Source organism: Bufo bufo, chromosome 5 (genome assembly GCF_905171765.1).
Source record: "Bufo bufo chromosome 5, aBufBuf1.1, whole genome shotgun sequence".
Taxonomy (NCBI): domain Eukaryota; kingdom Metazoa; phylum Chordata; class Amphibia; order Anura; family Bufonidae; genus Bufo; species Bufo bufo.
In genome coordinates this window covers 111,538,854-111,683,032 of record NC_053393.1, presented here as the reverse complement: position 1 = coordinate 111,683,032, position 144,179 = coordinate 111,538,854, and the positions used below count along the sequence as shown (strand labels likewise).

The following is a 144,179-nucleotide window of genomic DNA, read 5'->3' as shown; positions in this document are numbered from 1 at the left end:
ATCTCCCTTGCCAAGGGGTAGGTGTTCCGCAGTCTGGCGCTTTTTTGAGGAAAGTGAGGATGATAAAAGAATTGTCATTTGCAACCTGTGCCGCACCAAAATGAGCAGTAGTGTGAACACTAGCAACCTCACCACCACCAGCATGTTTCGCCACATGGCATCAAAGCACCCTAATAGGTGGGCCGAACACCTGGGTCCACAATCAGCGTCTGCGGGTCACACCACTGCCTCCTTTTCCTCTGTGTTGCGTGCTGGCCAATCCCCTGTCCAAGATGCAGGCCCGGATGCCTCCCGCCCTGCATCTGGACCTTAGCAAACACCATCAGCTAGCAGCTAGCACATCCACTTCTGTGTCCCAGCACAGTGTACAGATGTCCAAACGCCAGGCCTTAGAATGAAAGATCAAATACCCAGCCACCCACCCACAGCTTATAGCACTAAATGTGCACCTTTCCAAATTGCTGGCCCTGGAAATGTTTCCATTTAGGCCTTTTTCACATGGACGTTGCGTGTGAGGGCTGTATAGGATGCAAGTGCGTTGCAGGAAATTTGTGCGATTTTGCCTGCGAGTGGGGTGAGTTTTGTATGCGATTTTGTTGCGTTATTCAGTTTTTTCTGCGCGAGTGCAATGCATTTTGAACGCGCGTGAGAAAAAACTGAATGTGGTACCCAGACCCAAACCGGGACTTCTTCACTAAAGTTTGGGTTTGGGTTTGGGTTATATTGGGATATTCTGTAGATTTTAATATTTTTATAAGGGAAAATAATAGCATTCTTAAAACAGAATGCTAAGTAAATTAGGAATGGAGGGGGGAGAAAAGGACCTTTTGATGACGTCACTGTGATGGACCATGTGATGAGCGCAGTCACCAAAGGTCATCAAAGAAGAAGAAAGAAGACGAGCCATGCAGCGCGAGCAAGTGGATGAGGTGAGTTTAATTTTTATTTTATTTTTTTAACCCCTCCATCTCTAATTTACTTAGCATTCTGTATTAAGAATGCTATTATTTTCCCTTATAACCATGTTATAAGGGAAAATAATAATGATCGAGTCCCCATCCCGATCGTCACCTAGAAACCAGGCGTGAAAATCGCACTGCATCCGCACTTGATTGCGGATGCTTGCGATTTTCACACAGCCCCATTCACTTCTATGAAGTTGCGTTGCGTGAAAAACACTGCTCATGTGCACAGCCCCATAGAAATGAATGGGTTCAGATTCAGTGCGGGTGCAATGCGTTTACCTCACGCATTGCACCTGCGCGGAAAACTCGCCCGTGTGGAAGGGGCCTTAGGCTTGTGAACACTGAGGCTTTCTGCAGCCTGATGGTGGCGGCAGTCCCTCGTTACTCAGTCCCCAGCTGCCACTATTTTTCCCGGGGTGCTGTCCCTGCCTTACACAAGCATGTGTCCCGTAACATCACCCGTGCTCTGACCAACGCAGTTATTGGGAAGGTCCACTTAACGACAGTGTGAACGTTGTGGAGGCCTGGAGTGAGCCATACCCTGGGATGGCCTAGGTGCTTCGGACGCCAAGGATTGTGGGCCCAACTTCCATCAGGATTTCCGCCACTACATACGGCTGCAAGCGCCCCTTTTCCTCCTCCACCTCCTCCTCCGCTTCCACCTCTGAATTCTCATCTTGCAGCACCAGTCAGCCATTAGTCAGTAGCTGGAAGCAGTGTAGCACTGCATTAGGGAAGTGGCAACAGGCCGTGCTGAAACTAATGTTCAGGTGACAAACAGCACACCGCTGTAGAGCTGTGGTAGGGTATAAGGGACCAGACTGAGCTGTGGCTCTCGCCACTCAACCTACAACCAGGCATGGTTGTGTCTGATAATGGCCGTAACTTGGTGGCGGCTTTGGAGCTTGGCAAGCTCACACGCATACCATGCTTAGCCCACATGTTCAACTTAGTGGTACAGCGGTTTCTCAAAACCTACCCCAATTTGCCTGAGATACTGGTGGAGGTGCGCTGCGTGTGTGCCCATTTCGGAAAGTCATCTACAGCTGTGGCCGATAGGGCAACACTGCAGCAGCGCTTGCAATTGCCAGCTCACCACCTGTTGTGCGATGTGAGCACGTGCTGGAACTTCATGTTCCACATGTTGTCCAGACTTTGTGAGCAGCAGAGGGCAGTAGTGGAATACTAGCTGCAACATGGTCATCGCCTTTCCAGTCAGCTTCCGCTCTTCACAAGAGACAAGTGGGCATGGATGTCTGACCTCTGTGAGGTTTTACACAACTTTGAGGAATCAACACAGATGGTGATTGGCAATTCCGCTATTATCAGCTTAACCATCCCACTTCTGTGTCTACTGAAACGCTCGCTGCTCACAATGAAGGCGGACGCTTTGCATGTGGAAGAGGTGGAAATGGGGGAACACAGTACACAGGGTGATAGCCAGACCACCCTCCGTTCATCTTCTAAGCGCGAATTGGATGATGATGAGGAGCAGGAGACGGTTGCCTCCGCTACAGAGGGTAGTACCCACAGCAGGTTTATTCTATCTGTTCAGCGTGGATAGGTCAAAGAGGAGCAAGAGGATGAGGAGATTGAGAGTCATCCTCCTGATGAGGACAGCAAAGTCTTGTCTGTTGGGACTCTGGCACACTTGGCTGACTTTATGTTATGCTGCCTTTCCCGTGACCCTCGCGTTATACGCATTTTGGCCAACACCGATTACTGGTGGTTCACCCTTCTCGACCCCCTCTACAAAGAGAACTTCTCATCTCTCATTCCTGTGGCAGAGAGGACTATCAAAATGGTGCAATACCAAATGGTCCTTGTGGAAAAATTGCTCCAAAAATTTCCAGGTGACAATGCTGGCAGCAGAGTACGTAGTTCCTTGGACAACCGAGGAGGGGAGACGAGGGGAACACACAGCAGTTCCAAAAGAGGCAAGGCAACACTCTCCAAGGCCTGGTACAGTTTCATGATACCCTGCCAGCAACCTCACCCTGATGCGCAGCCTAGTGTCACAAGGAGAGAAAAGTTTTGGAAGATGGTGAAGGAGTACATAGCAGACCAGGTCAGCGTCCTCAATGATCCCTCTGTGCCCTACAACTGTTGGGTGTCCAAGATAGACATGTGGCACGAATTGGCGCTCTACGCCTTGGAGGTGCTGGCCTGCCCTGCCGCCAGCGTTTTGTCAGAGCTGGTATTTAGTGCTGCTGGGGGCATAATAACTGATAAGCGCATCTTACTGTCAACTGAAAATGCTGACAAGTTGATTCTTATCAAAATGAACAAGGCCTGGATTGCCCCTGACTTCTCTACTCCACCAGAGGAAAGCGGCTGAACATAAAGGCACTTTAAATGTGGTTTTTATGGTGTATTGAATACACTGTATTCCCATGCACCCCTTCCACCACAAAAAAGGGTATATGGTTCAATCTTACTTTTCTTGTCCTCCTCCTCCATCATATCAACATGCTTATTAGGCTGCTCTCGCTCCTAATGTTTTAGTTGGTCAGCTCAGCAGCAGGCCCTCAACCATAATTTTTTTGATGGTCAGCTCAGCAGCAGGTCCTCAAGCATAATTTTTTTGATGGTCAGCTCAGCAGCAGGCCTTCAAGCATAATTTTTTCGATGAGCAGCTCAGCAGCAGGCCCTCAAGCATAATTTTTTCGATGGTCAGCTCAGCAGCAGACCCTCAACCATAATTTTTTTGATGGTCAGCTCAGCAGCAGGCCCTCAAGCATAATTTTTTCGATGATCAGCTCAGCAGCAGGCCCTCAACCATCATTTTTTTAAATTTCAGCTCAGCAGCAGGTCCTCAACCATAATTGTTTCGATGGTCAGCTCAGCAGCAGGCACTCGCCCCTAACGTTTTCGAGAGTTAACTCAGCAGAAGACCCTAAACCATAATTTTTTTGATGGTCAGCTCAGCAGCAGAACCTAAACCATAATTGTTTCAATGGCCAGCTCAGCAGCAGCCCCTTACCCCCTAATGTTTTAGATGGTCAGCTTGGGTTTAATGTTTGGGTTTTCCCATTGACTACCGAGCACCCGAGCATCCCGAGGTGTTCTACTCGAGCCCCCGAGCACTTTGGTGCTCGATCGACACTACCAGGTTGTTATTCTCACTGCCTGATTGGGTTTGGGAAGGATTTTTTTTCCCCTAAAATGAGGGAAATTTGTGTCTATCTCATAGGTTTTTTTTTTGCCTTTGTCTGGATAAATTTGCAGGATAACAGTACTTACAAACTATGGTACTGTGTTACTATGAAAGCATTCTTATTGTGCAGAAATTTCCATGCATGCCTTAAACTTTTGCACAGTACTATTTGTTAAATGGATGCCTCAGACAGGTGCCATACAATGGCACTATAGGGTTCCACTTAACATATATATATATTTTTAATGGAATTTTTTACTGCGACAAAAATATGATTTGCGAGAATCGGGCTAAGTTGGAATTCTAAGAGATATGTCCACACCTTAAAGGAAGAAACCTAGACAAGAACTGAAAAGTCAAATGAATGTTGCTTGTCCCTCGCTTGATGGTAGATGATTGTGTGCCACAATCTAACACGAGTCTATACTCCCACCCATCTGGCATAAGAAGATCTGGTGGTAAGAGCTGTAGGAGTAAGGATACTGGAATCATCCAGTGCATACATATTTTTTGTTTTTGACAGTAGTTTTTAGTGTAGTTATCTTTATAATTTATCACTCTTTTGGTAGTTCTGGTTTGCAAAGCTAACATCTACACTCTACAGACAAAAATATTAGGACTAGAGATGGCCTTGAGGTTCGCCCGGTGGTTGTTTCGCAGCGAACTTTGCTCGTTCGCTGTTCGCCGAACGGGCAAACATATGGAGATATTCGTGCCCACCATATTCTTTTACATTGTGAAGAAATTTGACCTATGACACATCCATCAGGTGGTACAGGACGGCCAATTGAGATGTTTCAGGACATGGACATACCCCCTACCTTATAAATAAACCTGATCTGGCCGCCATTTTACATTCAGTCTTTTGCCAGTGTAGGGAGAGGTTGCTGTGTGGAGCTGGGACAGACTGTTGGGACACAAATCGCTAGCTAATAGGGCCACAAAAGTCCTTTTAAGGACTGGTATAGGTGTGCTATCGATAGGTATGATATACTGACATAGAAAGTATATTATAGTGCAATTGTATTGTTCAGCAGTTGTGTGTGGTTCTGCTGCGATACTGCAGCCACACAGAGTGCCAAACGCTATTGGAACAAATAATTTCTACTGGTGTGATTAACCAATTGCCCCCCAAAAAAACTGATTGAAGCAGGGATTTTATATACAAATAATATACTTTCTATATAGTGCCTTTAGGTAGTGCAGCATTTGTTTGCGGTTTTGCTGCGTTACCTCAGCTACACAGAGTGACAAACGCTATTGGAACAAATAATTTCTACTGGTGTGATTAACAAGTTGCCCCCCAAAAAAACAGATTGAAGCAGGGGTGCTATATACCAATAATATACTTTCTATATAGTGCATTTAGGTAGTGCAGCATTTATCTGCGGTTTTGCTGCGTTACCACATCTACACAGAGTGAAAAACACTATTTGAAGAAATAATTTCTACTGGTGTGATTAACCAGTTACCCTGCAAAAAAACTGATTGAAGCAGGGGTGCTATATACCAATAATATACTTTCTATATAGTGCATTTAGGTCAGTGGTGGTGAACGTGACGAATCCGATGATGACGTGTCAATGGACATCACGTGGGTGCCCACAAGAGAGGAAAAAGGGGAAAGTTCAGAGGGAGAGACGGAGCAGCAGATAGGGAGGAGAAGGAGGAGAATCAGGCAGAACTTACAGTGCACAGGAGGCAAAAAGCAGACTGCTAATGTATCTAGAACGAGCCATCCACCATGCAGGGTCACATCTGGCGCTCCCAGGAAGCCGGCACATGGCTCCGCAGTGTGGGCTTTTTTTTTAACGTGTCCGCTGCTGACAATAGTGTTGCCATCTGCAGCCTGTGCTGTCAACGCATAGGTCGCGGTAAGCCCAATACTCACCTATGGACGACCACCTTAAGAAGGTACCTGGCCTCCCATCACCGAGCCCAGTGGGAGCAACACTGTCAGAACCCACAAAGCCGCACTCCCGGCGCTCCCCATCCTGCCTCTTCTTCTTCTCCTTCTCCTCTCTCCTCCCAGTTGTCCTTCACTCCAGCTTCCACCGTGCCGTCGTCGCGTTCATCTGGCAAAAGGCAGGCTTCCTTGCCCAAAATGTTCGAGCGAAAAAAAAGATGATGACGTCGGATAACCCTCTTGACTGCCAGCTTGTCAGAACTGCTAGCCCGCCAACTACTACCATATAAACTAGTGGACTCGGAGGCCTTTAGAAAATTTGTGGCCATTGGAATACCGCAATGGAAGGTCCCCCGGAAGGAAATATTTCTCCTAGAAGGGCATCCCAGAGCTATATGGCCACGTTCAGCGGCAAGTGAATGTATCTCTGGCACACAGTGTCGGTGCCAAGATACATCTGACCACAGACATGTAGTCTAGCAAACACGGGCAGGGAAGGTACATAACTTTTACTGCCCATTGGGTGAACCTTCTGACGGCCGTCAAGCATGCAACCTGTGGCACCTGTGTAGATTTGGTGTTACCGCCATGGATTGCATGCAGGCCTGCCTCTTCTTCTCCTCCTCCTACTCCATCCTTCCTCTCCTCCTCAGCTGACTTCTCTTTTTCCGCTGCTACGTTCTCTTCTGCTGCGCCCCCCAAGCTCCCCAGAACCTATTCAACATGCCAGGTGAGACATTGCCATGCTGTGCTGCGTCTGTTGTGCCTGGAAGCCAAGAGCCACACCAGTCCTGCACACCTTTCAGCTTTGCGGTCACAGGCCGATTAGTGGCTAACTCCGCTCAATTTGACAGTTGGTAAAGTGGTGTGCCAATCTGCTGAGCATGCTGAAACAGGGCAAAATGACAAACGTGCAGTGCATGGCACACGTCCTGAACTTAGTCGTGCAGCGATTCGTTGCCAAATACCCCAGAGTCCAGGAAGGCTTGCGGCAGGAAAGGAAAATCTGTGGCCATTTTAGAAGATCTTACAATGCCATGGCTCACCTTGCTGACATTCAGCGGCGACACAACCTGTCCGTCAGACATCGGAATTGTGACTGCCCAACGCGGAACTCCATCTTGTATATGCTTGATATTCTGCTTCAGTAGAAACGTGCAGTTAACGACTACATGTACGAACTCTGCTGTAGGACAGGTTCTGGGGAGATTGGTTTATTTTCACCGCGCCAGTGGCTGCTCATGCGCGACGCATGCAGACTTCTGCGGCCATTTGATGAGATCACCAAACTGGTCAGTCGCAACCAGGGCGCCATCAGTGACATCGTACCTTGCGTCTTCTTTCTGGGGCATGCATTGCGTTGTGTCATTGATCAAGCTGTCGAGAAGCAGGAGCAGGAAGATGAGAAAGTCGCAATGCTGGATGAATTCCCAGGGGAGGCTATTCCATCTTAGACAAGTCAACAACAGGAGTCTGAAGATGAGTCAGAGGAGGATGGTGTCGGGGTGGAGGAGAAGCAAGAAGAGCATGCTTTAAACGTTTCTGGGATCCCTGGTGTTGAGAACGAGGGCGACATTATCCTAGATGATGAGCAGGAGCCAGGCCACTCCACCACTTCCAGTTTAGTGCAAATGGAGGCCTTTATGCTCCAGTGTTTGAAGAGGGACCCCCGTATAAAAAGCATAAAGGGCAAGGACCAGTACTGGGTGGCAACGTACTTAGACCCCCGGTACAAACACAAAATGGGCGAAAATGTTACCACCATCACAGAGGGCTGTCAGAATGAAGCACTTCCAGACCTTGCTTCAAGAAATGTTGCATTCTGCTTTTGCAGGCGCTGGCAGAGGAATTTCCACTCACAGAGAAACAGTTGCGGGTAATAATCTTTCCGCAAATGCAAGAAGAGGGCGGTTTGAAGATGTGTTAGTGAATTCGAATATGAGATCATTTTTGCAGCCAACCCATCGACAGCCGTCCTCTGGAAACAGCCTCAGGGAACGCCTAGACCGACAGGTGTCTGACTACATCGGGTTAACGGCCGATGTGGAAGCTCTGAGAAGCGATGAACCCCTGGACTACTGGGTGTGCAGGCTTGACCTGTGACCAGAGCTGCCACAATTTGCCATCGAACTATTGGCTTGCCCCTCGTCCAGTCTCCTGTCTGAAAGGACTTTCAGCGCAGCAGGGGGTATCGTGACCGATAAGTGCACTCGCCTAGCTCATGACAGTGTAGACTACCTCACATTTCTAAAAATAAATGAGGCATGGATCGCCGAGGAAATCAACACATGTGACGAGTCGACCACGTTTGATTGAATTTCCTCATGACAGCCCACAAATATCAGCCACCACCCAGAACAAATCATGGTCCCTGTCTTAGGTAAATACAGCGGCATAAAAAGCATTTTATGTCAGTTGAATGCCTATTCCCTAATTTTTGGGTCCTGTACTGGCCTACAGTTACATATTTATCCTGTGAACGCCTAATGTACCTCCAGCCACAGAATCCAAAGTTCTTTGCTGTCAGGTGAATGCCTATTGCCTAATTTTTGGGGCCTGTACTGGCCAACAGTTACATATTTATCCTATGAACGCCTAATGTACCTCCAGCCACAGAATCCAAAGTTCTTTGCTGTCAGGTGAATGCCTATTGGCTATTTTTTTGGGCCTGTACTGGCCGACAGTTACATATTTATCTTGTGAACGCCTAATGTACCAACCAGCCACAGAATCCAAAGTTCTTTGCTGTCAGGTGAATGCCTATTGCCTAATTTTTGGGGCCTGTACTGGCCGACAGTTACATATTTATCTTGTGACCGCCTAATGTACTTTCAGCCACAGAATCCAAAGTTCTTTGCTGTCGGGTGAATGCCTATTGGCTATTTTGTTAGGCCTATACTAGCCTACAGTTACATATTTATACTGTGAACACTTAATGTACCTCCAGCCACAGAATCCAAAGTTCTTTGCTGTCAGGTGAATGCCTATTGGCTATTTTTTAGGGCCTGTATTAGCCGACAGTTCAATTTTTATCCTGTGACCACCTAATGTACCTCCAGCCACAGAATTCCAAGTTCTTTGCTGTCAGGTGAATGCCTATTGCCTAATTTTTGGGGCCTGTACTGGCCCACATTTACATATTTATCATGTGAACGCCTAATTTATCTCCAGCCACAGAATCCAAAGTTATATGCTGTTAGGTGAATGCAAATTGGCTAATTTTTGGGGCCTGTACTGACCAACAGTTACATATTAATCCTGTGACCGCCTAATGTACCTCCAGCCACAGAATCCAAAGTTGTTTGCTGTTATGTAAATGCAAATTGGCAAATTTTTGGGGCCTGTACTGGCCGACAGTTACATTTTCATCCTGTGACCGCCTAATGTACCTCCAGCCACAGAATCCAAAGTTCTTTGCTGTCAGGTGAATGCCTATTGGCTATTTTTTGGGGCCTGTACTGGCCGACAATTACATATTTATCCTGTGAACGCCTAATGTACCAACCAGCCACAGAATCCAAAGTTCTTTGCTGACAGGTGAATGCCTATTGCCTAATTTCTGGGGCCTGTACAGGCCAACAGTTACATATTTATCCTGTGAACACCTAATGTACCAACCAGCCACAGAATCCAAAGTTCTTTGCTGTCGGGTGAAAGCCTATTGGCTATTTTGTTGGGCCTGTACTAGCCTACAGTTACATATTTATCCGTGAACACTTAATGTACCTCCAGCCACAGAATCCAAAGTTCTTTGCTGTCAGGTGAATGCCTATTGCCTAATTTTTGGGGCCTGTACTGGCAAACAGTTACATATTTATCCTGTGAACACCTAATGTACCAACCAGCCACAGAATCCAAAGTTCTTTGCTGTCGGGTGAATGCTTATTGGCTATTTTGTTGGGCCTGTACTAGCCTACAGTTACATATTTATCCTATGAACACTTAATGTACCTTCAGCCACAGAATCCAAAGTTCTTTGCTGTCAGGTGAATGCCTATTGCCTAATTTTTGGGGCCTGTCCTGGCCGACAGTTACATATTTATCATGTGAATGCCTAATGTACCTCCAGCCACAGAATCCAAAGTTCTTTGCTGTCAGGTGAATGCCTATTCCCTAATTTTTGGGGCCTGTATTGGCCTACAGTTAAATATTTATCCTGTGAACGCCTAATGTACCTCCAGCCACAGAATCCAAAGTTCTTTGCTGTCAGGTGAATGCCTATTGCCTAATTTTTGGGGCCTGTTCTGGCCGACAGTTACATATTCATCATGTGAACGCCTAATGTACCTCCAGCCACATAATCCAAAGTTCTTTGCTGTCAGGTGAATGGCTATTGTCTAATTTTTGGGGCCTTTACTGGCCAACAGTTATATTTTTTATCTCTAGCCACATAATCACACCCTTGTCTCACTCCTCTGCCTCTCATTATGGTGGTGTATGAACCGCATTCACTATTAGGACCTAATGTCACACGGTCATGTGACTGTGCCCCCCTTTCTGTACTGTGCTCCTCACCCTGTGCTGTGCCCCCCTATACCCTGCATTGTGCCCTCATATCACACCCTGTGCAGTGCCCCTTTTCATTCCCTGTACTGTGCCCTCTTATACCCTTTTATCCGGTCACGGTATGGCGGTGTTATCCGGTCACTGTACAGAGGTGTTATCTAGTCAATGTATGGCGGTGGCATCCAAAATCTGGATGGCCTTAACTGTATCCCTTTCCCTTCCCACACCATCCTTTTTTAGACCTGGCATGAGCAGGGAAAATATGCAGATTGCGGTGTTAAGGAATTTTGCGCCTTAATCGGTGTCAGAAATGCGCCTAACATTTCTATATAATAAATGATCACCTAATTTAATTATCATTTGGGGGTAGGGCTAATATCTTTATATTATATAGATTCTAGTGTATTATACTGTGCCCTGTATTTCCCAGTAGAAAATGATCCTTGGGAAACACAGTCCTCATCCCTGACCACCAGGACCAGTTAGTGCTCTGTCAGTGCATGGCGGCCCCCTCTCTCCGCCACGCTGCTCCGATGTATACTGGTGCTTATTCTGACACTAGGGCTGGGTTCACATACTATTTTTGCCATCCATTTAATGCATACCAAAAATGTATGCGTTAACAGATGCCTCAGACTGATGCCGTAAAGTGGCGTCCGTTCACCATACAGTTCCATGGTAGAAAAAAAATTTGCGTTAACGTATGCATTTTTTTAATAGACTCTGCAGGATACAAAAACGTGGAGTGCTGCACTGAATGTTTTTCAGGTTCGCCTGCCTTTACAGTAAACGGGGCCCGCCGTGAACTTGCGTTTCGCGAACATTTGATCGCGTTCGCACGATCGCGTTCGTGAACCGCCTCGGCCGATGTTTGTCCATCACTAATTGGGACACCTACACATTATACCTACAGGGGCTTCCATGACATCTCATACTTAATTTATGGACATTAATATGGAGTTGGTCCTTGTAGCTAAAACAGCTTCTGTTTTATTGGGAACTTAGGTGTTTCTAAAATAATTTGGAGTGTGTTCTGGGAATTTTTGCTCATTCATTCACAAAAGCATTTGTGAGGTCAGACACTGATATTGGATGAGAGGGCCTGGTTTGCAATCTCTGTTCTAGTTCATCCTAAATGTTTACAAAGTGCTTTGATTGCCTAGCCATGCCTTTATGGACCTTGCTTTGTGCACTGGGTCACAGTCATGCTGGATCATAAAATAGCCTTCCCCAAACTGCTCCCACAAACACATACAATTGCCCAAAATGTCTGGGTATATTGAAGCATTAAGACTTCCCTTCACTGGACCTAACCCATAGCACTAATCCACTGGTAACAACCCATAGTATTATCTCTCCTCCACCAAACTGTACAGTCGGCACAGAACAGTCAAGTAGGCAACATTTTTGGGAATTTGCCAAACCAAGAGTCGCTCATCAGACTGCCAGATGGAGAAATAGGATTTGTCACTCCATAAAACATGTTTTGACTGCTCCAGTAAGTCCAGTGGTAGCGTTCTTTATACCACTTCATCTGACACTTTCACTGTGCTTGGTGGTGTAAGACCTGTATGCAACTGCTTGGCTACAGAAACCCATTACATGAAGCTCTGAAAGTCAGACTTAGAGCATTGGCAACTTTTATGAGCTATGCTCCTCAGCACTCAGCGGCCTCAATCTATGGTATTACATGGGCTGCCACTTAGGCCATTTTAAGCCATTCTGTAGTTTTACTGTCTCTTACCCATATATATATATATATATATATATATATATATATACACTCACCTAAAGAATTATTAGGAACACCTGTTCTATTTCTCATTAATGCAATTATCTAGTCAACCAATCACATGGCAGTTGCTTTAATGAATTTAGGGGGGTGGTCCTGGTCAAGACAATATCCTGAACTCCAAACTGAATGTCAGAATAGGAAAGAAAGGTGGTTTAAGCAATTTTGAGCGTGGCATGGTTGTTGGTGCCAGACGGGCCGGTCTGAGTATTTCACAATCTGCTCAGTTACTGGGATTTTCACGCACAACCATTTCTAGGGTTTACAAAGAATGGTGTGAAAAGGGAAAAACATCCAGTATGCGGCAGTCCTGTGGGCAAAAATGCCTTGTGGATGCTAGAGGTCAGAGGAGAATGGGCCGACTGATTCAAGCTGATAGAAGAGCAACGTTGACTGAAATAACCACTCGTTACAACCAAGGTATGCAGCAAAGCATTTGTGAAGCCACAACATGCACAACCTTGAGGCGGATGGGCTACAACAGCAGAAGACCCCACCGGGTACCACTCATCTCCACTACAAATAGGAAAAAGAGGCTACAATTTGCACAAGCTCACCAAAATTGGACTGTTGAAGACTGGAAAAATGTTGCCTGGTCTGATGAGTCTCGATTTCTGATTAGACATTCAAATGGTAGAGTCCGAATTTGGCATAAACAGAATGAGAACATGTATCCATCCTCTGATGGCTACTTCCAGCAGGATAATGCACCATGTCACAAAGCTCGAATCATTTCAAATTGGTTTCTTGAACATGACAATGAGTTCACTGTACTAAAATGGCCCCCACAGTCACCAGATCTCAACCCAATAGAGCATCTTTGGGATGTGGTGGAACGGGAGCTTTGTGCCCTGTATGTGCATCCCTCAAATCTCCATCAACTGCAAGATGCTATCCTATCAATATGGGGCAACATTTCTAAAGAATGCTATCAGCACCTTGTTGAATCAATGCCACATAGAATTAAGGCAGTTCTGAAGGCAAAAGGGGGTCCAAAACCGTATTAGTATGGTGTTCCTAATAATTCTTTAGGTGAGTGTACAGTACAGACCAAAAGTTTGAACACACCTTCTCATTCAAAGAGTTTTCTTTATTTTCATGACTATGAAGGCATCAAAACTATGAATTAACACATGTGGAATTATATACATAACAAACAAGTGTGAAACAACTGAAAATATGTCATATTCTAGGTTCTTCAAAGTAGCCACCTTTTGCTTTGATTACTGCTATGCACACTCTTGGCATTCTCTTGATGAGCTTCAAGAGGTAGTCCCCTGAAATGGTCTTCCAACAGTCTTGAAGGAGTTCCCAGAGATGCTTAGCACTTGTTGGCCCTTTTGCCTTCTCTCTGTGGTCCAGCTCACCCCAAACCATCTAGATTGGGTTCAGGTCCGGTGACTGTGGAGGCCAGGTCATCTGGCGCAGCACCCTATCACTCTCCTTCATGGTCAAATAGCCCTTACTTTCAAAGTTTTCCCAATTCTTCAGCTGACTAACTGACCTTCATTTCTTAAAGTAATGATGGCTACTCGTTTTTATTTACTTAGCTGCTTTTTTCTTGCTATAATACAAATTCCAACAGTCTATTCAGTAGGACTATCAGCTGTGTATCCACCTGACTTCTCCTCAACGCAACTAATGGTCCCAACCCCATTTATAAGGCAAGAAATCCCACTTATTAAACCTGACAGGGCACACCTGTGAAGTGAAAACCATTTCAGGGGACTACCTCTTGAAGCTCATCAAGAGAATGCCAAGAGTGTGCAAAGCAGTAATCAAAGCAAAAGGTGGCTACTTTGAAGAACCTGGAATATGACATATTTTCAGTTGTTTCACACTTGTTTGTTATGTATATAATTCCACATGTGTTAATTCATAGTTTTGATGCCTTCAGTGTGAATCTACAATTTTCATAGTCATGAAAATTAAAGAAAACTCTTTGAATGAGAAGGTGTGTCCAAACTTTTGGTCTGTACTGTATATATATATATATATATATATATATATATATATATATATATATATAAAAGGTAAATGAATAAATGATATTTAGGCCACCGTTTGTCAAATGAATTGTGATATTCACTTCTAGCAGGATTTCTTTCTCACAACCTACTTTCAGTGAATAGGACAAAATTACAAACTCTTTCTTACATCAAAAATGATCTGAAGAATGAAAAATTGAAAACTGGAGGAAACAAGTGAATGGAAATGTAGCTTTAGTCATTTCCTGCTTCTCTCTGTTATGGTTGGTATTTGTTTATATGTGGTTAATTTCATGTTGAAATGCTTTACATTAACCAGACCAAGCAGAATTTTTACATTTTTTTTATTTATTTTTTGCTTCATGGCAAACTTTTTCTAGGAAAGCTATGTTATTATGTAATGGCATTTCTGCAAATAGGTAGATGGTAAATTATCATATATTTTGTGTACTAGAATAAGTTAAATGTTTTGATCTGCTTAATTTTACTACAGCCTTATAATGTGAATATTGCTTTATCCTCAAGCTTCAGTTGTGGAGGCCTGGGATTCATGACTGTTTTAAAATTATTTACTTTATTTCATTTTTAGATGGGGTGTCTATTAACGGATCATGCATCTAATGTCAAGTTAGAGTGATCAGGCCCAGGGCAAGGCATTTTGGTATCCTAGGAAGAGTAGGCAAATTGTGCCAACACACATACCACACACATACATACAAAACTGTGCAAAAGTTTTAGGCAAAGGTGTGGAAAATACTGCAAAGTAAGAATGCTTTAAAACTAGAAGTGTTAATATTTTTATCTTTTAATAAAATATAAATTAAATGAACAAAAGAGAAATCTAAGGCCTCATGCACACGACCGTTGTGTGCATCCGCGGCCGTTGTTCCGTTTTCCGTTTTTTTCGCGGACCCATTGACTTTCAATGGGTCCGTGGAAAAATCGGAAAATGCACCGTTTGGCTTCCGCGTCCGTGATCCGTTTTTCCAGTCCGTGAAAAAAATATGACCTGTCCTATTTTTTTCACGGACAACGGTTTACGGACCCATTCAAGTCAATGGGTCCGTGAAAAATCACGGATGCACACAAGATAGTCATCCGTGTCCGTGATCCGTTTCCGTTTTTCCTATCATTTTCAATGCAAACTTGACTTAGTTTTTTTTATTCACTTTTCATGTCCGTGGATCCTCCAAAAATCAAGGAAGACCCACGGAAGAAAAAACGGTCACGGATCACGGAACAACGGAAATCCATTTTGCGGACCGCAAAAAAAAACGGTCGTGTGCATGAGGCCTAAATCTAGGTGATCACCATTTACCTTTACAAAAGCATCAATTCTTCTAGGTACACTTGTACGCAGTTATTGAACTCGACAGGGAGGGTCTTAAAAAACTCTCGGAGAATTAGGCTACTTTCACACTAGCGTTCGGAGCGGATCCGTCTGATGTTTTATCAGACGGATCCGCTCCTATAATGCAGACGTTTGCATCCGTTCAGAACGGATCCGTCTGCATTATAACTTAGAAAAATTTCTAAGTCAGAAAGTAGCCTGAGCGGATCCGTTCAGACTTTACATTGAAAGTCAATGGGGAACGGATCCGCTTGAAGATTGAGCCATATGGTGTCATCTTCAAGCGGATCCGTCCCCATTGACTTCCATTATAACTCTGGACGGATCCGCTCGCCTCCGCACGGCCAGGCGGACACCCGAACGCTGCAAGCAGCGTTCAGGTGTCCGCTCACTGAGCGGAGCGGAGGCTGAACGCTGGCAGGCGGATGCATTCTCAGTGGATCCGCCTCCACTGAGAATGCATTAGGGTCATACGGATGCGTTCGGGGCCGCTCGTGAGCCCCTTCAAACGGAGCGCACGAGCGGACACCCGAACGCTAGTGTGAAAGTAGCCTTAACCACATATTTTCTGTGGAAGTGGGCTTGCTCATATCCTTTTGTTTCTTCATGTAATCCCAGACAATGCTGTTGAGATCACTTCTAAGACTCCTTGTTCTTCTTTACACTGAAGATAGTTCTTAATGACATTGGCTGTATGAAGCTCCCCTGATAGTATTGCATGATGGGTATGCATCTGACTGTATTTCTCATATTTGTAGACACCATTAATCCATTCCTGACCAATGGAACAGAGATCGCCTTGACGTTCGGCAGACGGGCTCAGATGGTTTTGTACAAAATGCATTGGCCAAGCATTTCACTTTATAAATAAGCGTAGCATTAGCACCATAATTTTTGTAATCATTATTTTTGTGGCTATGGCATTGTTGTACTTTATCTGATTTGCAGGGTGCTGCTGCATTGTCTCTTTTTTCCTCTAGGTCTTTGCCATGGCGGCGTGCACCTGCGCACTGGGAGGTGCTGACTAACCCCCTTTTTTTGCAGATTTACTATGCTGGAGATGTGGCACTCCAGCGAGTCCTGCACTCCTGATTAGCCTGTCTGCCCCATAGGCTGATTTTAATTACTTTCAGTATAAAGCTGTAGCCTGCTCTCACTGCATTCATTGGAAGCTGTCTAGCACCAGGAAGGGTATAGAGTGGGCTCAGCATGCATGTTGGTACCTGCATCCCTTGTAATGGAGGCCATTATGGCACAAAAAATGGAAAAAGGCAGAGTGGATCCAACATGCATGTGGATCCAACACTCCCTGAATTTTATGGCGGTCATTATGGCGCATAACAGGTAGTATTTAGTGTTAGGACCCGTCTAACAGAGATCGCCTTGACGTTCGGCAGACGGGCTCAGATGGTTTTGTACAAAATGCATTGGCCAAGCATCTCACTTTATAAATAGGCGTAGTATTAGCACCATAATTTTTGTAATCATTATTTTTGTGACTATGGCATTGTTGTACTTTATCTGATTTGCAGGGTGCTGCTGCATTGTCTCTAACATCAGGATAGGTCATCAATATCTGATTGGTGGGGGTCCCAAATCTGGCACCCCATCCAATTAGCTGTGAGATGAGGAGGCGGCGCTCCATACAAGAATGATTCATCGTCTTTTCACTACTCCTCGTCTACTGTGGAGCGGTGGTATAGTGTAATTACAAGCTCTTGCTCCCTTCACATGAATGGAGCGAGTACTTGGATTACACTGCACTTTCAAGATGCGTTAAATAAAACTGCAGGGTATATTGATGCAATACAATGTGTTAACTAAATCTGCATGGTATACTAATGCACTGAAATGCAATGAAATGTCAATTACAAATGGTACCAAAATTGAAACAGTTTTTTTTTTGTAACTAACAATCACAATTAAGCATGCCCTGCTATGAAAACACTGGTAAAATGCAATTAATTGCTTAATTATACAGGATGCATCTTTTTTTCTCAATTAAAAGATGTGCAGTTATACATCCCCTTCTACAAATACACTGGCATTGATGCTCTGAAATACACTGAATAGTTTAATTATAAATGGTAGCAAAATTGCAGTTGAATGTATGCTGCTGCTGGAGGTTCTGGGAAAAGCCTATAAAACACAAACTATAAAAAATTTTTTTTTTTTTTAATCAGAGGACTGAATAAAGAAATGACTGCAAAAATACCTTGTGATTGTGAGTAGTATTTTGATGCTGAATGACCTTTTTGATTGCTGAGTTTCATTTATTATACATTAAATTTTCAATTTCCACTTGCCACACACACACACATACACACACACAGAACTCTGAGTGACCACCCTATGCTTTCATTGATAAAACCCTGACTTTTCTATTGATTCAAGCTACCAAATTAAATATGTCCCTACAGCACCTAGATTGCTGGATTGCATCTGTAATTGCTGTCTGTCAGACACATCCAAGATCGCAAGCTAAGCTAAAAAAAAAAAGGCATCTCTGGCTACTGAGCAAGCCCAGAGACTGAAGGACCTGTCAAAATCCTGCCTGCTGATTGGCTTGCAGCCTTACTGTCAGCCTCTAAGCAAATCAATAACTTATAACAAATTGTAACTTGTAGTTAGTAATTGTTCTTAAATAACAAGTGTATTTGTTACAAGCTATGTCATGAACAAGAGCTCAAGAGAAGCTCGAAACATGTACTTCATTTTGCTTTTATGAAAGATACAAAAATGAATGTTATGCTTTTATGCAAGCACTGCATAATTGATACATTTCCCTGCCAGCGCTTTCTTATAGGCAGAATATAAAACTATTAAATTTGGTGACTTGCAGGTGATGTTTTCTATAAGTGAGGTCATTTCTTCTCATGGCCCAGACCATTATGATGACTCCTCCTGGCAACTGCAAAGTTACCTGCCATCTCATCTTTAGCTCCTCACTTTTCAGCCCACCGCCACCCTCTATAGTAACTCAAACCTGTCATATTTATGCACCGCCTTCCTGCTACTACCCCCAATATTGTAAAACTGCTGCTGCCCCATGTGCCCCCAGTACTATATCTACAGTACCGCTGAATGCAATACTGCTAAATGAAACCCTCTGAGGACGCATATACAGATTAAAGCATGGGCTAAAATATTATAGGTCCTATATCCACATTTAAAGACTCCCTGCCCAGCCTCCACAATTAGTTCATACCCCAGATCAGACCCCAAAATTAATTAAGACTCCTACATGATTTTTTTGTCTGTGGCCATAAAAAACTTGCATTGACTTCTTTTTAGATATGCATATGTTTTTCAATGTATCATATTTTGTATCATTATTGCTTTCTCTCATTGTAAAGGATTGCAGAATATGTTGCCAATAGATATATTTTAATATTTTTACATCGTCCCATATGAACAAGAGCTTAATAAAAAATTATTACATATTGCAGCAGTATGGAAGCTATACATTGCCCTTTGTCCCTCAAATGTCTTTTAAAACTCGGTTCCTGACCAACAAATGCCATATAATATACTTAACTTGTAGCTGCATGTTCTGTGCTTCTATTTCTCAGCATTTAATATATTTATAGCAACATATTGCACAGTGTATATTGTGCAGGCTCAGGTCTCCAAATCAGCATGACACTGTGTATTACTATGATTCAGTGTGGAAATAGTCCAGGCATACATTTTTTTTATTGATTTGGAGTTGTCCATTAGTCTGTGTGTTATAAAGGTAAAAATATTAACTTAGATCCTACATTTATAGTTACCAATATACAGATATCCTTCCATGTATCAGTTGCTTACTAATGTAATGCAAAATCTTAATAATGTAATTATATGTAGTTCACTTTTCCCCTAGAATTTTGGGATCTGATTTCCACCTTGTCTACTTGGCCTGCCGGGTTTTCCAGCTTTCCTCTTCCTCTATAAAAATAAAATTATCCGCTAATGTTTAGGATTGACAAACCATTCTTGCACACAGGACTGCTGATGCCTTTGAGTGGCTGTAGTGGTCTCTTGACAAAGAATGGGTCCCCACATCTGTTCCGGTGGCACAGACAGTGAAGAGGATGGTATTATTTTAAACTGCAGGATCACCACTACTAGGCTATGTGCCTGGTTTAATAGGGGTGAACTGGCGACAGAGCCGCTTTAAAGTGGAGAACTTAAATAAAAAAATAAATAAAGTTAATGTGGAACTGATTGAATACACATAAAAAATGATAGCTACCCTTTGTGTGACTGCAACATGTAAATGACCCCTCCGACTTGTCCTTATAGTATTGTATTGCCACTACAACATAGATGCAATTGTGAAGTTGTAGTGGTTTATACAATGCATTGTTTATTCATTCACAAACATATTATATGCAAGACATTCTTTGCAAATACTTTTATGCTTACATTTGAAAACAGGTTAAAAAAAACACCATGCGCATCAAAGGGGGAATATATTATGTGTGAAATATTTTAATTCAATTCTGCTGTGTTGGCATACCTGATGCCACATTTATCAAATGTCACATCTTATTTCATAAAATTGTCTTATCCTTCAACTTACCACTTTTGTCTAGAAAATCTACTCCAGTTTTGAGTGTGAATGTGACTTTTTTGGTAACTTTTTTAAAACTTTTCAGTGATAAGTCTGAAGTGAAACTCATTGACATAGCTAACCACATCTGCTTTCCCAGGCATTTATAAAAACTGGAGGAGCAAAGTTTTTGCGCAATTGAACAAAAAAGAATTACAGAGGGCCTATTTTGAGATTTTTTTGAAGACAGAATTTGGGAGTGAAGGCATGATAAATCAGGGACCTAGTATTTTTTTTACAAGCATGTTTGGTAGCCTTTTAATTTGTGACATTTTGACAAGATTGTTCTCCTGGTATTTTTAAGTCTCTATAGAGAAAATTACCAGGGAAAAAACCCCAGAAAGAAACACCTTACCTGGCATGCTACAATTTGATGAAAATACTACTGATGCCAAAAACACAACAAAAATAAAAAAAAACTAGGATATTAATTTGTTGTTCTAGAAATAATATGTTGATTATTTAGTCAATCTCATATTTTAAATATTTTAGACATTAACCCCTAAGTACATGGCCTATTTTGGTACTTAATGAGGCAGCATGTTCTTTTGCAGATTTTGCCCCTGGTTTATCAAACTGGTTTTTGTCTTTATTTTGGAGTGTAAGGCAAAATTGGCGATAGTTTGTGAGAGGCCAAAGTTATCTTTTGTGCCTGCTAAGTCAGTTTCTGAGCATTTCTATAGAGCACATAGATTTTTCATACTCCTAAATCAAACTCTTCAGCTAGACCAATGCCTATGAAAGATTTTGTATATATACATGTTATGATAGTCCAAAGAAGTTCAGCAGCGCTCACCTGCTAATCCCCCAGGAAGCATGGAGATGCCTGGGACCAGGCAAACAAGGCAATATGAAAATGAAGAAATGAATCCAGCCTCCAATAAAAGCGATGACCTTCATTACTCCAAGCAGTAAAATCCAATAAACACAATGCACAAACATCTACACGTTTGGGATCATGGATTTAATGGATTACTCCATGATCCGAAACGCAGACACGTTGTTTGTGCATTGTGTTTATTGGATTTTACTGCTTGGAGGAATAAAGGTCATCGCTTTTATTGGAAGCTGGATTCATTTCTTGATAAATGTTTTGATAAATGTTAATACAAATAAGTCACGGGTCCTGATGGGATACACCCAAAGCTATTAAAAGAGCTTAGCGGTGTACTAGCAAAACCATTAACAGATTTATTTAACCAATCACTGGTAACAGGAGTCGCCCAGAATATTAGAAATTAGCAAATGTTGTGCCCATTCACAAGAAAAGTAGTAGGGAGGAATCGGGCAACTATAGGCCAGTAAGCCTGACATCAAAAGTGGGGAAATTAATGTAAACCATACTTAAGGAAAGGATTGTGGAACATCTAAAATCCCATGGATTGAAAGATGAAAAACAGCATGGGTTTACTTCAGCGAGATCATGTCAAACTAATCTTATTGATTATTTTTGATTGGGTGACTAAAATAATAGATGGCGGAGGTGCAGTAGACATCACTTATCTAGACTTTAGTAAGGCTTTTGATACTGTCCCACACAGAAGGCTTATCAATAAATTGCAGTCTTTGTGCTTGTACTCCCATATTGTTGAATGGATTAGGCAGTGGCTGAGAGACAGACAACAGAGGGTTGTAGTCAATGGAGTATATTCAGACCATGGTCTTGTTACCAGTAGGGTACCTCAGGGATCTGTTCTGGGACCCATATTGTTTAATATCTTTATCAGTAAAATTGCGAAATCACAGAAGGCCTCGATGGTAAGGTGTGTCTTTTTGCTGATGACACAAAGATTTGTAACAGGGTTGATGTTCCTGGAGGGATACACCAAATGGAAAAGGATTTAGGAAAACTAAAGGAAGGATCAAAAATCTGGCTACTAAAATATAATGTTGAAAAGTGCAAGATAATGCACTTGGGGCGTAAAAACCCAAGAGCAGAATATAAAATCAGTGATACAGTCCTAACCTCAGTATCTGAGGAAAGGGATTTAGGGGTCATTATTTCAGAAGACTTAAAGGTAGGCAGACAATGTCATAGAGCAGCAGGAAATGCTAGCAGAATGCTTGGGTGTATAGGGAGAGGCATTACCAGTAGGAAGAGGGAGGCGCTCATGCTGCTCTACAGAGAACTAGTGAGACCTCATTTGGAGTATTGTGCTCAGTACTGGAGACCATATCTCCAGGAGAATATTGATACTTTGGAGAGAGTTCAGAGAAGAGCTACTAAACTATTACATGGATTGCAGGATAAAACTTACCAGGAAAGATTAAAGGACCTTAACATGTATAGCTTGGAAGAAAGACGAGACAGAGAAGATATGATAGAAACTTTTAAATACATAAAGGGAATCAACAAGGTAAAAGAGGAGAGAATATTTAAAAGAAGAAAAACTGCTACAAGAGGACATAGTTTTAAATTAGAGGAGCAAAGATTTAAAAGTAATATCAGGAAGTATTACTTTACTGAGAGAGTAGTGGATGCATGGAATAGCCTTCCTGCAGAAGTGGTAGCTGCAAATACAGTGAAGGAGTTTAAGCAGGCATGGGATAGGCATAAGACCATCCTTCATATAAGATAGGGCCAGGGGCTATTCATAGTATTCAGTATATTGGGCAGACTAGATGGGCCAAATGGTTGTTATCTGCCGACACATTCTATGTTTGCTGTGTGCTTGTTAGCAAAGAAACCCATTAAAAAAGGAGTGAAACAACACTAGCATATTTTCCATAATATTTTAACTATTTTTATTTTGAAGTAATTTTCTGAATATAGGCAACATTCGGTTTAGATCAACAAAAATAAGAAAGCATTCCTTCTGCAAAACAAATTTATTATACATTTTCCATGTGAAGTTCAGTACAAAAGTCTACAAAGTTGTATCCTGGCGTGGATTGGCAATGTACCACTCTGGGAAAATTCCCTGTGGGATGATTGCCTTCTACTATACAGTAGGCCACCGACCTGCAATGTGTATTACAGTCTGTAACACATATTGCAAAGAACGTCTGCCTATGCTATCAGGATTTTAAGATCCTTGTCAGGGGTACACCTGTAAATTACACCCCCCCCCCCTCCCCACTGCTATTGTTGTAGATTTCCAGTGTCCATGGTAGAAAATCCAGAGCAAATGTTATATATGTTGTAGAATTTTGATTAAGATCTGGCCTTTGATTTCATACTTTGCAATGCAAAATATAAAATCTGTGGTCAAATCTGGGAAAATCTCCTCGGCAAACCTAACATAGAACATTTAGACTTTGCTTCAAATTTCTGGGCCTTGTCTTGAAATTATAACACATGTCCTATACTTATCCATTTTGAAGACAAGAATAGGGATTCCTTTTAAAGGGCTTCTGTCACCCCACTAAAGTCATTTTTTTTTTTTGGGCTAGTTAAATTACTTATCCTGCGATATATGAAAATATAATGGTGTTACTTACTTTGATTCAGCAGTTTCTTCTAAAAACAAACTTTTATAATATGTAAATTAGGTCTCTACCAGCAAGTAGGCGGCTACTTGCTGGTAGCAGCTGCAGAAAACCGCCCCCTCGTCGTGTTGATTGACAGGGCCAGCCGGGCTCTCCTCCTCCGGCCAGCCCTGTCAGCATTTCAAAAATCTCGCGCCTGTGTTCTTCTATTTCGGTGATGTCATCGGCGCAGGCGCACTGAGGGAGTTCTGAGGAGGTGAGCCTCCTCATCTCAGAGCGCCTGCGCAGAATGAACACAGGCGCGCGATTTTTAAAATGCCGACAGGGCTGGCCGGAGGAGGAGATCCCGGCTGGCCCTGTCAATCAACACGACGAGGGGGCGGTTTTCTGCAGCTGCTACCAGCAAGTAGCCGCCCTACTTGCTGGTAGAGACCTAATTTACATATTATAAAAGTTCGTTTTTAGAAGAAACTGCTGGATCAAAGTAAGTAACACCATTATATTTTCATATATCGCAGGATAAGTAATTTAACTAGCCCAAAATTTTTTTTTTACTTTAGTGGGGTGACAGAAGCCCTTTAAAAGAGTCTGCGTAAAGTGTGGGATGTTCATAACGCATTTACGTGTTTTACAGATCTGCCCTTTGTGGAGAAATACACATGCATATAGAGATATACATGCAAAGAGAGAGACACAAATTTCTATACTGGTTGCTGCTTCTCCATGATTTCCTATGTTACGTTATTGAGCCTTTTTGTTGCTAAAGTATCTTTGATCATGTGACAAGTACATGTGGTCATCTACAAAAGTCTTCTAGCATCTCCTGAATATAGCGATGTCAGGATTATTGTATATAGTTTTGTCACATTTCTAACAAAAAATGCTGCAAAAAAGTGAGAAACCACTAGTTACAATAAATCCCATAATTTAGTCTCCATCCCTGCACTGCCCTATTTATTGTTATATGACATAACTGTATTCAGGGCTGTGCAGGAGTGCAGGGCTGAAAGCTAAATTGTCAACCCCCTGCAGTCCCAGCAGAGCACTGTCTCACTTTACCTCATCAGTGATGGTCCCTGTACTGCTTAGGAGTCACTGCTCTGTGAGTCCATATAAGGCTATTTCCATATATGTAGTCATCCCTGAGGGTATCCCCAAGCACTGTTAGTATTCTGACAGTGTTTGTGGATACCCCTGCATATTTTAAAGTTATTCCATCTCTACTTTCAAATTGTTACTATGAGGGCTCAAACCCAGGACTTTCTGTAGTCGAGTCTGACATGCGACAGAACCAATAGTTGTTAAACAAAGGCTTTTCTCTAACTAAAAATATTCACTAGTATTCATGCAATGTTTACCGGTATCTACAGATACGGCTCTATATATCAACGCATTTGTATAGGATAACAGCAAAAATATATATTATTTAAATTACTAAGGCTACTTTCACACTAGCGTTTTTGCTGGATCCGGCAGGGTTCAGCAAAAATGCTTCTGTTACTGATAATAAAACCATCTGTATCCGTTATGAACTGATCCGGTTGTATTATCTTTAACATTGCCAAGACGGATCCGTCATAAACTCTATTGAAAGTCAATGGAGGACGGACCCGTGGCAGATTGTGTCAGAGAAAACAAATTTGTCCCCATTGACTTGCATTGGGGATCATGCCAGATCCGCTTGCTCCGCATTGCAGGACGGAAAGCAAACTACAAGTTGCGGTTTGCTCTCCAGTATGGGAACGCAACTAAACAGAACGGAATGCATTTTGGATAGAGGTGGGACGATGAATCCGTCAAATCCACGAATCCCTCGAATCTTGTTGGATGCTAGGGATTTGTGGACTCGAATCCCGACCTCATTTACTAAATTCGGATCCGACGAATCCATGACAGTGGGGACCTGTGCAGTCCCTGTATTCTAATGCACCGGCCCCGCTCACTGTAGTATAATCTTATGATCTAACCTGCGTTAAGATATAATAATCCATCTGTATTACATACATTACAACATTAAGTTCCGTAGCAGAGAGGAGGGAGGAGAGAGGAGGCAGGCCGGGAGGACGGGCGGGCGTCGCGTCGCTCACTAAGTCACGTGCCTGCGCCGCCCACTTTATGAATGAAGCAGGCGGCACGGGCGCATGACGTAGTGAGTGACATGCTGCCCGCCTGTCCTTCCGGCCTGCCTCCTCCCTCCTCTCTGCTACGGAACTTAATGTTGTAATGGTAATGTAAGTAATACAGATGGATTATTATATCTTAACAATGCAGGTTAGATCATAAAATTATACTACAGTGAGCGGGGCCGGTGCATTTGAATACAGGGACTGCACCGATCCCCGCTGCCATTCCTAATCCAGATGCCGGGGTCATTTACACTGCAGGGACACTGTTATGTGGGGATCTGTGGATGGCACATAGCATAAGATGCTATATATGTGTCAACCACAGATCCTCCCCATCACAGTGCCAGAGATCCCCCATAACTGTGCCATCCAGAGATCCCCCATAACAGTGCCATTCAGAGATCCCCCATAACAGTGCCATCCAGAGATCCACCATAACAGTGCCATCCGAAGATCTTCCCCATAACAATGCCATACAGAGATCCCCATAACAGTGCCATCCACAGATCCCCCATAACAGTGCCATCCGAAGATCTTCCCCATAACAGTGCCATACAGAGATCCCGATAACAGTGCCATCCACAGATCCCCCATAACAGTGCCATCCACAGATCCCCCATAACAGTGCCATCCACAGATCCCCTATAACAGTGCCATCCACAGATTCCCCCATAACAGTGCCATCCACAGATCCCCCCCATAACAGTGCCATCCACAGATCCCAGATCCCCCCATAACAGTGCCATCCACAGATCCCCCCATAGCAGTGTCATCCACAGATCCCCCCATAGCAGTGTCATCCACAGATCCCACCAATAAGTGTTTGGATCACTTTGTTTCTTACACCGTTCATACAATTCTTATGCACAGGATTCGTAGGATTCGAGATTCAAAAGATTCAATAGATTCGAGAACCTTTTCGGATAAAAAAAAAATTGGATTCGTCCCACCTCTAATTTTGGAGCATTCCGTTCTATTCAGTTCAGTTTTGTCCCCATTGACAATGAATGGGGAAAAATTGAAAACTGAAGCGTTTTTATTCTGGTATTGAGCCCCTACGACAGATCTCAACACCGGAAAACTAAAATGCTAGTGTGAAAGTAGCCTAAACAAATTAAAATAAAATGGAGAAAAATGAATTACAATATAAGTATTTTTATATGTATATGCCCAATTGTGTCTACTGTAATTTGTTTTGCTTCATTATGTTTCTTGTAATTACTAATGAATGTTATTTTTGCTGATATCCCATGCAACATCCTGGTATATAGAAATGTATCTGTATCAGTGCATGGGAAGGATACTAGTCAGAGAAAATCCTCCCATTCACCATAGTTAAGTTTGTGGCTCAACTGGTAACGTTTCTGTCTCACAAACATCAGGCCCTGGGTTTAAAAATCAGCAGGTTCCTTGGAGTGGCTGACTTATCTGTTTGATATGTACTTGTTTATAATATATTTCCAGGTTGGTCAAGTGTTACTGTTTTTTTTCTTGCATGAAAATCAATAAATATTAATCATAAAATATAACTGTTAGTTGATGAACCAGTAGAGATGAAGAACATAATTAATTCCACCAATAAAGTAAAGGAAAATACCAATGCAAAAAGTCAGCCTATTACACCACAATTCTAGCCCCAGAATAGTGCCAGTCACAATGCTCACACAACCATATTGATTGGCTAAGATTCATGAGAGCTTTTATTCTCACCCACAATGAAAATGCTTCTTTGGACTCAGGATCAAGCCCATAGGTCAATAGTTATTTGCATTGGATGAGCCACATGGGTTTGTACCTCCTCACAGACTTTTTTTCACATAATGGAATGCATATACCATAGCCCAAAAATATATGGTAGATTCTGTATTGCACATTTCTTTTGTTGTCAAAATGTTAATTAGACAAGATGCTTATATTTAAGCATATAAACAAAAAAAATAACATTTCATTTGCACTGACAAAGCTAAAAAGTATAAATCCTTTATCGTCTTCTGATTTTATTTAAAATGATTTACTCTTTTCTGAAGTTTCTATTTTTTTCTTTCTTTTATAGGATCAAAAATAACAAAATATTAATTACAATAGGTACATGTGAAAATAAAATTAGGCACAATTTAATCAATATTTCACAAATTAAATTTATTAATTTAACACAAACTTGAAAGAGAAAAGAAAACTGTACATATCTGTGGGTTCAACATGCTAATTTTGTACAATACGGCTGAACTATTCACTGTTACTTGAAATGTAAAAAAAACAACAAAAACAAAATAATCCCTGTGTATTTTCCTTAAGAAATAGATACAAAGTCTTTTTAAGATCCACAAGTTGCTAATTCTAGCAGCAGTGTGAGTTCATTGTTTGGGTGGATTTATGTCTGTAGATGTAGTGAATTGATTGCAAGTAGATTTCAAGCAGGTAAACAGAATTCAGGAAAATTCATGAAATTTCAACCTTATATAAAGACATTTATACAGCCTTCCAAACTGGATTTTAGGTGTTTTTTTGTTTTTTGTTTTTTTGCTTAAAGTATGTAGAGCGTGCCTATTGTACTTATTTTTGAGAATTGGTTACAAAAGATGATGGGAGTAGAACTCAATAGTTCAATATAGCTATAGGATGTTAAGAGTATGGGCAGCTGCAGGGAATGACATGAGGTCGCCAAACCATAGACAGTCTGTATAGCAGTCCACTATAGCAAAGTTGTGGAAAATGTGACTGTCCCACAGCTTTCCAGCTCCAGGTTTGTAGTGCTCCTTGTTTTCTTGTGAGAAAATGAGTATGCTAATAATGCAATTCCTTAACACTGCATTGACTATGCCTCCAAATCAAAAAAGCACTTCAAATATATTTTGGTTATTTCTGTTTGAAGTCCGCCAACAAGACTGATATCTTTAAATTAGCTGCCCAGTTTCCCTAATAATGCTAAGCTCTCCCCAAATTCCCACTTGATAGAGGGGCAAGTGAGAGCCAACGGCATGTAATAGAGCACATTCTTTTCTTGCTGATTGGTCAAAAGCGATCACCTGATCCACACTGTGACTGCTTTGGGAGAAATGTACCATGCAGCAGGAAAGGTGGGTCTTTTCAGGCCATCAGCCAAGGTGAATGTCCTGCATTTCATGCATTGCGTAAATGTCATTTCAGACAATTTTTCAGAATAAGCTGCCGTATATATGTACATGACTTGTATATATCTGACTTGTATATAGAATTTGTAAGCAGTTTTTCCCTTTGCAAACTACCTATAATTCTATTTTCTTCTGAGTTAGTGAATGGAGACTAGCTAGAATCATGTCTGCCCATACACTATGCATGGAGAAAACAAGGATCCTGCTTCCTAATTCTGTATAGCACATCCTCGGAAGCTGCAGCAGTAACGGAGGACATTACATAGCACTGTTGAGCATTTTAGATATGAATTCAGCAATGAATTAAGACTCACTTACAAAAACAGGAGCAAACTTTCTGTTTCCAGCAGCCCCTCTCTACTCCTCCTTCCCCTTTTCTCCTATGTAATCTGATCCTTCAGTGAGCAGGCAACCTATCTATACTGAAGATGATCTGAGCAGTGAAATCCGAGTTAGTGAAAAGAAGGGGGAGTAGGAGCATATTTCTCTGATAATATATATTACAAAGTTTATTATATCCACTTGTACCATTCATTTATGGAAAATATGAAATGACAGTTACTCTTTAAGGCCTGCCCTTAGAGATATTATCAAATTGATGTTGTTCTGGTATATATCTACATAACTGATACATCTAATTACATCTTATATTTTAAGTTACTTCATTGAAAAGGTAATTGCACTGCTTTTAAAAGGCATGAGAAGTGTTTGGTTTGGAGAATGTGCATTTGATTTATTTAATAAGCAAAAAAAAGAAAAAGAAAAAGATATAATTGACACTTGACATCTGTGTGTTTGGTCTTAACAAATTCAACTATATAAAAAAAAACACCTTTATCTACATATTTATAGCTAACACTTTGATAAGGCACTGCACAACCGTTTGTACACACGCCGCCCTGCACACCTGATCTACCGAGGCTTTGCTATCTCAATAATATTTACCTAAACAACATGTAAAAGAATCCATTATTACAAATTTACACACACAAAAATCTTTCTGTACATGATTGTCGCAGTGATGTACATATTTCTATTTTAAATTACAGCATACATACTTTAGACCAGAGGTAGGCAACCTGTCGATTACCTGATGTAGGCAGAATACCCTAACCTTGGCTGGGATCTGTAGCTTTCAAATGTCTGGAAATCCTAGATTGCCTACATCTGCCTTAGACTCGTTTTGACCAAAGTAGCTTCAGAGTCACAAAGACAGGTCTTTGGTGCCATCTTTATTTTACTATATCTCTGTACATCAAGCTGAAGTGTCCATCCATAAATAAGACGTATAAACTAGGGCACTATACTAAGAGACTTTAGCATAGCTGTTAAATGTGCAGTAAAACCTGCCATTCCACAGTCAACTTTCCTTACGTGGAAATCAGGAAGCCTATAAAGAAGTCACAAGGTCTTATTTTCCATTTTCTTCACAGGTAGGAACCCTTTGTTTTGTCTGTGGAGCTATAACGTAGGCTAGTGTATTTTTTCTTCTTAATTTTCATTTACTAGCTATTTTTTCCCTTAAAGTCCTATTGCTTAAATTATCAGCAGTGTATCAAACAGAAGATAAGCACTTCCGGTTGAAATTCCACTTCAGCAATGTTGCACAGGGACACCGGAACATCTGTTTCATGTAACCCATCAGCAGGGTTTATTTGTATTCGGATAAAAAAAGTGCTGTTTTCCTGCTACAAGTATTCAAGTTCCAATGCGTGGTGCAGTGCCATTAAATCTGAGTGGCTTGTTATTCTCCAGAAGGGCATTGAATGCTGAAACGAAAAAAAAAAAATACGGAGTTGAAATTTCATAATGGGGCAAACATTTTTTCTTTGAATAAAGAGATTCTCCAATTCTCCTCAAAATTTCAGTTACCAAGCTCAGTAGTAATAAATTCAGCATAGAGTTGTTTTGCTACCTCAGTCATAATGTGAAATGAATCCCCATTCCACTTGCTGGAAATGGAATGATTATCTGAAAAATAACTGCACCTTAAGAATTTCACCTTGCTTCATGGATAGTCCAACCCTAAATTTGGAATTTACATTACGTCAGAATTTACAGGGACACAGGTCCAACCTTTCTCCAACAAGTCAAACCAGAAGTATACTGTTGGGTCCCGATTTTTTAGTAGGCAACCAACACTTTCAAATAGGGGCATTAATATAAATAATAAGCGGTACTAGAAGGGCATGTCTCTGCTACTAAAGTTTTACAACTTCTAATCCAATATGTACAAATCCAGATTTTATGTACCAAGCAGCAGACCTGCCATCCAGATCCCATCTACATAAAGTCTCTGATCATTATGTATGGTGGTACAGACAAATAAGACTGATAGACCTTATAGACTTATATTGGGGTTCATCAGGCTTCCATTGGGATCTTGGTATTGACTAGAAAAAGTTAGAACTAGTGATTAGTGACTCTGCTGGAACTCAATTCGGATTCAATTCTGCAAAATCGGTTGACCTATTAGTGTCAGACACAAATAAATATGACCAAATTGAAAGTACTACAATTGCCCTGAATAGTTGTGGATGACATTCTGGTGTCTTCTGAGGCTTTATGAAACCATTTTCAAGCTCTTTAAAGCCAAAACAGCATTAGTAATCTTAAAATGACAGCAGCATATCAAACAGCCTGTCTAATAACACACTGCATAGTTGTATTTTTTTACTCTAAAAAAAGTTTTCAAAAAAATGTTGCTTTTTGGTATTAAATGCCAGCCATTTTGTATATACACACGCTGACCAAACACTCCTCCTTCATCTTTTCTATCTTCTAATATGAAAAATGGCTGATGTAATTTTGAGAAATTTGCCCAAATTGGAAAACGCTGGTCAAATTTGATTCACTTAGAGTCAATTTGCTGATCAGTGCCAAAACACCTGATGAAAAAGGAAGACTTTTTAATTCTCAATCATGTCAGCTGTCTTCTCTAACAAAGCTAACAGTATTCAGTATGTAATCTTTTTAAGGAAAACAGGAGGGTTTTTAAAAGCAGTAGGTGTGGAACCAGTGTTAACCAACAGATTTGCCTTAGGGCTAATCCTAAAGGTGTTATCCTGGCAGTCCATTGGTATTTACCCAATAACTCCTATTCAGGGATCTGGAATTCTCTGCAAGGAAACTACCAGGCCGCAACCTACTGGAATAGTCTCTGTATGGTAACAGCTGACCCACAGGAGTCAGAGATACCAGTGCAGGGCACTGATAAGTCATGTAAAATTCTAGTTAGTGAGAGGCTCAAGGTCAGGGAAGGTGGAGTGCGTGCAATACTGTAAACAGTCTGAGGTCAGGGCAGGCAGTGAAAGGGCAATAAGGAGTTCATTCACAGGTCAGGTCAAGCAGCTGAGGGTCAGAATACCGTAAATGGGCACAGGTTGGTATATGAGCAGACAACAGAGAACAGCATATATATTAAGGAACTTAGCAAGCAAAGTAACCTATTGCTCAGGCACCTTCCCACAGGGTTTCCAGCCATTGTCTGGTAAAGATGGAAGTGCGCAAACCCTGGCCTTTTAAGAGCTAGAGGAACGACCGCCACATGCATCCTACAAACAGAGGAGGAGAGGCCCTATCTGCGTGAAGGGAGAGGACGAACCCTGCTGCCAAGCCCACCTGAAGGAAGACGGTGAGAGACAGGTCTGGGCCGTTAGGTAGGGTGAGCGAAACAGACACCATTGTAACAATGATATATGTGAATACCAAAAGTTTAGAAGGTTTCTCAACATCCTTTTTCACTTACACAATAATCATATGAAATACTTTGAGGGTAATTGAAATCATGAAAACATAATGAATGCAAATGAACAGATATTAACAACTAGATATTAGCAATATAGAAACAACTGAGTTACCTTTTTGGCTCCTTGCTCTTCCTCTACACCATCTCCAACTACAACATAGACTACTTTTCTTCCAAACCTTTGAACTATCCTTTCAAAGCAGCTTTCTTTACCTGTGCAAAAAATGAAAGGGGAATGTTATAAAATTTAAAAATATTATGTTGTGTTTTTAGCTCATGTTTATCATCTAAATAGAAGAATTTTCAGTCCAGCTTCAAGTTCAAATTCAGGACGAGTATACAAGATAAGTAACGCAATGTATTTACAATTACTTAACTTTGAATATTCTATATACAAAAAGCAGTATTCAAGGTTGAACATACAGCATATTTCTTGAAATAAATTTTGTGTCTAAAACTTTCAAAACACCTTCAAAAATTTTGATTTGTGGCCAAATGGATTCTACATAAATCTAAAGTTCTCCAATTGCCCTGGAAATTGGCATATGACCCTCTAAAGACATTTTTTCAAATTATTGCTCTCCCCCATCCCTTTTAAGCTCTTTAATGCAATAACAGTATGACAGTAGATTAGTAGTAGTGGTGGCTGTGTGAAAGTGGCAATAGGAATATTAGCAGTAGGAAGTAACAGCTACAGAAGTGACAGTGGCATGATGGGGCCAGCGATAAATAGCCACCATCACCAATGACAGATGTATTCATCAACCTCAGTGAAAGAGGGGTCGTTGATCCAGGGAGTTATTCTGATTGCCTGATTGGAGTCGGGATTAAAAAAATTTATTCCCCTAAGGCCAAATGCACACGGCCGTGAGCGGTCTGTGGTATCCCGGCCTGGCATACTGCTGAGAGCAGGAGCGCACGGCGTCATTGGTTGCTATGACGCCGTGCGCTTCATGCCGCCGCTGCACTACAGTAATACACTCGTATGAGCTATACGAGTGTATTACTGTAGTGCAGCGGCGGCATGAAGCGCATGGCGTCATAGCAACCAATGACGTCGTGTGCTCCTGCTCTCAGCAGGATGCCAGGCCGGGATACCACGGACCGCTCACGGGCGTGTGCATTCGGCCTAAAGTGGGGAAAATTGGCTTCTACCTCACAGTTTTTTTTTTGCCTTCCTCTGGATCAACTTGCAGGATGACAGGCCGAACTGGATGGACAAATGTCTTTTTTCGGCCTTATGTACTATGTGACTATGTGAAAGGTATGTGAAGATCCTCACAGATCAATTCCTGATTTATCCTGACAAAAGTATATTTTGTAAACTGGTGCAGAACAAATATGTCTGTTTAGGTGTGACAACTCCCTCTGCTGTGCTGAAAACACGCTTTGAGATTACATTGGAGACTGGACAGTATAGTGAGAGGAAACAGGGCCGGTTCCGGACACTGTTCCAGTCTTCCTGCCCAGATGTTCATGAGGTCAAGAAAAATGGTATGTGCCAGAGAAATGCCACGGTACAGGTAGGCAGTACGTCTCAGTTTGCAGTACAGGTAGGCAGTACATCTCAGTTTGTTCATTTACATCAGCCTGGCATGGTACATAAAAAAATGCTCCATCATGTTAATGAAACTTAGGTGGCTGTTTCTGTGGCTTCTGCTACTTGTGGTAGCAGAGATGGGAGGATTAGTGTGACTTAGTGGGGACGGAGGCGAACTTTCTGGTCAGACATGCGGACGGCAGGCCTCTAAACACTGAAATCTGTGGCAATCTGCGTGCACGGATTATCCTGGAATACATAAATTTGGCCTCCCTTTCAGCAACAGAAAAATATTCCCCAGTTTGCTTGGATAGTGAAGGTCTAAAAGCATCACTATCCAGTAATGATCAGACTGCTTGATAGTAAAAATACATCTGTTATTATGTAAGCAAGCAAGCATACAGCTTGCCAGGCTAGCCAGCGTGCCCTAGGATGCAGTTCTTTCATGCACCCCACTGCAGTGACGCGTCATGGCCAGTGTTGTCATTATCAGTAGCAATCTTGGGCTCCTCCACTACCTACTCCTCCTTCTCTTCTTCCTCTATTGGTAGCTCTTCATTCTTCTCCTCCACTTCTGACTCCATTGGACTTTGTATGTGTGGGTCCCTAATAGCTATAGGCGGCCAACAAGAAGTAGAAGCTGTTTTTCTTCTGCCATCTATTGTTGCATGAGCATCTACTCTAAGATAAATATCAGTGGGATGACATCTTTGATGCTGCAGTTGTCTCTACTGACAAATCTGGATGCATTTTTGAGGGGCCTGAGTACAGGACACGGGCCTGGAATGAGTTGCTTCTGCCTGACTTCAAACCAACACATGCTCCCTGCAGGTGTGGTGCATCAGGAAATTATTCACTGCTTTATGCTGTGTGTACAGACACTCTAGCATATGCAAGGTGGAATTCCAGCAAGCTGGAATATCGCAGATCAAGTGGTGCAATGGACGCCGGTTCTGTCATTGCAAGTCCAAAAAAAAATTCTTTGCCACATAAGAATGGTTGACATGTGAGGACAGTCTCCCAGACATAGCCAACACCCTCTGCAAGCCACAGTACTTTTTCAAAAAGTGTTGCATCACTAAATTTATCACGTGCCCCATGAAGGGACTATGTGTTAGTTCCAACAAATACACAGCAGCCATGATGTTCCTGCCATTGGCACTGAACACCTTGCACAGTTGGAGTTAGGAGACAGCCTGTGAGATGTTTGCGGCTTGATGCACTTTTTGCACTGGTCGGCTGTGTGACTACTCTGAGCTAGACAGACACCGTCAATTGCAAGGAGTGTCTCATGATCTCCACTACTTTTCAGTACAAGGCAAGGATGTCTTTACTGGAGAAACAATATTAGCTAGGTATCTTCCAGTGAGGCTGAGTGCACGTCATCATTTCCTTAAAGGCAGTGGAATCCACTAAGAGGTACAGCCAGGTTGGAGTCAAGCTTGCATACAAGAGGATTACTGGGCAAATAGAGTTGTTTCCTGGCCACACATTTAATTATCTATGGCTGACAACAGAGAGGAGTAAGAGGAGGAGAACTAGACTAAGTGAGAGAAGCAGGTACTGATGATGACGATGACAAGGGCATTGTAATGCATGTGTATGTGGCTTGGCTGCTGCAAAGGAGACCAAGAGAAGTAGGGTTCTCTTGTTCAGCTAGCTGGCGGCCAGTTCTATTTTCCTACATAATCTGGTGATTCCGCTTCATGTGTTGCAATAGAGCAGAGGTGACTATGTTTGTGTTTGAATGCCCATGACTTATTGTCACCCTGCAGATCTTGCACACAGCAATGCTTTTGTCATTGTGGATCAAAACTGCCAGACAGGAGATACTCACACACTCCACACAGTGGCATATGCTGACACATTTTGAGCCTGCTCCCACAGAATCAGCAACATCCCCAGTTCCTTAGGTGACCATAATAGAAGCAGATCTGTCATTGGCAGCTTTTTTGTAGGTTCTGGCCATATGTTGCCTTTGCCATCCTCTTTGTTCTCAACAATAATGTGGTGCCTATTGGAAGCCAGAGAGAACTGTGTCCTACTACTACTACTACTACTAGCAGGATTGCAGGTACTTCTACTGCTGTTTGCACTACTACCCACATTCTGACTCTTGGAGGAAGAGGAATGAGTCTTTCATTTTCCACTCTTCCAATTACTAAACATATTACACAGATTATTAAACGGTAGCAAAATTGCAAGTGTTTTTTTTTTTTGTATTTTACAGAGGCACAATTAAATGTCCCTCCTCTTCTACAAATCACACTTCACACTGGAATTGACAATTTGCAATGGAAATAATGCAGTAATTGCAGTAAAGTGAAATACATTTGCTGTAACTGGATAGTATCTTGAACGTGTTAACACAGACATACTAATGCAGTTATTGCAGTAAAATATATTAGCTGTAACTGCACAGCATCTTGAAGTGATACAACGTGTTAATGAAATGTGCTGAAATGTCCAATTACAACAGATAGATGAATTGAACACAACATTGTTTTTAGAAAATAAAAAGGGGGCGATTACTGAGAGTTTTCAGCAGAATGTATGCTATTGATGCTGGAGGTGCTGACAATTAGGCTATGAACTGTTTTTTGTTTTTTTACAAAAAAAGGGCTGGCTGGCTGTACAGTTACTGGAAAAAAAAATGAAATTGTTGCAAGATTTTGTAATGCACAACTTGCCAGCAGCTGTATGAAACTATGAAACACTCTGAGTGACCAGCCCCTCCCTCTCTATGTTTATCCTGATAAAACCCTAAATCTACCTAATTATATCACTATACTCTTCCTATCATACCTAAATTGCTAGCTTGTTTCTGAAATTGCTATTTGGCAGACACAGCCAAAATGTATGGTTTTAGATTGCAAGCTAAGGACAAAATGGTGTCTTGCTTGTTCTGAGCAAAAGGACCTGTCAGAATCCTGCTCCGCTCCCTGATGGGCTGTCTGTTAACCTCTAAGCCAATCAGGGCAAGCCCACCTCTCCTCTCTCCCAGTGTCTTGTGATGATTCATCTTCTTCTTCCTTCCTGTTTTCCCTTCCAATTTTCACAGTAAAATGGCGCTGACATTGTTTTGCGTAATTTGTCTGAAACTAATTGCCAAAACTTTGGATTCACTTGGCAGACAAATTTTTTGTGAAATTCGTAATGAATGTGATTGGTTTATCATCAATTTGCTCATCTCTAATACAGTGTAAATTTATGCATAATACTTCATTCGGTACTCACCTATTTTAGTTGCACTATAGATATTTTCAATTGGAAAGGCTACTCCTAATCCATACAGCAAAACCTTTGCTAGTGCTGGTATAAGTTGAGTAGTTGTGACTAGTATATTTACACAATTAGTCCTGAAAGACAGCAGTTACAATATATATGAGTACTTAAATTTAAGAACAATGCGTTTTGTTTATATCAAAGTATATTAATCAACTGGTATTATGCATTTAGAAAAAAAATACCTGGAGTGAATTAATGTAAGGGCTTTCAGTGCAAGAGTTAACCATGAATCCGTCAGAGCTTCAATCTCGGCCCTTAGCTGTAACCAGGCTTCCCTCTTTGCTGGGCCAAGTAAACCTGATATAACACAAAGAATTTTATTTATGCAGTTTCGTTCCTTTGAATTTACTGTAACTTTGTCTAAAAGTTTATCTTAGCCTACAAGAAAAGAACAATTTAATAAGAACAAAAACTGTTTATCCTTTAATTGTTCTGGTGGGACAACCCCTCTCCATATGCAATAAGAGGGCGTATGGTTGTTGAAACCCACTTAATGCTGGGTCTGGTGAGTCACTGAATGTCGAGGTAACTCTCAAATTAAATGGTTGTCTTATGATGAGGCAACCCCTTCCATTTCTGTTCGTTCATGACAAAGTCATACGGTATCCATTAATTTTGCAAAAAAAGGTGGATCCTAGTATTTTGTAATGATTGAAATCAGGGGCGTAGCTATACCTCTTTGCATGGTAAAAAAAATCTACGTTAGTAAATGGGCTCAACACAATTTTGATCATAAATGTGTGCAAAGAGATAAAAATTTTCATATATTGTAAGCATAGCAGTAATGCAATTCAAAGTAATCCATGTTTCCAGTGTTTGCATGTGTCTTTTCGCTTGGAGCAAGGTGCTGTCACATATACTGTTTGTTTGCTTTTATATGTCAGCCATGATAGTATGTACCTGAATTTTAATACATATTATTTGGAGGTGCTGGTCTAATTTTATGTCTTACTTTGTTCTTACCTCCGACATTATTTTTATAGGTGTTGTAGATTTCTTTTACTCTTCTATAACGAAAAGCCAGTTTTCTCATCCAGTCTACACCACCACGGACCCCCGTTGCAAGGCAGAGGTTTGCACTGGTTGCTGCTGCTGGAAAGCCATCAGTTCCAAAGTTATATGTGCTATATTAGTAGAAAAAGGAACTAATTAAAAATAAGTTAGATAATCTCCATACAGTATTTTGTAGATTAAAAGGGTTGACCAGCCTAGGAGACAGTAGCCCCAGTGATCATAACCTTTGACCAATTCAAAAAAATACACCTGTATGCAGTCCCACTATTCCCATGTGGTTGCCCAATTACCAACTGTTTCTGGTCTTTGCTGGACCAGAAGTGTCTTGGTTCCGTGATCACTGTGGAAAATCACTGGCCTCAGAGGTTGCATGTGCATGAATAACACATAACTGCTAGTGACATGCTAGTGATGTGCTGTTCTAGCACATGTGACCACTGCAGCCAGTGATTGGCTGTAACCGCCATTTCAGGTCACTTCCCATAAGGTAGCATGGTAACAGTGTGGCCACAAACTTTTTTATTAAGAAATTTGAACAATACACTACAGAGTTACAATTATGAGCCAATGTTGCAATGATAAAAGAGGTCAGCGTTGAAGGAAATGGAAAATAAACATTATATATATATATATATATATATATATATACATTTTTCATGTATAGTAATGTCAAGTACAACATTGCTTCATAAACAAGGCCTTTATGGCCAAACAAATCTAGATTTTCAAGCATAAAGATAACTAACAGACAGGATAGGGGAGACAGACCAGTGACGTATGAGGAAAAAAGAGAATGATGTGGTGGGGGGAAGTCTCTCGCAGGGAAACAGGTTCAACAGGTGTGGAATGCTTAAATACCAGATCCATTCAACCATATATGACTGTTGACTAGGAGAGGCAAGAAGGTTAGCACTAGTAGTAATGGTGAGAAAGGCAAGCAGGAGATGTTGAGCACGAATATTCGAAAAGCAAATTTTTATCTCGAGAATTCACAAATATTTAGGATATAGTGCTATATATTCGTTATATCGAATATTTTTCATTTTTTCCATCTGAACACATGATTCCTCCCTGCTTCTTGATTGTGGGTCAATGAGTCATTGGCCCACAAGCAACTTAAGCAGGGAGAAATCATGACTTCATTTGGAAAAAAATGACGAATATTCTAAAAAACGAATATAAAGCATTATATTCAATATAGTGCTATATATTAATTTTTTTTAATATTCGGAATTTTTTTCCATCTGAAGTCATGATTCCTCCCTGTCTAAGTTGCTTGTGGGCCAATAACTCATTGGCCCACAAGCAAGAAGCAGGTAGGAATCATGTGTTCAGATGGAAAAAATATTCTATAGTGCTATATATTCGTTTTTGACCCACGCCTGTATTGATTGCGTAATATTCGCATATTTCAAGTAAAAAAAAAAATTATGTAGAATATAACGAATATTCGAATTTGCGAATATCAACGAATATTCTACAAAATATTTGCGAAATATCACAAATTCGAATATGACCCCTGTCGCTCATCAATATTCATTTTCACTAATTTTATTTTCATATTATAACCACAGCCGGACTTGAATTCATTCCAGAAACGTACCTCAAATCTTGTCCATTGTCATCTGATGATACATCATCTATATGAACTTGGTCACATTCCTAAAAGAAGACAGAAATCATGAGCTTTTACTGTGTCTGCCAATTAACACAAATGAGTACTCAATTAATATCTCCAACTTGAAATGTTATCCCAAGGCTCTTAAAGCCGTAGGTGGCAACCTTGTAAAATATCCACTTTACGTTTTAAGTGCCTTCAAAAAAGTTAGCTGTCATTACTTTTTACTGACCTCCAACTCATTCTCAATATTTACTAAGCTGCTAAGAACAATTAGTATATATACTTCATAGCAGTCTCTTTACTCTTTAAGGTACTTTAAATATTGTACTGTTTAAAGCTGACACAGCCAGTACTTAGTTTAACTGAAACCAGACATTTTCAGTAATGTAACATGCTACAAAAATTAAACCCGATGGAAACCGCCAATGAAATTATGACCTCTGATTGCTGTTGAGCCACACACTAACACAGCCTGGGGCCAATGTTACTGAACAGTGTACACCCAAAAAATCTGTTACTAGTTTTCCATTTATTTGAGACTTGTGAGTTTTATTTATTTTGCCTTGGTTAAATAGAAAAAAATAAGAGTGTTCAGGTTCTGAAAATAGGAAATCTGAAAGGAGTAGATCAGACCAAGTTTTTTTTTTTTAAGTTTAACGGTATCTGCTACTTGTACTTCTTACACAAAAGAGCCTTGTTACTAGCCTTTTTTTTTCTAAAATAGAAAGTAGTACATGAATTACAATGAGAGCAATTTGCTTGAAGAAATTCTCAATAATTTGTTCTAAGATTCACATGATTCAATAGAATCTCACAAGCGAGATCATTAAGGTGTTTATTTACAAGTCCTCAGCCAAATGCTTGTATTACAGAGCTCCTTACAGTGCACTACGAATTTAACTTCGGGGTCTTGCGATCCAATGCTATTGTGGAATGACTGACAATAAAACCTTATGTTGACATTCCACATTCAGGAAACCCAGGAATGCCTAGCATCCAGGCATACCAAGAGAGCCAACAATTGCAAATGACATATTGGATTCTCATATCTCACAATGGCTCACAGAAAGAAATCTAACATACTGAACAAAGTTTATTATGTTTTAATGCTTGTAGATTATATTTTGATTATTAAACTGTGTAAGAAACAAGCATATTTCCAGAAATTCTAATATGCAGGTTATGACGCAACATATGCTCCTTCATCCCACAGTTATACAGAACTGAACTTACATAAAATTATATGGTGATCTATTTCAAGGGTGTCCACATGTTTTAGCTATAATATATTTTAAAAAGGGGCAAGAGAGGAGTTATGCAACCAAAATTGATTACAGAATTGGTAAAAAATAAAATAAAAATCACCCGTTGAAAGTGCCACCACTGCAACATTTCAGTTTCACTACTCATTCCATTCCACACTGCACTGGAAGTGATGAGTTCCACATAACTGCTGCTGCCAATCACTGGCCTCCATAAGTCACATTTGACAGAATGGCACGTGGCCACTGAGCCATTACTATTTTATTTTTTTCCAAGACAGAGACATCATTCCTGTAAGGTTCATAGCAATTCCGCTCACTGATGAATTACAAACACTGAACCCAAGACAAAGGGCAGATTCCAGTTCCTTGAGAATTGTTCATTTTCAACTTCCAGCCATGACAGCAACACTTAGCTCATGCTTAACACACTGCTATTCCCTTATCCATCAATGCAAAATAAATATTTAACGTGCAGTTGATTGGCCTTCTGTGTACAATACCGCTCCCCCTATAACCTGGGTTTGACTTCTTTCCAGAAACAGTAAGTTCAGAATTTACTGTTTCCTAAAAGTAGCATAAAATGTGTACAAATATTAAATCAAAATGTGCACATAAAATACACAATTCAAATATTGTTCTGTAGATTTTACAAGCAGATATTTTGCATTACCAAAGCCTTCAGAATATTTGGCTTTTTTTTTCTTTGTAGATTTTTAGATAGGGGGAGGGAGATTGGAGTCAAAGAAAAACTCAAACCAGCTGTTCTGTAACAGAATTAAACAGTGACCCTCAACCTCACTTTTAAAACATCTATTTTCCAGCCACCCTTCTCTCAGCGAGCAGCAGGACCCAAGGAGGAAAAGACTTTGACCCTATAACCTTTTACTCCTCTCTTGAGGTCAACTGTTCTAGATAAGGGAAAAAAAGATTATGAGGCTTTGGATGAGAAATCTAAAAGAAAAATGTAAATAAAATATTGGCTGCAGTGCAGTCTTCTTACATGTAGTTAAATTACAAATGTTTAGAAATAGTTTAGCTCTGTTTTACTAAATCCCACTCTGGTTCATGTTTTATTCATAATGTATCTATCCAATAGCTATATGAATGTATACAAAGACATTAGATATTGTAGTAGGAAATAGGGTCAAACATGTCTATTTATGAGTTGATTGTGATAAGCAATCAGTGTGTCTAGGAACCATGCCAGCATCAAAAGTCAGTATAGTACAGTACAGTAGACTACTCAAGGTATCCTTGAATACAGACCAGAAGACTCACTTTATACTGCCCTTACACATGAGATAAAAATTGGTTAGAGTGGACGATTTTGGCCATTTCGGCCAACCAGGAGCGGATTGGCCTTAGACCTTACAGGGAAATTTCCAGGAGGCCGTCTGAGCCCTCCTCACGGCCATCCAGTGGACATTTTTGGGGATTCCCTGCCTTCCATCAATTTGGACCCGACTAAAAAATGGGGCCATTTTTTGTATTTTTTCCAGGGCCACTTTAAGTTCCCAGTCCCACCCTGCGGCCGACTATCATTTAAAAAACTAGCATGATGACCAATGGCAGACTTTTTTCTTTTAAAAATGTAATCCTAATCAGCCATGCTAGAATATTTTGGTCAAAACTGCATTCTTTTGACATGATCATCCGAATTCAGCCTATTATTTGCCATTGTGCTCAAGGACCAGGGAGTCACTCCCTGGTCTGATAGTTTAGTCTCACATGTTGCTAGTGGGATCATTCATACAAGTGATCCCATGGATGACTAATCAGCTGCAAATGTAAGGCCAGCTTTAGATCATCTCTGATTAGCATGGAGTACTTCAATACAGAGGTTGTTTGGAGGATGTTTAATGGGTACATCCAGTCCCATCAGATTTCTGTCATTAAATAATCTTAGGGGGACCAATAGTGACATAGTAGCATATTTTGCAAGGCTAAAAGAAACTTTTGTCCATCCAGTACAGCCTGTTATCCTGCTTTGTTCCAGAGGAAGGCAAAAAACCTCACGAGGTGGAAGCTAATTGTCCTAATTTTAGGGGATCAGGCAAGCAGAATAACTCTATGGATCAACTAACCTTCTCCATAAATCTAGTAACTATAACCTGTAATATTATTACACTCTAGAAATACATCCAGGCCCCTCTTGAACTCTTTTAGTGAGTTCACCATCACCACCTCCTCAGCCAGAGAGTTCCATAGTCGCACTGCTCTTACCATAAAGAATATCCCATGTTTGTGTAGAAACCTTCTTTCCTCTAGACCAGGGGTAGGCAACTTCCGGCACTTCAGCTGTTGTGAAGCTACAACTCCCAGCATGCATACTTCCTCTGTTCTTCTAAGAATTATTATAAAAATGAATGGAGCATGCTGAGAATTGTAGTTTCACAACAGCTGGAGTGCCGAACGATGCTGACCCCTGCTCTAGACGTAGAAGATGTTCCCTTGTCATGGTCACAGTACTTGGTATAAATAGATGATGGGAGAGATCTGTGTACTGACCCCTGGTATATTTATACATAGTTATTAGATCTCCCCTCGGTTGTCTTTTTCTAAACTAGAAATCTTCTGTTAAATTGGCTTTTCCAGTAACATAATCTCTTTAAAGGAACACTATGTGCATGATGTTGTGATGATAATACAGTGTATCTGTACTGCCTTGAATGTTAAATGAATTGTTTCATGGAATCAACCCCTGTCTATATGCCCTATTAGGAAATATGAACATCATAGAGGGGGCCCTCTACTTGGGATTCCATTCTATGAACTTGAGTAAAGAGTCAATCTTTACTAGAAGCCCCCATTATGGTGGACTCCAGCCATCCTTGTATTACATGGATGGCCATTCATATAAATGGAATCTTGTAAAACTACATTTCCCCTGCTGTGGATACTGCAAAGGAAATGCTTGGCTTATGACGGCTTCCTCCAGCACAATTAATTGTTTGCCAGGAGATCCAGGAACCTAATACAGTAAGATCAGCTGATCACGTACCTTTTTCTGAAAGGGTCTTCTTTAAGGAAAGAATAAACTACAATCATACTACAAATAATAATTCAGTCTAAATACTTCAACTTACAGTATTAATCCCTTCTACCCCGGGACAGTTTTCGCACTCCTGCCCAGGCCATTTTTTGCAAATCTGACATATGTCACTTTATGTGGTAATAACTTTGGAACACTTTTACTTATCCAACCAATTCTGAGATTGTTTTGTCATGAAACATTATACTTCATGATAGTCATAAATTTTAGTCAATATATTTCACCTTTATTTATGAAAACATCCCAAATTTACAAAACATTTAGAAAAATTGTCAATGTTCAAAATTTCTATTTCTCTGCTTTTAAAACAGAAAGTGATATCTCATAAAATATTTATTACTTAACATTCCCCATATGTCTACCTTATGTTGGCATCATTTTGTAAATGTGATTTTATTTTTTAGGAAGTTAGAAGGTTTAAATGACAAAAATACGTGGTCTCAAAAGGAAGGAAATGCTCAACCCCAAATGCAATTGTGCATTTATGCTCGGGGAGAAGATACCGCCCTTGTGGTCTGTTGCTAAGGGTGATCTCCAGCAAAAAATGCATACAGTGGAGGATTCCTGCAGCAGACCACAAGTGCCACAGAGACATCCTACACCAGATGGTAAAATGTGTGGATGTGGAATGATATATAGAATAAATAGTTACAAGAATAGGTGCTCTACTGTGGTGGATGCAAACAGTAACATCTGACTAAACCCTCACACTGATGTTAAAAATGAGACTTTAGTCAGTAAATCCTTATATTAACTAAATACCTGAGCCTGTGCACCACGCCAAGGTTTCTCAAGTGGCACGGGACCTAACGCTAACCCTACCTGTACCGTATGGGTAGTACCAGGAGCCAGAGGGCAAATTACAGAAGCTTAAGGTCCGACTCACAGCAAACAGCTACCAGTTCCCTCCAGTGTGACAAAACACACATACAATGGGAGGAGGGAGGAGGCTTAGAGTCCCACCCATGGCTGGCTGATATGTTGCAAGCCTCACAGGTGCACCTAAATGCTGCCTATGAATGGTTATCAAGGTGCACTTAGATTGGAGTTTATACACCCCCACATATAAATATATGATTTAAATGACAAAAATACGTGGTCTCTAAAGGCAGGAAATGCTCAACTCCAAATGTAGTTGTGCATTTATGCTCGGGGGAGCAGATACTGTGCTCGTGGTCTGTTGCTAAGTGTGATCCCCAGTAAAAAATGCATACAGTGGAGGATGCCCGCAGTAGACCACAAGTGCCACAGAGACATCCTACACCAGATGGTAAAATGTGTGGATGTGGAATGATATAGAAGGCTTAGAATTTTAGAAGCAATTCTTAAAATTTTTAAGAAAATTTCCAAAACCCACTTTTTAAGGACCAGTTCAGGTCTGAAGTCACTGGGGCTTACATAGTTGAAACCCCCCATAAATGACCCCATTGTAGAAACTACACCCTTCAAGTTACTCAAAACTAATTTTACAAACTTTGTTAACCCTTTAGGTGTTCCACAAGAATTAAAGGAAAATGGAGATGAAATTTCTAAATTTCACATTGAGGGTTAACAGCCAAACAAAACTCAAAACATATTACCCTGTTTCTGCGGTTTACAGAAACACCCCACTTGTGTTCGTAAACTTATGTAAGGGCACACGGCAGGGCGCAGAATAAAAGCGCCATATGGTGTTTGGAAGGCAGATTTTGCTGGACTAGTTTTTAGATGCCATGTCCCATTTGAAGCCCCCTAATGCACCCTTACAGTAGAAACTCCCAAAAAGTGACCCCATTTAGGAAACTAGGGGATAAGGTGCCAGTTTTATTTGTACTATTTTGGGGTACATATGATTTTTAATTGCTTTATATTACTTTTTTTATGAGGCAAGTAGTGATGAGTGGCAGGGGCGATATTTACAAATTCACAATATTTTGCGAATATTTTGAAGAATATTCGGCATATATTTGCGAATTCGCGAATTTGAGATTAAATGACTGATTGCGAAAATCGGCAATACATCAGTCGCGTAAAGCGATAAGTACTGGCGTGGGGTAGGCAACTTTTCTATTGGTTGCTAGGGATGTTGCTAAGCTATGACAAAGCCTTCTCATTGGCCCAAAAGCTAGAAGAAGGGATCACCTGATGTGTACTGTGTTAAAAAAAAAATAATAATAATATTCGTCATTACGTATATATAGCACTATATTCTAAATATTTGCGAATTCTCGAAGTGCAGATATTCAAAATAAAAATTTCCTTTTCGAATATTCGCGCTCAACACTAGAGGCAAGATGGCTGTTTTGGCACCGTTTTAATTTTTTACACCATTCATCTGTAAGGATAGAGCATGTGCTATTTTTATAGAGCAGGTTGTTACAGACGCAATGATATCAAATATGTCTACTTTCTTTGTTTATTTCAGTTTTACATAATAAAGCATTTTTGAAAAAAAATTAATGTTTTTGTGTCTCCATTTTCTGAATGTCATATTTTTTTATTTTTCTGCCGATTGTCTTGTAAAGGGGCAAATTTTTTGCAGAGAGAGTTGACGTTTTTATTGGTACCATTTTTGGGTACCTATGATTTTTTGATCATTCATTATTACACTTGATGGGGCAAGGTGACCCAAAAATTTGTTGTTTTGGCACAGTTTTTATTTTTATTTTTTTACAGCATTCACCTCAGGGGTTAGATCGTCATGGATGTGGTAATACCTAATATGTGTACTTTTTATTATTTATTTAAGTTTTACACAATAATAGCATTTTTGAAACCGAAAAAAGTATTAGTGTCTCCATAGTTGGAGAGCTATAGCTTTTTTATTTTTTGACCGATTGTCTTAGGTAGGGTCTCCTTTTTTGCGGGATGAGGTGACCGTTTCATTGGTACTATTTTGGGGACATACGCCTGTTTGATCGCTTGGTGTTGCAGTTTTTGTGATGTAAGGTGACAAAAAATGACTTTTTTGGCACTCTTAATTTTAATTTTTTTTACGGTGTTCAGCTGAGGGGTTAGATCATGTGATATTTTTATAGAACTGGCTGTTACAGATGCCGTGATACCTAATATGTATACTTTTTTTTATTTATTTCACTTTAACACAATAAAGCATTTTTGAAACAAAAAAATGATGTTTTAATGTCTCCATGTTCTGAGAGCTATATTTTATTTTATTTTTTTAAGCAATTTTCTTATGTAGGGGCTCATTTTTTGCAGGATGAGATGTCTGTATTATTGGTACCATTTTGTGGGACATACGCCTTTTTGATTACTTGGTGTTGCACTTTTTGTGATGTAAGGTCACAGAAATGGCCTTTTTTGACACGGTTTTTATTTAAATTTTTTTGGTGTTTATCGGACTGGGTGGGTCATATGATATATGGACATGGTGATGCCTAATATGTGTTTTTTTTTTCTTTCTATTTTTTATTATAAAATCAGCTCTGACCGTGGCATAGAAGGGGTTAATCCACCGCCATTGGCTTTTACAGCGATTCCGGAAGTTACAGCAGGGTCCTGGCTATCAGGGACTACCGGGCTTCTGCAGTGATCGTACGTCAAAATGCGGCAAGTCACTGGCCGCCATGAGGTACTATTGCGCCATATGTCGGGAAGGGGTAAAGGGAATCTGTCACCAGAATCCTCTCTATCACAATGTTTGTATATACACTGCGTGCAGAATTATTAGGCAAATGAGTATTTTGACCACATCATCCTCTTTATGCATGTTGTCTTACTCCAAGCTGTATAGGCTCGAAAGCCTACTACCAATTAAGCATATTAGGTGATGTGCATCTCTGTAATGAGAAGGGGTGTGGTCTAATGACATCAACACCCTATATTAGGTGTGCATAATTATTAGGCAACTTCCTTTCCTTTGGCAAAATGAGTCAAAAGAAGGACTTGACAGGCTCAGAAAAGTCAAAAATAGTGAGATATCTTGCAGAGGGATGCAGCACTCTTAAAATTGCAAAGCTTCTGAAGCGTGATCATCGAACAATCAAGCGTTTCATTCAAAATAGTCAACAGGGTCGCAAGAAGCGTGTGGAAAAACCAAGGCGCAAAATAACTGCCCATGAACTGAGAAAAGTCAAGCGTGCAGCTACCAAGATGCCACTTGCCACCAGTTTGGCCATATTTCAGAGCTGCAACATCACTGGAGTGCCCAAAAGCACAAGGTGTGCAATACTCAGAGACATGGCCAAGGTAAGAAAGGCCGAAAGACGACCACCACTGAACAAGACACACAAGCTGAAACGTCAAGACTGGGCCAAGAAATATCTCAAGACTGATTTTTCTAAGGTTTTATGGACTGATGAAATGAGAGTGAGTCTTGATGGGCCAGATGGATGGGCCCGTGGCTGGATTGGTAAAGGGCAGAGAGCTCCAGTCCGACTCAGACGCCAGCAAGGTGGAGGTGGAGTACTGGTTTGGGCTGGTATCATCAAAGATGAGCTTGTGGGGCCTTTTCGGGTTGAGGATGGAGTCAAGCTCAACTCCCAGTCCTACTGCCAGTTTCTGGAAGACACCTTCTTCAAGCAGTGGTACAGGAAGAAGTCTGCATCCTTCAAGAAAAACATGATTTTCATGCAGGACAATGCTCCATCACACGCGTCCAAGTACTCCACAGCGTGGCTGGCAAGAAAGGGTATAAAAGAGGAAAATCTAATGACATGGCCTCCTTGTTCACCTGATCTGAACCCCATTGAGAACCTGTGGTCCATCATCAAATGTGAGATTTACAAGGAGGGAAAACAGTACACCTCTCTGAACAGTGTCTGGGAGTCTGTGGTTGCTGCTGCACGCAATGTTGATGGTGAACAGATCAAAACACTGACAGAATCCATGGATGGCAGGCTTTTGAGTGTCCTTGCAAAGAAAGGTGGCTTATTGGTCACTGATTAGTTTTTGTTTTGTTTTTGAATGTCAGAAATGTATATTTGTGAATGTTGAGATGTTATATTGGTTTCACTGGTAAAAATAAATAATTGAAATGGGTATATATTTGTTTTTTGTTAAGTTGCCTAATAATTATGCACAGTAATAGTCACCTGCACACACAGATATCCCCCTAAAATAGCTAAAACTAAAAACAAACTAAAAACTACTTCCAAAAATATTCAGCTTTGATATTAATGAGTTTTTTGGGTTCATTGAGAACATGGTTGTTGTTCAATAATAAAATTAATCAAAAATACAACTTGCCTAATAATTCTGCACTCCCTGTACACATAGCTGTGGTTCACCTGATTAAAACACTGTGTTTATTTTGTTTGATTCATGGCTCCTTTCCCGAGTTATCATGCTTTTCATAATATGCACATTAAGCCTTTGATAAAATGAGGGCATAGTCATGGCTCTTGTTGCACCCAAGCTCAGCCCCTTTCTGTGACCTGATCCTCTGTCACTGCTTTGATTGACGGGGTAAGGCCTTATTTACATGTCAGTGTTTTGGTCAGTGATTTCCATCAGTGATTGTGACCCAAAACCAGGATCGGAGCCTCCACAGACAAAGTATTAAGGAAGGATCTGCACCTGTTCTGTGTTTTTGCTTTTGATGGAAATCGCTGACCGAACCCTGACTGTGTGAATGAGACCTAAGGTAGTGGTAAAGCAGCAGGTAGGGGCTGACCACAGAAAGGAGCGGAGCATGGGTGAGACAAGAACAATGGTGCAATGACACCCTCATTGCACCAAAGTCCTAATTTGCATATTAAGAAAAAGTATCATAGTTCAGGAACAGAACCTCAGATCATCAAAAGAAAAACAACGTTTTAATCAGGAGAACCAAGACAATGTGTCTATACAAACAGTTGGAGAGGGAGGTCGCTGGAGACTGATTCCCTTTAAGCATTTAGTTCTTTTATCCATTGTTAGGAATATGCCTCAGAATGAAAAATGGGCGTGTGCTATTTTCGTCCATTTGAGGCACATTAATTAAAACAAGAAAATATCCATGGCAAAACAGGAAGCCATAGAATAGATTTCAATAAAGATATTACAATTAGGTGCTGACTGCCGATATTTGTTTTCTGGCTCATCATTAACACTGTGACTGGTGTCAGCAGATATCATTCAGCCAGTTAAACATGCCCTCATTGTCACTGAAGATAACCGCACATATTTACCTTTAACTACTGCATGACCTCCTTATCTTTTCACTGATAATGGGGCTATTATGCAAATGTCCTTATTGGCTTCCTATTGTGAGAGTGTTTGCTCACAGCAAGATAGCAAAAAACCTAAAGAGCTCTGATTGCCATCAGCCTGCTATCTTCAATGAAAGGACACAGCTCATTTTCTATAATACCATTTATTTATATAGCTCCAACATATTCCGCATCAGAGGGTTCCTGTACATACAAAAACATACATTGCATGGCAGCAAAAAAGTCAACAATTAACACAAAAGGAATGAAGGCCCTGCTAGCAAGAGCCTACAATGCCACTGAGATTTCATTCAATGTTTAAGGAAATAGCTAGTGTTGAGCGACTCAAAGTATCCAAAGTGGACTTCTATTCGAATTCCAGGGAAAATTCGACTCGCCACAAAGCCAAATTTCTTCGTGCTTCGTGGTAATGAATTAATTCTCCCTGAAATGGTGGTAAAAGTAAAAAAAAAATCATACTTTTCCATTTGAGCACAAAGACACTGCTGCGGCCATCTTGCTCTAAGATCCCGCTCAAAATCTGGTGCACGGTAATGTATGACATCATCAAGCACTGCAAGAGATTTCGCACTGGATCTTCAAGCAAGATGGCTGTGGTGGCCTCTTTGCGCTTAAATGGATGAGGTAAGTACAATTAAATTTTTTTTTTAACTAATCAACCCCTGAAAGGCTTTAATATTCATCTTAGATGCCACAATCAGCAATGAATGCGGCATCTGTTAGGGGTTCAATGATGGGGGATGGTGGCTGCTCCCCATCATTGTACCAGCTGCTGACAAAGAAATTAGTTTCTTGATGAAGTAATTCATCATGAAGCAAATTTTTTGGGCTAATTCTGAGGAGCAGCCAAATGGAATTTTTAAGAACATCTCTAGAAATAACTGCAGGGGGCTAATCTTCACTTAATCATAGCATGTCATTGCTGACACATTCACAGCACATCAGTGGTGCATTGTCTGGCTATACATCAGGGAAATCTACCAATATATACACAACTGCGCCTATAGTTTTTAATGGTCAAATATATATCATTGCCCATAGGGTAAGGATTATATTAGACCAGCGGATGAGGCTGACAATTGTTAGAAAGGAAGCGTTCTTCCCAACTTTTGCTTGCTTGTCAGTTGCGGAGACCGCTACTACTACATGCAATGATATCCTCCACAGTATGGGGAGGAGCGATCGCTAATGCCATCGCTCGTCCGCATACAAAATAATTATTTGCCGGCAGCAGACCGTCATTACACAGCACAATCTGCTGCCGTCAAACGATTTTTCAACCTGCTTTTGCCTACAATTGCCCGATGAACAAGCGTTTGCTCATTCATCAGGTAATCGGTGGCACTTTTACACAGGCAGACTATGCTTGACTATATCTTGGTCTAATACTGCCTTTACTGCTCATGATGCCGATTAGATGCAGTTTGTTTGCGTGGATTCTCCTGCGGAAAAAACGCCGCATAATTCAGTACCAGCAAATTGTGTGAGATTACACAAATCTCATGGACAATTTGCATTTTTCTTCAGTGTATAAATTGACCTGCTGTGTGGATTTTGAAATCAGTATCATGTCAATTTTTTGTGCGATTCCACACCTTCTGTAGAGTGCTTTTACCCATAGGCTTCAATGTGGTTGATAACATGAATAGAAAATCCTCCAAAATTTGCAAGAAAAGACACATAAAACCACAGAAAATGCATCAAAACCGCTAAAAACAGTACAGATTTATATACATTTTTTGTGTGCAGTTTTGGTGCAGATTTCTTGAAAATTTTCTGCATACCAATCTGCACCAAGTGCAGGTACCCTTATAGCATTCATTTAGCTGCGATCCTGGAGTCACTCCTATATTGAACGGCATGGTCTTTTTACAATAACTCATCCAAAAGAAGATGCAATCTTTTTCATACTTATGTTGCATATATCTGGCCATTTGCTTAGCAGAACCACTTCAAGTGGTCCAAAGGAACATTAATACAGTGGACATAATCATTTGTAAAGTCACTGGATTTGGGAGAATTACTAATTAAAATGTGCCAGAATTCTGGAGCTTTGCACCACATTTATTGTGTTTTAGATACTTTTAGATACTTTTTGCAACCTGTACAACAAGAAGAGAGGCTTACTGAAAAGGGAGCATGGCTATGCCAACAAATAGGTATTGAAACCTATACTAGACAGTCTGTAAGACTGTAGATTTGGCATCAGCCACTGTGATATATCTAATTTAAGACTGCATATGCACCAAATTTGACCATATCAGCATACGAATTGGAAATGTAACAAATAACTAAAGGTGAGCGAATTTCCAATTCTTCTGAATCTCCAAAACAATGTGATTTGGGTACAAATCGATTCTACATGAATCAAAAGTCCTTTTTAGTGGCTAAGAGAGGGAGAGAGAAAGAATTAAAGAAATCATTTTGGGTCGAATTTAGATTCTAACAAATTGATTCACTCATGTCTACAAATAATATTTACATTTACCATAATATATTTACACCCCCGTATCCTAAGGGAATTAAGTAATGTCATAGCCAGACCGTTATTTTTGATATTTGCAGACTCTATACTGACAGGGAATGTCCCACAGGATTGGCCCATAGAAAATGTGGTGCCAATATTCAAAAAGGGTCCAAAAACAGAGCCTGGAAACTATAGGCCGGTAAGTTTAACATCTGTTGTGGGTAAACTGTTTGAAGGTTTTCTAAGAGATGCTATGTTAGAGCATATCAACAGAAATAAGCAAATAACGCCATATCAGCATGGCTTCATGAGGGATCGGTCATACCAAACTAATTTAATCAGTTTCTATGAGGAGGTAAGTTCTAGACTTGACAGCGGCGAATCAATGGATGTCGTATATCTGGACTTCTCCAGAGCATTTGACACTGTACGGCATAAAAGGTTAGTATATAAAATGAGAATGCTCAGACTGGGAGAAAACGTCTGTATGTGGCTAAGTAACTGGCTGAGGGATAGAAAACAGAGGGTGGTTATTAGTGGTACAGACTCAGATTGGGCAACTGTCACTAGTGGAGTAACTCAAGGGTCAGTATTGGGCCCTATTCTCTTCAATATATTTATTAATGTCCTTGTAGAAGGCTTTCATAGTAAAATATCAATTTTCGCAGATGACACTAAACTGTGTAAAGTAATTAACACTGAAGAGGACAGTATACTACTACAGAGGGATCTGGATAGACTGGAGGCTTGGGCAGAGAAGTGGCAGATGAGGTTTAACACTGACAAATGTAAAGTTATGCACATGGGAAGGAATAATGCAAGTCACCCGTACATACTAAATGGTAAAACACTCTGTAACACTGACATGGAAAAGGATCTAGGAATTTTAATAAACAGCAAACTAAGCTGCAAAAAACAGTGTCATGCAGCTGCTGCCAAGATCAATAAGATAATGGGTTGAATCAAAAGGGGCATAGATGCCCGTGATGAGAACATAGTCCTACCACTTTACAAATCATTAGTCAGACCACACATGGAGTACTGTGTACATTTCTGGGCTCCTGTGAACAAGGCAGACATAGCAGAGCTGGAGAGGGTCCAGAGGAGGGCAACTAAAGTAATAATTGGAATGGGGCAACTACAGTACCCTGAAAAATTATCAAAATTAGGGTTATTCACTAGTTGGACAGATTCATTACCCAAAAAGACGACTGAGGGGAGATCTAATTACTATGTATAAATATATCAGGGGTCAGTACAGAGATCTATCCCATCATCTATTTATCCCCAGGACTGTGACTGTGACGAGGGGATATCCTCTGCGTCTGGAGGAAAGAAGGTTTGTACACAAACATAGAAGAGGATTCTTTACGGTAAGAGCAGTGAGGCTATGGAACTCTCTGCCTGAGGAGGTGGTGATGGTGAGTACAATAAAGGAATTCAAGAGGGGACTGGATGTATTTCTGGAGTGTAATAATATTACAGGCTATAGCTACTAGAGAGGGGTCGTTGATCCAGGGAGTTATTCTGATTGCCTGATTAGAGTCGGGAAGGAATTTCTTATTCCACTAAAGTGAGGAAAATTGGCCTCTACCTCACAGCGTTTGTTTTTTTTTGCCTTCTTCTGGATCAACTTGCAGGATGACAGGCCGAACTGGATGGACAAATGTCTTTTTTCGGCCTTATGTACTATGTTACTATGTTACCAGTAATATATATTCATAGTGTATCAATCTATATCTATAATCAGTTTTAATTTGTTTGTGTGTATTTACACTTGCCAATGATTGATAGGATCATAATTAACACATTATAAAGATTATTGCTTATGATATGTGTAGATGGTAAGAGCAGAATGAATATTAATACCGGTTTAGATAAATGAGTATTTTTTATTCTAAAAATCTCCTTACCATTAAAAACAAATAATAAAATAAGAAAATGGTCTTCAGTTAAAAACTAAAAATAAAGAAGCAGGAAAAGCCTCTGCACATAGACTGGTTGGCTAGTTATCTGACCAGTTGGAGTTGCCCAATTACTTTGCTGCATATGGAGAATATAATGGCCTCTAGCTTTGATAATAAAGTTCAGCTTAAATACATCTAGCTCACCGTTGGCACTCTTTTGATAAATGGCTACAAAGTTTTTTATGTTGAAGTCTTTATTTTATTAGTTTAGAGTGGGTTTAGGGTGTGATTATGAATGTTGACCTAGAGAGGTACGAATTCCAACAATAATTGTGTGTTAAGGTGAAAATAAAACACCATTTATGATGTAAAAACAAGTTTTGTGAAAGGTCTTAACAGCGTTACAATCCTCTAAGTATGATTATTATGGCAAAAAATAACACACTTCCACATTTACTCAGTATTCCCAGTTTATCGTGAGAAAACTAACACCGTCCTGAAGCTTAATTGTTTCAATGCCTTATTCTGAAGCGTAAAGCAGAAAGAAAATTCCCCCTAGAAGCTGCAATTTGCGTTTTCTTTTTACATCAGCAAGTCCATTGAGACTGGCTGGAAACGGGCCAGCATACAGGAAATGATCAGTGCATTCTCTGTTCTCTTCATATCTGTCATTAGACAATTACTTCAACTCCTTCCTTGTCTGCGTTGAATAATAAAGATCCCTGGCCGTGTCTGTGAGAACCTGCGTTACATTAAGATGTTCAAACTTCTGTTTTAAAATGTATGTATAAATATTCTTGACCTTAACAATATTATTTTACTATACATATGTGCAATGGATGATTAAATATCTAGACTATGTATTATCCACAGCGCAGGTTTGGTCAACATAGTGGTAGCACTGTTGTCTTACAGCAAATGGGGTCCGGGGACTTGGATATGGGATTTGAGAAACAATGTCCAAGGGCTACCCTTGTGATCAGCGGGTCTAGATCAACCATTATCGTTCAGCCGAACATTTCGACTGTAGAGAAAATTACCTATTGGCTCTCGGTCTGATTCATAGAGGGGATCCTCAAAGGGGTTCTTCGGGAATTAAGAAAATGTAAATATTTAAATATTATTGTATAATAAATATATTCACAAATACCTTTCTTTAGTTATAATGGCTGGTTTTGTCTGGGGAGCAATCATCAGGAGAAACAAAATGGCCGCTGTCCCATTAGTTCACACAAAACCTGTCCTAATCACATATGAGGACAAGTTACTTCACAACACTGAGGTAAAGAGCTGCCTCATCCTCCTCTCTGCTCTGCTTGTCAGGGGTTATGATCCTGAATATAGGTGAATCTCTGTAGGAATGGAGATCATGAGGGGACATGAAGTACAGAGAGGAGGATAAGGTGTGGCTAATGAGCAGTAGCACTTTTTTACAGTCTCCATTACCAAAGCCCCACATTACCAGAGTCTGTCATGTCTGTCCTCTCTGTACTTCATGTCTCCTCATTAACTAAATTCCCCAGAGATTCAGCTAAAGTTCTTATCATCTATATTCAGGATCATAATCCCTGACAAGCAGAGCACAGAGGAGGATGGCAGATCTTTACCTCAGTGTTGTGAAGTAACTTGTCCTCATATGTGATTAGGACAGGTTTTGTGTGAACTAATAGGACGGCGGCCATTTTGTTTCTCCTGATGATTGCTCCCCAGACAAAACGAGCCATTATAAATAATATAAGGTATTTGAGAATATATTAATAATAAAGTAATATTTAAGTATTTTCATTTTCTTAATTCCCAGAGAACCCCTTTAAGAGGGGATGCCTTTCTGATATCGGCATGATCTCACACAGCATATGGATAGGAGTTGTCTTCATAAGACACCCCCTATAAATTGTTAGCTCCATTATGGACAGGACTGGTAAATCTATTCTCTACACAATACAGTAAAATGCTTTGGCGCCACATGAAGAGCACTTAATAGCAAGTTACATTGCCTTGTAGGGTTGATCTTGTTGATTAAAATGATACCTGACTTGTGAAAATCTGTTGGGGTGTTCCAGAGAAAAAAAAGATGTTTATTGTTTATGCAAATTAGAGTTTCAGTGCACCAAGGGCCAGGCTTCAGCACCTCTATGTACCTCAGCTCCTCAGCTTTACAGTGCTGGCTACATCTCTCTGTGCCTCATTTGCATAAATAATATTTTTTCTTAGGAGCGTCATAACCGATTTCAGCTGGATCAACTCTACCAGGCAGTATGCCTTTTTTAATGGGGTTGATCCTGCTGACAGATTTTTAAAACCAAAAACAATGTTGATGATAACATCTCTAATATCAAAAAAGTTATTGTTTTGTATGAAATTAATTGTGTTTTTGGTAGCTCGTGTAAGCAATAACCAAATAAATAATAATAAATAAATAAATGCTGGGCTAAAACAAAAAAAAAAATATTGCAATATGTATGTCACATAATTCTAAATGTAAAATAAAATTGTATAAGACAGGAGAGCAACCTGTATTCGAGGTGAATTTTTAAATGCTTTAAAATTGAACAGCTAATCTGGATTATGGTTTTCTGTTCAAGTCAATTAAATCCTTTGATTAGGAATGAGTGTCTTTAGCCCATCATTACTTTGCCTAAGAATCAGAATGAATGCATGTGAATAAGAGGTGTCTTTAGTTCACAGGATTTCAGCACTAACAGTTGGCAGAGCCTGTCACACCTTGCTTGAATATACTTTGTGACCCCTTCATTTTCTCTACTTTCCCACCACAATTACTGAGGAAAGAAAGGTACAGATTACCTGTGGATCCAACACAGGATACAGAGAACAAAGACATATTTAAATAGTCAGCATTTTGTTTGACAATCCATGAAGGAACCAATAGGGAACAAGTTTAAAATTCAGCTTGGGCCACAAAAAAGGCTCTAAATCTTTTATAACAATGGCTCCAAAATTTCAATGTTTATAAATTCTTGCACATTTATCATGTTGATTCCTTGTCCTTTACCACCTCAAGTGAATCACATCACATAATACATTAGAATCAGTTATATAAAGTATTGAACAGACGTAAAAATATTTCTATACATATAATCTTAAGGAAATTTGCTTTATCTCGTTATGAAAAGCTATGGCATTGTGTAAACTAGGGTTGACTTCAGACCAGAAATAATATTTTAATATTAATATTTTACAATAATAATTTCCGTCATTCTGCTTTGTTAGAAGAGCAGAACAATGAAAAAAAAAAAGAATGTCAGGTTCGACAAAATAGTCCTGTATGCGATTGAGGCTCCAAATGCCTGACTCAGGTGTGAACATAGCTTTTAAAAAATGATAAATTGCACACAAACCACTCTATAATGGCATGTTATATCCTGGGCATAATACCACTTTATACTGTAGGCAGTACCACCTACAATATGTGCAGAGCGGGATAATTTCATGTGTGAAACTAGCTTAAGCCAATCAATAGCTGGTATAAAGTTAGACTGCTCAACCAGCCTGAACTGGACAACTTGTCTAAGTTTACACCATCTATAGAATTCATAAAAATAATTTCTAAATGTTTTTGTCAGCATGTCACTGCCATTTATCCAGTGAAAATATACTGTAGAAATTAATAACATGCTCAGTTTATAAGGGCTTTTGGTGATATTTTACCAGTGATGATATCCTTGTCTTAATTTTGAGAAGATCAGCTTTGAACAAGGATTTTTGTTTTTGTACATGTACGGCGCAGATGTCCGCGACTTAAGGACCAGCACCATACATGTACGGTTTTGTGATCGGGCGGGTGCAGGAGATGCGCCTGCCCGATCCGCGGCAGGGTCCGGCAGTCACTGATAGCCGGACCCCTGCTGCATGCGCCGGCATCGGTGAAATCACCAATGCCGGCACATTAACCCTTGATGTGCCACGGTCAGTGTAATAGCAAGCGATCAAAATGTCATATGCACCCCAAAAAAGTGCCAAATCAAACCGTCATCTCATCCCGCAAGAATTATATCCTACCTAAAACAATCTGCCCAAAAACTGAAAAAACTATGGCTCTCAGACTATGGAGACACTAAAACATGATTTTCTTTTGTTTAAAAAATGATATCATTGTGTAAAACTTACATAAATAAAAAAGTTGACATATTAGGTATCGCCGCATCCGTAATAACCTACTCTATAAAAATATCACATGACCTAACCCCTCAGGTGAACACTGCAAAGAAAATTAAATAACAACGGTGTCAACAAAAAGCCATTTTTTGTCACCTTACATCACAAAAAGTGTAATAGCATGTGATCAAAAAGTCATATGCACCCTATAATAGTACCAATCAAACCGTCATCTCCTCCCGAAAAAAATTAGCACCTACACAACACAGTTATAAAAAATATATAAAACTGCGGCTTTCAGAATGTGGAGACACAATATTTTTGTTTCAAAAATGCTTTGTTATGTAAAAATGAAACAAACAACCAAAAAAAGTAATATTTGGTATTTTCGCATTCGTAACAACCTGCTCTATAAAAATACCACGTGATCTAACCTGTCAGATGAATGTTGTAAATAACAAAAAATAAAAACGTTGCAAAAAGTGTAATATAGAGCAACCAAAAATCATATGTACTTTAAAATGGTACCAACAAAACTGCCACCTTATCCAGTAGTTTCCAAAATGGGGTCACATTTTTGGAGTTTCTACTCTAGGGGTGCATCAGGGGGTTTTCAAATGTGACATGGCAGCTTAAAATTATCCTAGTGAAATCTACCTTCTAAAAACCATATGGAGTTCCTTTCGTTCTGCGCAATGCCGTGTGCCCGTACAGCAGTTTACGACCATATACGGGGTGTTTCTGTAAACTAAAGAATCAGGGCCATAACTATTGAGTTTTGTTTGGCTGTCAACCCTTGCTTTTTAACTGGAAAAAATGGATTAAAATGGAAAATCTGCCAAAAAAGTGAAATTCTGAAATTTCATCTCTATTTTCCATTAATTCTTGTGGAACACCTAAAGGGTTAACAAAGTTTGTAAAATCAGTTTTGAATACCTTGAGGGGTGTAGTTTCTAAAATGGGGTCATTTTTGTGTGGTTTCTATTATGTAAGCCTCACAAAGTGACTTCAGACCTGAACTGGTCCTTAAAAAGTAGGTTTTGGAAATTTTGTGAACAATTTCAAGATTTGCTTCTAAACTTCTAAGCCTTTTAACTTCCCCCAAAAATTAAATGGTATTAAAAAAATGATATAAACATGTAGTAGACATATGGGAAATGTAAAGTAATAACTATTTTTGGAGGTATTACTATCTATTATAAAAGTAGAGAAATTGAAATTTGGAAGTTTGCTAATTTTTCCAAATGTTTTGTAAATTTGGAATTTTTTTAATAAATAAAAACATACTTTTTTGACTCAATGTTATCACTGTCATAAAGTACAATATGTGACGAGAAAATAATCTCAGAATGGCCTGGATAAGTAAAAGTTTAAAGTTATCCCCACATAAATTGACACATGTCACATTTGCTAAAAATGGCCTGATACTTAAGGTGAAAAATGGCAGGGTCCTGATGGGGTTAAACCCCAAACATAATACAATAATGCTAAATAAAAAATGCCTAATATCAGCTGCTGTGTGGAAAGGTTACTGTAGAATATCTATTTAAAAACAGGGAAACAGATATATATATATATATATATACACTCACCTAAAGAATTATTAGGAACACCATACTAATACGGTGTTGGACCCCCTTTTCTCTTCAGAACTGCCTTAATTCTACGTGGCATTGATTCAACAAGGTGCTGATAGCATTCTTTCGAAATGTTGCCCCATATTGATAGGATAGCATCTTGCAGTTGATGGAGATTTGAGGGATGCACATCCAGGGCACGAAGCTCCCATTCCACCACATCCCAAAGATGCTCTATTGGGTTGAGATTTGGTGACTGTGGGGGCCATTTTAGTACAGTGAACTCATTGTCATGTTCAAGAAACCAATTTGAAATGATTCGAGCTTTGTGACATGGTGCATTATCCTGCTGGAAGTAGCCATCAGAGGATGGATACATGTTCTCATTCTGTTTACGCCAAATTCGGACTCCATTTGAATGTCTCAACAGAAATCGAGACTCATCAGACCAGGCAACATTTTTCCAGTCTTCAACAGTCCAATTTTGGTGAGCTTGTGCAAATTGTATCCTCTTTTTCCTATTTGTAGTGGAGATGAGTGGTACCCGGTGGGGTCTTCTGCTGTTGTAGCCCATCCGCCTCAAGGTTGTGCGTGTTGTGGCTTCACAAATGCTTTGCTGCATACCTCGGTTGTAACGAGTGGTTATTTCAGTCAACGTTGCTCTTCTATCAGCTTGAATCAGTCGGCCCATTCTCATCTGACCTCTAGCATCCACAAGGCATTTTTGCCCACAGGACTGCCGCATAATGGATTTTTTTCCCTTTTCACACCATTCTTTGTAAACCCTAGAAATGGTTGTGCGTGAAAATCCCAGTAACTGAGCAGATTGTGAAATACTCAGACCGGCTCGTCTGGCACCAACAACCATGCCTCGCTCAAAATTGCTTAAATCACCTTTCTTTCCCATTATGACATTCAGTTGGATTGTCTTGACCAGGACCACACCCCTAAATGCATTGAAGCAACTGCCATGTGATTGGTTGACTAGATAATTGCATTCATGAGAAATAGAACAGGTGTTCCTAATAATTCTTTAGGTGAGTGTATACATATATATATATATATATATATATATATATATATATATATATATAAAAAAAATTTTTTATATATACTTTCTTTTTATAGTCAAAAGCCTGTATTATCAGACAAGTAGAATGACTGAAGAAAATCTTATGGGATTTTATTGTCCCTCCAACATCAAACAATGAAAAAACTTTTCAAAGACTCCACACAAGTCCTTTCAAAGTGTAAAAATCTTCATTTCAACAGGTTGCAGCGCAGGGTGTGGTGTCTAATTGTTATGTCAGCACCTCATCTTTGCTTTTTTGTTCTTATCTTATCTCTTCACTTAACCTCCTGCCAGGGGGTTGTTAAAATACTTTGCTAGTTCACAGAAACATTGAACAAACGATTCTGAGTAGAGGCAAACTATTTTAGATTGTCTTTTTCTTTAGAGTTTAAGGCAAAATTCTTTAAAAAATAAAGAAATTCTGAGAAACCATATATAGAATGCAACTACATGCCAAAACACCCACAATTCATAAAATACACGAAAGCATTAATAAAAGCAGAAAATTGAAATGTGAAAAAGGGACATGGCAAGAAAATAGTAAAGAGCGTAAACAAATATCGAGACAAGACATTGTTTGATAGATAGTAGAAAAAATTGCTGCACACAGCTGGTTCAATTTGCCATTAATCAGTAAAGTTTATTATTCACAACTTATTTCATGTTGCATACATGATCCAGTGGATGCCCATATATCAGAGTCACATTATATAAGTACCGAACGTTTCGGCCTATATCGACCTTCCTTAGCGGTATATGATCTGGCAGTGTCGGCGGGCGGGTGACTCTGATATATGGGCATCTGTTGGATCATGTATGCAACATGAAATAAGTTGTGAATAATAAACTTTACTGATTAATGGCAAATTGAACCAGCTGTGTGCAGCAATTTTTTCTACTACGGATTACGACTAACAAGTCTTTTGCGAGCACCAGCGACAGCGGTGTGCGGTACTTCATTCTGTGATTATTGTTTGATAGATAAACCTAAACCCTGTACATCAGAACCACTATTGTACTATGAATATGCACTAAACTATCTGCAGTATTAAAGCCGTAGTCTCCTAACAGACTTTGATGTCATATTGGTACGATATTCATTCAATGATCGAAGAAGCTCTGACTTCTGTGACCATTGAGGCTACCTAAAATGAATTGGCAACTGCCTTATGCCACTTTGGATTTCAACAACCTGCTCTGATTGTTTAGGAGGCCACATGGTCGACCATTGACTATAATAGCCTAGATATCACTTAGTTCCAGAGATCAACAATGTTTACACTGGCACTAGTTTATCCACCCTCTTTCACATGCCTGGGACTCTAGTGCTAGCAACATAAGTTAGCATGTCGTGCATTTGCTCAAGTTCACAATATGTATTTGGAAGGGTGATGATGCCAACAAGCTCAAGCATTCCATCTCCATGGGACATTCATTAGCTAATGGACCACCTCTTCATGTTTCTATTATTTTGCCCTGGAATGATTCGCCAATCTGGACTGTGGCGTGTTCATTATCATACAGAGCAAAGGTTGTGCCAAAAATGACAAATTATACTTTATTTTGCTATTTGGTTCTCAAATTGTATTGCATATTATAATCAGTGATATTTTCTCTTTCATTTTATTGGCACCGATGTTGGTGTAACACATTATCTACTTTGTAATTTGCCATGTTACAAGAAAGCTATAACATCAGTCAAAGAAGGAATGTGTATGAAGAGTCAGCAGCAGAACGTGTGAAATGTGGCCCCGTGCACATGTGGTTTCGTGAGAACATTCATCTTGGTTCCAGTTATTGGGCTCCTGGACCAGGTTTATGGGGAAATAAAAGCAACTCAGCTCTAACACATCTGCAATTTTGTACTTTGATGTAAAATAGCACCAAAGACCAGCTTGAGCCATCAACAGCTACAGTTCAGTTCACTGTTAGTTTGCCAAAACAGCAGGTTTTTGAGACCTCCTGTGGGGTTTTCTTGTAATCTATTATAAATATCAGACTGTTTGTGATTTTTATATTCATTACTACTGTCTGCATTGCTCTAAGTACAGACATAGATACATGTTTTTCAAATCCCCAAACTTTTCTGCCCTAAATACACATATAGCTATCAGCCAACAGCAGTTTCCTTATAAACATGTAGACTTGGATTGGCCGACAGTGCATGTTTATTTCAAGGAGGATAGACAAATAAGCTACTGATCCAGGATCCAGCATGTTGAAATCTAGCATGTCCGATTCTTCTATGCTCAAGTGTTTGATCATGGGGAACTATTGGGCTGAGTTTGGCTGCTTAGCTATAAGTTGTCCAGCCTTTTTTAAGTGATCGCCTGTCCTCAGGATAGGCGACCACTAGCTGATCGATTCGGTGTGGCACCCCATACCCTTGCCAATCAGCTCATTGGACGTAGCTCCATCAATGGAAGTGAGCGGTGGAACTGCACTGAACATTGTAGAGGACATTGCTCTTTACTGCAGCTCTACTCCAACTGATTTCACTGTCCACCACAATGTTGATGGTGCACTGTGGTTACTCAGTTGACTGAGGCCTATCTTGAGGATAGACTATCACTTAAAAAAGTGAACAACCCTTTAAAATTGGTTGTTTTTACTAATTGAACTAGTGTGTGTAGCCAACTTTAGTATACAAAATGTGGCAAAATGCTTGTCTTTTCAAAGCATTTTTACTAACAGTACATCCATTAATTTGTATCCTTAACTATAAAAAGACTAAAGGGGCTTCTGGTAATGTTATATCTGCTGTGCCCTTTGGCTTTCAGTTTGGGGATTTACCTAAGCTAATGTTTATGATCCTGCCATCAACAGAGATGAGGCAACTTGTAAGGCAGATATTTAGCAGAATACAGGATACCATTTTCTGCAGTCTGTACTCTGAGTATGCAGTCTTAATACTGGTGCCTAATACATGATTTAAAGTCCAGCAAAAGCTTCAATTTAAGCTGTTGGCCACATTCTGCATAAATAACAACCAGCATCTACAGTATGTACGCTAAAACATTTGACACTGTCTTTACATTGTCAAGTGACATAGTAACATTTTGTAAAAAGACATATGTGCATCCAGTTCAGCCTATTATCCTGCAAGTTGATCCAGAGGAAGGGAGAAAAAAAACCTGTGAGGTAGAAGGTCATTTTCCTGACTCCTGACTCCATCCAGGCAGTGAGAACACTCCCTGAATCAACTACCCTTGTCCAGAAATCTAATAACTATAACCTATAATATTATTGCACTCCAGAAATACATCTTCTAGTGAGTTAACCATCACCACCTCCTGTGGCAGAGAGTTCCATAGTCTCACTGCTCTTACAGTAAATAATCCTCTTCTATGTTTGTGTAGAAACCTTCTTTCCTCTGGATGCAGAGGATGTCCCTTCATCACAGTCACAGTCCTGAATATAAATGATGATGGAAGAGAACTCTCTACTGACCAATGATATATTTATACATAGTAATTAGATCTCACATCAGTCATCTTTTTTTCTAAACTGAATTACCCTAATTTTGATAACCTTTCTGGATACTGTAGTTGCCCCATTCCAGTCATTACTTTAGTTGCCCTTCTCTCCCTTATATCTGTCTTATTGACAGTAGACCAGAACTGTACACAGTACTCCATGTGTTGTCTACTCCATGTGTTGAGCTACCTTTAAAATACAAGATGTGCACTTACTGTGCATAAGATAAAAGATACCAGGAAGATGCCACCATTCCATCAGTAGTAACAACATCCAGTAACATTTGCTATATCATTCTGTGGTTTTCATCACTATGTGCTTTATTTTTATGTCCCAGTTGAATGTTAAAAAATTCCTTTCACTGCTGTCATTGTTATGCAAATCATTAACACGATGGCCTGCTGATGTATTTATTATGTTGGTCATAACTGTGAAAAGGAGATACATCTGCGAGACACTTAGCTGGCTAATTGGAAAAATGAAGTGTGAGAACTCAACACCAGAAAATAATGCCACAATGTTAGGAAAAGTGATCCATCATTCAAATAAAGCAGAGCAGACAGCATGTTTATATTGCCTCTCTATACTATTGGTTGTATATTAAAGTTATTCGTAGCACATGATCTGAAAAATCTTATACAGCTCCCTTATACTTCAGATAACTACTACTGAATATTCAGGGTGATAGATAGATTTCATAAGCCAATTTACCGGTAATAATAATAATAATAATAATAATAATAATAATTGTCATTACAACATAGCATAGACATACCAAACCTGAAAAAAATATTCTGAAAACAATACAAATTTGGTAGTTATAATTTATACAGAAGAGCTAAGGAGAGTAAAGAGGAATTTGGCTGTGCTGCTACCAGAGTAAACATCAAGATCTTCAAGATCAATTCATCAGTTTAGACCTGGCTCCACAAATAGCCAAATTCTCATTATTTTCCTTTGCTCTACTATATAAATTATAACTACTAAATTTGTATTATTATTATTTGTATAATTTTTTTTCAGGTTTGGTACATCTATGTAGTGTGGTAATGACATTAATTATTCACAATATTTTTTAATAAATGAGAATAAGATTATTTAATAAAAAATTATTGTCCCACTTATGATCAACTTCTTCCCAAAATGTGCATCATTAAAGAAACTTAAGCCTTGAAATATGTAGGTGTATTTGCAAAATGCTTGAAAGAGATTGTCCAGGATTTTACTATTGATCACCTATCCTCAAGATAGACCATAAATATCTAATCGGTGGGGATTCGACACCTCACAACTTCCGATCAGCTATTTTAGTGTAGTTCTGATGTCATAAGTCTGTGCCGAAATGCAGTGGGTTACTACAGTGCTAATCGCATTCTCATCAATGGAAGAGAATGCAGTAACCAGTTCAGTCCACTACACAATGAACAGAGCTGTGAAATTTCAGCACTGTTTTTTGGCACCAGAGCTACAGCAAAACAGCTGATCGTCAGGAGTTCTTGATGTCGGACCCCCAATGATCAGATAGTGATGGCCTACCCTGAAGAGAGCAAATATATTGGAAGATTCAATAGCACACCACCCAGCCATATGGGAGATGGGCCCCAAGCCAAATTCCACATGCACATAATTAATGTCTATTATTGTGAGGATACCCAGTGTAATAGATAAACATTTTTGGCCAACAAGGTCTTAATCAGATACAGGAATACCGCACTGAAGAACAGAACAGAAGATGCTGTAAGAATGAAGGCAGCAGCCCTGAGTGTAGTAGCCGGAATGCAGGGCAGCGGCCCCAAGTATGGTGCTGGTGTAACAGGCCATAAACGCAAATGCATGAGTGAAATAAATAGGAACACAAAAAAAAAACTATTTTATGTACGGATAAATGCAGATTGATATTTTGATCAGAAATTAGTATTTAGATAAATGCCACCAAAAGTTCAAAAACAACCAAAAAATTTGTGTGAAGGAAGCCTAAATCAGCTGTTGTGGAAAATGATCACCTCCCACGTTATCGGTTTTATAGCAGGGATGTTAGCTGAAGGACGTAGAGGGGAATCAGACAGACTACTGGCAAAGCCTGTGCTGTTACGTATCTATGTTTTATCCTGGCTTATTTTTTTTTAGAGCATGCTTGTTCTGACATATTTCGTCAGGCTACTCAATGAATCTGGCTTCCTTTTGCCAAGTGCTGATTTCTTACGGTAATTTTTTTAAAATTATGACTTCTTGTTATAGCCAGAACAAGAATATCCCAGGAGTCTGTTTGACGCTGCACCAAAAATTTACTGCTGGCACCTGCTGAGGATAATTTCTATAAATGCTGCCTGACTGCTTAAAATGATCAGCTGTCTCCTTGATGAAACAGCCAACGTATGAATTCCACATTATGCAAACTCAAAGTCAATTCACGTAGTCGGATTTCTAAAGCATTTCTAAAGCATTTCTCTATGTGCTAATCTACAAACCCGTGCTTTATCTCATCTCAGCCTAACAAGTATATGGAATAATCTCCCTATTTGATGAATTCAGCAGAATCCTAAACACTTTTTAAAATACTTTGGCACATTTATTAGTATAATGCAAGCATGATAATTAGCTTTTAGGGCCTTTGGTTCCACGGAAATGTATGGGGCCATACTATTGTGGAATGCTCCATCCAATGGTGTTTTATGGATGTATTCTTGTACAGAATGACAACATATTGCCACACAAAGTACCCAAAGCCTCATCATTTGATACCACTGGGATGCAACGTACCACCATCCTGGTTCTGGCAAAGCCATGTGCATGGGGCTATAAATTAGCTTTATCTTTTAGCATTGATTTTAGATCCTGCAGTCAACCGAGGAAAGCTGTATATATGGAAGCTGTGTGTAGGCCTGAACACTATCGTGCCAATTTGTGGAACCTCCACATGCCGCTATATTCTATATTCCTCCCCAGAAGCAATGGCTCTAAAGAGAGAATAGCTAACTTAAATAGTGTCCAGTGAGCTATAGCACAATTATTTTTCTGTGGAATGTATACAAAAAATTCCTCCTCCAACCACCATATACCTCCATATGAAAATGGAAACACAGTGTGGCCCCATAGACTTCTATTGGTGCTGTATTACATGTCTGTAGAACTCAGAGATTTAAATCTGTATGCATGAGCCATTAGCCTTGGTTTTCTAGGCGCAATTTCGACTTGAATCAGAATTATCCCATCATCAGAAACATCAGCAAAAAACATATTTGACAGCTAAAATGCAACAAAATGCCCTGTTTGAACCGGCACAAACTTGAAAACTAGCATCTAAATTTTTACTTAGGATACTATCATGGTACTTAATTGCAGCCTTCTTCAAATTATTTGTGACAGGGTATTTTTAAAATTTAAGATTTTAAGAAGCTAAGAAGTTAATTTTAAGAAGTTAACTTCAACTGGACCTTTTACTTTTCTGTAACTCATGCTGGCAGTCATCTTACAGATTAATGTATAATAAATGAAAATTAAACAGAAGAATAAAAAAAATACATGGCTAATGCAATACCGGATCATGTTTAAGTTTTTCTAAATAAAAAATAAATAAGAAAAACTAAAACAATAATGAAGGTGACATAAAATTATTTCTACTGATTTTGAACCTAGAGGGGAAGGAATGCTTTGCCGTGGAATGTAAGAAAAATAAAGCACATGTAAATTATTTGATTGCAATATAATTTGCCAGTTCATCTGCGAGGAGGTTTTTTTCTTCAGATGAAAAGAGATCAAAATATAGGACAGATGTGGAAGAAACCACACTGGAAGCCCGTCACATACTGCATTTTTAAATGATTTTGGCTCATCCATTAAATAAGGTGCATTTCGCCTGATTTTGAAGAAGGAAACATCAGGGAATATTTAAAGGCCAATTGCGGCCAATTAACTTTGATCAGGAGAAGATGTATTCAAAACCTTTCAGATTCCTTCTTCTGTCTGAAATAACATACATTTCCAAAATCCAGTGAAACAGCATCTTGATGATTAATGCCTGTTGGCAGCCATGCCACAAGCTTGCTTAACGGTCGGGCTTTAAATAAACAGCTGTCTATATTCTGGTGAAACTGAATGTGGCGTATATAAGGAGCTTTAGTATGGGTAAAAGCAGTTTCCTTAATTAAATGAGTAATATGCCCATCATTTTGTACCTACAGGCAAGAATGGAGTTCTAAAAGTTCTTCATAGTTTTTAACTAATCAACTACCAATATCTAAGCACAATGCCTAATGTGGTGCTCAGTTATGACTAATATCTACAGTATATAGCTGAGACTCTGCTAGCTACATATAGTTAGAAAGTTTTTAAGATATATATTATTGCAAATTAACTCTCCTCTAAAAGGAAGAAATCTCATAATAACCAAACGGAAGAGGAATCCATCTACAGACAGCTGTTTTGAGGATCTTTTCCCTCATCAGCATAGAGCAGAGGTCTGGTTGGGTGGATGAAGTGCCTTTAGGCCCCCACACACATTAGTGTATTGTCGACTGAACCTGCCAAGAATGGCAGGTTTGGCTCAAAGTCAATTTGTGGAGAGCTCCCTACTTTACCCTGACAGGTGATGTTGATGGTAAGAAGGTTCAGCCGAAGTGATTATTTTCACCGAACTTTTGTTTTTCCGGGAGAGTAGCCACGACCAGAGGTGTCCTTCAGCAACTTTTCCTGCTCTCTCCACTGACTACACAAACATGTTCAACCAAGCCAAATGACTACATGTGTGGGGGGCTAGGAAAGAAAGCTGTTGTCTGACTTTGTATGGCTACCCTTAAGTGCAACTCATTGGGTACTGCTTCTCATCGAAGAGATACAGTTGGTATGCCAATCTTGTATACCCCCCCCCCCCCCCCCATGGGACAGTGCTTGAAAATAAGTTTCCAAACGCCAACTGGGTCTCTACAATGAGAACCAGTATTCCCCCTGAGTTGCATTTAAGACAACTGAACCTGCCAACTTGTACCCTGTCCTGTAGTGAGGTGGGGCAAGAACTTTGAAATTGCAGTCTCTACATATGTGTCTCTCTCTTTAGGATGAATCTCTGATTTGGCTAGTGTGAGATGGTTTTCTTGCTGCAGGGAGCTAATTTACATACTTTTTTTTTCTAATGGAGCACTGCCTAAATATAGGGCTCCATGCCCCAGCTGTGTATCTTCAATTAAAGGCCACCTTTTAGAAATTGAAACACCAAAAATACTTCCCCATATAATATTTAACCCATATACGTGACAACACATAGAACCAACAATAATATATGGATATACTATATAGTAATAAACAAAATCAAACACAGTTCATGATAAATATATGACATTTTATTAATAATCAAGGTATGGACATGATTGACACAACACAATGATTATAAAAACACTTGAAATTCATAGGAGTGGTGTTACAGGGGTAGGGGAATCCAATACAGTGCAAGTGCATAAACTGGTCAGGAAAAGTCTAATAAAGGTGCATATACAGACTATATATCTGATACAATTAATAACCTTGGTGAAATGTTCATACAAGTAAAGTAGCAAAAAAGTGCAAAAAATGAATATACCAAAGTAATACAAAAAAACACAAACACCAAGTTAAAGGGAATGCAATATACTGACCAGTGATAGAATTCCACCTCACCAAGAGACCACCAATCTGTATCCCAACGCTCGTTTCGCTGTCTGCTTCCTCAAGGAGTAATTAATATACCGTACAATAAATAACAATAAAAATATATATACTTTTATCAAGGGAAGACGATGGAGAGCCAGGTAATCAGCGGCACCTCTATTTTTAGACCAATTTAAGGTGTGTGCAAGGTTCTTTATTGGTAGACCTTGATGACCATTGTACAACATTTGCGCTTGCTGAAAAGTATTGACCTATTGTTAGTCATGTGACTGAAATATATTTCTTTGCTGGTCCTATATAAGCTTCCGCTAGCCACAGCTCCAGTCATTACCCGTTGAGGAAGCAGACCGCAAAACTCGCGTCGGGGTACGGATTGGTAGTCTCTTGGTGAGGTGGAAGTCAATCACTGGTCAGTATGTTGCATTCCCTATACTTAGAGCCTGGTGTTTGTGTTTTTTGTATTACTTTGGTATATAGATTTTTTGCAATTTTTGTTCCTTTACTTGTAGGAACATTTCACCAAGGTTATTAATTGCAGATATATAGTCTGTATATGCACCTTTATTAGACTTTTCCTGACCAGTTTTTGCATTTGCACTGTATTGGATTCCCCTACCCCTGTAACACCACTCCTATGAATTTTAAGTGTTTCAATATCAATATATTCTTGTTGGTTCTACCTTTTAGAAAGTGGACTGATTCATTTTCAAGAACCAGAATAGGCTTTGTTAGCCTTTCTTTTGAGTTGGAATAGTGGGTGAAATCTACTGCATTTAATTTTTATCCCAGAGTGCTAAACAGTAAGGGCAGAAGAAGTCAACTAGAAATGGGGTTCTTCCTGTTTCTTAGGAGTCAGGGCTATAGGGGAATGTAGCATGACCCCTCTCAGCTCTACTGATTGTCTGCGTGGTTGATAGTAGTAGATGTAAAGAAGCTAAGTCAGTTAGCCTCATTTTAGTACTCACTTTTCCATTACCTGGATGTACATTATCATTGTTCTTTACAATATAAATTGCTTCCCACACAATTTGTCCAGTCTCATATTGTACCAATTTTAACATTTTTATTTATAAATCAACTGAATCCACATGTTTTAAACATAAAAAAATGAACTTTGCCATACTAGTGATCACAAGAAATTGTATATCAATTCCAATACATTTTCCTTCAGATATATTAATTTTCTACCAATTCAGTACATTTATGTTTCAATATAGGTGCCTCGATTGTTCTCCAAATGGTTTGTAATTGATATCACCCCCTTAAAATGTCACCTCTCCTGACATGTCTGTTCAAATTACAACTTGCATTCCCCACGAAACAAAAATTCTGGAGCATCTATTCTTATGACTCTACTTTGTGCCATTGCTTTATTATTCCTGCTAGACATTATGAATGAATTGCTAGCAGTCTGCAATTCAAATGGGTATTACCAGTTGAGGGTGTGTGCCTGACACTGGCAGCACTAATTGGATAATGTTAGACTGTGCAAGGGCACCCCCAACTGATCAATACAACTTGAACCTTAGGGCGAATGGTGCAACTGCACCGGGACCACCAGCAGTAGCTTACATGACTCATGCCTCCCAACCATCCAGCAAGATGGTTGGGAGGATGCAGTAAGTCCTGCTTTTAACTATATCTGTGGATGCAAATACAATGAATACAATGGTGAAGCAGGGAGCCGTCAACTCTGAGCTTCACCATTCCCCAATCTGTGTACTCGCCAGCAGGTGCGATGAAGTGATATCATCGACCCCTGCTGCCCTGAGCAGAAGAGAGCACAAGTAGAGGGAGAATATTCTCTGTTTATCAGGGGAGTGGGGTTTGGGGAGTAGTGCTTTTTTTAAAATTGTATTAAAACTACAGGGACATCACTATTGGGGCATTAAGGTGGCAACTTTGTTGTGAGGGACATTAAGGTGGAAAACTATTGTAAGGGGGCACAAAAGGGACATCAATAATGTAAGGGGGCACTTAGAGATCATAACTATTGTGAGGGGGCACTAAGAGAGCATAATTACTGTGAGTGGGCAGTAAGGAGGCATAACTACTGTAAGGGGAACTAAGAGGGCATACCTACTGTGATTGGGCACTAAGGAGACATAACTACTATGAGGGGGCATTAAGTGGGCATAACTACTGTAAAGCACTAATGGGGCATAACTACCGTGTGGTGGCACTAAGGGAGCATTCTACTATATAAGTGCACTAAGTGGAGGGGGGCACTCATGAAATATCTGCACTGGACCCACCAATGTATTAAAAACAGTTCTGCAACTGGTAACACCCATCTGGACCTTCACTGCAAACTGCTAATTATTCATTCATAACTTCTAGCAGGAATAGTGGAGGAATGTCACATCATAAAGACATAAGAATAGATAGCTCCAAAATTGTTTTTACATGGTGGATGCAAGTATTTATTAAAACAGACATATCAGGGGAGGTGACAGGTCCTCTTTAATAGCAGAGAGTAACTCATCAAGGTGGACCCCAAGAAACCATGTTCTTAACTTACACACTATATACTGTATAATACCTAAATCCCCTATTCTCTAGTAAAACCACAATAACATTTGTACTTACTTCTAGGTCATTGAAGAACAAATGTGTATCTGCCAAGTTGAAAATCATTTCCTCCATGCGAAGTCCAAGTGATACAGATGTCGGTGGATCCTTGTGGGATAAAAATAACAGTCAGACTTGTGTTTGTCAATGGAATTATTCAGTAATTATTTACACAGATCAAAGAGGATATCCAGGTTGGTCATCATTAGAATAGGCCATCAATATTAGACTGGTGAAGGTCAACTCTCCGCACCTTTGTTGAACTGCTGTTTGAAAGGATTGCTGAATTCTGACAAGCACTACTTCCCCTTCATTGTTTACTAGATATATCTTTTAGGCTAGTTTCACACATGTTTCAAATAAATACAGCAGGCTGTTCTGGTAGAGAGGAGTCTGCTAGAGTTCTCTAGATCCAGCATAGCTGGATAGTGCTAAGTGCCCGCTGGACCCCAAGGACTATAATGGGATGCAGAGGGATCTAGCCACTCCTTGGCCTATATGGCCAAACAAAAAACGTTGTGTGTACCAATTTTTGGCTGATTCAGTATTCTGGGGAACAACCGGATTTTTGCCCTATCCCACTATAGTCAAAGGCAGGGATACAGCGCTATCCAACTATGCTGGATCCAGAGAACTCCGGCACGTTGCTCTCTATTGGAACAGCCTGCTGGATTACTTTAACATGTGTGAAATTAGACTTAATCACAGTAGCCTAAGCCAAAGCGGATACATGGGATGATACAGGGCAAATAAAACAATATTCATGGGACAATGGGGTATAAAAACCAGAAAACAGGGGTAAGGAGATAATAAATGATCCCCTTAAGGGAGTATTCCCATCTCAGACATTGATGGCATATCACTGATGTAAGAAAAAAAGTTTGAGAGCTAGTTCATTCAACGGATTTTGAAGAGGCAAAATTCATCACATGTTTGACAGCAGGAATCCCTATTTCTGCCCTATCTTTTGCAATTTGAATGCCACAAACCTGCTTACGTTTTAGACATGCAAGATGCAGACATACATAGCCTATATGTGGTACTAAGGAGGCCCAAATGCCACAGAAGACAACAATACTACTGTATAATAAACCATAAACAACCATAAACCATTGTAGGAACAGTTACTTGTGGAAGAAAAAGTTGGGCTATACCTTGAATGTGCTATTGTCGTGCCAGGTCCTATATGTTAGCATTCACTTGCAGTTTAGCTCCATTCAAAGGGGCTAAGGCGACTTTCACACTAGCGTTTTTTGTGGATCCGTCATGGATCTGCAAAAACGCTTCCGTTACAATAATACAACCGCATGCATCTGTCATAAACTGATCCGGTTGTATTATGTCTTCTATAGCCATGATCCATCTTGAACACCATTGAATGTCAATGGGGGATGGATCCATTTTCTATTGTGCCAGATTGTGTCAGAGAAAATGGATCCGTCCCCATTGAGTTACATTGTGTGGCAAGACAGATTCGGTTTGGCTCCGCTTCGTCAGGCAGACAGCAAAACGCTGCAAGCAGCTTTTGGTGTCCGACTCCAGAGCGGAATGGAGACTAAACGGAGGCAAACTGATGAATTCTGAGCGGATCCTTTTCCATTTAGAATGCATTAGGGCAAAACTGAACGGATCTCACAAACGGAAAGCCAAAACGCTAGTGTGAAAGTAACTTAAGTCAGTATATTGCAGTAATAAATAGAATAGGATAAAGGGAGAGAAGGCAATCTTTTGCTAGGACTTTTTTTTCTCTTTAGTACCTTGCTAATAAACTCCACATACTAAAATAAAATTAAATATATAGATGGAGAACTGAAATACATAATAAACACAATAAATAACTGAAGGCATTATATACTGCATAAAAGAGTTTACACAAGGACTGCAGAAATGCTTCATCATCATGGAATATATTTGTATTTAGAAGACTGATACCATCATAACCAAATTCACTTCTTAGGTTGCTGATATTCCAAGTAAATCAGTGATCTAAAAAAATATCTGTAGAGAATCACTGATGTTATGTGAGTCAGGCCACCCACAAAGACTTAAGGCCTTTTATTTGCGATTAACGTATAACACACTTTATGTTCTCTGAAGAAATTGCCGTATCAACTGGCTCCTTGCTGAGCTAATAAAATAAAACACAGTGTCCAAAGCAGTGGTTTCTAAATATAATGCAGATGTCTGTCTTGTTTTCATTTGTGTATAGCATTTTCATGATTCTATAGACAGAACACATGTATCGATCCCTATATACACTGAATCAAAATATAAACGCAACACTTTCGGTTTTGATCCCATTTTGCATGAGCAGAACTCAAAGATCTGAAACATTTTCTACATACACCAAACACCCATTACTCTCAAATATTGCCCACAAATCTGTCTAAATCTGTGTTAGTGAGCACTTCTCCTTTGCCGGGATAATCTATCCCACCTCACAGGTGTGGCATATCAAGGTGCTGATTAGACAGCATGAATATTGCACAGATGTGCTTTAGACTGCCCACAATGAAAGACCACTCTGAAATGTGCAGTTTGATCACACAGCACAATGCCACAGATGTCGCAATGTTTGAGGGAGCGTGCAATTGGCATGCTGACCGCAGGAATGTCTACCAGAGCTGTTGCCCGTGCAATGAATATTCATTTCTCTACCATAAGCTGTCTCCAAAGGCGTTTCAGAGAATTTGGCAGTACATACAACCGGCCTTTACTGTCCCGGTTTTCACTTTTCAGGGCAGATGGCAGACAGCGTGTGTGGCATCGTGTGGGTGAGCGGTTTGCTGACATCAACATTGTGGATCGAGTGGCCCATGGTGGCGATGAGGTTATAGTATGGGAAGGCATATATTATGGATAGCAAACACAGGTGCTATTTATTGATGGCATTTTGAATGCACAGAGATACAGTGACAAGATCATGAGGCCCACTGTTGTGCCATTCATCCACGACTATCACCTCATGTTGCAGCATGATAATGCACGGCCCCATATTGCAAGGATCTGTACACAATCCCTGGAAGCTGAAAACCCAGTTCCTGCATGGCCAGCATACTCACCAGACATGTCACCCATTGAGCATGTTTGGAATGCTCTGGATCGGCGTATATGACAGCGTTTTCCAGTTAGTGACAATATTCTGCAACTTCGCACAGCTATTGAAGAGAAGTGGACCACCATTCCACGGGCCACAATCAACAACCTGATCAACTCTATGTGACGGAGATGTGTTGCACTACGTGAGGCAAATGGTGGCCACACCAGATACTGACTGGTTTTCTGACCCCCCCCCCCCCTAGTAAGGCAAAACTGTGCACATTTCAGAGTGGTCTTTTATTGTGGGCAGTGTAAGGCACACCTGTGCAATATTCATGCTGCCTAATCAGCACCTTGATATGCCACACCTGTGAGGTGGGATGGATTATCCTGGCAAAGGAGAAGTGCTCACTAACACAGATTTAGACAGATTTGTGAACAATATTTGAGAGTAATGGGTCTTTTGTGTATGTAGAAAATGTTTCAGATCTTTGAGTTTAGCTCATGCAAAATGGGAGCAAATCCGAAAGTGTTGCATTTATATTTTTGTTCAGTGTATATTTGTTACATGATGGATTTGGCAAAAGGCTTCCAATTTGTTTGAAATACACAATTTTTATGATGGGGGAAAAATAGCTCTTGTAAATTTGCTTTTTCATGTTCTTTTCATGTTAAAGATATCACCTTGTTGTTAAAGGCGTGTTCCAAAACAAATAAAACTTTCTCCTTAGATGTACATGCTGTAGGAAAATAATAGAACTTGTGGCTATGCCCATCCCCCACCACTGCTGTTTCGGCTGCACTCCACTTCCTGCTCCTATCTCAACATGGCAGGAAATGGCCTGAATTGCCATTCAGTCAATCACTGTTTTCTCTGACTTTATTTTCTATAATAATAGAAATGCAGGCATTTCTGTAATTTTATTTTTTTGCTGTTGCAATTAGCAGGTTTAATTTTCTCTATAGGCACAACATATCTAAAAATTCATATCTAATCTGAAATATAAAAAGTCCCCTAGACACCCAGATCACACAGATGATTGTCGGGAGGGAAGCGTTCCCTCTCTGCAATCACCTGCTGGCTTGCTGAGGAGACCATTGCTATTACATGCAGCGATCTTCTCAGCAACATGGGGAGGAGCGATTGCTTAGCCATCACTCATCCCCATGTTCTACAGTGCAATCCGTTGCAGTATTAGACTGCCAGATGATCACAGAAAATCTAGCCCTCTAATATACCTTTTACAATCACAGGGAATAAATCCTGAACTGAATCCAGACATGTAAATTGCAGCTGAACTGACTGAGCTGGTTGGAGATTTAAAGTGATAAGAAATGACTGGCGCAATCTATATTCTTCAACCCATTAGTGATTAGCGGCATAAGCAATATTCATTTTCGTGCTATTTTGCGAATTTTTCGCATAATATTCGCAATAAATTTGCGAATTCTAGAATTCGTGATCTCCAGTCATTATTTTCGTGCAAATCGGCACTAATGATGCGCATATTTTTTGCGCAAAACATGCAACTTCACATTTTACCAGGTCTGAGTAGATATTACTGATTGGTGCACTAAGTATTGTTGTGACATCACAGCACTATGTCTGTAGCATGTATGTATGGACAGCAGAGAAACAGTAATTCCTATCACACTACCTAACACCCCGCACTGGAACCTATCAGCTACACTATATCACTATCTAACCTACACTGACTATCTCCCACTAACTATCTGTATTATATATAACTATGTGCTATATATATGTATTTCAGATGAAAGCACAGAGCACAGTAATGTTACTGCTCTCTCTCTCTCAGAACTGCAAAAAAACTGCAGAAAATGGCTGCTGGGGAGTTTATTTTGTAGTAAGGGGTAGGCAACTTTCCTATTGGTTGCTAGGGATGTTGCTAAGCTCTGACAAAGACATTGCAGCCTTATCATTGACCCACAAGCAAGAAGGAAGGTTACTGATGTAAAAAAAAAATCTAGAATATTTGCAATTACAAATATATAGCACTATATTCTACATCTTCGCCAATTCTCAAAGTGCCGATATTTGCAATAAAAATTTGCAATTAGAATATTCGCGATCAACACTATATAGTGATCGTCAATATTCCTTTTTACGGCAGTAACTAATGGGCCTTAGGCTTTTATGGCAGCTTAGTCTAAGTGCTGTATGGGTCTCCTATGCAGCGGAGAGCAGGAGCTTGGCTTTCACATGATGGCCAAGATCCTGCTCTAATGGCTCAGATTTGCAGGTGCAGTGATCCGTGCCATTTAAATCCTTAGACGTCGTGGTCAATAGTGACTGCGTCATCTAATTGGTCTTGAGGGAGAGGGCTCCCTCTCTCAGGAATTGGCACCACAATGAACAAGATTGTGGGGTGTTGGAGACTTTAAATAACCTAATGAAGGCTCCCATGCCTGCCTTCAGTGATTTGCCGATAGAGACTTGATAAGCAGTACAGTGTATTATAAAAGCGATCAGAAGATCACATGTCAAAGTTCCCTTGTGGAACTAATAAACTCTAAAAGTTTAATAAAGTTTTATTAAATAAAAAGAATCTCCAAGTAAAAAAAATAACGTTTTCCATTGAGAAAATTATTTTCAATGGAAAATAAAATCCCTTCCATCTATCTATATATCTCTTAGGCCTCATGCACATAACCGTTGTTGTGTTCCGTGTCCGTTGTTCCATTTTCCGTGATTTTCTGCGGACCCATTGACTTTCAATGGGTCCGTTGAAAACTCGTATAATGCACCGTTTGTCATCCGCGTCCGTGATCCGTGTTTCCAGTCCTATTTTTTTCACGGACAATGGTTTGCGGACCCATTCAAGTCAATGGGTCCGTGAAAAAACACGGAGGCACACAAGATTGTCATCCGCGTCCGTGATCCGTGTCAGTTTTTTTCCTATCATTTGCAAGGCAAACTTGACTTCGATTTTTTTTTTCACTTTTCATGTCTGCTGATCCTCCAAAAATCAAGGAAGACACACGGAAACAAAAACGGAAACGGATCACGGAACAACGGAACCCCATTTTGCAGACCGTGAAAAAATACTGTCGTGTGCATGAGGCCTTAGAATGTGACAATGAAAAAATGCAAACGATTCCTGGGTCCCTTAAGCCCAAAACAGACTGTTCACTATGGAGATAAAATTATAATATTTGTATACATGTTTTAAATCATAGAATCTTCAAAATGCCAAGTTATTATTTTCAAATTGAGTTCCAAAAATAATCAATTACAGAGAGAAAGGAAAGTATCGCTGCTTGTTAGGAGGATCAATGACTGTCCACCTGTCCCTAGACATCAGTACTCTGAATGAGTTGTCAACATAATTCACCTTCCAAAACTAGTCTACAAGCAACAGCTGGCTTGATACCTCAGGCTGAGAGGTATGAAATAAGACACGCTCAGATAAAGAAGCATGGTAGTATATAAGTGAATTGCTTATTCTTAAAGTGGAACCATCATATAGTTAGTTTTCGTATCCATCATCTTTAAGCCAAATGCAAACAGTCTTTAAAGAAGTTGCTTCATAAAGAATACTTTTAAAGTTAAGTCCAGGCCATAATTATAAACATTTTTTGTATTTACTCTTATTACAAATATGCTATTTTATTGAATAGCCTTTACTGTGTCCACCTTAGTAAATGTGTAGAGACACACATGCTTATTCTTGCATCTCAGTCTTCTCCTCCAGGTATGCAAAGGGTCCCAGCTGCTTCTAAACTGCAGTGTCTTGCTTCTCAGAAGAGAGATGTAGAGCAAGCGCAGTTACAGAAACACTGTCTCTTTGGCCGCATGCACACGACCGTGGTGTGTTTCGCGGTCCGCAAATCGTGGATCCGCAAAACACGGATGGCGTCCGTACGCGTTCCGCAATTTGCGGAACGGCACGGACAGCCTTCAATATAAATGCCTATTCTTGTCCGCAAGACGCGGACAAGAATAGGACATGTTATATTTTTTTGGTGGGGCCGCTGAACAGAGCAACGGATGCATCTTTTCCGGCCCCATTGAAGTGAATGGGTCTGCATCCGAGCAGCCAAAACGGCGGCTCGGATGCAGACCCAAACAACGGCTGTGTGCATGAGGCCTTTCTCTTATCACTGGCTCAACATCTTCTCTGAGAAGCAGAGAAGGTGCTGCAGCTTAGAAAGGGCAAACCAACAACAATCTCTCTGTGTACCTGAAGGAGCAGAAAGAGAAGCAACAATGAGTATCTGTGTCTACCTCAACAGATTTACTGAGGTGGATAAATAAACGACATTCAATAGTAATAGCAGGTGGCGCTATCTTAACATTATTTCTGGGATATCTGAGGATATAAGCATTTTAATAGTTGTACAAAGATATTTTAATAATTATTGGCTGGATTTAACTATGAATGATATTCTTCTCTGGACAACACTTTTAATAGTAATCTGTAACCTATAAAGCTCTAGGTTGTGACTTAAAGGGATTCTCCAGGAATGATTTCAAATGGCCACCAGCAAACTATTCTAGAAGGATCCTACCTATGATGTTCCATCATGGCTGAGCAGCCCGATAAGAAAACTCACCAAAATGTAATATATGCGTAGTGTTCAGTAACGCTCCACCCCCCAATCCCCCTATGCAGTTCTGAAAGAGGCAGCAGCCAGGTCTGCTTAAATTCTAGGACAGGTTGCTGGCAGCCATTTTGAATCATTCCTGGGGAACTCCTTTAACCACTTCCAGACCGGGCTATTTACCCCCTTCCTGACCAGGCCTTATTTTGCAAATCTGACATATGTCACTTTATGTGGTAATAACTTTGGAATGCTTTTACTTATCCAAGCTGTTCAGAGATTGTTTTCTTATGACACATTGTACATCATGTTAATGGTAAATGTGAGTCAATATATTTCAGCTTTATTTATAAAAAAAAATCCAAAAGTTAACGACGATTAGAAAAACTTCAGTGTTTTCTTAATTTGAATCTCTGTGCTATTAATACAGATAGTGATACCTCATAAAATACTTACTAAGTAACATTCACCATATGTCTACTTTATGTTGGCATCATTTTAGTAATGTAATGTTATTTTTTTTATGATGTTAGAAGGTTTAGAATTTTAGAAGCAATTTTTTTAAATTTTTAAGAAAATTTAGGACCAGTTCAGTTCTGAAGTCATTTTGAGGAGCTTACATAATATAAACCACCCATAAATACCCCATTTTAGAAACTACACCCCCTAAACTATTCAAAACTGGTTTTAAAAATGTTGTTAACCCTTTAAGTATTCCACAGGAATTAAAGCAAAATAGAGCTGAAATTTCAAAATTTTACTTCCCCCCCCCCAGATTTTCCATTTTAATATTTTTTTTTTCTGTAACACATCAAGGGTTAACAACAAAAAAAACCTCAATATTTATTACCCTGATTCTGCAATTTGCAGAAACACCCCATATGTGGTCGTATACTGCTGTATGGGCACACGGCAGGGCTCAGAATGCAAGGAGCGCCATATGGTTTTTGGAGGGCAGATTTTGCTGGAAAGGTCTTATGGCGCTATGTTGCATTTGAAGAGACCCTGCATTTGAAAACCCCAAAAAAATGACCACATTTTGTAAACTACACCATTCAAGAAATTTTTTGGGGGTGTAACGAGCACTTTGACCCAATAGACGTTTCATAGAATGTATAAGCCTTGGCTATGAAAATGAAAAATTTAAAAAAAGAAAATTGTGCTTTAAACCCAAACTTTCTTTTTCACAAAAGATAACCAAAGAATATCCCCCCACAATTTGCTACCCATTTTCTCCTGAATACAGTAACACCCCAATTGTGGTCGTAAACTGTTATTTGAGCATACGCCAGGGCTCAGAAGGGAAAGAGTGGCATCTGGATTTTCAAACATGGAATTTTCTGTCATGGTTTTTAGGAGCGATAACTTTTAAATTATTTTGATGACAGAGCAACGTAAGGGCTTATTTTTTTTGCAGGACAAGCTGTAGTTTTTATTGGCACCATTTTGGGGTACATTTGGCTTTCTAGTAGCTTTTTATCTCATTTTTTGGGAGGTGAACTCATAAAAAAAGCAGTTTGGTGTCATTTTTCTATATTTTTTTTTACACCATTCAATTGATAGGGTAGATCATGTGATATGTTTGTAGATCCGGTCATGACACATGCAACAATACCAAATATGTCTAAATGTGTTTTTTTTTTTTTTATGTTTTACACAATAAGAATATTTTTAGAAAAAAAATCATGTTTTTGTATTGCCATTTTCTTAGAGCCATATTTTTTAAAATTTTCTGGCTATGGTCTTGTGTTAGGGCTTGTTTTTGCGGGATGAGGTGACATTTTTATTGCTACGATTTTGAGTTACATACAACTTTTCGTTTGATTGATATTATGCTTTTTGTGAGGTGACAAAAAAAAGCTGTTTTGGCATAATTTTTATTAGTTTTTTTTTCAAGCCGTTCACTTGATGTGGTAGATGATGTGATTTTTTTTGTTGAGCAAGTTGTTACGGATGCGGCAATACCAAATCTATAAATCTGTCTTTTTGTTTTTTTTTATGTTTTACACAATAAGAGCATTTTTAGTTTTATGTGAAATTTTCTTAGAGCCATATTTTTTTTAGTTTTTCTGGCTATGGTCTTGTGTGGGGGCTAATTTTTGGCGGGATGAGGTGACATTATGTTATTTGGTAGGTGAGTTAACTAAAAAAAGCTATTTTAGCTAATGTTTGTTTATTTTATTTTTTTACCGCATTCATCTGATGGGGTAGATAATGTGATATTTTTATAGAGTCGGCTGTCATGGATGCGGCAATACCAAATATGTCTATTTTATAATTTTTTTTCTATTTTTTAATTTTTTTTAATTACTTAATTGGGGAAATTTTTGTAAACTTTTTTTTTTATATATAAAATATTTTATTATTTTTATTTGTTTATTTTTAATTTTACACTTTGTGTCCCCCATAAGGTTATACCTTTGGGGGACATTTAACTTCACTTTTTTTTTCACTATTGATTTCTCCTGTAACTGGGGCTGACATAGTAGAAATACAGTGCTGTACAGCCTCAGTGCAGGGCTGATAGAGGTCTTTGGAAGACCCTGCAGCTTCTGCACTCCCCGGCCCCGGCGGTCACATGACCACCGGGCCGGGACAGGAAGCAGCATAGCGCTTCCTGGATGTATACACAGCACTCGTTCAGCACTGTGTATACAGCAATCTAGAAGGCAGGGACCATTCCTGGGTGTCCCTGCCTCTCTTCGGTGCTCTGCTGTCACTGACAGTAGGCCCCCGGCACAGCAGCTGCACAATTAGCGTGCAGCTGCAATCTCTGAAAAGATTTTCCAGAACATCCATTCAGAGATAAACCCAATCGCCAAGGACGTTGATAGTCAATGGGAGGTCGAAAAGTGGTTAAAGGTGTTCACACATGATAAAATTATTAGTGATCATTTTGGACTGGGGTTCCATGGGTGCATTAGAGGACATTAAAGGCCTTATTTTATATAGGTCCACTATTCATTGCATTGTAAACCTTGTTGTAAACACATGACATATCATTAATGATGATCAATCTATGAAATAGTCCACATATGCAAGCAATTAAAGTCAAGATCCCATGGAGTTGTCATTTGTTAGACTATTATTGTATAAGAGGCTTGGCTAACCAGATGATCTTCAGGTAACCTGATGGTCAGACCAACAATTAGTGGGGACCAAAATAAATAAGGCCAAAACTGGTTACACCCTAAGATAACTGGTGGCCAAGTACTACCGTACTTTATCTGGGACTCAGAGAATTCTCCCTTTACCTCTTCACAAATAAGTTTGCACAGCTTGGCTAAGTCTTCATTTATTCAATAGGAGAACAGAAGACAAGTCACCCACAGTGGAAGGGTTAATTAATGCTGTTTCATGATGGGATCTATTGGGAATGGATGGCTTATGGTGACCCCCGCACAGTGATTTTTCATTGGAAGATCAGTTATAAAACTACAATTTCCATTGTACTCAGTTTACAGTGGCTTTTGCCAAGACAACTGCATTAAAACAATAAAATTTTCATCCATTATGATGACAAATGTACTATCTCCAGGAAATCAAGTTAAGAATGGAGGCTTTATTTTCTCATGGCAACTACGCATATAGCTAGTGACTAGAAATTGCTATCTTCCATCTACTCTGGCTGTAGAACAGTAGCAATTACCTCTAATGTGAAGATTGCTGAGGCATTAGGTAAAATAAGTACTGTCTAATGAGATAAGAAGAGAATCACCTTCCCATCTCCGCCCTCCTTTCACTAAAAGCACACATTATCATTGGTAGGCTAATTGACCTTTTGGGCAATTCATTCCCCAGCCCCAGGCTATTGTTCTTTAGAAAAGAGTAGAGCCGTGTCCTGTCTGAAATGTGTAGGCATCGCCTAAGACAAATCAGCTCCAGCACCTCAATTACTAGCTTTTATTAAACACATTCTGGTTTTAATATGTGATCCCTGTCTTCATTATAGGAAAATTGGAGGACCCAAAACCTAGATCTGCTCAAGCTGCTCTACTACAATTAGTATGTAAATGCTACTGGATTTCAGAGAATACCACAACTGGTGAAGAGTGCTTCACTTAAGTTGAGCACTTGCATTGATTTGCCAGGTTAAACTAAGCATGGTATTTGGGATGCTCTTTTGGAACAAGGTCATATGTTAGAAAATATTTCCCCAATACAACAAATTATTTATTTTTTGCAAGGAAATTCCATTTGTATTGTGGGAAGCTGCATATTCCGCATTGAACAATTTTTTTTTTTTTAGATGATGCTACAATTGTAATACATATCCAGAAAAATGTAAAACAGGTACTTAAGTATTCCAACAGAAGATGTCCATTGGTCAGAAGAACCAATCATTTTAGTACCATAGAATTTACGTTTATCTTTAACTAACAAATAGTTAGTGTAATTTTAATGTTTTATTGAATTTATAGGTGTTTCTGGGATAAACATATTGATGACCTATCCCTAGGATAGACTATAAATAGCAGATCATAGGGGGTCTGACCCTCAGCATCCCCACTGATCAGCTGTTTAAAGGGGCCACAGCACTTGTGATTGCTGCAGGCTCATAATGTTTAACTCAGCACATCTGATAATAATGGAATGAAATACACAGTATCAATCTTAAAGTCAACTGCAAAAGTTTCAGATGCCTTAAATCAACCTTGCAATTTAATACTTATCTATGGGAGCCTTAGTCTTACAAGCAAAAGCATGATGTATCCCTCAACTTAAGATGGCCAAATACAAGATATATGAAACTCATTCTTCTGACAGCTTTTTTTCCCAACTCTACCATCAACATGCAAGCATCAGCAACAGTACATATTTATTTCAATGGCGATAGAGAAATATGTCTCCATTCCATGGAAGTTTATCTGGGCACTGTTTGTAATTGCAAAAATTTTGTATAGCCACTGAGCTGTTCAATAAAATGTATTTGTATAACGTCGCCTGCTGTTTGTTCTATTTCTTGATTGTTTGTCTACCTCACTGAGGTGGACGCACATGCTCAGTTAAATCCTTTAACTGCCTCTTGAGCTGAGAGGGAGAGAGCTGCAGCAGTAAGGGCACAGCCCCGTAGATGCAGTTGAAAGGACATTCCCCTGAGCTGCCAGCTTGATATAAATCTGGCAGAGAATTGGAATAATGAATGGGGGATCTCTGGATCCATGTAAGGTACTGGGCTGGTTCTTGCTTTGTTAGAGAGAGATTGTCATGTACTATATGATAATTCATTTTTTGCAGTAATTTTTGGATAGCCCCTTTAAGGCTGAAGACTAGACATAGACCAATGTGGTTCTACAGCTTCAAGTCAAACTTGCGCATGACTAATACATTTGTCACACAACAATTATATGAAAATCCCTTGAAAGGTGAATGTGCTGTACTTACAACACAATGAACTGCAACCATCAAGCTATAAAAGGTGGATAGCCATTCCTTGTTACTCACCCTTCCATATCGGTTAGCATATGATCCTGTCAATAATGAGTGGAAGACAATGATTGTCTCATCCAAATCCCAAATAAATACTCTCTGAAAAATAGAGAGAAAATTATATACATTAAAAAATTAAAAAATATTCAACATTTTTAATGCCTAATATTCATAGGAATTTGCTTGTATTATTTTCAGCATGTTTTTACCCTATTCTTTAAATATAGTATTAATAAAAATAAGCATAAGTATTTTAAAGTACTAATTATCTAATACCTACATACTCTACATATTCTTACACATATTAGTACAGTAAATTAAGTTGAACTGAATTCAAACTGTCTGTAAAAAGTAAAAAAATATGTAAGAAAAAAATGTCACATTGACACACTGACTGTGTAGTTTTTCTAAGGACCATCCAATGCTACTGTTTAATTGATCCTACTGGGAAAATAATGTAGTATTGGACTCAGGTTACTGTATTACATACTTCAAGGTCAGAGTCTGGAGGAGGGGATGGGTTATTATTTCTTCGTCCTCGTCCGCGTGACTTTCCATCTGATACACGCCGTAATCGATCAGAATCTGAATCTTTAATAGGTGTTGATGGACTATGAATGATGCTGTATTCTGTAAAAAAAAGGGCAATGAGACAGTTTATTTATAATATATTAGATAAAAACATGCATGCAATCGAACCCAAATCAAATTTCCAGAAATGTGCTCATTGGCTAGCCAAATAAATATTTATCAAGTATTTTTCTTATCAACTTCGAACAATTCAGTTTTAATTGTGTGTCCAATAATATCAGAAATTAATACTTAAATGGGGTATTCCAGTTACTGAACATTATCCTCTATCCATTGGATAGGACAGGATAGAGGATGGTTTGTTATTGTGGGGGGTCCAACCACTCAGAATGGGGTCCTGTGCCCACATTCTGATGGAGTAGAAAGTTAAGCATACACCCTGCCGCCCCATTTATTTGCTATGAGGCTGCCGTAAATAGCCAAGCACAAAAAAAAGCCGAGCTGGCAATAAAATGAAAATAATATCTCTACTACTGACTACTAATCTCTGTTGGTATGTATTCCCCAAGCTCTTGGAAAAATCAGTCTGGTCTTTAAAATAGTCTGTCTCCTGAATGTTATGCAACTTTGTCAGTATTAATAATGTGGAATTTTGCACTGAGGACTGAGAATGCCAGGCTTCCTGTTGTCGTCCGTTGATTGCTTTTGAATATTCATGAGAGGCACAGTAAGCGTTCCCCCTCACTGCAAAGTTCAGACGATCATATTACGGGAGTGAAGAACAGAGTTGTGCCAAAACCGTTTACTAAATACAAAGAAAGCCTGACACAGGAGAATTATCAGAGAAGAAAAAAATCACTGACATAAATGTAAGTGCTTCAACTGCAGGCCATGGGTAATTGAATTTCCATATTGATGATACGTATCATAGGGAAATTGATTTCCCAAATATCGTGGCATGTTTCTTAGAAAACTACTTAAAAAATTACAAATACAATAAAAACTTCATTGGAAAGAATGACGTTCAAGGCACTGGGAAATAAGAATGTACATATACAGACTCTATTAAAGGAGTTCTCCGTGAATTAAGAAAATGAAAATATGTAAATATTACTTTCTTATAAATATATTCCCAAATGTCTTTCATTAGTTATAATGGCTCCTTTTGTCAGGGGAGCAGTCATTAGGAGAAATAAAATGGCTGCCGTCCTATTAGTAAGCACAAAACCTGTCCTAATCACATAGCAGGACACAGCCACATCCCCACTGGCCGGGGCCAGCTCATTTTCATAAGATTATATAGGGCTCCCTAACCCACCCTGAATACAAGTACCAGCATACAAAGGAGGATTGGTACACGTAGATAAGTGACAGCAAGGTTCAAACAGGTACATATATACATATTTGGATTGATGCTGTGAATGCACGTTTACCTCTGCTTATGGTATTGTAAGAAATTAAAAAATGTAATAATAAATATATTTTATGTTCTATCAATCTAATGCCCTTATTTATAGTGTTGAGCGCGAATATTCGAAAAGCAAATTGTTTTTGTAAATATCAGCACTTCGAGAATTCACGAATATTTAGAATATAGTGCTATATATTCGTAATGACGAATATTTGTTTTTTTATGTTTTGTTTTTTAACACAGTACATTTCAGGTGATCATTAGTGTTGAGCGAGCATGCTCGTCCAAACTGCTGTTCGGCTCGAGCATCGCTATGCTCGGCACAGCCAAGTGCTCGGCCGAATACTGCAGGTGCTTGAGTACAATTTAATACAATAAAAGTCAATGGGAGACCCGAGCATCAAACCAGGCACCCCCTGCTCTGAAGAAGAGAGGGTGTCTGGTTCACAAAAAAAGCTTAGAAATTGATGGAAACCCCATCAAAATGGTTTGGAAACAGCATTAAGAGGATGGCTGGATGCGTCTTGGACTCCTATTATCTACGACATACAATGGACAACCACACAAAGGCTATATGCCAAAAGCCAGGTATATTCAAGCCATCAATCTATCCATGAGACAGATGACAGGCTTAGTCAGCACACCTTACAATGGCAGCCTTGTGAGATATTCCAAACCAGCTCTCATCTGACTGAGAGCCAGTAAGCCTCAAAGTTACTTCACAACTGTTGGATGGCTTGGGTGGACCTGTGCACCTAGATAAATATCATTAGGGTAAAAAAAAGTTTTCTGATTGTACTAACTTAATATTCAATGACCTTTCTATACAGTTTTGTCATGTAAAAACTTACTTACATAAATATGGGCATATGGGAAAGACATACAAATGAGCAGAATCTGCCTTGTTTTTCAGCTGAAAAACCATTTGCATGGAAAATTCGAAATCTACACTACTCATGAACAGCGCCGTCTATTGGTTTCATAGTCTTGTCATAAGACTATGTAACCAATAGATGGCGCTGTTCATGAGTCATTACAAGCAGGGCAATAGTCCTCAGATACACCCGAGCACACGAGCACTTTGATGCTCGATCAACACTAGTGATCATCCCTCCCTTCTTCTAGCTTGTGGGCCAATGAGAAGGTTTTGTCACAGCTTATTACCCCTAAAAATACACTACACAGATACTAATAGTAGAAAACGAGTTTATTGTACAATTACCAAATATCATAAAATACATGTAAATACAAAGTTTATGTAGTCTTTGTTTTTTGTCCTGTGTCTGTATTAGACACAGGACAAAAAACAAGGACTACATAAACTTTGTTGATAAATAATTGCAGATAATCCCAAACACTCCCAAGCTACCTGCAAGAGAGAATCTCACTATACAGGTATATAAAGTGCACAGTGCATAAGGGAGAGAGTAACCAAGGGACAATCAATTGGCATTTGTATACAAACCAGTGTAGTCCAGGCCCCAACGCGCATTTCGCTGTCGCTTCCTCAAGGGGTATAGATGGACTGTGCTCTGTGGTCTTAAAAATCCCCCATGATTAGGGGAATTTATGCTAAACACCTGAGTAGAGGGCTGCAAGCCAATCGAATACAAGCTGGCATGATTGACAGGTATTGTTATGTGGCATGTGATGTCACATCTATTCATAATGTGTGCTGCCCACATTACTATGCAAGTGCAGGAACCCATTGCCTATTTCAGTGATCCGGTCCCATAGCAAGAGAAAATCACAACAAGTGCTGCTTACAATAAAGAATTTGAACCAGAGAGTGTATATAGGAAGGAGGGGGGAGGAATCGAAGCCGCGAGTGTTCGCGGCCGAGCGCCCCCGTAACACAGGACATGTGACACATCCGCAACCAAGAACCTTCCACTCCAGCTCCGCCCCCATCAAATTATGCAATTATTTATTGACAAAGTTTATGTAGTCCTTGTTTTTTGTCCTGTGTCTGTATAGCCACATATACAGGTATTTTATTATATTTGGTAATCGTACAATAAACTCGTTTTCTACTAATAGTAGCTGTGTAGTGTATTCTTAGGGTTTATCTGCTTTGTAGCTACCTCACAGTCATTACTTTAGGGCCAGTGCTCTTATATTGGTGTTGTTTGTCACAGCTTAGCAGCATCCCTAGCAACCAATAGAAAAGTTGCCTACCCCACGCCGATATTATGCGCGCATTATGTGAATAATACATTGCTGATTTTCACAATCAAGAATATAATCTCGAATTTGCGAATTCATGAATATATGATGAATATTCTACAAAATATTTGTGAAATATCGCAAATTCGAATATTGCCCCTGCCGCTCATCACTACTTATTTATGAAAAACAATGACAAGCAGGAAATTCTAGTAGTGATAGATAATCAGTTCTTACCTTTCCTGTCCTTATACTTAATCAGTGATAAGCAAGGTGTTCTAGTGGTGATAAATAATTAGTTCTACCCTCTCCTGTGTTCTCCCCTGTCCCTTATACTATAAACAGTGATAAGCAGGGTCTTCTAGTGGTGATAGATAATCAGTTTTCACCTCTCCTGTCCTTATTCTATAAACAGTCAGAAGCAGGGTGTTGCAGTGTAGTGATGAGCGTCATAGGCAATATTTATTTTCACAATATTTCACAAATTTTTCGCATAATATTCACAATAAATTAGCAAATTCTAGAATTCGTGATCTCCATTTATTATTTTCACGATTGCACAAATCGGCACTAATGATGCACATATTTTTTGAGGCAATACATGCAACTTCACATTTTATCATGTCTGAGTATTGTTGTGACATCATAGCACTATGTCTGTATCATGTATGTATGGACAGCAGAGAAACAGTCATTCCTATCACACTATCTAACACCCTGCACTGGAACCTATCAGCTACACTATATCACTATCTAACCTACACTGACTATCTCCCATTAACTATCTGTATTATATATATGAGCTAACTAACTATCTAATGTAATTGGATAAGGAATAGGATCCAGATGAAAGCACAGAGCACAGCAATGTCACTGCTCTCTCTCTCAGAACTGCAAAAAAATGGCCGCTGGGGAGTTTCTTATATAGTAAAGGGGTAGGCAACTTTCCTATTGGTTGCTAGGGATGTTACTAAACTCTGACAAAGATATTGCAGCCTTCTCATTGGCCCACAAGCAAAAAGGAGGTTACTGATGGAAAAAAAAAACTAGAATATTCGCGATTACGAATATATAGCACTATATTCTACATCTTCGCAAATTCTCGAAGTGCCGATATTCGCAATAAAAATTTGCAATTAGAATATTCGCGATCAACACTATTCTAGTGGTGACAGATAATCAGTTCTCACCTCTCCTGTTCTTATACTATAGTCAGTGATAAGCAGGGTGTTCTAATGGTGATATATAGTCTGTTATTCCCTCTGCTGTGTTCTCCCCTGTCCTTATACTATAATCAGTAATAAGCAGGGTGCACTAGTGGTGATAACTAATCAGTTCTTCCCTTTACTGTGTTCTCCCCTGTCTCTTATACTATAAACAGTGATAAGCAGGGTCTTCTAGTGCTGATAGATAATCAATTCTCACCTCTCCTGTCCTTATACTATAAATATTCATAAGCAGGGTGTTCTAGTGGTGATAGATGATCAGTTCTCACCTCTCCTGTGTTCTCTCCTTTTCTTATACTATAATCAATGGTAAGCCGGGTGTTCTAGTGGTGATAATCAGTTCTCACCTCTCCTGTTCTCTCCTGTACTTATACTATAAATAGTGATAAGCAGGGTGTTCTAGTGGTGATAGATAAGCAGTTCTCACCTCTCTTGTGCTCTTTCCTGTCCCTTATACTAATTATCTTTATGCTGCAAAGGCTTGCCTTACATTTGCGCTTACCGATCCACCAGGCTGTTCCAGCCGGGAGCAGCCTGCTGGATGCCAGATGCTACGGTAATGCCATTTAGCCCCATTAACTATAGTGCTGAAATATGCAGAGAATCAGCCGGACAAATACAGCTGCATGTAGCGATTTTTGTCCAGACGATTCCTGCCATTCTATGCCGGAACAGCCTGCCGGAACAGTGAGAATCAAGACTCAAGGCCCCAAGTTACAAAGCCTGCACATGTTCAAAAGTGAAGTCACTCCTCTAAAAACCAAAGGAGAATGTTCCCTACGGAACATGTCTGAAGTCCTCTCAGAAAAACAGGATGACAGCATTAAAGGCATTGTCTGGGAATAAGTAACATAGGGGCCCTTCTATGGAAAAAAAATCATACTTACCTACTTCCTGCCGCTCTTATCCTGTGTGACGGCTTCTGTGTGTCCATCTTATGGCCCACCATTTGTTTAATTCATCTCTGACATGGGCATTCATTCCCCAGCCCCAGGTTGGGGCTTCAGCAGTGACTGGCTTTGGCAGTGATGTATCTCTTGTGGACACGTCATTGCTGAATCCAGTCATTGACTGCAGTGGAGCAGATGATCATGCTGTGGACCAGAAGATAGACATATACGAGCCAGTGCTCAGGACTGGAGCACACGTAGCAGGTAAGTATAAATATTTCCATAGCAGAGGGAGGCTGCGGGAACCTGTGAAAAGTTATTTATTCCCATACAACTTTTTCATAGCAAGCACTGAATAGCTGAAGCTGAACAGCTCCATTTTAACATGTGTCTTTTATTCCAATTGGGACTTGCATATGATTCTCTGCATTTCCAGGACATACATATAGAGCTTTCCTAACTTTTTTAAAGGACAAATTTAGAGATATCTAACAATTAAGTGTATAACAGTGTTTCCAGTTATAGAATAGTGCATTGAATATTTGCTAGTTTCAGGAATTTACAAAAGTTCAGAAATATCATATATTGTATTCCAATAAGTATGGTTTAAGTTTTATCTAAGTAACCTGAATACTTACATGATTAAAAAAAAATGTTAAAAAAGTAAATTTGTTATTAATAAATTATTGGTCATTTATGAAAGTGTCGGAGCCAAAGTTGGAGTGTAATAAAATTCAGGAGATGGAGTCAGAACTTTGGCTTACCGACTCCTCAGCCCTGGTATTATTACTATCATATACAAAACCTTACAATAGTAACATTTTGCTTCCTGTGATAGAAAGTTTAAAGCAGTTCTAGGTAATTTGACTGTTTATAGAGAAACTAAATGTGTATTTTCACACAGAGAAATAATGGACACATATTTTACATTTGCTGTTACTATACTAACAAATATACAGTTACTGGCACAGGATACATGAACATGTTTAACTGACAAAATGGTGGAGATCTGAGATACATAAAAGCCAAACATTCTGTTGTACTCAAAAAACACTAATCCTGTGCCCATGCAAACATCAGGGCCTTGGAGTTAGTAAGCCATACTTCCGAATCTGACTTTACTGCCCTGGTGCCCATGCAAACAATGGTGCTGTGAAGTTGGTAAGCCATAGTCTTGACTCTGACTCCACAGCCCTGGTGCCATAAAGACATCAGGGCACTTCCTGACGTGATAACTGCAGCTTACTCTAAACTACATCATTGTAAATAAAAATAAGTCATAAATTACCAGTCACTAACATTGTACATCAAGCCTCTACAGTAAAATACCAAAGTAGCAAATAAACCATGACAATTTCCCATGCTAGAGCAATAAGGTGAAATCACATTATTCACAATATAGCCACCGTTATTTGTTGGGATAAGTGGACTAGCAGTAGCATGGATCCTGCAAGTGTGAAAGTAGCCTTAGGGGAGGCAGCTGGATCTTTTCTATTATTTTGTTGCGTTCCTTATTTTATATAGGTTATGCTTGTCTACTACCTCAGGACTGTATGTGTGCTATTTGTGCACTGTATGTGTAATATATTAATACCAGGGTGGCACTGGAAACTTAAAGTTGACATGGAAAAAAAATAAAAATGGCCCCATGTTGTAGGCAGGTCCAAATTAAAAGAAGTCAGGACAACAGAAATCGGCCAGCAATGCCATAGTGCAGGACAAAATACTGCCTCAGCAGAACCAAATACCACCGTGCAGCACAGAATACCGCCTCAGCAGAAACAAATACTACAGTGCAGCACAGAATACTGCCTACATTAATTAATACCAAGAGCATCAGATATTTATGTACCTGGTTGGCGGCCAAGAGGCCCTCTGGGCATCAGCCCACTGGGAAATTTCCCTATAGGGTATATGGCCAGTCTGCCCATGTTGATTGCTGTCTGAGTGCTGTCGGTATTTATGGAGTCACAAAGTATATTTTATCAAATGAGACCATGAGAGTAAGAGAGGATCTCGCAAGACCATGAGGATTCAGGATAATCATTTTCACATGCATTTCATGTTATATACTTCCATATGAAATAAAGCTAAAGTTATAGTTAAACACTAAAATATTCTTGGTTACGGTTGAGCCCTCTGTTTTGTGTGGTCCCTCATTAACTTTTAAATGAGAATTAGACAGTAAATTAAATGTACCTAAATAACAGTTGCCAAGCCATTGGGTTACCCATGATACATTATGATTTGCAATGACCACATTTTCAATACAGTTTTTACAAACTTTTCCCATACAGGCTATTGTAAATATTTGAAACCTAATGTCAAGATCTGTCACGGTCCCTTCTGTGACAGATGTCAGGAGATCAAGGAGACTGGTGGAGCATGGAGGAATCTAACAGCCTCCTAGATTACTCTTTATTCAGTGTTTGTTTGTCACCTTATCCCCTATTTCAGGTGTAGCTTAGTACGCATTACTCTACCCTATTTAGTGTTGCCCAACCTTTCTGACTATGCGGTAGATAGCCTCATTTTGGTTTGGCAGAGCTGGTGTGAGGTCGTCTCTGGTGTTCCTGCTCTTCCATCACTACATAAGTTAAGTGTCACATTTGTTTGTTTTCCCTTCCTTGCTTTTTGTTACTAGGCCTCAGGGAAATGCCTGTTCCTTCATCGGGGAAGAAACGGGTTGCCTCAGTCCTGACAATATTCTTAGGGATCTCTAGGGTCTCCAGGGTCCCAGGTTACAGAGTATGGACATTTCTACTATCAAGGGGTGCCCATACGGTTAGAAGTCAGGGCCAGGAGTAGGGTTACTAGGAGGTGACCTTTTCCTTTCCCTAGCGTTGAGGCCTAGTGGCTTTACCTTTCCCTCCTGGTTGTTAGTTTGGTGTTTCCTCCTATACCTCAACCATGACAAGATCGCACTGCAAGTGGATGACATCACTAATGGATGCGTACAACCCCTGGATTGGACTAGAGCTGATTCTGACCATCTGATTAGAGAAGAATAAAAACATATGTCATATATCTCTCACAGTTATTCTCTTGCAAATCCACCTGTGGCTCAAATGTTCTGTAAAATAAGCTTTGGGCAGTGTTTTCACTCCAGACGTTGAAAGTGGCCTCCTGTGCTGAACATACGTTTTACTTTAAGATTATAAAAAACTGAATGCAAAAGCTTCCAGCCCACAGGAGTTTTATTCCCAGACTACCCTGTGACTACTTATTAAGGAATGTACGTTTTTCACAGCCAACCGGACCACAAACATGTACTGTTCTAGGCAAAGACAGCTACAAGCAAAGCTCGCAGGGAATGATAACTTTCAACGACTTTGCTACAAATTAAATTTATAGAAGGATTACATATAGGCCTACCAAAGAAATATCACTGGTAGGACTCATGCACGTGGCACAGCCACATTCAGATATCCTTGCTCTTGCGAGCAGAACCATTACTCCTTTACTATGATAGTGGCCTCTTTCATCAGAATAATGTGTGATGGCACACTCTAAAATTTGTTCAGGAAGAGTTCCAGGTGTTCATCTAGTTTCCAAGTTAAGTCACATTGATCTGCTGCTAACGTCTTGATGCCAGACACCACATATTCAGAGGTCTTGTGGAGTCCATACCTTAACATGTCAGAGCTGTTTTGTCTGCACAAGGAGGACCTTCACAATATAAGGCTGTTATGTTATGGCTGATCAGTATCTTTTAAAAAATTTCCATGCTGTGTGTGGTCATTTTAATGGACAACAGACTCTGACTATGGCATAATTACTGAGTCTGATTATAGAGAGGGATTGTATTTTGCACATCTTTAAAAATGAAGGCAGCCCTATCATCACATCGAAGAATGTTATTTGCTTTTTATGAAACACAACATTGCTAGGCTAGAACAAATATCTGAGGTTCACCGATCAGTGGAAAAAATAACTGACGGCAAGTATTTGATCAAAAATGTTATAAACATAGAGCACGGCCCCTTTTCATTTGATCCATATAGTTTTATAGGAGAGCAAGTGGAAATTTACAGCAGACACCAATATTCTCAAAATCAAATATTCCTATCATTAGAGAAGGTCATAACCTTCCATTAGAGAAGAGTCTCACAGTTTCAAGTATGTAGTGCCTATAGAAGACAACAAAAACCTGCATCTCCTACACATGTGGTCACTTTTATTAGGAAAGAGATCTCTCAAACACCTACCGTCACCCAAAAGAGCAAACAAAAGGCAAATTTCTCTCCTGCTGTGTTTGGAATCACACAGCATATAATATACTTACCACAAGCTCCTAAGAAAGAGCTAAGCCAACTTTCAAGACTCCCTGCTACAAGTGGCAGCCAGCATGGTGTCGGGAACTTAAAACCAGGACCAAGTCAGCTGTTCCTCATGACTTAGAGTCGGGTGTTAACCTCCTTTTACAAGCTCTGTTTCCTGATAAAAAGACCAATCTGGGCACCAAAACCCAGTGCACTTGTGTCTTAATAGCAGCTCTGCAGCTGTGCTCACATTTACAAGTAGAACGAACACAGATCCCTGCTGAGTACCAACACATATTATTCATGCCGTGTACCTGCAACGCAATCTCAGTATCAGATGGAACCTTTCCTTTCCACTAAGGACTGGAAACTGAAGTAATATTTTTGTAAGAGACCAGAAGACTGAGAAACACATACTGACTCAAGCAATGCTTGGATGTTGTAATAGATATAAATCCACAGTCAACCACGAGTACTACTAATGGTGAAAGGTCAACATACCATGCTGCACCAAGATAAGTCATGTCACTCAACTTTCAACACACATCCCAAAATGACAAAGAAAATGATATGATGATTCATTCTGCAACATTATTTCTTCATATGTTTGTAGTTCTATGATGTTAGACATGGAACAACCAGGAACAACATAGATTGCTAAAATCACTGAACTCATCGAGAAGCCTGGAGACACAATCATAAGAAAATATGGTCTAAAGAAACACTAAGCTGATCACATGGTTACAACTCTGAAAACATTTATGCCATCCTGCAAAGTTTACGTTTCTTGTTTGTATCCAGTTCGATAGAGCAATAGATAAATAGATATGAGATAGATAGATAGAAAAGAGATAATAACGATAGATAGATAGATAGATAGATAGATAGATGATAATAGAGATAGACAGATAAATAGATAAGAGATAGATAGATGTTACATATTAGATAATAGCGATAGATAGATAGATAGATAGATAGATAGATAGATAGATAGACAGAGATATATAGATAGATAAAATATATTAGATAGATATGAGATAGATAGATGTTATATTATTAATAGATAGATAGATAGATAGATAAGAGATAAGAGAGAAAGATAGATAAGAGATAGATAGATATTAGATAGTAGAGATATAAATAGACAGATAAATATGAAGAATGAGCCAGCACTCCAATGATGGTAGAAGGGTTATGGACCCACTTTAATCCCCAAAAATTCAAGGTTTCAGCCAGCCCAGCTCAATGGGGCCTTTCTTGTGACAGTGCTGCTGTTATTTCTGATAGATAGATAGATAGAAGATCAATATTACATATGAGAGATAGATAGATAGATAGATAGATAGACAGACAGCGATATATAGATAGATGATATATATTAGATATATTAGATAGATACGAGATAGATATATAGATAGATAGATAGATAGATATTAGATAGAGAGATAATAGAGATAGATAGATAGATAGATAGATATTAGATAGATAGATAGATAGACAGATAGATAGATAGATAAATAGATAAATAGATAGATAGATAGATAATTTAATAGATAATAGTAAGATTAGATAGATAGATTGATAGATATTTAATAGATAGATGGATAGATAGACATATAATTTAATAGTTAATAGACAGATTAGATACAGACATACACAGATAATAGATAGATAGACAGATTACATAGATATATATTAAATAGATATTAGATAGATAGATAGATAGATATTGATTGGTAGATAGACAGATTACATAGATAGATAGATAGATAGATAGATAGATAGATAGATAGATAGAAGATAAATAGATAGATAGAAGATAGATAGATAGATAGATAGAGAGATAATAGAGATAGATAGATAGATATTAAATAGATTGATAGATAGATAGATAGATAGATATTATATAGATAGCATAATATATAGTAGAGAGATAAATAGACAGACAGATATGAAGAATGAGCCAGCACTCCAATGATGGTAGAAGGGTGATGGACCCACTTTATTCCCCCAAAATTCAAAGTTTCAGCCAGCCCAGCTCAATGGGGCCTTTCTTGTGATAGTGCTGCTTTTATTTCTGATAGATAGATAGATAGATAGATAGATAGATAGATAGATAGATAATAGATAGATAGATAGATAGATAGATAGATAGATAGATAGATAGATAATAGATAGATAGATAATAGATAATAGATAGATAGATAGATAGATAATAGATAGATAGATAGATAATAGATAGAATCAAAATGTAATACCGACAAATATGTATAATTCTAAGCACACAGACAGATAACAGAAATCCTTTAACGACCTTGGTCACGCTGACCACAGTGCAGTGATAAATTGCAGCATGCTTACCTGTGGAAGGATCTGTTACCGCTTGACTGGTGACACCCGATGACGGCTCTTGCAGCTGGTACGTTGCAGTAGTTGAGGGAATAGTGGGGCTTGTGTTGCTACTTGTCATGTAATGTGACGGATATGGAGAACTGTTGTAATACTGTGCATATTGACTTTGGCCAAAGTTGGGATAAGAAGGATATTCCTAAGACACAAAACAAGTAACCATATCAACATGTTGCTACTTCAGAGGAAATATTTCAAAATATTAGTACAAACACATGTTGATGATACTTTCCACATGGAATATATCAACCGGCTTGTTGGCACATGGAAACAGATAAGCGTAGGGGATCGGAAGGCTTTATGCATGCCACAAATGTATGTATTTAGTATGGCCTGATATACAAATGCAAAACAAATGTTTGTGGGGTGGCCCAACACATGGTACCTCTCCATCGCATTACAAGAACATTACTGGAGCACATCTGTCAGCGATGGAATTAAGGCTGGATTTATAACACAGCAAGGGGAAACACTTGGAGGTTGGAAGGACAACGTCACGGCCTAGGAGTTATTAAGGTAGGAACACAGAAGAAAAAGGAATAGGGAAAAAAGGCTTGTTGTGTACAAGTGAAATATCCCTTCTTCTCCAACGTTTACCTGCTGGGAGCTATTAAATCCTGTTGAATTTGTGAGTGAATTGCTTCCTGCATAGATTACTGATGCTGTGGTGAAACTGCTCCCTGAAATGAAAGGAGAAAATGCTTCAAATTACTGAAATGTGTATATGCAGACCTCCCAGACTGCAGCATCAATAGGCGCCATGTGTTGGGTAGAAACAACAGGTTTGCACCATTTCTGACGTGCACAAGTAAGGAGATATGTGAAGTAATGTGGAGGCAAAACCCACCTAGAAGTACTATCTATCTATCTATCTATCTATCTATCTATCTATCTATCTATCTACCTCTCCCATATCTATCTATCTATCTATCTATCTATCTATCTGTCTGTCTGTCTATCTATCTATCTATCTATCTATCTTCTATCTATCTATCTATCTATCTATCTATCTATCTACCTCTCCCATATTTATCTATCTATCTATCTATCTATCTATCTATCTATCTATCTACCTCTCCCATATCTATCTATCTATCTATCTATCTATCTATCTATCTACCTCTCCCATATCTATCTATCTATCTATCTATCTATCTATCTACCTCTCCCATATCTATCTATCTATCTATCTATCTATCTATCTACCTCTCCCATATCTATCTATCTATCTGTCTGTACAATGGGGCACATTTATTAAGACTGGTGTTTTAGATGCTAATCTTAATAAGACCCTGCGCTGGCGATGGATCCCCGAAGTTATTTAGAGGCGCCAACCTCTACATAACGTCGGCTTAGCCAGCGCAGATTCTAAATGTAAGACAGCTTCCTTGCTGGCAGAAATTTAGACCATTTTCTACTCCTAATCCAGCCTAAGGCTCCATTCACACGTCCGCAAATGGGTCCGCATCCGTTCCGCAATTTTGCGGAACGGGTGCGGACCCATTAATTTTCTATGGGGACGGAATGGATCCGCATTTGCGGAGCGCGGCCCAGATCTCCAGGTCCGCAGCTCCGCAAAAGATAGAACATGTCCTATTCTTGTCTGCAGCTTGCGGACAAGAATAGGCATTTCTATAGGGGTGCCGGGCGGGTGTGTGTTGCAATTTGCGGGTCTGCAACACACCACGGATGTGTGAATGGAGCCTAAACCTGCTGGGCCACCACTTCCACACCCATGCCTTGTCCCCTTTTTTAGACCTGGCATGAGCGGAGAAGAAGTCACAGATTCTGCAGCAACATGTCATGCGAAAAGTGGCGTATATCTGTTCGTAAATTGGCCCAATATATATATATATATATATATATATATATATATATATTTTATTTTTTCCCCCCCTATTAACATACATATATATATATAATTATAGAAATATATATATTTTAAAACATATATATTTATAAAAATATATGTATAATATGTTTTATATATATATATTAATACTGTACTATATGAAAATGGCATAATTTCATTACATAAATGCAGGCATTTGTACATCTCCATGGCAGAAGAGAAGGGTAGAGCATTTGGCTCACTGCCTTGTATCCGCTAGCTGCAAACACTGTGGAAGCAAATGCCTTTACATTAGAGTACATGGAATGTCAAATGGTCACAAATAGACCATAGCTGTTTGCAGAATAGCACACATGTACGTATCTGATAGGTCAATGATTCATATAGCCCATACATACAAAAGCCATCAATGTCAAATCTAAAGAATGATATCACAATATAGTGTTAAAATGTCAACTGATAAACCTTTGTCTCTGACCATTATGTAATGTTACGTATGCACGTAACATCCTTAATATGGAGATTATTATCTATATAGTCTATTACTTATTAAAAAGGGTTTTAAAATGGGTTCTTTCGTTTTCTTTATTTATTAACATATACAATGCTATTCTAGTCCATGGACTGTGCCTAAAATAGAAACTCATCTTTATACAAAAAAGAATGGGGCTGAGTTGGACTACACAACACAGCCCACAGACAAAAGTGCACAGTATGGAGGTAACACTTGGGAGCCATTTAATCTCACTTTTGGCACCCTGTTAAGGGCATAAACTCTGTTAGAATATTAGATTATCAGCTTATCCTATAAAAATCAGTAGACTCAACCAACTTTTGTAGTTACTGTACTTTACAAAACTTTGCACATAACTATTGTACAGGCAAATATAAATCAAATAAAATATTTATACATAAACTTTATGTCATACATAAATATATCAGAGAAAATGCCTTGGTCTATGGTTTTCAGCTGCTTTCTTCCTTCCCTCTTTTCTAAACTAACATTGTCTTTGAAATTTATGATAAGCTCATCTTGTTAAAATCAAGACAGGCATGACAGCTTCTTGAAGTATTAGTATTATATCACCCATAGAAGTCTATAGAGAGCAGGAAAAAGAAAGAGGAAGTGCAGAGAGAAGTAAAGAGACACCACAGACATGATTCATCAGATTTTTCATCATAGTTAGTGTTATATGTCATCCCAAGTGCTTTATTCACATCTATACTGTTCAGTGCTTCTCTGTAATGTTCTATATGCTGCTTCTGAGTGATTCTGAGTTAGTAAGAGACAGGAAGCAAAATCTGCTCCATGTGTAATCTATAGGCAGACTTCATTACAGCTAATTTTCACCCACTAACTCAGGAACAGCTGAAAATCTTTACCATGTATATCCATATAACAACCTATTCTGAAAAGTTATCTGAAATAATGGGTATGTTTCAAAGGAAACCTGTCACATTTAGCAAGCAGGCAAGTCTACAGGCAGCTTACTATAGAGCTGAAGGGGCTGATTGATATGTAGTTCTTCAGGAAAAATTATTTACATTTTTGGTTATTCTGGGCTTAGGAGTCCAAGTTTTACTGAATGTTCCCCCATAAAACTATATATCAATCTGCTCATCTTCTCCAGCAATAGAAACTGCTGCCCACAGATCAGACATCAATTTTTTGGTGACCAGTTACCTTTAAATGGGTTTTACCAACTTTGACATGTCCATAAATGTCAAAGATGGGTATACCTCTTTAATATTGTGCAGACATTTGGTCAGCAAGGAATACTGGGAAATTTCCGGTCTGAAGTCTGCAGAATTATAAAGTGTAAACATAAGGGTGAGCGTAGACTACTGGTTGTGGCTGACTAAGAATAAGAAGGCAATACAATATATTTACTAAGTTACTCAACTTTCTCTTAAACAATGCAGTTCAAAATATAAACTATAAAAGGTACCCCAAAGATAGATATGTGCTGATCCTGCTAAGTTCAGCTATAAAATCAAAACCCTTAACATCTTCTATATTCTAATAAAAAGACAGGAACTAACCACTTTCAGATACCTCCGGAGGCAACTTAAAGAGAATGAGCTATTGTTTAAACAGTTTTTATGTATCATTCCAAAGCTGATCCGAGACAGCTCTTACTGGGAGTAGCCAAAATGCTGGGTGGGTGGATACTCTCCACGTTCCAGGCCAGGTCTTGGCAGGCTTATAAAAGCAGTCAGCTCTGTCAGGTGGGGTTTTCCTCCATCTGACAGTGAAGCTGTGGAGTCCTCTAGGCTGAAGACTGCAAACAGGCATGCAGGCCACCTGGAAGCCTGAAAGTGAACTATTCTGTGGCTGAGCATTCAACCAGGTGTGAACCGACACCTAGGATTCCAGGTAAACGTTGTTTTGTTTTTGCTGTGTGTGAATAAAACACTGAAGTTTAATTTACAACCTGGTTCCTTGCCTCTATACTGCTTCCGCTAAACCTGTCTACCAGAGCAAATCCCCACAACTGGTGGAGGATGCGTGCACACGCAGTGAGGCTGGCCTGGAGGCTGAAAGTTTTAGTTTTTCTTACGGGCACGGGGGCATGTCCTATATTAAGCCGGCAAGGTTACGACACGTGTCCCCTAACAAAATGGAGGCGGTCGTGAAAGCCCTCATGGAGGCTAACTTGCAGCAGCGGGAAGCTAACAAGCAGCAGAAGGAAACCAACCAAATGCTATTACAGCATGTGATGGTGTTACAAGCGGCAGGAGCGTCCCAGAATGTCTACGATGCCCGAAAAGCTGTCCGTGCGGTGATCCCTAAGATGACCCCTTCGGACGACGTGGAGACCTATCTGGCAGTATTTAAAAAGATTGCCGTGGGGGAGAAGTTACCCCGAGACCAATGGGCTGAGGTCGTCGCTGTGTTTTTTGACTTACCAGATGGTCAAACGGCCGACTACCCGACCTTGCCTCTAATGCAAAAGGTTGTAAGTTTGAATCCCGACAGAAGCTTTTCTGAAATATAGGCTAAATTAGATTTAAATACACTAGGTGTCCCCAAACACTGACTCCATATATGGACATAGCTATATATGGAGTCAGAGCAGGGACTCCTAAGCCGTGGACTCACACTGAAGGATTCCCTCACTGTACAGCGATCTTCTGCATAGAAATAGAGGCTAAATTAGATTTAAATTCACTGACCCGAACATGCTCGCTCAACACTAATATATATATATATATATATATATATATATATATTAAATCACAAATACCGCAGCAGCACAGTTAGACCGCACAGTTGACAAAGGCCTCATTGAGTAGGCCGAAACGTTGCTGGGAATAAAATTTTGGGGTCTTCACCCTGTCACCGAAACCTGGAAGTGCTGCCTCGTTTTTTGGAAAGTATATATATATTATATATATATATTTATTTATTTTTAGTAATTTTTTTTGTAAATACACATTTATTTTGTGCCATGCATTTTTTACAATTACTAAAAAAAATATAAAATATAAATCTAATTTAACCTCTATTTCTGAAAATGTTTGTGATGGGATTTAAACCTCAAACTTCTGCATCATAGCTTAGAACTAGTAGAAGTCAAATTTTATTTATTTTTTAAGTAACTGGCTATGCAGCTATTATAGCTGAGTGGTTAAGTTCATTGCCTCTAATGTAAAAGGTTGTGAGTTTAAATCCCAGCAGAAACTTTTCCTAAATATAGGCTAAATTAGATTTAAATACACTAAGGTGTCCCCAAGCACTATACATTGCTATATATGGAGTCAGAGCAGGGACTCCTAAGCTGCAGACTCACACTGAGGGATTCCCTCACTGTACAGCGATCTTCTGCATAGAAATAGAGGCTAAATTAGATTTAAATACACTGACTCAAGCATTGCGCTCGAGCACACGTGGTGTTTGGCCGAACTCCGCTAAATGTGCCGAGCATAGCGATGCTCGAGCCGATCTGGTGTTCGGCCGAGCATGCTAACACTACTCCTGACCTCTGCACAGGTCACAGAACATGCCTAGGAAACTCTCCCATAGAAGACAACGAGGTCTCTTCCTGTCCCTTGTGCCTATGGCTCATGTGGCTGCTGTAAAGCATGTCTCTAAATTCTGTTAATGACAGCTCAGGCAAGACAGCAGTCCCCATAATTATGTTGAGGAAATAGAAAAAAAAGTTATAATAAATTAATAAAAACAGATTAGAAAAGAAGGCTACTGTATCGCAATCTCATTTTAATTGGCAGAAAAAAATGGGTGACACATTCCCTTTAACTGACTGCGGCACTAAAGATTATCTGACTGTGTGTATGAGCAGTTTTCCACTCACTCTCCTGATTTATAAACTTATTCATGCAGTGACAAATCTGGAGTGACACTAATTAACATAGTTAACCACGTCCACTTCACTGCCCACTTTTTAAAACTGGAGTGAGTGGTGTAAAAATGCAAAAAGTTCCAAGATTTTTGTGTAAGCGAGCCCAAAATTGGCAATTTTTTGAAGCCATACTTCTAGATTGCAGGGTGTGCTTGTGACTATCACTGCTGGGCTGAGGATGGAGCAGCACTATCAGAATAATAAGGTCCATTTTTTAGGTGACCTAATCAATGGAAAGATGCATACAGCCATATTAATATCCATAACAATTCAAATTATCAGTGCTTATATAGTAATAGTTTCCCTTGTAAAGATGATCTGTCACCACTCCTGAGTTGTCGGGTTTTAGCAAATAATTGAATTCCCCATAATATAGCAATTTCAATTAACTCTGTGTTGTTCCATTCCTCTGTTATGCCTACTACAAAAATATGTATAAATTGCTAACCTGATACTATTTGGTGGCGTCACTGCACACTCTCAGACTGCCAGCATCAGCCTATGTCTTGACTTATCAATTTGGCAAGGGGGATGGTAACATTCAGTTACCAATTTATTTATACATTTCTATAATGAATAACAAGGGTCGAGCACAATACAGAGTTGTAAGAAAAGATGGTCCAGTAACTCCAGTTATTTTATGGGGAATATGTGTATTTAGTAAAATATTTTAGGAGGGGTGACAGGCCGACTCTGAGCTCTAAACATTGTTCCAGAAGGCAAAGTGTTGTATTGTTCCTCTAGAAGTCCCCCTACCAGTCACACCATCTGTTTCTTTGGATTCCTTTAATTGCACTTCTCATCTAGTTCAGTTCACACAATGGTTATCTTCAGGACAGTCAGTATTCAAGCCTGAGTATGCAGTATGCTACCGAAGAGACTAACTAAGGTGGTCTGCCCCTAAAGTAAAGCGGCAAATGATATTACAGAATGGTGTTATCAACAATTCTGGAATATAATGTTACTGTTTGCATTTCCCCCTTGATCTTCCTACAGGCCTATAAGGGAAATCAGCAGAATATAGGAACCATCTAAGGCAACCTATATTCTGCAAATAAGTCACTTACATGGGTATAGCCTGTCTGCCCAGCTCAGCAGGATTTGTAAGCAGTCCATTCATAGCAAACCAGCCTGCGGTAGTAGTGCCCCCTCCCCCCAACCTCCACTCAACAGAATTAACATTCATGCAAGTTAAATGTACATGCTAATGAGGAAATGGAGGTGGATGAGTGTGGGCAAAAGAACTTTCCGCTAAAAATTATATAATTCTTTTTCCTGCTTTACATTTTGTAAAATAAATGTCCAATGTAAATTTAAAGGGAATGTGTCAACTATAATTGATTTCTTCCAGTTAAAACCAGATAGTGACACATATACTTTTTATAATCTGTTTTTGACACAGTGGACAGGAGCTGACTAATTGACTTTTATTGGACATTTTTCCAAGCATGCTTTGTGACTTGTGCAGAGATTAGGAGGGAGTAGATAAGCTGTGATATCACCTATTGTGAATGGTGGATCCTACATTATCTATATATACCGAATTTTTTTTAAATATAAGACGCACCTTTTTTCCACCAAAAGAAGTCTGAATGCTAATGACCTCTTCCATTATGCAGTCAACGGCATGCGGGTGATGCTGGGAGGGAAGCGCTGTGCAATACCCACCCTCCCGCTCTGCACTATGTCCTGACAGCATACAGTATCAGGACATAGTGCACGTAGGCACGTACTATGACCTGGCGCTGTGCGACATCAGATCACAGTGCAGCATGGGCCGGAAGAAGAGCATGGAGCAGTGAATAAGGGACATCGGTGTCCAGAGCAAGAGGTATGTTTTTTTTTAATGTCTGATCTGAGGTCTGATGGGGGTTCAATCTGAGGCTGATGAGGTCTGTTCTGGGGCTGATGGTGTCTGATCTGAGGCTGATGGGGTCTGTTCTTGGACTGATGGGGTCTGATCTGAGGCTGATGGGGTCTGTTCTTGGGCTGATGGGGCCTGATATGAGGCTGATGGGGTCTGTTCTTGGGTTGATGGGGCCTGATATGAGGCTGATGGGGGCTGATCTGAGGCTGATGGAGGTTGGAGGGTATGACCTGAGGCTGATGGAGCTTATGGATCTGATCTGATGAAGAATGGGGGTTTGATTTGGGGGTCTGATCTGAGGTCTGAAGAAGAATATTTTTTTCTTATTTTCCTCCTCCAAATCCTGGATGCATGTTATAGTCCAGTGCGTCTTATTGATTGAAAAATACAGTTATCTTTCCTGGTAAGGCCAGGTTCACATCTGCGTTGTGAACTCCGGCACTCTAATCTGCTCACCGTATCAAGCATATAGACCTGCTTTCTACAGGATCCCCGCTGGATCCACTGGATCCCATTATAGTGAATGGGGATCCATCAGTGCACAATGGTATTCAGCTATACCAGATACAGTGAACTCTGGCAGTCCATTCCTCCACCAGAACACACTGTCGGAGTTCACAGAGCAGATGTGAACATGGCCTTATTCTGCCTGTAATTATAAGGATATCAATGCAGAAAAGTGATCTATACCGAACAAGAAGGGACGGCTATTATAAGGCTTTGTGTCCATTGTGAAAACTGCTGTATTTTAGGACTTTTCTTAAAATATATAGATAGTGACATGGAAAATAAAAAAAATGCCATGACCAAAGATTATTTAAAAATATGTTTAGAATAAAAACTTGATTTAAACAATAAGAGACAATAAAGGGAAACATATGTATTCCAAACTATCTTGCATATCATATGGGACATAGCTGCCATGGAACAGTGTATAGAAAGAAAGAAAGCTATTTTGTACATATGTAAATATGTAACAAAATAAATAAATCAAAAAATTATATACGGTATATCAAATATATACTGTATATCAAATACAGCCCAAAATCGAGGTCTCAGCATGCTATTTCTTACATATACAGAAATGCATCTCTGTTCATAACAAAACATTTGGTACTGTTCTAGAAAAATTCCCCACAACACAATGCATTTGGGTTCTGGGAAATCCCATATATTCTTTACTCTTCTATTTGGACAGTTACAACATTGGTCTTAGTTTGAGACTTCGAACAGAAGTTCATTTGCTTCATATAATCAGCCTTCTTGCCATGGGCTATGTCTATCATCAGTGTACAATATACGAGGCAGAAGTTAGTGCCGTCCTCTGGGGAAAGCTCTATGAAGGCCAGATGGGCTCTTTAATCCCAGATCTTTTCCCTTTTTACATTCGCTGCTGTTCAGACATCATTTGCACTGTTTTTAAAATGTCTCTCTCGGTTCCTGGCCATTAGACACAAACATAAAATACTTTCCCGAAAATCTGTTTTCATTATAGGCCTTACAGAGAACAGTTGGCTTTTACAATGACTGCCTAAGTGACTTTTTTTTGTGAGAAAACACTTTCCCAAATTAGACTACTTTGTATATCTATCTGCATCACAGAACACACATTAAATCTTCATTTTACATATTTTGTTATGTAAATTCTTATTCTCCGCGTATACACGGAAACAACTATAAGGACTATATAAAAAGCAGGAGTCTAAGAAAGGATTGGAACACAATTCAAAAGGTAAAAAATATGTTTACCAATTAATTAATTTGTTTTTCATGGCAATTAATATAACACATATTTAACAATGTAATAGAGGAAACTTAATAAAACATTGATATTTTACCTATATTCAGTACATGAAGACATTGTGTTGGAAAAGGACAGCTTGAAAGACTATCTAGGGTATTTAGCCAGCTGAAGGGCACCTTTACAAATGGCATCAATTGTTTGCATTTCAACCATCTGTAAAGCAGATCAAGCCGAGTGGCCTCACTTAAGGGACTTTGTATCAGATGGTCAGTCCAGCAGCACTGTGGTTACTCAACCAATAGTTCAAAGGTACAGAGACCTCACCAGATCCTGACATGCCCAGGATCAATATACATTAAGACAGAGAGACAGAAGTATAATTTCTAGTACATCAAACACACACAAGTCTTCCAGAGTCCATAGACCAAATATTCTAAAAACAATGCTAATGTCATATGGAAAAGAGTTGCAAGAAACAATATAAAGCTGATATTAGAGATGAGTAAATCAATTCCACAATTTGAAAATTTGATCCAAATTCTGACCCAAGTCCTGATTCTAATCAACCTGAATTTTGTCTGATTCAATTTGAGAGAATCGAAGAGAGAGGGGAAATTGGGGACACTTTCTATTCAATTCAATCCAAATCATTTGGCCAAATAGGACTCAAATCACAGTTCAAAAATGTGCTCCTCTCCAGCTATTATAGAGGACAACATGTCATATACAACAGCTCAACAAAAGTAAAAATAAACTTCTTACCTTGCATTTGGTAACTGTAAGGCGCTTGGCCTGGCTGAGGGGCACTGAAGCTTGAACCATAACTCTGAAATCCTGCTTGTCCTTGGGACTGAGATTGCGGTAATCCTCCTTCCGTCTTGATGCCTGCCCACAATGCACCTAAATCAGTTAGTGACATAAGATTTGTGTGTGCAAATGCAGTTAAATTAATCTAATCTGCATTAAATGTTACACTTCAGCAATTAACCTATACTTAAATGGTTCCTGGGAGTCTGACTGCTGGGAACCTGATTAATCCTGAGAATGGGGATCCAGTTCCCTCTATCTGATGATACAGAAAGTCAAGCATGCGCCTTTCCATCATTCATTTTCTATGTGATTGCTATAGATAGTTGAGTACAGCACCCAGCTATTTTCGCAGTCCTTTATAGAAAGAATGGAGCAGAAGGGCACATGCTTGACTTACTGCCCCATCGTGCAGAGGGAAATGGGACAATAGGCACTTTGACACTTTCTCCTCTCATACACTCATTGCATAAGTGAAGGAATAAGGGTTGGGAAGTAGAATTGCCCTGCATAGATCTTCAAACTTATTGAGAAGGAAGATAGGTATCAGTAGATCGATGGGCCCCCAGTAGTTAAGGGCCACCTCTGTGGTTTTAAAGTCCAGAATGACATTACTCCACCAACTGCATCGCTTCAATACCAGAAGTAAAGAGTTTTATTGCCACTTGAGACCAGTGTTCCCTTTAAAGAGGACCTTTCACCAGAGGAAAGCCTCTAAACTAACTATACAGAGGTGTAGAGCGGCGCCCAGGGATCCCCCTGCACTTACTGTTATCCCCGGGCGCCGCTCCGTTCGCCCGGTACAGCCTCCGGTATGTAAGGAGTTAGGCTCCACCCATTTGATCCTGCCGGCGTCTTCTTCTCCTATGCTGTAGCGCTGGCCAATGGCAGCGCTCAGCTCAAGGTCCTCTTTAAGCCTTGGCAGCTGCTGAGCAGGGTTGGCACAGAGCTGGGCACTGCGCCATCAAAGGTGGGCAATAAGAAAACCTAAGATAATTGTCACTTTAAGGAGCATACAGTGTAACCCCTGCACCATCCCGTACAATACAGTATAATCCCAGCACCATGCTGTTTAATATGCAGTATAATCCCTACACCATGCTGTACAGAATACATTTATAATCCCTACACCATGCTGTACAGAATACATTATAATCCCTACACCATGCTGTACAGAATACATTATAATCCCTGCACCATGCCGTAAAATATATAGTATAGTTAATACCCCATGCTATACAATAACCCCTACACCATGCTGTGTAATATACATTATAATCCCTACACCATGCTGCACAATATACAATATAATCCCTGCACCATGCCGTATAATATACATTATAATCCTTGCACTGCTATACAGTATACATATAATCCCTGCACCATGCTGTACAGTATACATTATATCCCCTCCACCATGCTGTACAGTATACATTATATCCCCTCCACCATGCTGTACAATATACATTATAACCCCTCCACCATGCTGTACAATATACATTATAATCCATACACCATACAGTAAAATTTACAGTATAATCCATGCACCATGCTGTACAATATACATTATAATTCCTGCACCATGCCATACAGTATACATTATAATCCATACAGCATGCCATACAATATACAATATAACCCCACAGTGTAGGTGTTATACTGTATATTGAATGGCATGGTGTATGGATTATAATCTATATTGTATAGCATGGTGCAGGGATTATAATGTATACTGTACTGCAAATGTATGGAGGTTACACCATGGCGAACAATATAACCCCTGTGGGATAGATAGATAGATAGATAGATAGATAAATGAATAGATAGATAGATAGATAGATAGATAGATAGGATATTAGATAGATAGATATACCTATATACAGCCTATACCTATATCTAGCCTATACCTATATACATATATACAGCCTATACCTATATACATTCTATACCTATATACAGCCTATACCTATGTACAGCATACACCAATATACAGCCTATACCCATGTACAGTCTACACCGTGTAGACTGTACATAGGTATAGGATGTATATAGGTATAGACTGTATATAGGTATAGGCTGAATATAGGTGTAGGGTGTATATAGGTATAGGCTGTACATAGGTATAGACTGTATATAGGTATAGGATGTACATAGGTGTAGACTGTATAGGTATAGGCTGTACATAGGTGTAGACTGTAGAGGTATAGGCTGTACATAGGTATAGGCTGTATATAGGTGGAGAGCATGCTGCTGCAGAACACACGGGGTAGAACCACTGGCAGGAACATACCATCCCAGTGATAGACACCAGTGGTTTCACCCCTTGTGTTCTGCAGCAGCATGCACTCAAGCTCTGTCCCCATCATACTTATGTAGCCGGCGCAGCAGGCAGCTCTCGTCTCAGGAAAGAGTCTAGCTTCTAAGATGGCGGCGCTGCCGCCAACACCGCCTCCACATTACATCTCCCTGTCCACTGCTGCTCCTCCTCTTTGGTCAGAAAAAGAAGGAGGAGTCAGCCGTAGCACGGGAATATGTGGTAGGCGGCGCCCCGCTGAACCGCACAGGAGGGAGTTTTGAAGAAGTCAGACTCATCATGAGTGTGGGCAAGTGTGGGCATTTTTTGCAAGCGGGGTGAGCAGCCACTGAGCGGACTTATTAAACTTGTGAGCGGGGGCACAATAATTGCTGCGCGGCCACTCACTCCTGCAGCTTAGAGGGAACACTGCTTGAGACAAGTGATATACATTGCAAACATTCAAAGTCTACTCAGCCTGTTCCGAATCAAAAACCTTAAACTATGATAAATTAGTGTGAGGACCAGGTGTTATTGATAAGTACTGAAACGCAGAGCATTTCATGTAAAGTATGTTGAGAAATATGACTGCAGCACCTGGAAAGACACAGAGGACCTACCCACAGTGTATTCTCCTGACGTCATCCATATACACTTCTGAATGCTGCCAATATTTTAAGCAAATTTAAATAATAAAATTCTATATGCAACCATTTAATATACCCCTGAGAAGGTTTATATATAAATATATATATTACAGTTTGCTGAAAGGCTCTTCATGTGTCTGTCAAGAAGAAACCTAAGGTAGAATGGAAAGAGTGACATATAATTAATGACAGGCTGCCTACCGTAAGGAGGAATTCCATAGGGCTGTCCTGGTTGGGGGTATGTAGCATATGCTGTGGCTTGCTGCATTCCTGTGGGGAATGAAGTCTGCCCATATGTGGCCATCGTTTGTGAGGAAGGGGTGGGCAGGATATGTGGGTAAGCTCTGCTATTAAAAATACAGAAACAAGATGAAAAATACTTTACTAAAAATAATGGCTTGTCAACATCTTCATCAACATGACTTCTCGGCTGAATTAAACACCAAAAACGCATACCGAGCTTAAATGTCTAGCACAGATTCCAGGAAATGAGAGGAGAAGTGCATAAAAAAACAAAAAGCTTACTGCGTTTTAAAGCCTAGTACGGGGTCCAGGAAATGAGTGGAATAGTAAAGTGAACAAATAATTTATTATGCGCTGTTATAGACAAAGATACATGAAATGTAGGTCACCATTGGAGAAAAAAAACTGTTAGATCTTAGGGAACAGTATAAACAGCAACAATAGGGGTACGTCTACTTGTAAAGGGGAACCGACAGATTAAAGGGGCAGAATCGTATGACATGCTAACTCTAGGAACCCTCTGACGTGACCACACCTTGATATACTGCACAGAAAATGGTGAGATAAAATGTAAAATATGGAAAAGGAGCTGTCAGTGCCTGAATTAGAAATGATTAAGAACGAAGGAAAAGATGAAGAAAGTTCAAGAGACAGCGGGAGACAGGACAGAGGACACAAGAGCAAGTAAAGGTGGTAACCTAATGCCGTCGCTGTCTCTTAGAGCACAGCAGTACAGTGCGCTAGACTCCCTCTGCTATGAACTGGCAGGAATACACAAAAAACAGGCAATGACAGGTTTATGGATGCCATATGTTTATTTCTTCAGTTGTAAAAAATGAAATCTTACTTGGATGGGTAGATCTGTGGGGAGAACTGGTGTGTTTGTCTAGGGCTAAATCCACTGCTTCCGATTACTACACATAGAAAAGAGGAAACCAAAATAAATTGCCATGCTAAAGAAAGAGAACAGTATACATATGAATATCAAAAAGTATGGAGATGGAGTACATATCATTTTATATATACAGTACAGACCAAAAGTTTGGACACACCTTCTCATTCAAAGAGTTTTCTTTTTTTTCATGACTATGAAGGCATCAAAACTATGAATTAACACATGTGGAATTATATACATAACAAACAAGTGTGAAACAACTGAAAATATGTCATATTCTAGGTTCTTCAAAGTAGCCACCTTTTGCTTTGATTACTGCTTTGCACACTCTTGGCATTCTCTTGATGAGCTTCAAGAGGTAGTCCCCTGAAATGGTCTTCCAACAGTCTTGAAGGAGTTCCCAGAGATGCTTAGCACTTGTTGGTCCTTTTGCCTTCACTCTGCGATCCAGCTCACCCCAAACCATCTCGATTGGGTTCAGGTCCGGTGACTGTGGAGGCCAGGTCATCTGGCACAGCACCCATCACTCTCCTTCATGGTCAAATAGCTCTTACTTTCAAAGTTTTCCCAATTTTTCGGCTGACTGACTGACCTTCATTTCTTAAAGTAATGATGGCCACTCGTTTTTCTTTACTTAGCTGCTTTTTTCTTGCCATAATACAAATTCTAACAGTCTATTCAGTAGGACTATCAGCTGTGTATCCACCTGACTTCTCCTCAACGCAACTGATGGTCCCAACCCCATTTATAAGGCAAGAAATCCCACTTATTAAACCTGACAGGGCACACCTGTGAAGTGAAAACCATTTCAAGGGACTACCTCTTGAAGCTCATCAAGAGAATGCAAAGAGTGTGCAAAGCAGTAATCAAAGCAAAAGGTGGCTACTTTGAAGAACCTAGAATATGACATATTTTCAGTTGTTTCACCCTTGTTTGTTATGTATATAATTCCACATGTGTTAATTCATAGTTTTGATGCCTTCAGTGTGAATCTACAATTTTCATAGTCATGAAAATAAAGAAAACTCTTTGAATCAGAAGGTGTGTCCAAACTTTTGGTCTGTACTGTATATATATATACATATGTATATATATGTATATAGATGGAAATTGACCATTGATGCATAATGGCCAGACTGGACAATTTTGGAAGAACCAGTCCACCATCTAAAGTGTAGAGCCTCTTGACTTTCACTTACAGCAGATATTGGGAAGTTAAAGGGGTCGTCTCACTTCAGCAAGTGCCATTTATGATGTAGAGAAAGTTAATACAAGGCACTTCCTAATGTATGGTGATTGTCCATATTGCCTCCTTTGCTGGGTGGATTAAATTTCCCATCATATTATGCACTGTTCATTTCCATGGTTATGACCACCCTGCAATCCATCAGTGGTGGCCATGCTTGCACACTATAGGAAAAAGTGGCGGCCTCTCTGGTGGTCAAGGCGGCGGATAGGCAGGAGCTTTTTCCTATACGGTGCAAGCACGGCCACCGCTGATGGATTGCAGGCTGGTCATAACCATGGAAACAAGCAGTGTATAGTGTGATGGAAAAATGAATCAAGCCAGCAAAGGAGGCAATATGGACAATAACAGTACATTAGTAAGTGCCTTGTATTGACTTTGTCTACATGATAAATTTGCTGAAGTGAGAAAACTCCTTTAATGATTGAACAGTTGGATGTAAACATGACTGATCTTTTTTATTCTCAGTGACATACGTAAGCCACTGCCACAGGTGTCTGGTATTGGAGTACTTTCTTGTACCTGTTTGTGTAGGGTATAGCTTGTATGTGTATAGGATAGTGAGGAGAGAAAGCTGTTGGCCCAAACTTGTATGGCCAGCCTTAGACTAATGTTTATTAGGCATACAAATTCCTAGTATTGCTGAAATATGCACAAATATTGTCATCCAATGCCATTTTCAGAATGTCAAATGTTTTAATTCACTCGTTATTCAGTCTGCATTCATTCTGTAGATTTATTGCAGACATTCCTGTGACGGAGAACTCCATTCCGGACCCCTGATTAGGGATGTTTCTGCAGAACGTGTATGGATTTCTGCAAGCTGCATTCAAGTGATTAGGACAGTCATAGATGTAACCTATCTGCCATGAGAGAACATATCCCGTCACTAGAGTATTTCTCTGCTCAGTGTCGCAAACGGGGGCGCCACTTCACTATAATAACACTACGCTTGTAGAGAATAGGAAATTGCTGAAAAAATATCCAACAACCTCTGTAGAAGTGTATCGTTATAGAGGTCAGGTTCATTTATCAGTTCCATGCTGATATGTAAAAGAACTTCAATTTCAATTATGTATAGGTGAACATTTGACACAAAAAAAGTCAATGAATAGTGACCATTGTACAGTTAGATTAACTTTTTATTCTACGTTCTAGATTTTGCAATACTCAAAGTACAACACATTCACAATACTGGTAAAGTTAAAAAAAGTTATCTTGTCCTAAAAATAAACCTAGTGACTAACTATACGTAGTGAAAACAAAATCAATAAATGCTCAATATTTAAAGATGTCCCTGAATCACCATTTGCAACTATCGCGTCAGCAGGAATCTGACCACTGGGATCCCCAGCAATCATGAGGATAAGGATCCTGCATTCCCTGTTTGAATGGAGCCATGGACTGCCCCTCCATTTGAACTCTTTGGGATTGCTGGGGATAGCTGAGCGCCGTACTTGGCTATTTAATGCAGTCCCATACACTCTGGATAGAGGAGCAGCTTGACCTCTGTTTTATTCAAAAAGGGGATAAGTTGTCATTCTGGTGCAACCTCTTTAAAGGGAACCTGTGATGTTGAACATGGTTTGTGAGCTGCAGGCAGCATGTTTTAGAGCAGAAAGAGCTGAGCAGATGATATGTAGATGTAAAGAAAAAAAAATCTGTATAACCTTTATTTTATACATTTAGATTCCTAATCATTATGGGCTTTGAGGTCAAGAAGGCGGTCCTATCAATGATTGACAGCTGTCTCTGTATACACAGTGATAGCGGGCAGCAGGGTGGCTGAGTATTTAGCACTGGTGCCTTGCAGCGCTGGAGTCCTAGACTCAAATCCGACCAAGTACAACATCTTCATGGAGTTTGTATGTTCTCCCCGTGTTTGTGTGGGTTTTCTCCGGTTTCCTCCCACATGTCAAAGACATACATGCATGCAGGACTTTCATCTCCGCTCAAAAATCATATTCTGAGCTGACACCGAACGGACCCCATTATAGTCTATGGGGTCTTTAGGCTCCGTTACGCTCAGTTAGGTCTCAGTTATCTGCAGAATTCGTCCTTTCCGTTCTCCTGCTCCTCAACGCAAAGGAGAAACGGTGATGTGAAAGGAGCCTTAGATTGTGAGCCCCATTGGGGACAGAGTGATGCTAATGTCTGTAAAGAGCTGCAGAATATAGTAGCGCTATATAAGTGAGGGAATATAGGGAAGGCTGAAAGCCCAGAAGAGCAGGAATTTTTATAAATGCAAGTTTACTGAATCTTTTTCCATAAATCTGTATATCAATCTGCTCAGCTCCTCCTGTTCTATAACATGCTGCCTATAGCTTACGTTGCATGGTGACAGGGTCAATTTAAACCTGAAAATAACCTCTTTAAACCTGAAAATAGGCTTTCGTCCCTCTTTACAAGGGGGGGGGGGAACCTACAGTATTTTAAAGTACTGAATTCTGAATCAATAAACTGGGGTCAACTAGTCATTTCTTAGCAAGAATGAAGAGCAGCTACAAAAAGCATCTCTTTCTTGAAGACTGAGCACGTCTGTGCATGGCCAGGACAGAACATTGATTTAATGGAAACTGTATAATACTTCCAGAAATAGAGGTATCTATGTCTACTTATGTAGCGGACAGATGATTTCTATAAATTACTATGAATTCCCATAAAAGCATGTAACTTGCACTAAAGTACTCCATAGTAAACTTTAAAGGTGGCAATAGGCTAGAAAGCATAAAGAAATGGTGCTTTACTGCACCACAATCATAGTCTTCAAAGGGGCTTTGGAAACATATGATATGATAAAGGCTCAAAGACAGCAGTGAAAGAAAAAAATCTATAGACTGGCCTTTGTGATATTGGAGCATATCAAGGGAGATTTACTAAGCAAAATGTGGCAGAAATCTGGCACAAATGAAGCCAAAATAGTGGCGTAAATGCCATGCACCAAATTCATTATCACAATAGCGAGACAGTCCAGCATTTATGTCTCTCTATTGAGAACTTAGAGGCCATTGGACCTGGCCTGAATTTCCAAGCACCAGCAAGAAGTGAGTTGTTTTTTCGTTTGTTATATATCAAATTTATTTTATTTAATGTTATACCAAGTTCAACAGATTTATTAACAGTGTATGGTATGTATTGGCATGAAAATACCAATGTTCGGCAAGCCAGTGAACAGGTGGCATAGGCAGAGAAAAACTTCTAATGGCGCGTTTACACAGCACAATAGTCGGGGATAAACGAGCGAAATGCTCATTCATCAGGTGAAACTCTCTTTTGTGCAAGCAAGCAAGTTATTATTTCTGGGCAGCGGATCATGCGGTCTAAACAGCGATCTGCTGCCCAGAAACAATGCATCTGTATGAGAACGATTGATCACAATAGCAATCCCTGGTCCTCAAACTGTGGAGGTGATCGTTACATGTAAATGCAAATGCATGTTTCTCCTCCAGTTATCGGGAAGGAACGCTTCACTCCCGATAATTGGATGCTCCGCGGCCAGTGTAAACCCACTATAACTTGCCCTACACAAGATTCCCCAAATGTATTATACTCTACCATGTACACCATTGTCATAAATAAGGGACTGTTTAGCTTAGGTATACCCATATACATACTGTAGATAGAAGCGGCTAATTTTGACCATTTTGGCCAACGATCATTTGAAAATTATATACAAGCTTGATGGTTGATGGAAGACTGGTGTCTGCCAAAAATGTGGTCTATCTTGTTGGGATATGTTGGGCATTATCAGCTCATACTATACATGTAAGGCATTACTGGCTGATGGGGAACATTTGCCACTTTGGACAAGTCTACTCTTTCTTTTTTTTAACAGTCTCCCAGATATGCCAGGTTAGTTTAATCTGCTGATGTTCAGATTGTTTGGATGGACAAGACATCAGCGGCACTCTGGTTGATCGTAAGCTTTGATATTAGAAATGCATATGTCGTGTTTTCATTGCAATACTGTAACCCACACCGTCCATCTGCACTAATTGTAATACATCCCTCTAGAATGTGTAGGATAATCTGGTAATCCAATCGCTCTCAATAGTTTTCTTAGAATTTTATTAATTTTCCAAATGCTATGTAATATATAGTTTTATTTGTATTAAATGTCGAAACCTTTTTTTTTTTACAAACTATCAGGCTGTGAAATAATGTAGATTCCATGATTCAGTTAGACAGAACTGTATAACTTGTGAACGAACGTGTCCGCAGAGGAAAAATAAATAGCTGTCATTTTGTCACTGTATGCTATTCAAGCACTTAAGGAAAAACATTGACACCTTGTCATAACGGCCTACTCACCTGACCCTGAGTAGTTGTCTAAAGATTCGTCTGCCGTTGTTGCAGTGATGTCACTGCTGCTCATTGGCTCTGTTTTAACTGAAGATATAAGAATAATTATTACACCTCATAATTAAAGGAATATGGTCAGGATGTTTGAAAATAATACGAGGTCTAGAAAGACTAAGCTGCTCTATGGTATTCTTCTGAATAGTAGGCTGAGAGGATAAGACTATGCTGGAAACACAGTGGACCATACTGGGTGATCACTGCATGATGACATACATGTTTGTGGAACTGATACAAATGGTTATGATGTGCTTATCCTGAATACATGTATCATATAATTATTTAAAGAGTTTTTCTGGGAGTATAATAGCGATTGACCTATCCTCAGGACCAGTGGAGGTCCGATTCCCAGAAATGCTGCCAATAAACCGTTTGAAAGGGTCGAACAGCTGAGAATTCCTCACACAATACCAATCATAGCGCCGAACATTGTATAGTGGCTCTGCTTGGTATTGCAGCCCAAGCCCATTCACTTTAATGGGGCTGCACATAGACCATATGACCGATAAACATAATGACAACCACAATAAGAAGTTGATTATCTATCTTGAGGATAGGTCATCAATATTTTACTCACAGAAAATCCACTTAATATCAGGAAAGTGGGGTCTTTGTTAACCACTTCCACAATTTTCCATTTTTGTTTTTCACTCCCTGCTTTCCCAGAGCTATAGCGTTTGTATTTTTCCATTCACATAGGTATATTAGGGCTTGTTTTTTTTTTTGCTGGCTAAGTTGTACTTTCTAATAACACAATTTATGATGGGGAAGCTGGAAAAAATTCCCAAATGGGGTGGAATTGAAAAAAAAATGCCACAGTTTTATGGGTTTAGTTTTTATGGCATTCCCTTGCGATAAAATTGACCTGTTACCTTCATTCTCCAGGTCAGTACAATTACAGCGATAGCACATTTATATAGTTTTTCTTGTGTTTTAATACTTTAAAAAAACTTTATTTGCATTGTCATCTTCTGACACCCATAAAGTTTTTATAGTTACATCTATGGAGCTGTGTGGAGTCTCATTTCTTGTGGGGTGATCCACAGTTTTTATTGATACCATTTTGAAGTTTGTAGGACTTTTTAGATCACTTTTTAGTCAATTTTGGCGAAAAAAACACTGATCAGGCCATTACATTTTTTTTTTCCTGTTTCGTCATTAACTGTATGGGATAAACGTTCATGTCTTAATAGTACAGGAGTTTTGGTATGCGGCGATACCTATGCGACACACTTAAATTTACAGCAGCCCCTTAGCTGCCTTAGATTTAAGTCTTTCTTCAGACTAGAAAATTGGCCTGAAGAAAGATCAATGTGGTGGGCCTGCGCCACCTCCCAATCCCCGCCTACTTCTGAAAGTGGTGTGAAGGGAGAAATGTTGCACATTTTGCTGCACAAATATCGTGCGACAAAATGTGTGACCAATTTACGCCACAAAAGTGGGGTAAATAGGCTAGTAAACGTCCCCTTAAGGGATTTTCGTTTCATAGCAGAAATCATGTCAGTTTATTGAATTCAACTCTTGTTGAGGGAATCTTTCTTGGATAGAACAAAGCTTGAGAGCATGGCTCAGTCATGGTCGTACTAAATACATTTTATGCAGATTATAAAGTAATTCCACCTATAATTTCATTTCAAAATACACACCACACTCCACCACAAGGGTAAAAGTGACTGTAGACACTAGATAGTTGTTGACACATTCTGGCATATTTTGTTCGGATTTGTTGACGATGTAATGTCTATGGTGGGACTTCCAAAGGTCTCTGGGTCTGGCAACAAATATCTATGTGGTCATTTATCAAACTGGTGTAAAGTAGAACAGGCTTAGTTTTCCATAGCAACCAATCAGATTCCACCTTTTATTTTAGACAGCTCCTTTGGAAAATGAAAGGTGGAATCTGATTGGTTGTTATGGGCAACTAAGCCAGTTCTACTTTACACCAGTTTGATAAATTACCCCACTAATGTCTGCAGCAACCAAGTGGCTTGGTGGCATTTTTACTGTACATAGTATAATATCGATAGTCTCCTCCTGAACTCTGTTACATTTATATGGTGAATATACAATTGCTGACAATTTGCATATTATTAAAACTTTTTCACCTTAAATGACTTGTTGAATTATGATATAATAAAGATATTGTTTCAAGTTTTGGGATTTTTTAAAATGATCTTTGCAGAATGGAGAAGTATCTATAGATCTAGATCTCTCACTCAAAGATTTCAAAGATCTATCTCAAGATTTTAATATTACAGTTAGTTCACAGTGTCAGTCGTGGCTATACACTAGTAGGGAGATTCATCAAAACTGGTTTAAAGACCAATCAGATTCCACTTTCCATTTTCCAAAGGACCTCTGAAAAGTTGGAATCTGATTGGTTGCTGTGGGCCACTAAGTCAGTTTTCCTTTACACCAGTTTTGATAAATCTCCCGCATAATGGGAATTTGTTTCTCCTGCATTGAGAATATTGCTGCAATACTCATTGTTACCAACTCTAATAAGTAACCTGTCCTCCTTGTGAAGCTCATGTGCAGAATTATCATTGTATCAGACAGCTTTAACAATTAAAGGAGTATTCCCATCCTAGATATGTGTAGCATATCTACAGAATATTTCATAAATGTCTGAATTTACCTCTAGAATTTATCTCTAGAGCAACCCCCCCCTCCCCTTCCCAATTATGTGGCTGCTGGGAATAGAGAGATGGCCATGCATGCATGCAGAATGGGTGCAGGACCATTAATTTCAATGGGGCCACAAAAGATGCAGACAGCACACTGTGTTCTGTCCGCATCCGTAGTTCTGTTCCACGGCCCCGCAAAAAAGATAGAATATATCCTATTCTTGTCAGCAGCCACAGACAAGAATAGGCATTTCTATCACAGGGTTAGCCATGTGAGGTCCACAAAATGTGGAACGCACATGGCTGGTGTCCGTGTTTTGCGGATCCGCAAAATGCAAACAGAAGAGCTGTGTCATAAGCTATTTATTATGTTACAGTTTAAAAGTCAATTAGATACCATGGTGCTTCATAGGCAGATAGTTTATGGTAACAAGCTGTTTTAAGGCTGGATTACAACTGCCGAATAACAGGCGATTGTCAGAAAGGAAGCGTTCCTTCCAAGCAATCGCCTGCTCATTAGTGGAGGAGACCGCTGCTATTACATGCAATGATCTCCTCCACAATAAAGAGAGGAGCGATCGCTTATGCCGTTGCTCGTCCACATACTGATCACTGTTTGCCGGCAGCAGATCGGAATTACACAGCACGATCTGCCACTGGGGAAACTACGATTTTCAAACCTGTTGAAAGCTATGATCTTGCAGGCTATCTGCCTTATACAGCCCATACAAGTTTTACTGAATTTTCTCCCATAAACCTATATAGCAATCTGCTCAGCTTCTCCTGCTCTATAAAATGCTGCCTGCAGAATGCACTGGATATTGTGGTGACAGGTCTTCTTTAAAGCTCTTGAGTTATATAAACTGGAATTGTTATAAAAATATTAGTAATTTCCTATAATAATTCCACAAAGTGTTTACAATTTTATGTAGCTCCATATAGCAAAATATTTAAAGTACAGTAAATGGAAAAAGTTCCTGTAAGTGCTTCAAAAATCCACACAGAGAAGGCTATTTCTCCAGAAAGAATATCTGTCTTCAGTATGACACTAATCATTAGTTTATTATCAGTAACGCAACCTCCATTATCTAAAGTGATTTACTTTAAACTAGAGATGTGTTTAAACAAAGTAAAACAGGCCCATTCCCAGCTCCATTGTCTGCATAAACATAGGGGGGAATGTACGAAGACTGGCGCTTCATATACCATTCATAAACTAATAGACATTGGAGTAAGATGAGGCAAATGTATTAAGATACATATGCCTTTTTACTTTGCTATAATTAGAGTTGAGCGAATCGAATCCAAAAAAGTGCAGAGAAGTGAAGAAAATGTCGGACCATTCTCGGTGGCGCTGGTGCAGTAAGGACTCGGTGCTCAGAAGGTACCAATAAAGGTAATCTTTTTATTAATAATAAAGTAAGTCTACGCGTTTCGGGGGCAAAACATCCCCCTTCCTCAGGACAATAAAACTTATTGTAATAAGTTTTATTGTCCTGAGGAAGGGGGATGTTTTGCCCCCGAAACGCGTAGACTTACTTTATTATTAATAAAAAGATTACCTTTATTGGTACCTTCTGAGCACCGAGTCCTTACTGCACCAGCGCCACCGAGAATGGTCCGACTTTTTCTTCACTTCTCTGCATACAACTTATCCTGACAACCGCAACCACGGCAAGGGATACAGACCAGGGGCAGCAGACGCAGTCTTCTCTTCTCCGTAAACTGGACGGATAAATCCAGACAAGCATTTCGGAGGCGTTGTGACCTTTCACAACCCCTTCTGGTAAGCATAATCAGTAGCTTTTTTGTGCCTATATACTGTGCTGTAAGGTTCCACACACGAGGCGCTGCCTCCTCTCTTTCTTTTTTCCTTCTAGAATCCAAAAAAGTGGAATTCGATCTGAATTTAAGGATAAATTCGATTTGCCGCAAAGCCGAATTTTCTCGTGCTTCATGTTAGCGAATCGAATTAACCTGAAATAGTGTAAAAAAAATATAAAAATCATACTTACCTCCTCCATTTGCTTGCGACGGGCCGGACGCTGCCATCTTGATTGAAAATATCGGCTGAAATCCCATGTGTGGTGACGTATGACATCACCACGCCAGCCGGCGTGACTATATTATCTTAGGACATGCAAGATTTCATGGGCGGCTGGCCCATCGCGAGCAAATGGAGGTGGTAAGTATGATTTAATTTTTCTTTCTGTTCATTTTACACAGTTTTTACTCTCAGATGCCGCAATCATGTATGAACGTGCCATCTGAGGAGTACAATAATGGGGAGCGGTGCCATTGCAGCTCCCTGTCATTGCACCTGCTACTTACAAAAAAAATTTGCTTCGTGACGAAGCAATTCGTTACAAAGCAAATTTTTTCATAAAATGCGTCGAAACTTCGCTCATCACTAGCTTTAATGTATGATAATTTTTGGTGTACATTTTACTATATCTGTCAAATCAATGGTGGCCCTGCCCCCTTCCCATCTGGCTCCTATGGGGCTATCATGTTTTTTTTCAATTTAGACATTAAAAAAATATACGCTAAATTAATCAGCTCAAAAAATTGACATTTGATTATTCGAATTTACAGACATTGTGTCAAACTGTTTTGCCAATTTTAAACACAGTCTGCCTCATTACTCACTATAAAACTATACTACTCTCACATATTATTCTAGAGGAGACGGTCCTAATTTCCAGGCTCTGGGAATTGAGTGTTACAAAATAGAGCAAATGATGACCAACAGAATGAACTTCTTCTAGAGGTTTGGTCAACTTGGACCATTATATCTCCTTTCAATCAGCACCTTTTCGCTCGACTGTATAATCTGTTACCATAAAATATTGACAACACTTTTTTTTCTCTTCTATGGACATTGCTCAAATATTGATATTATACATTTCATTAGAAATGAGTAAAACATTTCTACTGATTCTGAATTTGTCCCAAATTTCCCCCAACATTCGGATTCTAATTTCTTGTCATTTGTTTCAGGCAAATGATAGAGAGACCCACTGAAAATACTTCTTTGAGTGACACATGCAAGCAAGTTCTCCTTCCAAAAGGACAAGAGTACTTAGTGTCTCAAGAGACAATTTTTATGGTTATATGAGTGGTCTTGGGGGGCTCTTTGTCATTAGGGAGATCACCTAGTATGCAAGATAAGTGTTGTAGTCCAGCCAACTCTGCTCTGCATTTCTGGGAAACATATATGCAAATTAACATATGGATGGCATGACACTGCTATGGGGGGATCTCTGGATGACACATATATAGCCTCTTATGCTATGTGTCATCCACAGATCCCCCATAACAGTGTCCCTGTGTAGTGAATGACCCCCAATACAGGGGTTGGGGGTCGTATCTGGTTTTGTAATGGCAGTGGGGCCCGGTGCAGTCACTGTATTCTATTACACAGGGCCCGCTCACTGTAGTAATCATATCTAACCTGTAGGCAATGTTAAACTATAAGAAATCATGTGCAATCCAGCCTGTAGTACTTACTACAATCTTCTGTAGCAGGCAGGAGACTGGGGGGGGGGGGGGGCTCACTATGTCACGCGCCTGCGCCACCTGCTTCATTCATAAAGTGGGAGGAGCAGGCGCGTGACGTAGTGAGTTACGCTGCTGCCCGCCCGGCCTCCTGTCTGCTACGGAAGATTTTTGTAAGTACTACAGGCTGGATTGCACATTATTTCTATAGTTTAACATTGTCTACAGGTTAGATCTGATTACTACAGTGAGCGGGGGCCGATGTAATAGAATACAGTGACTGCATCGGGCCCCGCTGCCATTACAAAACTAGATGCCGGCCCCCAGCCCCTCCTCCTTCTCCGCTGATACACCCGCTGGCCGTGCTGTGCAGCATTGCGGCGGAGTATCAGTGTAAATTGCAGCATTCGCCCCATAAGAAGCATTGCAATTTTGCCCCCACTTTTGGGGGGGGGAATGTGTCTTATAGGGCAAAAAATACGGTATTTGAATATTTTTTCCAGAAACCCAAAGGTATGCAAATTAGCTTTCTTTCCAAAAAGAAAAGAACACTATACCTATCTGATGCCAGCAGATATGATATGCTTATTTGCAAATATGTTTCCCAGAAATATGTCTGGACTACAATACTCATCACGCATACAAGGCAGTTTCCCTTATGAGAAAGAACTCCACCAAGAACACCCTCAGACCAATAAGTTAGCTATGGCAATTTTCTCTTGAAATACTCCGTACTCTTGTTCTTTTGGAAGGAAAACTGGCTTGCATGTCTCTCTCAGAGAAGTATTATATGTGGGTTTCTCTGGTCTTCTTGGACTTACATTTTTCTCTTGTTTTTGAGAGAAAAAATATCAGTCCTAGGAGACCTTAGAGTTTTATAGCATATGATAGCATATTATAGCATAAGGGGAGCATATTTTATTTTGTTAGTATTAATTTGGATCAGATTTTTTTATTTTTATTGGCAAATCAGAGATAAAATGAATTTTAAAAAAATTGCTTATTTCTATATTTTATATTGCAACCTGCATACTTCTCTATTTTTGTATTTTATCATACAAAAATTTGTTGCACCACCTTTGTACACTTATTTGAGTACCCCATACATTTATTTATTTATTTATTTATTTGGTACTGTGGTTTAATCCCCCACTCCAAAGACATACTGATAGGGTACTTATATTGTGAGCTCCATTGTAGACAGCATGTGATGATAATGTCTGTAATGTGTGGTGGAAAATGTCAATGCTGTATAAGTGAGTAAAATAAAGAAATAATAATATGTAAAAAAAAAATACTGTGTTGTTATTGTTATTAAAGCAGATATGCCTGTAATGATGCTGGTGACAAAGACAATCTCATCTGTATGATTTGTGATTCACAGTTGCAATAATTGGGACATATTGGCTGAGTAGATATTATAGACTGGAGACTGACTTTTGATGCCTATTGATGCATTCTGTGGGCCAGATTGGACAGATGGCTCTGATCGACTTGTTTTTATTATCTGATTAATAAATAAAATAAAAAATATTGTATTCAATAAAGAAAACAACAATAACACTTGATAAACAAACCTCTAACCAAGCAAACAAGATGGTCAAGAGAACATGATTTGCACATCAGATATCATAGGGAATAGACAGGTTATTCCCCATACACATCAGAATTGTGACTAGTCTAAATGTATTTATCTTCAAAATAGATGGGCCTTTCTACCACTTCCATAAAGCTGAACGTATATACATGCCCATCAGGCACCATGACCCAGGTGTGACAACATCATCTTGACCCCATATAGTTATGTCGCTGCTCAGAACAATTGTATCACTATGAGACTATGAAAGTAATGTGTGGCTTTAAATGGACACTACCATCATATTTTTTTCTCACATATCAACAGCCTATATTTCAATATTCTATGTAATTTTTATTTTCTTTACAAAAGATAGGTGGATGTTTTCTGGATATACTCTTTTGAAGTCAATCCATGTATTCTACATCCTAGCCTATCTCTTTATCTCCCTCCTTTGCTTGGAGTTTTAGCACAGTAAAAATAGTCAGACCATTCACTGTGGCCAGAGAGGTAAGGCAATGAGTGACTTAATCCTCAAGTGCAATGTTCTTATTTATTTTGCACACTTATATAGTGCTGCTATATTCTGCAGTTCTTTACAGACATTAGCACCACCTTGTCCCTGATGGGGCTCACAATCTAAGTTACCTATCAATATGTCTTTTGGAATGTGGGAGGAAACCCACGCATGCACGGAGAGAACATACAAACTCATGCAGATGTTGTCCTTGGTCGAATTCGAACTCAGGACCCCAGCACTGCACCAGTCATACTGGTATCCCAATTCTACATCTTACCATTATACTAGCAGATAACATCTTCCCTTCACAACAACAGTAAATTTAATAATGGAATAACTGTCAATATGGGAGTTTTATCTCTTTGTTCTGATAGCTACAGAAGCACAATATTTAGCATTTAATTGTCAATGGTATAGTACTTTCAAAATAAAAAAGCAAAACATTTTAGGAATTTAAAAAAAATATACCTTTCTGATGGAAGTGTCCCTTTAAAGTAGTATATATAAAGTTTATACTACTATTTACACAGACTACAAAGTCTATCCTTAATTTTTACAAGTTTATAAACTAATTAGTATTTTTTTTTTATTGCACTGTGTAGCCCATGCACTTTTATAACACAACTGAGAATTTTAACATATATACACACTCTATTAGGACAGAACCCTGAACTTCTCTATTACTTACAGACAATATTTCAACAGTCCTTCTGATTAGGGAAACAAAATAAAATGTATGTTATTAGTATATTTGTTGATATAAAAGGTACACAAACCTGCAGTGGTCTGTGCACTAGCCCCTAGTAACCAGTCTGCAGTGTTCAGAAGAGTCATGCTGTCCCCTGAAGGCAAAAGGCAAACAAAAGAACCCGTTGGGCATCATTTCAAGCATATCTTCCTTTAATCATACTTTTTGTGTGTAAATAATTCATTATTTGGACTTAGTGGGAGCTGGCTGCCCTACTGCTTTCTCTAGTCATGCACTTTAGCCCAGAAGAACAGTTTGAGAACAGATGAAATGTAAGGTAGGAATAGTATAAAACAAACCAAATTTTGACACTTTCATGTAAGCAAATATATCAAAATTTGCAACGCACACAAAGGTTTCCAGTGTGATGTTAAAGACTAGACATATTTATCTAGGTAAATGACAATAGTTTACAATGATAGTCCAAAAATGCCTTTTTATGGCATTTTATTTTTGTTTTACAATAGGTCTAAAAGTATTGGACAGCAGATATTACAATTATGTTAGAAAAAAAAAAACTATGCTATATTCATGAAAAAAAGAAAATCTCTATACCTATGGTGTAGATTAGACCAAGAATTTTTTAAGTAAATGAAAGTTTAATGCATATTGGCATTGCTAAATTGATGCCATAAACTGCCCAACCAGTCATCTGTTTATCTAATGACAACAGACTGCTGTGTAGTTTTTAGAATAGCTTGGGATTTTTATATTGTGAGGCCTCATGCACATATTTTGGATCCGTGTCTGATCTGCATTTTTTGTGAATCGCACATGGACCCATTTATTTTTATGGGACTGCAAAAACACAGCTAACACACACACAGATGCCATCCATGTACTGTCCGCATCTGTATGTCTACCCCACAAATTTTAGAACATGTCCTATTCTTGGCTATTTTGTGGCCAAGAATAGCTATTTCTATTAATGAGACTGAGAAAAATGTGGACTGCACAAGGAAAGTATCTGTATTTTGTGGATCCATGGTCAGCAAAACAGATACAGTTGTGCACATGTAGGCTAAGGGTACTTTCACACTGGCGTTAAAGTTTTCCGGTATTGAGTTCTGTTCTAGGGGCTCAATACCAGAAAAAAACTCACTAATGCATTCTGAAGGGAAAGCATTCCGTTCAGTAAGCATCAGGATGTCTTCAGTTCAGTCACTCTTATGGTATTTGGCCTGAGAAAATACTGCAGCCGGATCCGGTACCAACTGTTCCGGAAAAATAGATCCAGTTTTCCAGTCTGTGCATGCGCAGACCTTTAAAAAGCAGACCTTTAAAAATGTGAAAAAAATAAATACTGGATCCGTTTTTCCAGATGACACCAGAGAGACGGATCCGGTATTTCAATGCATTTGTCAGACGGATCCTCATCCAGATTCGGAAACAAATGCTATCCATTTGCACACGGATTTCCGGATCCGGCAGGCAGTTCCGGCAATGGAACTGCCTGCCGGATTCCTCTAACGCTAGTGTGAAAGTACCCTAATACTTTTTTTGTATAGTATAAAAAATAGCATAGTAAAACATTATAAACTAATTCATTTGTACCCCTTCCCTTGCAGATTGTAAGCCCTCGTGGGCAGGTCCTCTCTCCTTCTGTAATTTTATGCTATGTATTGAAACTATTTGCCTATGTACAACTAGGAAATAATGGTTCTTTAAAATAATAATAATGATAACACGTTTCATCATCAGTTTGGATCATACAAAATCAATGATATAATTTACAGACTAATCATAATCCCTTTATTTATTAAGAACTATCAGCCCACGAATGTGAACTAAGAAGTTAGTGTGAAATCAGTATACTAAATTAAGTAAGCATTATAAATGCCATCACGATTTGCAGCATGAAAACGGTTAACTGAAAAAAGTAATATCATAAAAATTCAACTTTTACTGAACAGTTTTTTTAAATCCCTATTTGAAACAACGAAGAACAGTGAAATGCTCCTCGAACATTACTAAGATATCATCAGAAGAATTTTTATATGAAAGTTCGATAATAAATCTCCCTGTAAGAATCAAGGGTTTTACAGTGGAGATAAGTATACCTCTACAGCAGATTTACGTCTATTTACATCATATCTTTGAAGTGGCATAAATCATGTAAAATGAGGCTCCATCTCCATGTTCAGATCATGGGAAGAAATCACAGTGACCTTATAGTTATCAGGGGCTGGTTTTATGAGGTGAGATCATTTTAGCAAAAATCAATTTATTAATTTTATTCTATGTAATAGTAGGATATAACCAGTAAAATCTTGGGGATAAATGACTTTTAAGTCCATAAAAATATAATAGGGTTAATAAAATAAATCTAAATCAACTAGTAAAGTAATTTATACAAATGAAAAATTTTAATACAAAATAAAATGTTGTAGAAAATACAGTAAAGAAGCACACTCAGAAGGAAAATATCAGGAAGTTGCTGCAAAAGACAAAAAAAAATATAGAAGTGTTTGCTTTAGAGCAGTGCTTTCCAAACTTTTTTTCTTCATCACCCAAAACCACTTATCAAAAAGTCTTTAACCCAATGTAGGTAAGATCAATAACTGTACAAGCATCATCTCTTCATCAGCATGCTCATGATATTGTAAAAACAATGAATGATCTTTATGTCCCATTGGCAATTTTATCAGTGTTCATCTTCTAAGGATTATATTTCGAACATATTTTAGTATACGTGGCAGTCTAAATAATGTTCGGTTCATGTGTTATTACTCAAAGAAAAAAGACTTTTACCCAATTATGGGCAATTTACTAAAGGTTTGTGAAACCTTTATTTAAAGACTACATATATCGGTACTATATACAGTATTATTTTCAAGACTTGGCATTGACACTTTTTCATATTATTTTCAAGAAGAAATCCAGCATTAGATTGCGCATATCGGAATTATTCCTCACATCCATCGTCAAGCGAAAGGAAAAGGTATCAGGTAAAGCTTAATAAACAGGTCATAGTTTGCCAATGGGTGAATTATATCCAAAACTATTAAACACTAAGGTACTTGTTATCCTGAGCTATTGATTTCAAGGTGAAAGGACCTTAGAGTATAGCAAACAGTTGTCTTCTACTAGGAGACAAGGAGAATAGTGGCAGTCCTTTTTTTGAAGGCCAGTCTAAAACTAAAAAGAAAGACCCAAAATGGGAAATAATAGACACAGAATTGGACCTGGATCCTATGAGATGTACTATTAGACAAGAGGCAGCGTAGTACTGTAGTTACAGAACTGGGTTCAAATCTGACCGGAGGAACATCTACATAGTGTAATATGTTCTCCTTATTCTTGAATAGGTTTCCTCAGAGTCTTCTAGTTTACATGGCACCCTAAAACATACAGTGCTGAGTTGTTAACTGGCTTCCTATGAAATTGTCCCTAGTGTGTGACGGAAATAAGAACAAAATTTATGAGAATTATTACAATCTATGCACAGCACTGAGGAATATGTTGTCGATGTATGAGCAATGCCAATAAAAAAATAATACATGATAAATGAAACAGTTCATTAAAACTTCAAATATGTGCCCAAGGGCCATTTCTCATGACTTCGTACGCATTCCCGATAATTGGCCTATGTAAAGGTCCTGACATGCATCCTATTAACCAGCAAATGCTTGTTTGTCAGGCGATCACTAGTGATGGGTCGCGAATATTCGAATTGTGAATATTAATTGCGAATATCGCCACTTCGAGAATTTGCAAAGATTTAGAATATAGTGCTATATATTCGTATTCGCAAATATTCTAGATTTTTGTTCATCTGAACCCATGATCCCTCCCTGCTTCTTGCTTGTGGGCCAATGAGAAGGCTGCAATGTCTTTGTCTGAGCTTAGCAACATCCCTAGCAACCAATAAGAAAGTTGCCTACCCCTTACTATATAAGAAACTCCCCAACAGCCATTTTCTACAGTTTTTTGCTGTACTGAGAGAGAGAGCACTGTCATTACTGTGCTCTGTGCTTTGCTGTGTCATTACATTAGATAGTTAGTTAATTAGCTTATATATATATATTACAGATTTAGTGGGAGATAGCCAGTGTAGGTGTATAGTGATATAGTTTAGCTGATAGGTTCTGCTGTCCATACATACATACAGACATAGTGCTGTGATGTCACAAGTTCACAATAATACTTAGTGCACCAATCAGTAATATGTAGTCAGACCTGCTAAAATGTGAAGATGTACGTATGTATTGCACCAAAATATGTGCATCATTAATTGCTGATTTGGGCAATCGCGAATATATTGGAGCACTATATCTGCATATAAAGCTATTGTAATGCTCTGCCGTGCCAACCATTTTCTCCAGTCTCAGGAAACTTCTAGCAGCTTGAAAAATGTAGCTATAGTGACCCACGTCTGTATTGCACGCGCAATATGCGAATATTACATTGCCGATTTTCGCAATCAAGAAAATAATGGCGAATTCTCGAATTAGAGAATTTATGACGAATATTCGCCCAAATATTCGTGAAATGTCACAAATTCGAATATTGCTTCTGCCGCACATCACTAGTGATCACATCTTTTATGTGGCTCCTAAAATCATCACTTGTTGATAGCACATTGCCCCACGTAAACAATGCTGCTGACAATATGCAATCTGAATGGGGGCACAAATGACCACATTCCCCCATTCATTTGGCACCAGGCCATGTGACAAGGCCTTTAAAACAAGTGACAATTGACTTATATATGAATATTTGGTGCTCATTAGTGACTCAACATCAGCCTATGTAACAAGACTCTAACGCACTTTTTTTTATTACTGCTATGCCTTCAATTGATAACTTCTGTGCATAATCAATGTTATGTTTGAAATGACTGTGCAGATATTAATGGAAAATCTGACAAGCTGCAGAGGCAATTCAGATTCCCGGTGGTTTCCGTCTGCTCAGTCAACAGGCTAAAGATGGCAGTGTGTAGTCTGCACATAGGGTTCGCACTACACACTTCTGTTGATATAAAAGGATGGAAGCCATGAGGAATTTGAGTGAACTATAACGAAAATGAGCTATATTTAAGGGAGCCCTTACAATGAAGCTTAGGCTTTGTAGAGGATCTAGCACTTCTCCTGACACGTCTGTCTTCGTAAATATATCTATTTTTCCTAAAATAACATTTTTGTAGAATCTTTTCTTAAATCTTCTCTACACCATGCTGTTTCTCTGCTATCACTGCTATAAAATTATAATAAATCGACAACTGGCTGTATTGGGAGTATGTCTTTGCTTAGTCTAACACTGACCAATCTGAGTTGCCAATATCAGACTGTGTGGGGACACACCCCTTTAACAAGGGGAATGGTAAAGGCCCAATTGCCAGGCCAATTATTGGGAGTGTTCATAGGAATGTTCATTCCCAATAATTGTATAATCGAGTAGCCAATAAGCCACTGAATAAGCAAGTTCTCGAAAGATGCCTGATTATTGGCAGCATCTCTCTCTGTGCAATCAGGAATGTGCTGCTGATAATGAATAGAACAGAATGAGGGAGGAAGGACTGCGGTATTAATAGTTCGTCCCACATTCAGTTTGCATCGGTCTGTGCAATCAGGCCCATGCAAACAAGTGCCGATGAATGTGTTATCCGGCAGTCTAATAGAGCCCTAACACTCAGTTGTGAATTTATTCATGAATATATGGGGGAAAAAACAGGGGAACAGCACAATCTACAATTCTGAGAATAGGCCTTGATAATTGTTATAGGGTATACAAGCATTTACTAAAGCAGATATGTCAGGACACTTTTTAAGAAGGTATTTTAGTTTATTGGAAAATGTATAAGCTTCAGTCCAGACCCAGATAGAAAAAAAACAATAAAACTATCATCGTCCACTTTACAGTTAGGCCACATGTGTCTTTGTCCTACAACTTATTTATGAATAATTCCATAAGTGTAAAGTGCTATATGCTTCTTACATTAGCAAACATATGACATAAAACATCAGAGACACATAAAACTGCTTAGGGGGCATCATTAAATCTGAAAAACATCTGCTCTTGGGGGTCATCACAGTTGACCATTTGGATCAAGAAAATTTCTACTGATAATGAGCATAAAATGTTTGTGAATCAAGACTACTTTCTCCTTTCCAACCTTACATTCCATGCTCCAAAAACCTCTTAATTGTGAAACAAACAAAAACATCCAATTTTTTTAAATTATATTTTAGTTAACTAATATCGTTTTCTACTCCTTTGTTGGAGAAACTATTGGCAGTGAGAATTCATATAAGTTATAACTGCTATTAAATCAGACAGACTGCTTATATATGAGGCCCACCAAAAACAACTATGGAGCTTTAGATGTCTTATTGGGAATAGTTGTAGGTTGTCACTGACAAGATGGCCTTCTTAAGACCAAAGCTCATCATAATCCACAGGTGTCAGAGTCTCAGCCTAACCATCTGAATTCATTGATGACATCAACCACCATTTCAGGTATCTTTTTATTTTCTATTTACTAATGTTTAAGAACATATTTCCAAGGCTTTTAATATAGTAACCTACTCAAAGTTATTCTATCCAAGGAAATGCCATGAATCCATAGCATGGACACCCTACCAAGAAATAGGATATCACCAGATAGCTATAGTATTAGATAGACCATACTACATAGTTTTAATAACTTTTGACGTGTTATCTGTCAGTGATTTCTACTGGACTTAATACATTTTTCTCTAATATACATAACCTTGTTATTAATATATATCATACTATTAAAACAATAGGGTTTTTACATTATAATCATTTTATTATTTACCTTTGAAGTTTAAAGACCCCCCCCCAAAAAAAACTAAAAAAACAAAAAAAAACTGTCATTTGTAAATGCAATAGTCAGAGGCCACTTACCTTCTGTGCCATTTGGTGTCATGGAATTGTTGTTTATGTGTGAGTTATCAAGGCTTGTCCCACTGGGAGAATCACTGCTGCCACTAAGTCGACTATGAGGACTAGCTAGATCCTGCATTTCCATAGACCTGAAAGGAAGCCAATTTCAGCCATGAATACAATGGACAGCTATCATAGCTAATCCACCTCCCCCTACTCCACCACAGAAACAATCTACTAGTGCACTGCTGTACCATATGTTCAAGGCTCCATAGCATAAGAAACACAGACTGCTGCCTGTGCTTTAACAGTAATCAACTAGGAATTTTCTATTGTGAAGAATGAAATTTAAGAAACACTTGGTGAAGTCGAAAACATATCTTACATATAATAATGCAAAGCATAATTATTATATTAGTCAATATTGTTGTACTATGATGATTTCTTCTTGTGTATTATTATTAGTAATAATAATAATATTTAGATTATCGTGTATACAATGTGGCTACAAAGGAATACTTTTTATTAGTATGACATAGATCTTGTGTTGCATTTGCATTGTGCCTGTGTTATAATAATATACTTGTTGTAGCACATTGTACACTATGACCCGTGATATTAGCACTATTAAATACCAATATGTCCAAGGGGTCAGCTGCTGTGACCAGCGGGACTGTGCCCATTCAATATGGTATTGTATTAACCCCCCTCCTGCTTTTCAATATAGATAATTATCAGCATTATCAGCCTATTAGTGCAAACAGCTTACTGTCATTGAATTAGCCCTCAGCACTCACAAGCTGCCATGAGTTATCATCCAATTGTGTTTTAAAGGGTCTACAAACACTTGAAGCTATTGATGTAGCCTGCAGTCCTGTGACAGCAAATGGGGTATTCATGATGCACATGTTTACTCTGGCAAACTAGTTAATTGTTCCTCTGTTTCCGCTGAAACAAATGCAGCATTAAAACATTTATTATGTCTGCTCAGTTGTTTGCTTTGTGGATTATATAAAGCGTGGCCAATTCAAAAGGGATAAGACCAACATACAGTGAGTCCATACAACTATTTTACTCCAGTGCTGTAGCTCAGCTGTCACTGAGGCAATGAGACCGCATCACAATAAGTTGCAGCACAAAGCGGTTTAGACTTTCTGCACGATTCCGCGTTAACAAAATGGTTAGAAAATAAATAATAGTTTCATTTTTCAACCTAGAGGCAAAGAGTGGATTTATCTAGTTTTTGTCACTTTTATAATATATATATATATATATATATAGTAATAATACACATCTGTGTGATATAAATCAGATGAAGGATCTTTGGGCAGTTTAAAAAATGTTTTACAAAGTTACGTACTGATTATAGAAGTGATATGTCAGCCTCAATGTAACAGTAGTGCCTAAACGTGAGGCTAATATTAAAAATTAGTTACACGTATTTTATGTGAAGCATGGTTCAGATTTTTGGGGAAAATTAAGAATTCATAGACTCACGTTAGACATACAATTGGTGAAAATAAATTTTTATTAACACCATAGACTATACAAAACCATTTCCAATTTTTATCTATCTCTCTATCTATCTCATATGTATATATATATATATATATATATATATATTTATATATATATATCATATTTATCTATCTATCTACACAAGGTAATATCATAATTAAAGCAAATTGCATACAAATCAGATCAACCAGAGGCTTCATGTATTAAAAGGAGATAACGCAAACAGTAAACTTTTGAAATGGAAGAAAACCAAAATGATTCTTACCTTTGATAAGGGAAAACAGCAACATCTGACCGATATAAACCAGCTTTCTTTATACCTAGAAGTCACAATATACAAGTGGCGTTATTATAATATCCACCTCCAGCCTGAGTTTGCAGTCACGGTTGAGCCTCACTAGACTGATACTAGACAGAAGCTACACATAGAAGAAGACACTGTGGCAGTAGAGTCATTTTGTCTTCATGTTAGAAGTCAGAAGTGTGGATTCTCCCTGCTGTACCCCTCCTCTTTCTCCCCGTCAGGGGGAAGGCGGCCAAATGGCAGGGATAGTGATTCATCATTGGTCTATGACAGCTGCAAAATGGATTACCCCTCCCCCAATCAACATGCAAAGCAGTTTTTCTAAGGTAGCTAGGACAAGGTGCATGGAGAAGGTAGCTATTAACAATAACCATGCTCAACAGAAGTAGATGAAGCATTAAACCAAGAGCAGCATCCTTGAAGTACATCTCATCTCTTGCGATCATTGAAATCTATATCCCCCTTAGACACTTTTAACTCTTGACAGTTTCCTAATTTTATCATCTGGACTTCTTGTTTGTAGCCAATTAAAAAAAAAAAAAGGTGGAGGCCAATTTCCAGGTTTTCTAAGGGGGAAATGGAGGAATGGGGATGTAATTTGTGATGTGATTCTACAGTCCTTCTATTTTTCTCGTCCTAATTGGGCAAACCTGAAAACCGCACATGAGGTAAACAGCGAAAATGCAATGTAAACAGCCGTAGATTTGTATGTTGTTTAATCAGCGCTTGCCTTAGAAAACCCATAGACTACGGCTTCATTCACAGGAGACAGGATGACTCAATCTCTGTATTTGTATAAGTGAGTTTGCAGTTTGTATGTGTATAATAGAGAGCGAGGCGTCCTTTCTCTCTTTTGTACGTGATATTGTGGATCTCACGCATATTACCTTTATCTTGGATGGAGATTGGATCTTGGGTGAGTTTGGTGGGTAGGTTTGGGAGATCAGTAGCTTGTTGATCAGATGCATTACAGCAGGCAGTGTATACAGAAAACAGGTGATAAGGACCAAGGTGTAGAAAGACTTCTGGCTCAGGAGGCACAAACAAACTGTTCATAGGTAACAGGAATGTATTGTGTACGGGCCTGCACCCAGAAACTTTGATGTGTGCCTCCATTCATTCTAAACTGACGGCTCTTTGATGCTTTTAGCACAAAAGGTAGAGATGAGGTATTTTAAGTGCAAAATAGTCTGTCAAGAAATTTTCACTTTTCTTGACCCTTTGCTAATGTATATATATATGTATATATTATAATTTTTTTAATTGTTCTTTTTACACAAGATTTGCCAATTTGAGATTTTTTTATATATTCCACTAACATAATCCATACACTCTCGCTTGAGAATATAATATAATAAGGGATGAGCGAATCAAAGTATCCAAAGTGGACTTTGATCCGAATTTCAGGGAAAATTTGATTCGCCGCAAAGCCCAATTTTTCTTGTGCTTCGTGGTAACGAATCAATTTCCCCTGACATAACGGTAAAAAAGTAAAAATCATACTTACCTCATCCATATGAACGTGAAGTGGCTGCCGCTGTGGCTATCTTGATTAAATATCCTGTGTGAAATCTTGTGCGCGGTGATGCAGGACATCACCACGTCTGCCAGCAGGATGATGTCATCGCACACCGCATGAGATTTTGAGCGGGATCTTCAATCGAGATGGCCACAGGAGCCTCTTTGCACTGAACTGGATAAGGTGAGTATTATTTGTTTATTTTTTTTTTACTGATTAAACCCTGAAAGCCCTCATTTTTCATCTCAGACGCCGCGATCAGTGATGAGCGCGGCATCTGAGGGGTTCAATGATGGGTGCGGCACAATCGCCGTTCCCCGTCATTGAGCCCGCTACTTACAAAGAAATGCTCATTTCTGTGTGAAATTTGGTGAAGCAGCTGAATCAAATTTTTGTAAAGATCGCTCGTTACTACATATAATATTCCTTACATATAACATAAATTAGCCATACCCCCTCAGTCTCTGAAATCTATTCTTTTAGGCATGTGTACAATAGATGGGCATGTAAAGGTAAGTAGATTGAATCACTAAAGTTTATTGTATGAAATAATTGTTGTGTGTATAGTGATAGACGGATGAGTAGATATAGATAGATGTCATGTCAGATGTTTTATATCCATTTTGGTTTATTTCCATTTTAAAACTTTACTGTTAATAGTGATTTGTGTGGTCCGCTTTTAATATATGAAGCCTTGGATTAATCTGATCTGTATGGAATTTGATTCAATTATTATATTACTTTCAGTAAGTAATATAGATAGATAGATAGATAGATAGATAGATTGTTTTCTAGCTAGACAGATCAACTAGGCCTGTGAATTTAACCCATATATACATATATTGGTTGATAAAGAAAGGGCGGAAAAAGAAAGACACATGATAAATAGCAGATGGCTAGATAGATAGATATTGATATATTGATAGGTAGATAGAAAGATAGATAGATATAGAAGCATATCTATAGATAGATATATAATTTCAAAGATAATAGACAGACATATTCGACAGATTAGATAGCTAGATAGTTAGACAGACAGAGATAGATAGATAGATAGATATCAGATGAATAGACCGAGCCTTATCATATAGGCCTATTCATTTAGCCTATATAGAATATGCGTGGTTACTGAGCCAGCTAGATAGATGGATAGATAGATAGATAGATAGATAGACAGGTAGATGGATATATAGTAGATAGATAGATAAATAGATAACAGATGAATAGACCTAGGCTTATCATAGAGGCCTATTCATTTAGCCTATATAGAATATGTGTTGATAGCTAGCCAGCTAAATAGATAGATAGATAGAAGATTGATTGACCTAGGCCTGTAAATTCCTTTAACCTATATTGAACGTGGATAGATAGATAGATAGATAGATTATAATAGATTGTTGAATAGAAAAATAGATTTAATATTCACTCATTTCAATTATATGCATGACAGTACTAAGCCAAATTTACAAATACGAAAACACATTGAGCCATTCCTGTATACATGTGAATATTTTCTGGAAGAAAACACGACATCCTAGTGTGTTTGAATGAGTATTTAAACCATGTGTTCCGTGTTACCAGATTAAGAAGAAATGACTCCTTAATCAAAATAACTTTAAGACAACTAATCCTCACTTAGGCTGGTCAGCTGAATCCACATAGTGGCCCAGAGAAAATAAATGGACTCTTAAGAATGTAAAGGCAGACAACAATTAGACACAGATGTGAGTAAAATTAGTTACAGTTTACAAAATGCTACACTTCACATGCTCACACCTCCCCCTTCATACTCTCTCTGTTCCTGTTAAAAAATTATGATGTTGAAGAGGGGGGTAGAAATCTGGACAGAGAAAATTCATCTCTGGGTAGTGCTGACATGTATTTTTTCACCACTGTATGTGTTATTCTAAAGTGATCCCACTCTTATTGCTTGATAAGTGATAGACATATGGACCGTTTCCATTATACAAGAAATCTGCGTGAGCGAAAAAGCTTTCAACCTGAAAAAGTATAGAAGGGCTGCTAAGCCCTAATCTGAGCAGCTCCAGCTCCTTTATATGGGGACTGCATTTAGTGCTAGCGTCAGCATGCAGCCTCTGACACAGGGCATCAGGAGCAGAATCCTCTGATGTAAATTTAGGACCAGCAAATTCGAGTACTGATTAGTTAATGAGGTAGTTAAGTCGCCTGTTTCTACTAATTAAACTCATAATTCTTCACAGATGGAAATTTCTCTGATTGGCTGACAGAATCATTTTTGTTAACCTCTATAAGGCTGGGAAGAATTAAAGGGGTGTTCCGAGGCCCTGTGGGGATGGAGGGGTTAAACTTTGCCTGGTATTCCACCAATCCATTGAATAGCCACATTAAATCTGTTAATACCATGCACTTCAACCTCCAAAAAATTATTTCCAGAAGGCAGACTTGCTACGCGAGATCATCAAACAAGGCTTTAGGTTCACATTTTCTCACATTTTCCCTACCACAGAGCTCAGGATGCGGAGGAGAATTCATGACTTTACAGTGTTTATTATACTTAGCAAAATTATAAAATCAAAAGCGTCTGACAGCAAAACTCCAGATCGAGCCAAAAAAGAAAAAAAAAACCTTAATAACGTTCTGTGAAACGTAAACTGTAAATGGGAGAGGATTTAAAATTTCAAAGCAAAAGCAGAATCTACGCAAATTATGGGGTTTGAAGCCTTGTATTTTTTGCTTACTTCCAGCATTTTTTTATTTTTTCAAATAAAATGACTATAATTTGAAATATTTCTTTTTTCCAAATGCGAGGACAGTTTCAAAATGGAAGCAGCAGTCTTATCAAAATAAATGCAGCTGACGTAAAAGTTTTTTTTTTTTGTCGAGTTGTATTTTTAATCTTTCCAAAGAAAACAGTCCATTTTCTGTACTTTGTGTTTATATAATCATGTCATTAAAAAAAACCTGCTTACAAAGATTGGCATTCATGATGTTATCATTTTGAATAAAATATCTATTTATTCAATTAGAAATGATTTTTTATTAAATACAAATTGTAATACATTTAATATGTTTATCTGTCTATATATTATGGCATATTTTATGCAAATAATTAAAAAAATAATGAAATATCTGTGTAGTTACTTTATAATGATGATGTTTATTGCAAATATTTATTGTTAGAATAATAATAAACATAACTGCTACTGTCAATATTGTTATAGTTGTCTTATAGAAAATTCATCTATATTGACTTTGGTCTTAATAATGGGAAATAAAAGTGTAGGCCTCTTTTTTGATTTTCTGTATTTAGAAGTAAAACACTTACACTTTTTTAAGTTTTATTAGTTTTTACTTAAAAATATGAAAATAAAAATAATAATAATAATAATAATAATAGCAACAACAATACATGCCTATAAAAGCTAGAGGAAAAAACAAAATATTTAAAAATAATGCTATATATTTCACTGCAGCAAATGGTGGTATCATATATGTATTCATTTTCTGTACACTGTATACATGAAAAAAAGTTACATTTTTAAAAAAAAAAAAATGACCTATTTATTTCTGTTTATCTTTGCTTATTTGTATACAATGGTTGAACTTGAAAATTTTTCATTTGAAATTGATCAAAAAGCTGCTACTAAAATCTATACTTACAGTAGTTTGGGAAGCCGTTCAGGGCTGTCTTCAGTTTCTCTCCCACACAATTCTTATGAAAGGAGATTCCAGGATAAAATAGAGCTAAGTTTTATTTCGCACTGTCCTGGAGTGAACATCAGAGCTCAGAGAATCCTTCTTTCCGGAGAGTGAAACCAGAAGAAAATAGTTCAAAATCCTGATTAAAGTCCCACGGACTGAAGCCGATCTGCTGTGAGAGAAAGAATTAGGGAATGGAGCTTCCACATGGAGGTTGGAAGCAGGGGCTGGCAGCCTGCTTGTTGCACTGCAGCACTGAGCCTCTGGCCATCACACTGCACACTCAAGTCAGTTTCTTCCTCTGTAAATAAGATAAAATCTCAGATCCTTAGACAAAGAATCCTCTTCCCTCCTATTTGTTTGGTTTCTCAAGTAGATCTGCCCATGTAGCCGGAGGGCTTTTTTTCTCCTTTTGGAAGGCAAACCACACCAATTCCCTTGTTCAGATCTTAGCGGTTGAAATGTAACAATTGGACAGAGTGGTGGTGTGCTGGAGCTCTCTGAGTCAACCTTGGAGCTTCAGAAAATTGTATTATGTAAATGAATCCATAGCTGTGTCTCAGTATACAGCTGCGTGTAAAAAAAAAACAAAAAAAAAAAACACCTAGGCAAAGAAGCCTGTCAACATGTTATGAACTTCTGCTACGGCTTCCAAATAAGGTTGCGTTAAGAAACTACACCATAGATAGATAGATAGATAGATAGTCATATGTTGATGTCTTCAGTTCTTTGCCTGTAATTACAATCTAGCCAACCAATAAAACACCCCATTATTGCCATTATCCAAGTAAACACCACAGAAAGAGCCCCCTCCTCCTACTTCCAAACTATGTAAACTTATGGTGATGCTTGAATGTTCACTAAAACAATCAAACTGAGCTGTGCAATGTGTTGGCACATTATAAATAAAATACAATGATAAAATTTGCAAGAAAAAAAAAAAGAAGTGAGAATGTATGACAGATGTGATCATGAAATATGACTCTGGACTTGGCTGTCTGGTGGAGTGTTTTTCTCACTTGTCCCAAACAGACTACTACTCTGAATAAGGCACACACATTATATAAATATATTCATTTTATATATATATATATATATATTATGATATAAAACATATCAGTAAAGAAAACATTGCACTGGAAAGGTTCATCTGCACTTTCACATACACTTTCACTGCTGTCTGCTTTTGATAATGGGGATTCTATGAAAATAGTAACGGATGCCAGCCATTCACTAAAAATAGCATAAGTACTGCAAAAGCTTATGTACAGTACGCAGTCAACAAGTTACAGGAGATGTACAGCTGCTAAACATGCTGCTCACTTAGGAATATTGCTGTGTGTTATTGTAATTCTGTATACTAATTTATCAGATAGCAGGAAGCAACAGTAGGGCTAACGTGAAGTAGTTGTCCGAGATACTTAGAAATGCCCCTAAATCAGAAATGCCCCTAAATGCTTTAATGCTTTTCCCAAGCGACTTTCTCTCCGCCGCTGGTCTGGCCCTTCTCCCGCTGTTTATTTAAAAAATGCAGTGGATATGTGCAGGTATATGGTACATACCCAATGTCCTCAGTGGTCTTGTTCTGTATACTGCTGAGGACAGCTATTGACTGTAGCAGTCACATGCAAGGACAG

At 39.1% G+C, this 144,179-nt stretch overlaps 1 protein-coding gene across 10 annotated transcripts; it reads right to left on the bottom strand.

Moving 5' to 3' along the window:
• Positions 1 to 27,862: 27,862 nt before the first annotated feature.
• On the bottom strand, positions 27,863 to 143,157 carry EYA1 (EYA transcriptional coactivator and phosphatase 1). 10 transcript variants are annotated; one of them, XM_040432974.1, is made up of 19 exons: positions 142,504 to 143,157; positions 137,304 to 137,358; positions 135,542 to 135,669; positions 128,700 to 128,765; positions 119,655 to 119,732; positions 114,050 to 114,116; positions 113,161 to 113,306; positions 109,975 to 110,112; positions 99,983 to 100,065; positions 99,338 to 99,524; positions 86,981 to 87,120; positions 86,506 to 86,589; positions 73,474 to 73,563; positions 40,142 to 40,200; positions 38,488 to 38,648; positions 37,707 to 37,821; positions 37,474 to 37,595; positions 32,809 to 32,909; positions 27,863 to 30,717 (listed from the first exon to the last, which is right to left on the bottom strand). In XM_040432974.1, the coding sequence occupies exons 3-19, from the start codon at positions 135,663 to 135,665 to the stop codon at positions 30,637 to 30,639; spliced, it is 1,842 nt and encodes a 613-aa protein (XP_040288908.1). In that variant the 5' UTR covers positions 135,666 to 135,669; positions 137,304 to 137,358; positions 142,504 to 143,157; the 3' UTR covers positions 27,863 to 30,636. The 10 variants fall into 10 exon arrangements, with proteins under 10 accessions (XP_040288908.1, XP_040288916.1, XP_040288917.1 ...); XM_040432982.1 differs by lacking the exon at positions 128,700 to 128,765 and having other exon boundaries at positions 142,504 to 142,588; XM_040432983.1 differs by lacking the exon at positions 128,700 to 128,765 and having other exon boundaries at positions 109,975 to 110,097; positions 142,504 to 142,588.
• Positions 143,158 to 144,179: the final 1,022 nt, after the last annotated feature.

Bases quoted from the DNA above. Each gene is read 5' to 3' on its own strand.
- EYA1 (XM_040432974.1), bottom strand. From the start codon at position 135,665: ATGGAAATGCAGGATCTAGCTAGTCCTCATAGTCGACTTAGTGGCAGC. The intron at 99,525-99,982 runs GTAAACGTTGGA...TTTGTGTCTTAG, and splicing joins GATTTAATAGCTCCCAGCAG to GAATATCCTTCTTATCCCAA. The intron at 87,121-99,337 runs GTAAGCATGCTG...TTTTTTTTACAG, and splicing joins GGTAACAGATCCTTCCACAG to AATACAGCATCATTCATAGT.